Raw genomic sequence first — 130,078 nt, 5'->3', positions numbered from 1 at the left:
GGCCAGGCAGATACAAACAAGGATGAGAGCAATAAGGTGAAGAAGCATACGAGGGAGACAGCAATGCTGAGCACGGGTGCAGGGATACAAGTAGACAACAAGCATTTGCAATACAATAGGTCTCGCATTAGGAAAGTGTGAGCTATTGTTATTGTAAATGACACATTTTTTTAATATGTGTTGGCTTTGAAAATATATAAATTAATAGCATTGTTATTCAGAAAGCCAATAGCTTAAACTTTCCTAATGCGAGTCTTATTGGCTATGACAATGCTTATTGGTAGCAAGCAAGGACAGTGCTGTAGCGGTGCTGAGTGATGATGTGGTTGGGCTGAGTGATGTGGTGGTGTATTAGAGTGATGTGGTGGTGTATTAGAGTGATGTGGTGGTGACCCAGAGTGATGTGGTGGGGTCCCCGAGTGATGTGGTGGTGTCCCCGAGTGATGTGGTGGTGTCCCCGAGTGATGTGGTGGTGTCCCCGAGTGATGTGGTGGTGTCCCCGAGTGATGTGGTGGTGTCCCCGAGTGATGTGGTGGTGTCCCCGAGTGATGTGGTGGTGCCCCCGAGTGATGTGGTGGTGCCCCCCGAGTGATGTGGTGGTGCCCCCGAGTGATGTGGTGGTGCCCCCGAGTGATGTGGTGGTGCCCCCGAGTGATGTGGTGGTGCCCCCGTGTGATGTGGTGGTGCCCGTGAGTGGTGCCCCTGAGTGATGTAGAGGTGCCCCTGAGTGATGTGGTGGTGTCCCTGAGTGATGTGGTGGTGCCCCTGAGTGATGTGGTGGTGCCCCCGAGTGATGTGGTGGTGCCCCCGAGTGATGTGGTGGTGCCCCCGAGTGATGTGGTGGTGCCCCCGAGTGATGTGGTGGTGCCCCCGAGTGATGTGGTGGTGCCCCCGAGTGATGTGGTGGTGTCCCCGAGTGATGTGGTGGTGTCCCCGAGTGATGTGGTGGTGTCCCCGAGTGATGTGGTGGTGCCCCCGAGTGATGTGGTGGTGCCCCCGAGTGATGTGGTCCAGGTGCCCCCGAGTGATGTGATGTGGTGGTGCCCCTGAGTGATGTGGTGGTGCCCCCGAGTGATGTGGTGCCCTAGTTGGTGCCCCCGAGTGATGTGGTGGTGCCCCCGAGTGATGTGGTGGTGCCCCCGAGTGATGTGGTGGTGCCCCCGAGTGATGTGGTGGTGCCCCTGAGTGATGTAGAGGTGCCCCTGAGTGATGTAGAGGTGCCCCTGAGTGATGTGGTGGTGTCCCTGAGTGATGTGGTGGTGCCCCTGAGTGATGTGGTGGTGTCCCTGAGTGATGTAGAGGTGCCCCTGAGTGATGTGGTGGTGTCCCTGAGTGATGTGGTGGTGCCCCCGAGTGATGTGGTGGTGCCCCCGAGTGATGTGGTGGTGCCCCCCGAGTGATGTGGTGGTGCCCCCGAGTGATGTGGTGGTGCCCCCGAGTGATGTGGTGGTGCCCCCGAGTGATGTGGTGGTGCCCCCGAGTGATGTGGTGGTGCCCGTGAGTGGTGCCCCTGAGTGATGTAGAGGTGCCCCTGAGTGATGTGGTGGTGTCCCTGAGTGATGTGGTGGCGCCCCTGAGTGATGTGGTGGCGCCCCTGAGTGATGTGGTGGCGCCCCTGAGTGATGTGGTGGTGTCCCTGAGTGATGTGGTGGTTTTCCTGAGTCATGTGGTGGTGTCCCTGAGTGATGTGGTGGTGTCCCTGAGTGATGTGGTGGTGTCCATGAGTGATGTGGTGGTGTCCCGGATTGATGTGGTGGTGTCCCCGAGTGATGTGGTGGTGCCCCCGAGTGATGTGGTGGTGCCCCCGAGTGATGTGGTGGTGCCCCCGAGTGATGTGGTGGTGCCCCCGAGTGATGTGGTGGTGCCCCTGTGTGATGTGGTGGTGCCCGTGAGTGGTGCCCCTGAGTGATGTAGAGGTGCCCCTGAGTGATGTGGTGGTGTCCCTGAGTGATGTGGTGGTGCCCCCGAGTGATGTGGTGGTGCCCCCGAGTGATGTGGTGGTGCCCCAGAGTGATGTGGTGGTGCCCCCGAGTGATGTGGTGGTGCCCCCGAGTGATGTGGTGGTGCCCCCGAGTGATGTGGTGGTGCCCCCGAGTGATGTGGTGGTGCCCCCGAGTGATGTGGTGGTGCCCCCGAGTGATGTGGTGGTGCCCCCGAGTGATGTGGTGGTGCCCCCGAGTGATGTGGTGGTGCCCCCGAGTGATGTGGTGGTGCCCCCGAGTGATGTGGTGGTGCCCCCGAGTGATGTGGTGGTGCCCCTGTGTGATGTGGTGGTGCCCGTGAGTGGTGCCCCTGAGTGATGTAGAGGTGCCCCTGAGTGATGTGGTGGTGTCCCTGAGTGATGTGGTGGTGCCCCCGAGTGATGTGGTGGTGCCCCCGAGTGATGTGGTGGTGCCCCCGAGTGATGTGGTGGTGCCCCCGAGTGATGTGGTGGTGCACCCGAGTGATGTGGTGGTGCCCCCGAGTGATGTGGTGGTGCCCCCGAGTGATGTGGTGGTGCCCCTGTGTGATGTGGTGGTGCCCGTGAGTGGTGCCCCTGAGTGATGTAGAGGTGCCCCTGAGTGATGTGGTGGTGTCCCTGAGTGATGTGGTGGTGTCCCTGAGTGATGTGGTGGTGTCCCTGAGTGATGTGGTGGTGTCCCTGAGTGATCTGGTGGTGTCCCTGAGTGATCGGGTGGTGCCCCTGAGTGATCGGGTGGTGCCCCTGAGTGATCGGGTGGTGCCCCTGAGTGATCTGGTGGTGCCCCTGAGTGATCTGGTGGTGCCCCTGAGTGATCTGGTGGTGCCCCTGAGTGATCTGGTGGTGCCCCTGAGTGATCTGGTGGTGCCCCTGAGTGATCTGGTGGTGCCCCTGAGTGATCTGGTGGTGTCCCTGAGTGATGTGGTGGTGTCCCTGAGTGATGTGGTGCACCAGCACAGAGACTGAAGCGAAGAACACGCAGGGTTGAGTGCTACAAAGCGCGTTCAGTTTATCAAAGCACCGAATGATGGAGCCGGGAAAAAGCAAGGAGAAACAGGAAAACACAGGGAGAGTGTATAATGATAGAGGCAGCGAGGGCTGGGGCTTGGACAGCAATCAAGTACGGGGTCGAGAAGGCACTGAATGGGAGAACACTGAAAATACCCAGGGCCAAGGAAGGAAGATGCAAGAACACGGGAGAGCAGGCGGAGACCAGAGGGCAAGGAGTAGCAAGCAAAACAAGCTCTCGGCATTGTGTGGCGGGGGGCGGGGGAGCGGGAGCGCATTCCTTTGAAGTCTGATGCGGGGGAGCAGCACCCTTTGAAGTCTGATTGGGGGGGAGCAGCAGCCTTTGAAGTCTGATGCGAGGCACAGACAAATGGTGGTGTGTGACATGGCTGGCGCTGTGTACGCGCATAGATCACATGAACTGTGTCTAATCTGCCGTTTTGGTAGACTGTTCTTTTCCCCTTACTATAATCTCGCCGGAGCAATGTGCAAGCGCATTGGCTCAGGCGAGACCTAAAAAAGCAGCGTATGTGAGAGAGCAACACGGAGTGCTGGGCAGGCATTTAGGAGCAGAGAGCAGACAAGGGAGAGAGCTAAAAAACACATGCACTCTGATGGACTGCTTAACCAAAAAGTAAAACCAGTTGCTCCAACGTTAGCTGTGCAAGGATACAGGTCAGCTAAACAAAGAGATGGTAAAGAGCATAAGCTATAGGGAAGGGATGAACACAAAGCGAAAAAGCTAGAACAGCCATTCATTTAGAAGCAAGAAAATGAGAGTGACGAAGCAAACCAGTGGTAAACAATGGTTGCACTGCAAATCCGTGTCAGTTCTCGATAAGTCCAACATAGATTTCTCGCAACCACAGCTTACACTGTGCAGTAGGTGAGGCATAAAGCAGCTTTCTTCTGGGAAAAGCTAATAGAGGAAGCTAAAACATAATACAATTATATGTAGCCAACAAGGAGCAGGGAAAATCATAGGGGGACAAGACTTATAACTGGTACAACTGTCACATCCCTATCAATGCACAGTAGATCACAGGATAAGATACCTGGAGAAACTCACCTACAATAGCACAATAACGTTAGCTGCACACACTCCAAAGCATAAATGAATGCTTACATCAAAGGAGAGTGTTGCTTTAGGGTTTAAGGCTTCATAATCTTGAACATAATATCAATTTCTGCTCCTGAAGAAAGCAGACACATCAGCCTCACTGGAATGTGACAATACCACCTGCTATCATAGACAATGCAGCCCTCTCTAAAAACATTCAGATCATGTTATGGCCTGCAACTACAGATGCTCAATTTCAGCGAGTGTGCTAGATAATTGTACGTACATAATCCTCAATGTCCAGGCCCTTCATTCTTAAGGACATTGTAATAATGACTTGCTTGAGTGCAAGAGGGTCGTTGGTGCCTCTATAACTAGTTTTCTTAGTTAAGTTGATTGGGTGTGCGAAGCTTGGTTTGCACAAGGTGGCAGCCCTTTCAAGGACAGATAAGTTTGAATCTAAAGCACACTTCTGTGGGTGTATAACTGTCATGATGGCAGCCGTCTCTTTCACTGTAACCTCCCTGAAAATAGGAAAGGAAGATGGGAGAATGGTCGGGTAGGAGAATATGTAACGTCTGTAGTGCACCTTAATCTATGTGGTTGCGTCTGTGGGCCTTTTCAAGAAATCATGGATCAGTGGAAAGTTACTGGTTAGGTGTTGGCTATCTAGCAGATCTCACTTTTGAGAGCAGCAGTTCTTTCACCACCTAGGCAAGATCACAAGAAGTCTTCTTAGGAGATCAACTTGTTTTGGAATCAGAAGTTAATATTTGTATGCATTTTTGGATGTTTCCGTGTGCTCAGGGGTTAAGAGCTAATCCTCCTCTAGTCATCAGAGAACATATCTGGTAGCATGCTCCTCATATAAGTACTTTCAGAAGATTCAAAACAAATGGTTGTTATTTATTTAACAATTGTAACATTTAAATGAGTGAAAGCGCCACTGACAATAATGGCTTGGCAGAGGTGTTTAAACATTGGTGTAGGGCTGCTGCCATCAGTACTCCAATTCCCCAATATCCAGGCTCTGCCATTCCCTTTCCCCTACCTCCATACACAAATTCCTTTTGGGGTCTAGCCATTCTGTCCTGCAGTTTTCAGTAAGATTCAATATTAGATTTTTGCCTCCTCTAAACGTACAAGATCTAAATTCAGGGGATGGAAACGGTTTAATCGAGGAAATTACATGAATCATTTACACTTAACAGACATAAAGCATGTAGAAAGTATCAGCACAGCAGTTGCCCAGTTGAATACCACAATCAGTGAGGAGCTATATAGTATAGCCCCCTTGAGAACCGCTAGACCACCAGCTGAACTGAAGCATCAAAGTGGTACACTCACAAACTATGTACTAGAAAACATGAATGTAAATGCTGTGTAGAGTCAGATAACGCCGTCATCAAGCTCCACCTCAACATTGTCCATTAAGTTGTGCATGGGTGCGTCTTCTCTACGAACAACCGATCGATAGGGTTAGAGTGAATAGGACGGTGTCCAGGATGTTCCCCCTCAAGAGAGGTACCAGACAGGGTTGCCCCTTGTCTCCTCTCCTGTTTGCCCTGGCATTGGAGCCATTGGCACACTGGATCAGGATGGACGGGTCTTTCTGGGGCCTACCTCTAACGGACGACTGGGAGGAGCGTATTTCTCTATATGCTGACAACGTCATACTATATATGTCGCAGCCATATCACTCGATGGTGCAGGCGCTACATCTTTTTGAACTGTTCGGCAGCTACTCTGGATACATTATCAATTGGGGGAAGTCGGTGATCTTTCCCCTATCGGGCCCTTCCCCACGGGTCCCCACTAGATGCCCCGCCACCGTCGCAACAGATGGCTTTAAATATTTAGGGGTTTACAAACTAGGGATGTGGGGGAATTTTTCAATATAAACCTTGAACCCCAGCTGGTGCGCCTGAGGGCTGATGTCAGTCATTGGAGATCCTTCCCGCTTTCTCTCATGGGTCGGACAGCACTATTTAAGATGCTCGCCCTGCCGAGACTCGCTGTATATTTAACAAAATACATCATATCCAGTCCCTCAGGGAGTGTTCCCGCGTATTTCACAGGCAGTGCGCACTGCTCTGGAATGGTGGGACTCCCATAGTAGCGCACTTCCGGACGTGCGACTGTACTACTGGGCCTCCCAGCTGCAGGTAGTGAATGACTGGGTGTATGCAGACTGCTCCGAACTGGCATATAGAGTACACAGACTGGCAATGCCCAAGGGAAACTATGAGCACCTGCTCTATGCTTGAAGAGTAGGGAAAGAGTGGCCTGCGCATACTAGGGTCGTGGTCCAGTGTTGGAGGGAAGCGAATAGGTTCCTGGGGTGGATGGACAAATTAAGTGGTAGAACTCCCCTGTGGCTGGGAGATCAACTGCGGGAAGTGACACTGTTGACAGGCTTTGGGGGGTGGAAACTAAACAGAATAGACGATTTGGGTGACGTTTGGAAGTGCTCGGCTCCCCGCTCTTTTGCCTACCTCAAGAAGGAATACGACCTTCACGAGTCACAGCACTACCACTACATACGCCTTACGCATGCCATTCGCTCCCACTTAAGCAAAGATACATACATTCCGGAGTACTCCCCCATGGAGGATAGGCTATTGTTAGATCCCATATTAGAGAAGCCCACGTCCACCATCTACCGAAAACTCATAAACAATATGCCTGATCCATTGGTAAAACTTAGAGAGACATGGACTCGAGACTTGGGTGCCATTGAAGAAGACGATTGGCAAGGCGCCGTACAGAGCCCGCAGGAAATAGCAATCCGCCCCAGGTTCCGACTGGTCCAATTGAAAATACTTCACCGCATATACTATCCTCGCACACACCTGTATAAATGGAGCAGGAGCCAATTGGCCCTTTGTGCGAGGGGCTGCCAGGGGGAAGGTACCTTCTACCACATACTATGTGGACTAAGATGGCTGACACAATGTTGGAGGTTGTGGGCACACCCGTCACACTGGAACCGCAATGGTTGTTACGGATGATAAAGGGAGGCACAGATTGGTCAAGGCATATAGAACTCTGGCTGGCACTAGCAGCGGCTGTGGCAAAGAGAAACATCGCCAGGGGATGGGGATCTCAGACACCCCCGTCATGGGAGCATTGGAGGAGGGACCTAGATTGGTGCCAGTGTGCCGAGGAAACCATATACAAGAGTAGGGGATGTATGAAGAAATGGGGAAAGATTTTGGGACCATGGCGAAAGTACAGGGAGGGGGTGGGGGTCTGGAAGAGTAACCAGGCAACTGTTCATTCTGATGGTGTACTGTGTATTAATGTTGCCGATCACTACGATGTTATCTCTTGGTATGATTATTGTTCACAGATCATTGTGACTTGGTACTATGAGCATTATTCAATAAATAAAAAGAATTTTCAACAATAACAAAAAACATTGTCCATAAAGTAATTTGTTTGGCCCATTGCAAGCATTTGCCTCATGCATTTAGATGAACAAATACTTCAACAGAAATTTTCAAAACTGGCAAAGTATTCAGTCATTCTTCCGCACATGCTCAGACGATTACCCCAACTCTTTCCCTCTTCAACACAGTGTCTGCTTACTTTAAAGATAAAATAAAAACAATTGCTCTTAATGTAATACTCAGTCTGCAGGGCAGCACTCTTCTCACTCTGGATGAACCTTTTCTGAGTTCTCACGGATCTCTATCCTCTTTTGACATAATTAATAATGATGTAAAACTAACCATGTAACACATCAGATCAGGTTCTTCTGAGGATCCCGGTCCCAATAATGTTATGGCGTCTAATGCTATAATTTTTTGTGCGTATTTTACAGAGCTCATAAATGTGTCCATTCAGGCCACTGAGTTTCCTACAGCATGAAAACATGAAGATGCGCTTCGGCTGCTTACTAAACATCAGCAGATCCCACAGAGGTGCCAAACTTTTGACCCATCTCCTTGCTGCCCTACTTGCCAAAAATCCTTGAGACTGATCAAAACGACAGCTACCTTCCTTTTTGGAGGAACATAGCCTGTTCAAAAGCTTGCAGTCAATTAGGGCAGCGCATAGCACTGAAACCCCCAATCTTGCCTGCTCCAATTCCATCAGGCTCACGTTTGAGTAGGGCAGACCTGCTGTTCTCATCCTCCTAGACCTATGGATGGCTTTTGATACAGTATCCCATGCCACTGCAATAGGCCTCTTTTCTAATGCACTCAAATTACTCTGTTTTTTCATCACTGACAGAACTCAGTCAGTCTTTCTACCTCCATTTAACTCCAATCCTACGGCTGTTCTATGTGGTATTCCCCAGGGTTCGTCCCTTAGCCCAACACTTTTTTACAATTACAAGGCTCCTCCTGCTGGAACGGTCAGAGAAAGTGGCTTTAATATCGTATCCTATGCAGAAGACACTCCGTTGACAACTTTCATTTCAGATAATGCAGAAACAACCAGATGTAAATTATTGGATTGTCTGACTAAAGTGGCCACCTGGCTGAGGAACAATTGTCTCAAGGTAAATAGAAAATAGACCATGATTGTTCCCTTCAGTAAAACTATTTCCATCTGGTCTAATTTCTGGTGGCCAAGAAATCTTGGTCTTGTGCCCAGCCAGAAGAAAGCAGCTAGAAATCTGAGTATCATTATTAATAACTCCCCTTCCAGGAAAGACCAAATTGCAGCTGATTGCGGGACATGTCAAGGGACTCTGCACATGCCGCACAAAATCTTTTATGTATTCCTTCTGCTTTGCCGGAAAATCATCATCCAGACTCTGATCATCCAGCCTCTTGATTATAGAAACGCCCTTGATGCGGCCATGACCAATCTACCTGTTTACTCACTTAGAGATTATCCAAAACACTGCCACAAGCATGATTTCCAATCACCTGCCAAGAACCTTGCTTGCCCCACACTGACACCTCTTCATTGGCTGTCAGTGCGCAAGCATGCCACCTTTAAGCTGCTCTGCCATGTGCATAAGGCCCTCTATTCATCAAGCCCTTCTTATCTTCAGTGTAACATCTCCTTTTAATGACCTGTGAGGGTCATTACAACTGCCAATCGCGCCCTTCTGTTTACCAGGAGTATTGGCCTTGCCAGAAAGGGTGGCTGCTCTTTTTCTTACTTGGCAGCTCACCATTGGAGATTTCTCCTAAAGAACTTTGGTCAACACCTTGTTTTCTTATGTTCAAAAAAGCTTTTTACAACATTGATGTTTTAAACTCTCATTAGATTTTCACTGAGCATTTCTTGTTGTGATCTGCCCTTCAGGGTGGGTTTACTGCATTAGAAATAAAAATAACCTAACATCAAGGGCCCGCAATGGTGGGAGATGCATTCTTCTAAAGCTCCTCGCTAGGAGATGACGCAGACACAATAATCCAGTATAACTAGCCCTCCTGGTGGGCATCCCCAATCTAATGGCAATTTCAGCACCAAGAAATGAGACAGTTGCACTGCCAGAAAACGATCCTGAGATCAACATGGTTGCACCGGTCTGGGTCGCATGTCAGACAAAATGGCGGGTGAGGAAGGTGGGAGGGTCACACAAAGTCAACAGTACTTGTCAGAGCTACTTTATTGATCCCGGTGATCCGACAGAGTCAAGGAGCAATGAAATTAAGGCCAAAATTAGTGCTTCAACAGGCAGCAAGTGACACAATGTGGAGGACGCGCCATTGCTCCAGAACACAAAGGGTCTCCGAAGGTTAGTACATGGCTGGTAGACAGCCTCCATCTAAGGAAGGATTGCGGTGACTGAGCGCAGCTCTGTCCTACCTGGGCACATGCTGCATTTTGGCGTGACGTCATAGTGATGAGTCATGGCGGCAGAACTTGTACTTTGTAGTGGAATATCTGGCTTGTTTGGCATGGATGGCTTAGGGGGTGGGGCAGCAAATACTTCACTGAAGCAGCATTAAATGTGGTGCGTCATCACAGTTGTGCTTGCTCCACCTCTCCCTCCCCTTTTTTTGGTGCTATTTGCTGCCTGATTTCTGGTTTGCGAGCTACTTTGGCCTTAAGAACGGAAGTTCACATTACACATCAAAGGAACTGAGGTGGAAACTACGAGGGGACTAACTCTGTATCTGGATTGAGCTCATCTGGTGACCTTGAATTGAAGTAGGTTTAACAATAGCAGTTCCTGAGAGAGCTTTTTCAATGCACAGAACATGTGGATTAGCATTCGGTTACGAGACCACAATGTGACATGCCAGGGCCACAGAGCCATGGCCCAGTAGAGGGTGAACAAAAAAGTTAGCATCAAGGAAAAGATATGCAGCTCCTGCAATCTAACAAACTAGATAACATACTGAACAATATGAAGCTAACATTCCTGGTTTCCCTAACACCTCCTCTGTCCACTGTCCAATGATTACGCTATCGCAACAATGATGAGAATGGCATGTAAGAGTAGCAAAAATGGCTAGCTCAACCTACTACGTATAACCAAGCCTTCTCCCTATAAGTATGTGGACGTAAGGGGGTTTCCTTTTCTTTTTCTAAGGGCGCCAAGAAGTTGAGAAAGGTCCCTGAAAACTCCTGACTTTTAAATGTTGCGTAATGAGGACAAAAAAAAAAATTAAAAAAAAAAAATAGATAACATACTGATGGCTATTTGCGAATCCAGGAAGGCCCTGGAACAGAAAATCAACGCTGTGGCCATTGACTGATCACTGCTTGAGAGTGTATTGCTTGAGAGTGAATCAAGTAAAGTTGCCTCAGAGAGTCACAAACACTGAAGGCAAGTTAACAGAAACACAGCCTGTCATTATAAACAGAAATCGGCAGTGGTAGAGCTGCAGACATATGTAAAGACCTTAGAAAGTGCAGAAGGGAGCTCATGCGCAACAATGTCTGCCTGAAAGGGGTGAGGGCTTAAATATGACGGCCTTTCTTGAATCGTGGTTCAGAGAGTAGTTGGAACCGACCGATTTGTTGTAGTTTTATGTCATGGAGCGAGCATCCAGTGCTGGCATGCCTGCAGGACCAAAGGTACCTTACTAGGCCCATTGCGGTGAAACAGCTAAATTCAAAGGACAGAGATGTTCTCCTGCTTAAATACAGAGAGAGAAAGCCAATACTGGTGGATAAAAATAAAGTCTTCCTGTTCCCTGATTATACTGCTTCAGTCCAATAAAGGAGACGCTTGATCACACTCTACTGACTCGCCGATTAAAAACTCTTGGTGTGGATGGCATGGCGCTGGCCTTGCTGGCCTCCTTTTTGCAGGAGAGGAGATCAACGGTGTCACTCAACGGGTTTAATTCGGAACCCTATGTGCTGCCTTGTGGGGTTCCGCAGGGCAGTTTGTTGAGCCCCCTGCTGTTCAATGTCTATGTCACTGAGCTTGCATCACTTGTCAGGGGCTACGGCTTCTCATTAACATCATATGCAGATGACTCGCAGATTGTGGTTGCAGCTCATAAGAAACAGAGCTCCCCTGTGGTGCAGTTTTATAACTGCATGGCCGCCATTAACATCTGGATGAGCAGTCACTGCCTTAAATTAAATTCTGAGAAGACGGAAGTGTTGATTTTTGGCAACTTGCAACCTTCCTGAAGTAAGCTCTGGTGGCCTGTGGAAATGGGCCTCCCGCCCGTCCCTACGGCAAAGACAAAAAACCTGGGTAATTTGATAGACAACAGGCTCACGTTTATTCCTCAAACAAATGTCATCGTGTCTGCTTCTCACTTCCTGATTAAAAAAATCAGGAAGGTTCTTCCCTATATTCCGGAGGAAACCAGGAAAGTGGTTATCACCTCCCTGATAAGCCTAAGTTGGATTATTGCAACGGGTTGTATTTGAATGCCCAGACGCAGTGCCTGAGAAAACTTCAGGCTGTCCAAAACTCGGCGGCTCGTTGACTACTGAGCCTACCAGGCATAAATCTATCTCAGAAGAGATTTGGAAGCTCCATTGGCTTCAAGTGACGCAGCGGATCAAATTTAAGGCACTCTGTGTGACCTTTAAAGCTCTGACACAGAAGGGTCCGCTGTTCATGAGGGAGCTCTTTGCGTGGTACCAGCCAGGCAGATCACTCCGTTCCTCAGGGGCAAAACTTCTTGCAGTGCCAAAGATTCGAACTTTGCACTGGGGAGGACGGAGTTTCCAACACGGCACATCTAAGTTGTGGAACCTGCTGCCACCAGAAATAAGGAAGGCTAGCTCTCTTATGGGCTTTACAAAAAATCTAAAAAAACCTGGTTGTTTCAGTGAGGGGGGCTGGCGGGGTGTCTGTTCATGGTTCTAGCGCCGAGACACCATTTTTGGTATTCGTGCGCTTTATAAATTTCATTATCATTATCATTCCTAGGCATTAAAAAAAGAGCTGAGAGTGCCATGGTCGATAATACTGCTTCAATCCAAACAAAGGAGACACTCATTCCCAGGCATTAAAAAAGAGCTGAGAGTGCCATGATCTATAATACTGAATTCTGTTTTCTGAAAGGACAACACAAAAGTTTGTGTTTTTGTTTTTATGCTTCTTTTTTGTCTCTTACTTCTATCATTTTTTATAGCAAAGTACCCTCTAATGCTAATGTTTTCCACATCTGGAGAGAGCTCTGTAATAACAATGTGACCCACAATGTCCAAGCTAAATTGTCAGATAACGTGGTATCAGCATATGTCAGAAATAGGTTCAGAGACCACAAATGAGTTGTGCTTTCTGTGCTCGCTAATTCCCCATGCGACTGGTTCAGATAGACTGCACTCTACAAAAGAAGTAACCCCAGACATGGCTCAGTGTTTATTATTGTTTACTTGTGTAGAATTAGGCCCAAATGCAAATAACACATGTCAAAGGAGTATTCTTCCTAGTTACTTCCACCAAATATGACGCTTTACCAGAAGAACTATACAATCTCACAGATAGGCAGGACATCAGGGAAGAAATATCACGCACGAGAAAGACAGATCGTCCCACGAGTGTAGATTGGACACACATGGTCCTAGATCTAGGATTTGTGGGAGTAACGCACCCACCAACTCAGTGTAACAATTATTTTGTAAACCCATTACCCCAAGGCCGTGTTTGAAGGCCAGGGTTTAGAGTGACAGGGTCAATCTTTGCCCATGATCAGTGGCATCACAACATTGAATTTTCCTGTAAAGCCATGTCTTCATGGAATGGCACTGATGTCCGCCAGGATGCAATTGGGAAATGTAAACCTACCTGGGATGAAAACATCTTGCATTACACATGGATAGATAGCACAATAGGTCCCTTAACTGTCATGAAACTATCTTCTGCTTCCTTATGTTTCAGGGGAAATAGCACCATCAACATAGGCCGGAATATTGGTTGTATGACAACAGTGTACCACACCGTCATGCAGGGGGGCACCTCCATCCTCATGGATTTATTCTGGCAGTGTGGAAACCTACTGTATGCCCAGTTACCACCAAACTGGGGAGGGGTTTGCTCCATTGTGACTTTGCATGCTCCAGTTTTGTAAATTCCTGAAATAAACATATCCGCTTTGCATAAAAACCCTATGAGCCATCCAACGACCTTGCTACATCATAGCTGAAAGAAGAGAACTGCACAGTAGTATGACACCAGCACTTGGAATGATATTCCACAAGAGTACTGCGGGTTCAACAAGACTGAACTTTTCTTTGGGAGCATCTTGCCATCTTGCCGTTTGTTCAAGCACCTTGTAAACTGGGGCAACAGCTCGTTGGCTCCAGTTTACAAGGTGGAGCTCCTCAAAGTCATCAACACTACCAAAGATGGGTTCAATGCCATAAAAGAAGAACTGCTTGGCATAAGAATGATGGTGCTGCAAAACCGTAATATACTTATGAAGGCCATGCAAGGAGGGGTATGCAAGAAAATATGAACTAAATGCGGCACGTTCATTCAAGCAATTGACACCGAAAATTGAACTTTGTCGAAGGTAATATGAACACTGTATAATTTACAGCCTGAAATGATTGATGAAGGAGGTTTCCCAGTTAGTTAGTCCAGTGGTTGGTTTGCATCACTGCCATCCTGGATGTCGGGACTGTTGGAGGCTTTGTTAGCCACAACTGTGGTCTTAATATTACTATACTCCATGATAAAAGTAATTCTGCATGTTGTAGGAGAAAGGACTTCAAGGCGGAAGGATGTTTTCAGTTAGGACACCAACACAAGTAGTAGATTCCCAAGGCAATGTGTATCACCTAGTGCCAAGGACAAAGATCTAAATGAAGTAGCTGAAATATCAACTAGAGGGGGGAATGTTGTAGGAAATGTAAAAAATGAACACATCGTAGAAAACATGAAACATGAAAATATAGTGCAACATCAAGCCCAATGACAAACCACACTGCCATTCATCGTTAAAAACCAATTTAGGCCCAAATCCTGCACTGACACAAACAAGGTGAAATGTTCACTTAAGGATGTAGTGGAATAGGAAACTTAAAAAGGGTTTCAATTAAAGACCAACTCATGCTTAATAGACTTGAAAGCATTTACAACATCAGCACACAGGTCCACTAGCACACACCATGTCCCTTCAAACAGATTGTGGTCTGATAGACAATAGGTTCATATAATTGGTTTAGCCCAGAGCACACAGGTGCTTGATTAAACAATGGGTGCAGGGAAGTAACTAAGATCTGAGCACACAAATGTCTTAGACGCACAATACTGGCAGCACACAATTTACGTAACTTGCATCTACCATGAATCACAGGCATTCAAAGGCAGAAGAATGGTCATTCTTTAACCTTCTTTGAAAGTATAATGAAGAATGTGTAATGGATTAGTTCAGGAATTCCGGGTTATAAGGTCACATGTCTCTGAGTGTTTTGCCATCTTGAATCTGTAACTTCCATGTTAACTATTATTTACTATGTGTAATAAAGCAGTGTAAGTGTGTATAAAAAGGCCTGTCTGCACACAGGGATTTGAGAAAAACTGAAGCGGCAGCCTGAGCAGGGCTGAGGTGTAGTCCGTGAGGTTTTTCTCCCTGTTGTGACAGTAAATACTGTCTTTGCATGGCCAAGAAGAGTCAGTGTGTTTACTCCGGTATTGGGAGTTTCTGTCACTCCAAACACTTCTCCTTATCACTGACAAGTTGAGGGGCACTGGCTACCAGAGGACACTTTTGCGGCTTGGTTTAATTGTTGCCAAAAGGGATATTGCCAGGGCATGGAAGGAGGCGGAGGCTCCCCCGGTGGATGTATGGGTTAAGGGCAGAGACCACTGCATGGAGCTTGAACATTCGATATATCAGTCATGGGGATGCCTCCAGAAAAATTTTAAGATTTGGAGGGACTGTAGAGAGCACAGAGGGATCCAGCTGGAGCCATGTCAATACATACCCAGGTCCTGGGAGAATGAAGGAGACAGGGGACTTCATGCTGCTGCCATCTCTACCGAGTGCTCATAGACGATGGGGGCATGCCTTGTTCTGATATTATATATGTTTAGGATGACTTCTGAACATGGATGGGTCAACAAACTGATATCTCTATATTGCATTACGGTACTGTGTTATGAATATTTGCCATGCACAACACTCAGCAATTTTTTTGCTATAAAATCATTAAAAATTGTTTTTCATAACAAAAACAAAAAATTGTCTTCAAGTTTTTATTAATTGGTGTAGATATTTGGGTATTAGGCCCAGAGATAGGGTGGGAGTTATGGATTGATGATTTTGATTCCTCAAAACAACCCAGAGCATTGCCTAGCAGCCAGTGGATCTGGTTGAGGCCTCTTGGAAGGCTGGTCAAAGTACTGATGCTCTTTGACATTGGTAATATGGATGAGGGAGGTGGAGCAACAAAAAAGTGACTGGGGACACAACATAAAATGTACAAAACATACAACTTACTTACCCGAAAGAACAGAGGTCTCAGTAACAGAATTATGCGCCACAGGATTACATGCATACTTAAGAAGACTGAGCATTGATTTGGCGTTCTTACAGGAGACACACCTGATCAACACTAAAGGCCTTAAATTGAACAAGAGATGGCAGTAACAATTATTTCACGCAAAATACTCCACTTTCATCTAGATTGGATGTGTCCAAGAGTGCCATTTGTGAAGGAAAAGTGGGTCAGAGATCATCTAGGGAGATATAAGATGGTGGCAGATAGGTCCGATTGACAATGAGTGAGACTGTTGAACATGCATGGCCCAATGTGCAAGAGAGAGAGTTTTGGGGTTCAGAATAGCTCGACTCATGGTAGATCAAGATATTTGGGATGATGTAATGCATTTGAAAAGAATCGGAAAGGAAATTTATTGACTTAGATGAAAATTGGAAAAAAGTTGAAAGTTGAGGGAGTGGCATCCATGGGCAGCCGTCCCTTACTGATGCAGGCTAAGAGGGAATCATTGAGAATTAGTGGGCAGGTTGGGGAAACACAATTAAAAACCCTACCTTGAAAAGAAGCATACGGAAGTCGACAAGGCAGAATGTTTGTTGGCAGGGTTGAACAGCAATGAAGCCCACCATGCTGTTATATCTGCGATCTGAGGACGTTTTGATAAACTCATTCACACACAAGCTGTGTTAACAAGTTCCATAAGCTCTTATGGAATTTTTAAAAAGACTAATACAGCTGGGACTCCTGCATGTAGCTTTCGGAGTATATACTATTAGCTGGTCGGAGCAGATTGTCACCCTAGCAGAGGGAACCGTTAGATTAGTCTTTAGCTCTTCAGGCACAACCCATCATGTTCCTCTTGGAGAAATAGATCACTCTTATGATGTTCCATATCATACGTTTAATCTTTCTTCCCCCAATAGATGGTGTGGGTGTGTCTCCTCAGTTCTGATTGGAGATTTCTCCTCACTCATTAGCCACTTGTTTCAGGGGTTGTGGTGCCAAAATCTCTGGGGATATCATACCTTTTTGGCCAATTTCTATATGATGTTCTTGACATCTGCAAAACATTGTCCAACTTTCATCTCTCTGACCCACCTAAGCTGTGGTGGTTTCTAATGTTCTGGTTAGAAATGGCCTCACCCTGAACTTTTCAGTTATCATGATGTCTACTCTTAAGTTTACTAAACATAGCTCCCACAATCTTTGTTCTTGAGTCCATCCAGGACCACTACCTAAGATTCTGGATAGCCTCTTAATTGTTTTAAGTTTTTGCACCAATGTTTAATGTTTAAAGCCCTTGGGATGACTGCGCACGAAAAACAGCAACCCCAGCAATTCAGAATATTGCTATCACGTTAGCGTCTTATTCCAGTCAAGTAATATGTCAGCTTTTATAACTCCTTTGATAATTTTAGTGAACTATTACCTATGACTGTTCACAGGTGCTTCAATATTTCACATTTTCTATCCAATCTGCTTTTCCTGCACCTTTCTTTTCAGAACAGGCTTTTGTTTCCTATAGTTAGTCAATGAGTCAGTAGGTGTCATTCACATTTTGGCAGTACAACAATTCTAAAACTGCCTCTCCAAGCCCCTCTTACTATGTTTTCTCTTTTGAATTCCATGTACTCCATCTTATATATCTTATTTAGTAGGTTTGTAACTTGGCTTTTACTTACATTATTGGTGTCCCCATTTTTCGAGGTCCTATCTTGTATCCCCATTGCCCTGGCGAAGTTACTTGCATTAAAAAAACTTCATTCCTATTTTTCATGTTTCACTATTAGCTTTTAGTAAGCAACTGCATTGGTCCATTATGCTACCCTCCCCTGGTTCATTTATATGCCTGGAGGCATGTTTCTAGTATTGCTCATGCTAGTGCAATTTTCTTTAAATGTCTAGGGAACCTCTCATCACTTGCTCACTCACTGCTCTTGATCAGGATCCCTTGTTGCAGGCTCCAAGCTTGATCACTTTCTCTGCACCAAGTGATCCGACTAACATGACTTGTGTGAGTTATGTGTTTTGTAGAATCCCAGCATGTTTCCATATGGTCACTTTGTAATGCTAGTCTATTGTGCACTTTCTAAGGCAGATGGATCTTTCAATCACTCACATGTATCTGTCCAGGAGACAGCAGCATTTCTCTTTGTATCATTGGTTCAGGAAACTGGAATTACGATCTTCACTTCGTTGCATTTAAAAATCTTCTCCAGAGATCTAAGTAGTATTTATGGAATGAGCCAGGTGGGGCATCCTTGTTTTTCACATGGCGTTCCTCTTTACCATTGACTGTCTTTGTACTTAGCTCACGCTCTCGCTTCAGGTTCTTGGCGTAAATGATAAGTGGTAGTAGAAGATCATGGTTTATCCGTCAACCTGAAGGAGAGATTTATGAGGACTTTGTCTCTTCTTGTTTTGACCTCCGAGAACGTGTTGCACATCAGTTTTAAGCTGCCTTGCCCACTTACCAAACCAGTACCATTTGCAGAGCAAAATCTCAGGCAGGTTAACTTGGCCAGTGTCCCTGGGTTGTAAGGAGCCAGGTTATCTTTGCAGCAAAAGGAGAATCAATGAAGCCAATACCGGTCTCTCATCTGACAGGGTAAGGAAATGATAGCCACTGTTAGAAGCCCCTTAGTACATTTCAGTATTGTATTGTGTTGCTGAACTACCTTGCTTTAGTCATCTGTTGTGCCCTCGGTTGTGTGGCGTCCAATCACATTCCGTTGTAACGCATGCCTTTACCATGCATGTGTTACAACGCGAATGCCATTACAAAGCAAACCTTTACCACACATATTTTTTCAATGTATAACCCTTTATCACGCATGCCTTTACAAAGAAATTTGGTGTAAAAGCATGTATAATAAAACCATATGCGTGGTAAATGTTTCCCTGACCCCTACCTTAAACCCTAATCCCGGTACCTGGCAGTCCCCACCCCAGCCTCTAACCCTGCTAAAAAAAATACCCTTTCCTAAACCCTAAAACCCTACCCCCAATACAACTCCCCCTGCCATAAATCCTAAAACCCTACCCCTGCGAACCCCCCCCCACCCGGTTCCCCTGCCCTTTCCCTACCATAAACGCTAAAAGCCTGCCCCTGCACGAAAGCTCCCCCCCCCCCCCCCCCCCGCCCCCCTGCCCCTCAGGCCCCCCAGGCCCCCAGCCCTTTCCCTACCCTAAACCCTAAAAGACTACCCCTGTGTGACCTACCTGCCACCCAGCCCCATAAATAGTAGCACCCCGCCCCAGGCCCTATCCCTCTTACCTCTCTCTTGTCCATGCAGGCAGCTCGTCTGAGAGGGGTGGTGCACGACGCTGTGAGGAAGCGGAAAAGTGTCTCCGTTTCCTCGAACGACGTGGATCGCCTACCAACACAGCTGTTTCCATGCATATACTTTTTTTACTACACATATGCCTTTACCATACATACCTTTCCAAATAAATTTGTTGTAAAGGCATGCGTGTTAAAGGCAAATGCATAGAAAAATCGCGCAGTAATGACGCATGCGTTGGAACGCTTGCGTTGTAATGGCATCCGTGAAAACAGCTGTGTTGAAATAGCTGTTACCCGTAGCCTCTCTACTCTTACTGTGGTTTTGCAGGATATATTATCATAATGTGTCACAGTTGTCAATAACACAATTCATAACTCTCATCGCACATTCACACCCAACTAGTTTCACAACCAAAACTAGGCAGAAAATGTGTTATCTTGAAAACATATATGTATTAGATTTATACAGGGATTTTGTTTTTAAATGCTTTACCTTATTAAGTAAATTCTGTGCTTTTTCACCAGGAAGTAGGCGTAGGCCAGCAGTTGCTTTTAAGACCAGTGGTGTAACTTTCCATAAATTACTTGGGATCTCCTTTTTAGCAACTTCTAACAGCTGTAGAATACCCGGTGTGCACTAGAAGCAAAATAACAATGCACTACTTAGTCCTTAATTCCGTATACATATGTTGCAGCGGCTGCATTTCAAGATTCTATAAAAATCCTATAAAAGCATCCAAGTTATAGGAAAAAACATATAAGTAAGGTTCAATTGTGATTTGTTGCTAGCTTACGAGATGTAAAACTTTGAGTAAACCATAACCACAATGTTGCTGGACAGGCACATAGAATTCTGCTTGTATGTCATTCTCTAGATCAGCAGTTCTTAACCTTTTGACTTCTGTGGACCTTCACCAGAGCGCCAGTGGAAGCCATAACCCCTCCCCCTCCCCCCCCCACCCACACACACACACACTTATGCAATTTCTATGATTTGAACCTCATGACGGTGCAAAAATACCAGAAAACAATATACATCAATCAAATACACAAATCATGAAATATTTTATTTAAAATATATGCAAAAAACGATCTTTTAATGGGAAGGTTGGAGATTTTTTTGTTTTATTTCTAAAAGATGAAGTGACATCTTGGACGCCAGCACATCACTGTCTTTTTTGCCACCAAAGTATGCTTTCGTTTTGTTGGTGCATAGCAGTGCTCAAACTGAGGTCACCAATCATCCTTATTAGACTCCGTTTGCTCTTCTTGCGCTGCTACCACAAATCAAGATAAGGATGCCAACTTAATTTTAATCTCAAATTTCAAAATCCTACATATTTACAGTACAATCTGAAATGTCAAATGCTGCTTTACTAATCTGATGATATTGTTTAATTTTCTGAACAGCAGTCTAAGCAGACTCAGTGGCGCTGCAGACCCCAGGTTAAGAACCGCTGCCCTGGATCAAAGAAGATACGCTCTAAGCCAAATCTAATTAATTCCACTTAGACTGTGCCTCATACTTAATGAGCACTCTCTCACCCATATGAGTGGTTCTAACGTTCTGTAATTTGTGGTTGGTGAAGGGTTTCATTTTTCACAAAGTTCAAACAACATATAATGTATGGACAACTGGAATTGTTGAGAATGTTTTTCAGCTCTGGCCGCATGTCTATATTGAATGATATGGCACATTAGGATGAATCATGGGGTACACCCCATGAGATTTTCCTACGGTGGATTAAATAGATCTTGTTCTGATTAATTGAATTGGATTACTGAAAAGCGGTTCTGTCCAATCGAAAGCTGTTCTTGTGGTTTGAGCCTATTTGTATGATCTGCTCTACCATGTTGTGTGCTGTCGAAAGGTATAGGAGGATTGGGGCAGTTCAGGAACCATCTTTAGCTTGACTCACTGTCTTGAATTGTTTGGATGGAAAAGGAATAGTAACATTATTGACTAAAAAGCCTCCTACTGTCCCTTGCTCTGTGCTGCGTTTGTATACAATTTGTGCATTACCAAACCAACACATAAAACTCGATGTTTTGGTCACTAAGGGAGAGACTCTGCGATCACAGTGATCTACGGAACCAGCACATGGATTTTGGACTATGGCTAAATTGAGTATGTATTGATGCGGACTGCTCTATTGAGAAGAATGGAGAAACTTTATGGAACCTATATCTAGCAAATCTTACCAAGGTAGAGGCATGCTTTCAGAATACTCTTAATAAACTGTCATTACTTTCTTCCTAATCATATTATTAATAATTTATGGTGCCAATGTTTGCTATAATATCTGCTATGATTACTACAATCTTCCTAGTGTCTAGGTTAGCTTTCAGTAAAGACCATTCACATATTTATTGCACTTAATCATGACTTTTCAGATTAAAGTTATGGAATCTGCATATTATCCACTGCAAGCATTTCTGGCAAGATCTGGATAATCTCTATACTAGTTTACCTCTGTAAAATATATCCATGAGAAGATTATGGAGATCCTGATCTGTTTTTCCACTCTGCACAGCCAAGACTTGACACGTGAGTCTAAGGGCTAGGGGAAATCTACCCTATGTGAGAGAGAGATGTATTACAACTTACTTCAGTTTCAAGCACTCTAACAGCATTTTCTTTGCTGGTGATGCATTAGTAAGATATGGAATTTCAGGGGTGAAGGTTTAGAAAAACTCATACATCAGCCTGAGCAGGACTAAAGGAGCACACTTAATGCTTTGATGTTATCCATAGTTTCCTTTTATCTTCATTTTGCAGAACTTTAATAGTGGAAAAAGAATAAAAGGTAACCATTAAGGCCGTATTGCAAGTAGGGGAGGTTCCAGAACAACTCAGAAAAGGGTTGTGACCCCTTCAGTCAAAATAAAAAACCTGGACTGAACTTGGCTTAGCAGCGAGGCTAAATAAAAAAAAACATTGTCAAATTCCGTACCTTTTCTACAGTGACTTTGGGGACAGAAACACTAAGTCACATAGAAGAATGAGAGTTCTGGGCAACGGACAAGCTGAGTTTTGTCATGGGCATAGTGAAGCAGTGCTAGTGGCCATTCTAGATCAGTTTTGTGCTTGGCAGGATGAGAGGCAGAGTGGAGGAATACTGCTTTATGACCTCTTTGTGGCACTTGACATGTTCAACCATGACCTCTTGCTAGACTGTCTCGGACCAACTAGGATATCTGGATGGACACTGGCATAGTTTGCCTCCACGTTTAACTGATGGGCCTCAATCTTTAGCACACTCCCTATTGTACTCCACAGAGACACTGCTACCCTGCGGTGTACCTCACTATTTTGCAATGTCTCTGTTTTGCTTTAGTCTGTACATCAGGCCACTGTATGGCTTTGTCTTTTGGTTTCAATAAATTATCACACATTGACAGCATTCAAATGCTACTCATACTGGAACAACAGTGATCAAAGAAAATCAGCTAGTTGAAAGATTTCCTGATAGGCATTCAATAATGAATGTCTAATACCTTTTTAGAACTTAAAGGAGACAAGACCAAGATCTTAATTATAAGAGGTGACACTGGCATCAGTTCTGAGGAAATCCGACATCTTCTGTTTTTCTACTTCTAATTCGGTAGGATTGTTTTACAGTGTTTGCTCATTTATAAATGTGGAGAATAATTAAACCTTTCTTCCTCATTGAGATGTTTGGGAAGGTGGTGGGATCCTACATGAAGGCCCACTTAGATTACTAAAATGCCCTCTATTATTGACATTCAGCATATGGCTGTGAGATTGGTATTAGAAAATCCCATCAAGTCTTGCAGGTGAGAAAGCACCTCAACCAACTGTTCATAAAAATAAAGGATCCCTCTTAAACCGCCCTGCTTGACCCACATAGCCTTCCACAATTCCCCCACCACTTCAGCAAAATGAAGAAGTATTTTCTAGTAAAAAAAAAATAAGCCCTAAAAGACGAGAGTTGGAAAAGTCAATTAGAAGTTACCAATTTTGGAATTAAATGTAGCAAATGTAACATTTATTTGATGAAAGTAAGAAGGTTAATTGAGTTCTCAATGCATTCCCAAATGTAACCACAAGAGAGATCTTTTCTTTCTAGAAGTGAAGTATAGTTACCAGCTCAACCTGCTGCTTCCACTTTCCCACAGGTGAGTAGAGCAGGGCATGATTGGTTATTTAATGCAGGCTGGTACGCTCCACAGATTGTGTTTTCAGAGAACTCTGTTGGAGAGTTCACAGCTGCAGATTGCAACGAGGGGCAGTGTTCAGACCCTCTGATTCCTTGTTACTAATAGAAGCCCGGTCGCCATGTTTCCAGGTGTTCAATAAGTTCCTTTCCAAGTGATGCCTAAACACCTGAGATTTCCAAATGAGATCTCCTAGGTAACCAATGCACATTGAGAGGGAGTCAATTGCAAACCACCACTCACTTCCAGCAGAGCTTCTTTGGACTCACTGACTCTATCTCAGGCCCAGAGATAGAGTCAGTGAGTCCAAAGAAGCTGTGAAAACAGATAATGGCCCCATGAAAAAGACGCTGACTATTGCGCGTTGACTAATACGAAGTATCGGCGGTTCCCGCAAACCCACCGCCAGATGTTGGCAAAACCGGCGGCCCAATGTTTAAAACGACTACCTAAAACAGGCTGAATAACCAGGAAAGGACTAGTGAGCACTAAACTAAAGAACGAACAGGAAAAGAAAAACAATCCTAGAAAAAGAAAATACAAGGTGCAAGCACACGCAATAAGAGGACTGCTTGTGCTAGAGACGCCGAAGGCAGGTAGCAGAATAGAAGGACATCCTTCCCTCATACAAAAGAAAGCGAACCTGTGGACCGATTGTTGCTGGAAAACAGACAAGTTAAGAACAGAGCCCTGATGAGAACCTGAAAATTGACGTGAGAGGGTTCGAAACTCGTCGGCATATTGAGAAGCAATTGACTTGGAAGTCCTTTAGACTAATTAATTCATGTGTGGTCTTTTTGGAATGATTTGTTGCTTAGAGTATTTCTTACTTTTTTCCTTGCATTAAGTTGTAATGGACAGGAAATGAACTTGGTGTCAAGATAGGGCACCCCACAATAATTGATGTCTGTTGATGAAATTGTTTCTATGTGATGAATTCTATTTTCTATATATTGTTGAAATGTTCTAAAGTATATATGTTGTCTTGTATAAATTGTAAATATGTATATATAGTGTTTTTTCTTTGATGAAATAATACAGAAACATTTAAAAAATAACGAAATAAAACAGGTATGAACAAAGTATACCTTACAAACTTGAATTGATATTGGTTTGTAGTTCTCAAATGTGAGATATGAAAGAAATGTGCAGCTGGTAATTCTTTGTATAAGTATTTAATGATGGTCCATCCAACTGCACGTCCCAGGACCCAACTCCTTATATTCAAAAAGTCAGAGAGCTACGCGGCATATCATTTGTCGAGCTCAGGTCGCCATTGCCACTGTTCGGAGCTTGGTTGAGCCAGCTGCACTCCTATTGGCAGATATGGATAGGGCATTTGACTCCCTTAGTTGGACATATTTATTTGCCCTACTAGATTGTTTAAATATAGGTCCACGCTTCTTGTCCTATTTAAAATTATTACATACAGACCTTACGGCATCGGTACGTATTGTGGAGTCTACCTCTTTTACTTTTTCTATTGAACGGGGGCACCCGACAGGGTTGTCCCTTGTCACCGTTTCTTTTAGCTTTGGCAATGGAGCCTTTGGCGGCATGGGTGCGGATGGATGAGCGGGTGGCAGGCTTTGAGTGGGCATAGGGGCTATAAGACTCAATTGCTTTATATGCCAATGATGTCCTATTTTTTTTTTTACAGTTATTAACAGGACTGGGTCGAGGCTGCTTAATATTATACAAATTTTTAGGGAATCGTCAGGCTTGTTCATAAATTCCTGTAACTTCACTCTGTGTCTACTGGGGAAACAAACGGAACTTGGGCCTTGGACTTCTGCAGTTCAGGTCACTACAGTGGGAGTAAAGTACCTGGGAGTCTTCCTGTCCGATTCATCAAATGTGTCTTTGGGTAGAAATATTGAGCCGATATGGGCACGGGTGCGCGAGGAGCGGAGATCCTGGTCACATATGCCCCTTTGTCGGTCTGCCATCTTCAAGATGGTAGCATTACCACATCTGCTCTATCAATTGCAGAATCACCTATATGCTGTCCCCCCCTTCGTGGTTTCGTCAGGTCAACTCGGCCCTGGGTCCGTTTTTGTGGGCAGGAAGGGCATCCAGAGTGGCGTTGCAGACCTGCTTTCAGTCAACGTACTGTGGAGGGCTAGCCACCTCGGATGTCCAAGGCTTAAGTTTTATTGTTTATTTTCAAAATGGTATATTTTAAATGTAAATGCCAACTGTCTGTATTTTAGACTGTAGCAGATAACGTCTGGGTTACAGAGCTCTGCATTATATTTGACACTTGACACAATAAAATCTGTTTATAAAAAAAGAACTAATATAAGGCGGCAAGGCAGGGAGGCCCATAGGGACATCCTCCCCTCACCCTGCCATCCGACTCCCGCCACCTCCCAAAAAGAAGAAAATTGTCAAAAATAGCAGCGATCCCGCTGGGCTTTTGCTGGATCAAAAAAGCAAGGCCTGAAGATGCTAAAGGTCAAACTATCTGCAGCCTTTATACTGTGGTGACAACTTCACAGATAAACCATGTGTCTAAAGCAAAACAAGCACATGTACATAGGTTAGTACCAGGTGTACACAGATTCTGTCTAATAATTCAAGGCTGCTTACAATGTTGTAAGCAGAATCTTTGCCCGGCTGGAAAATATACATATATATATTAATATACATATATATATATATATATATATATACATATATATATATATGAGCCTGCAGATATTTTAAACAGATGGGAGCTGCTTGGGACTGACTCGTTTAGGAGGAAGGCGCTGAGGAAGGCTCTTAAGCCGAAATGCATCCGCCGCTACCTGGACTTCTGAATAAAACAGCTACCTGAACCCAAACTCCCCGTGTGGCCGCTTCTCTTTTCTACGGAAGGGGGTATATATATATATATAGATATCTAAATCTCAGATGCCCAAAGAGATTGACTCGCACTCACGGGAGGATCAAATCCAAGTCAGATTTATTGCACAGAAATCAAAGAAATATAAATATATATAAATATATATCTATATATATATATATAAGTGTTTTCAGCCACATAATGGACTATATATAGTGTCTCACACGTTAATTTACTCCACTTGGAGACAAGGCTCGTTTGAGTATCCTTTCGTGTGAATTTTCATACTTGAAACAACTGTCTGTTTACATTTATAGTAATGGGCAGGTTGAAATGTGTGGCATGGTCACTATGTATACGTATTCATTTGCAGATACAATGTGATTTGTTTAAACAAACACGGGGGTATACCGAATGTCAACTCATTTAATGCATAACATAAGCGTGTATTCACCAATATCCTATGAAGTTACACGAATATGCATATTTCCTCAGCGCGTGCATAGGATCAGGTCTTCCTTTCCCTATTTCACAAATGCTAACCCAGACACCATACTTCAAAATGTGCATGTAACCAGTATACCACTTGGTAGACATTTACGTTATTCAATTGTTTTTTAATTTAATTTGGTAATCAGGCATTTTGCAAGAAATTATAAGTGCACAATTTTGGGGTTAACCTTTAAGCAATATTTGGGAATTTATGTTTATAATTTGCAATTTTGTTTGCACTAAACTCTTCTATGTCTGTTGTTGTGAATACCGTCACTTCTATGGTAACCAAGGTAACGTGAAACCAATCACAGTGAGGTAACTGTGTATGTGCTAAAATGTATATAACTTGTAGCGTCATTCATGCAGATGAAGTGAGCAAGGCGGAGGCTTCCGCCGAGACGCATCTGTAGCAGCTTGATGGAATAAAACTTTACTTGAGTCGAATTCACGGTGTCAGTGCCATCCTTGATCGTGAGGAAATGCGGATTGGATATAGAGATAGAGATAGAGATAGAGATATATATGCTCCAGAATCCTTTTACCCTTGCAAAAGAATGGACGGCACTCCACAACTCGCTTTCAAGACTCTTTTAGAATTTATTTCGCGTTTCGGCATCGCGCCTTCATCTGCTGCGACTCGCGCCAAATTCATTAACAGTTTAAATAAAGTAATGCATAGACGTCAATCTAATTTTCAATGAACACAGAAGAAAGACTAATTTCAAAGTGAACGTGGTGGCCATCTTGTAGTGGGTAACTTAATACATGAATTACATGGCCATATTTCACAAACAGACATGATAGAGCCCTGGATGGGCAAACAAATCAGAAGAAATCAATTCATTTCAGAATTTAATTATTAGACATCGATTAACATTCATTATTCATAGTCAAGAAAATTAATGTGTGATACTTTCAATTGATCTTGCAGACTGTGACAGAGAAAAGTGTTTAAAGAAATAGGGGTTTGTTATGTCTTTTGCCTCTGAACTAGCTGAGATGACTGGCTAATTCTTCCCCATTGTTCAATCCAAATGGAGACTTGGTACGGAGATCAATGATAAACCTCGACTCAAGTTTCCTCATTTGTAGTTCTCTGTTCCCTCCTCGATCTTTAAGAGGTATTTGATCCAGGCAATGAAATTTCAGGAGATTTCGGTCACTATTATGTTTCAATGCAAAGTGTCTTGCTACGGGGTAATTTGGATCATTATGTTCAATTGCTCTGGCGTGTTCTAGAATTCGCTTTTTCACTGGGTGAATTGAGCTACCCACATAGTAGAGCTTGCACGGGCATTCAAGATGATACACACAATATGGGCTTGTACAAGTGAGAAATGTATTAATATATATATATATATATATATATATATATATATATATATATATATATATATATATATATATATATATATATATATATATATATATATATATATATATATATATATATATATATATATATCCATATCCTACTGGTGGTTGCCACTGATTTGTTAAAGTTAGGACCACTTTTCCATAGTAACCGTAGTTTTTGGTTTGCTTAGAACGTTGGGGCAATTTGATAAATCTTCATGAAACGTTCCCAAAAAAGGTCTCATCCACCTCAGCACCTTTCTGGAAAGTTTTGGAGTGATCCGTCAAGCAGGAGCCATGAAAAGAAGGGTTAGCAGGGGGGATCCCCAAAACAAAAATATTTCTCTTTCACTTTTCCATAGAGAAATGTAACAGTAATACCAGAAAAACTACTGAAATAAATGACATCTAATTTAGGGCTTTAAAAAAAATCCCAAAGTGGGTCAGAGCCCATGGGGGTGGTGCAATCTATCTTGCATCTGCTTTGTTTTTATTTTTAGAAAACTATCAATGGTGAATTTCAGTGTTTTTTTCGTTCAAAACAGTATGTTTTAACTGGCATGATCATCTAACTATAAGGTGTCTTACTTCTTTGGTTTTTCAGTGAATATATCTTTGTATGGTAAAGAAAGAACTAAATTACCCATTTGCTACATACTTTCTGGTGGTAGGCTTAATGTCGTTTACAGAGTAATTATCATGCATCTTGCAATATCAGAGAAGAAGAAACAAGCTAGTGTACAGATCTTAATAATCAAGTAATTACCTTGTCGGGGTCATCGGCATATGCAGATAATCCTGGCTTCAGAGCTCTAAATATTTCATTGACCAATTTTGGAGTGTCTGTATGAAAAAGAATAAGATAACAAGTAATACAACAGCAAATAAATGAACAGATCCTTCGCTTTTTGATTCTCAGATAAGATGTCATGGGCAGTAGGCTAATTTTGTTTTGTAATTTCCTTCTGGTGAAGGGCAAGTGATTAAAAAAAACAAAAAAAACGTTGCTTTCTCTTAATTGCATTGTATACTTTTTGCCAACCTTATACTCATATATGTCTCCTTTGCCTTCTCTTTCCATTTTTTGTTCTTTAATTCTACCCCATCCCTACCTGTAATGGTGGTAAAGCTGCACAACATTCCTTCACAAGTTAGTGAAGAGGTCTCAGAAGCCTTTCTCCTGGCCATGCTGCCTTCCCAACAGGCCAATTCCCTCTGGGAAGGCCAATAGTCTAGTCCAGGGGCATAGTCAATCACGGCGGGCCTCATCCCTACAAGAAGACTGAGCCCTTGAATCACTCCTCCTTTATGCATCTATTTGTTCCGCTTTCCCACTTCTCTCTCCTTGCATCTTTTTGCCCTCCTTTAACCCTCTTCCTCTTCTCTGCTGTGTTCACTCTGTCCCTTACAATCAACTCGGCAAACAATACTGATAATGAAAATGTACATACATTAGAGACATTATATCATTCATGAAATGCCCCTTGTGTATAATTGCACTTAAGACAGTATATCTGGAAAGTCTGTGCAGGGGGTAGGGGGTTTGACATAAATGCCATTGTTTATTTAAAGACAAGGTCAAAGTAATGCCCAGTATTAATATTCGCCAAAGGGAGGGTAAAATAATGGCATAACCATTTACTACCTGCCTTTTACCATTCTGAGCTTTCTCCCTCTTTGACTTCCCATAGGTCCCAAACCTGGAAAAGCTGCGATAACATGTTAGGAAGGCTACTGATGTAGTAAAGGATTCGTTGCATAGCTTGACTAAGAAGTGAGATGCAACCAAGTGCCTTTCACTGCAACAAGACTGAAGACAGCTTCAGACCAGTCTTCCTCTGCAGAAGACTGTGGAGGAAGAGAGTAGGAAGAAGTTCCCTGTACAGTGGCAATGAGTGCTACTTTTCTTAGTAGACCATCACTATTGAAAAAAGCAGGGGCGGACGTGAAATGCCTAAAAAATTTCAGGCCTATATCTCAGCTGCCGTTCCTGGCGAAGGTGGTGGAGCAACATGTACTCACCATCCTGTCGGAACATCTGGAAAGTAACAACCTATTTGAGCCAAATCAAGCTGGGTTCCGTGCGAATCACAGCACGGAACTCGTTATGCTGTCTATTCTGGATGAATTGAGGAACAGGGCAGATAAGAAAACTCCTAGTGCCCTGGTGCTGTTAGACCTCTCTGCAGCATTTGATACCGTCTGTCATAAACAACTATTGTCGCGGATGATGGATTTCGGCATTCGGGGCACGGCACATGCTTGGCTCTAATCCTTCCTTCAAGGGAGGTCACAGAGAGTACAGCTCGGTGACCTTCTCTCCACCACTACATCGATCACCTGCGGAGTGCCACAAGGCTCTGCCCTGTCGCCCCTCCTTTTTAACATCTATTTACAACCTCTGATTAGACTGCTCAACCAGATGGACTGTCAGGTGTACAACTATGCGGATGACACCCAGATAGTGATCCAACTAGATGATGGTCCGGGTGCTCTCGTAAGACTGCAAAACATCTTGAAGTACACAGCCAATTGGATGTCCAGAAATTCATTAAAGATCAATCCGGATAAGACCGAGGTACTGCCAATTACCATCGCAGGGAACCCATGGAATGAGCATTTCTGGCCAAGAGAACTAGGGTCACCTCCGGAACCAGCAGCTGTGGTCAAGAGCTTAGGCATCCAGGTGGATGGTAGGCTGTCTATGCAGAAACAAGTTAGGACGGTGGTGGGGACCTGTGTCGGCCTCCTTCGACAACTTAGGAAAGTCTCACCTTTGTTATCCTTTTCCACTCTGAGGCGAGCGGTCTCCGCCACGATCCTGGCTAGGTTAGATTATGGCAATTCGCTATACATAGGGCTGCCGCAAAAACTCCTGAATAAGATGCAGATTGTCATGAATGACGCTGCTAGCCTTTTTTTTTTAAAAGCCAAGGAATACCCATGCATCCCCCCTTATGCAAGAACTGCACTAGCTGCCGGTTAAGCAAAGGGTGATGTTCAAAGGGATGTGCATTGTTCACAAAGCCCTGTACTGTAAGGCGCCAACCTACATGAAATCTCGCCTAATCCCCTATAGCCCAGCTAGGATGCTTCGATCTGCTGACGCTTCCCTCCTTACTCAACCACGCTGCAGATTAGCCACAGTGGGTGGTCGTGCCTTTTCCTATTTACTCCCAGCAGCCTGGAATAAGCTGCCAATGGAATTGCGAAGGAGACAAATTTGTTGTCCTTCCGAAAAAAACTAAAAACAGTGCTTTTCCAGCAAGCATGGGGTGATTTGTAATTTTTATGAACAGTTTGTCCTCCACGGTACTTGATGCTTTGATCCTGACAAAGCGCTTAGAGACCCCTGGGTTATAACGTGCTATATAAATTGAAATAAATAAATAAAATAAATAAATAAACCATTATAAAGAAGACCAATATAGAAAAATCCATACAATAAACAGGTCCTACAGTTTTGTTTTCATTAACATTACTGTGTCTGGTGTTGGAGGTTCAAACGGACCAAGGCACATTGTGAGGGATACACAAAGCATAGCTGTCGCCTTTCCAACCTACTACATGCACCTATACTCCACTGTGGTTACAACCACAGCAGAGGACTCTAGGGAGCTCCAGGCTGACATTCCCCTTCCAACGCATGAACAAACAGATTAAGCCCCCTCCTTGAGGAAGAGCTTACTGAAACTGAAAAAGTACAAGCAATACATGCCTCAGCTCAAGTAAAGTTATGAGCCCCAACGGAGTACCAAATTGAGCTGTATAAACTCATGGCCCAGAAGCTGGCTCCTCACTTGCTGCATATGTTTAAGAAGAGTCTATAACATGGTTCACTGCTGAAAGGTCAGCGCCTGGCCACCATTGTAGTTATCCATAAAGAAGGAAAACCACCCGAGGACTGTGACTCCTTCTGGGCAATATCACTCCTAAAACGCTGAATTTAAGATCCTGGCCAAGGTGATGGCCTCTCGCCTACTCAGGGTTATTGCCACATTATTTCACCCAGACCGATCAGGTGTTATGCCTTGCGAAAGTACCACTCTGAATCTCCAACACCTTCATGGAGTGTTGTGTCTAGCGAACTATCTTCAAGAAACTGCATTAGTGTTCTTGTTAGACATTAGAATGGCATTCAACACAGTAGAATGGGATTATATGTTTCAGGTCTTAGCCAGCCTGGGCTGCGGCCCATGCTTCATGAAATGTGTGAGACTGCTATACATAGACCCGTTGGCGCAGGTCAGAAAGTAAGCAGAGGGGGATCCCGTGAGTTTGAACTTTGGCAAGGCACCCGCCATCAGCGAGGAACCCATAAGGGCTGTCCCTTGTCACCGCCGATATTCGCCCTTAGCCAACAGCAGCCTGGGTCAGACAGGACCCCTTAGTCCGCGGGCCACAGGGAATGATCAACAGTAAGAAAAAATCTCATTGTACGCTGACAAAATTCTGCTCTATGTATCAGATCCTGTCAATACACAAGATAGATTGATGCAGATTATACCCAACTTTGGCTGCTACTCCGGTTACATTATCAACTGGAAAAAGTCCCTCATTTATCTTTTGAAGGCCAGGTGCCATGACTGAACCATGATTGTGAGGCTACTATTGCTACAGAAGGGTTTTCCTTATCTGGGTATTTATATAACTACCAATACGGACCTGAACTTCAGTAAAAACCTCTCCCCGCCACTAAATAGGCTGAGGTAAGACATTCTGCACTGGTGGTCTTTTCCCATGTCTCTTCTCGGCAAGGCCGTCCTCTTTAAAATGATGTCCCCGTCCGGCTTCCTCTACGCTCTACAAAACATGCACATCAGGTGCAAGACTTATGCTTTAAAGCCATTGACGAGGAAATTAGAAAACTGCTCCGGGATAGGGGCCTGACAAAGATTGCGACAACTCACCAGGGGGTAGTACGAAGGTGGGATAACGCTGCCTGATATTCAGAAATATTACTGGACTGCACAACTCACTATCATCAACAGCTGGTTATTCTCACCGCCAGACAAACCTGCAATACCAAGGGAAAAACGGAGAATGCAGTCATGAGGATATCTACGGGCACTCCGTGGCTAGGCTAGGAACACAGCCCTCTATGGCCCAACAGCAACTGTGATTGCTCTCTGGCCCACAGCAACGAGAGCCCTGGGCATTATGGGACATGGTTCGGTTGGGAACCATGGGAGCACAGCCAGAATTTGACAAGTGGAACTTAATTTGCCTTTCACAAGTGGGAGAATTCCGGGACCAGGGAGATGTCCACTCATGAGTAGATTTAAAGTGTGACTATCAGCTAGCCCCTTCCGAGTTTTCTCACTATCTCCAAATACGACACACACTCAAGGCGATGTTGCCGAAGGGAGCAGAGCTCTCTGAGTCTTCACCCCTTGAGCAGCACCTGTATGAGTGATGTAACTGAGTATGCTATGGCCACTTCTGCAAAATGGTGTCTCCTTAACATCTGGAGAACAACAGACCTGAACCGTATGGCACAAACATGGTGGACATTGGGACTGTCAGTTGCAAAACGCGATAAAGCGAGACTATGGGGAGCAGAACAGACACCACAGTTGGGGGACTGGAATTGTGATATAGATTGCTGTATGTTGGCTGAGAAGGTGGTATATGAGCGTTGGGTTGCCCCCGAAAAAGGGGGAAAATCTGGGGAAAATTGAATGTTCACAGGGGGAACGTTTGTAATGATTTTGCCCTCACTGGCTTGGTGGAGTAGCAATCGGGTACAACGACATTCCTTGCCAATGTCGATTGAGTTATGTGATGGAGAAGAAGTATTACCAGGAAAGATGGGTTTTGAAACAATTGTACACCCAAAAGGAATGTCAGTTCACAAATATGCTTTGTATTTGTTATTTACTAACTGTCAGTAAAAAGATTTATTTAAAAAAAAAAACATTACTTTGTCTGGTACAATGAATGTGCTACCACCTCCACAAATAAAATATTTGGACACATCAAAACTTACTGTAGCCCTAATCCTTGCCCTCTTTAAAAAGTAATGTTTACACTAACTCTCTTGCTTTATTTCCCCCCCTATGCTAACCAAAAATCTTTCTGTAACCCTAAGCCTAACTCTAGTTCGTACTCCTATCCTGAGCCTACCTTCCATCCTAAAATGTGATCTTGCACTAACCATATGGTAAACCACAAAGTATTTACATTACCTACCTAAAAAAAAAAAACTATTAAATGCTAACAGAATTTGTTTTCATTGTTTGCCTGAACCTTTCGTTAGAATAAGCTCGTATGCCCGACTTTATTTGGGATATTTCTACAATTTACAATAACCTTGATGTTTATCAATAGTGTTTCTCACATTTTGCACCTAGGTTGCATGGAATGGGGAAACCGCCCTGCTTTACCTTACTCCTTATGAAATCAACTGAAAAACTATATTTCTGCACAAGACAATGTGCCTTTGAGCAGAGAAAGACCAAAGCAGGGCCACAACTTAGCAAGTGTTCAGATCCTGGGGGGTGTGACCAGCATCTGATGGAGTAGGACTCCAGGTGCGTCTGCTCCCACACATGCTGAATTAATCTTACAATTATCCTGTAGCATGGAGGTCCCGAAAACCTGATAAGCATCCTTGGTGTGTGCCCTAGAAACTTTGGGCTGGTGTGACTGGGGCACAGAGTGCCTGTACTGCTTTTTCAGCGCTCGCACCAACCCAAGCAAGAGGCAATCTCACTTGCAAGATGGAGTCCACTCCTCTGCGGATCCCATCCAATGTCTGAGAGTGGGCCGGATCACCTGAAGTTGAATGGAACCCTCGCTATGCTCAGTAACATGCGGACCTAGCGCTGGAAATCTGCCCGGGTAAGGTAGGACGCCCATAGGCCCTATGGGAGCAGGAGCACAAAAGGGGCACGTGGAGGTCCTCGGAACTCGCTCTGTCACCTACGCCAAAGCCCAAATCATAAGCATCCAGTGTATCCTGCCTCCCATGCCCCGAGGCGGTGTACAGCCCACCTGGACCTCGTTTCTAACCCAGGCTGCCTGAATTGTTTCTGGAATAGGCGTGTGGCCCGCGCAGGGCTGAAGGTGCATTACAATGACATTTGTCCAGTAAGCAATGAGGCCTGTGTCCCTGTGCTGACGAGGAGCCCTAGAAAGCTTTGTCTGATGTTTGGTGACCACTGCAACCGGTATGTGCCTGCGCTATAGGCGCTGCGTGGATGACCCGCGAGCACTGTGCTGGAGTGGATTCCAGTGATTTCTGCGTGTGGGCTTCATGGCCCCTGCCATGGGATATTCATGCCAGAGACATTGGAAGGGTCTTCGGGGCTAAACGACTGATGGTGCACCCAGCGAGAGGGTCAGCAAATACCGCCTCTTCTGCTGTCGATACCTAGTGCAGAAAGATGGGAGCCTACTGCAGATGGAGTTGTCCATATTAAGTGGCTTTGGCCCCTTTTCTCAGCGCGGCCACCGCTCCGTTTCGTTGCTGTATGCCCCCTTCACTGCACTGTCTTGGTAAAACCAAAGTCAGCCAAGATGGACATGTGGTCACCATCCCCAGCTGCATCTACCCGTTTTGGAGATATCCTCATACCTCATCCAGACAGAGCATCCCAGGCAGATAGGAAGGCGACTTTGGGCACAATCCTTCAAGTCAACATTGTCACTAAAGTGACGTTGGAAACCAAGATAGACCTTGTGGCGCTCAAACTCGCCCTGGTACGTGCTGATTAGAACAAGCTGGCCATTAGGGTGACAATGGCTGAATCTAATACAGCTCAACTCTCATCTGAAGTGGAGGCACCGAAGGCCCTAACCACAGAACTCTCCGAAAGGGTATGATACCATGCATATAGGGCTGAGGACGCTGAGTGATGGTCGCGCCAAAACAACCTGTGTGTTGTGGGAATTCCGGAAGAGAGCAAAGGTGATGCTCTGGCAGACTTTATAGAGGACTGAATGAAAACGGTTCTAGGGGATCGGAGAGACAAACACACGTTTTTGGAGCTGACCATTCTCACAGAACCTCAGATTGACCCCTCAAACCACGCAATAGCCCGAACCTGCACGGTTAAGCTGCTCACTTCAAAAAGGGCAACATTATTCTGCAGAAGGTGAGAGAGTAAAGGCCCATGCCATTTGAGCATTCCAGAGTGATGGCTTGTCGTTACTACACAGCAGCGATCCAACAGCTGTGAAGCTCCTTCAAGGTAATCAAAGCTCAGTTTGTTTACTTGCCGTACTATATATGATGTTGTTTCCAGCTCGTCTGAAGTTGATTATGGATAGAAAGTCACAGTTTTTCACTGACCCCCAAAGAGACCTGGGACTGGACAGAGATGATGGGGGGATGGTGGGGGGCTGAGGTGCCCACCCCGCCGTTTGCTGTCCTGAGGGTCAGCTACCCAGTTACACACATGGCATGAGAGCAGGTGCACAGTTGTGCTAGCAATACCTTTATGACAGCAGTCTTGCGCCTGATCCCCAATAGCAAGGAGCTCTGACTTACTATAAACTATAAAGTTCCAAGGTAGGGGCGAGTAACCAGCAGCATTTCCGGCTCCGGACTCCTCCGGGACGCTGACGGGTGCAGACGGGCTTGCTTTCGGCGCAGACGGGCTTGCTTTCAGCGTGCCCGCTGCGTATCGTTTTGTAGTCGCCAGGTCTTGATGACTAGACCGCGCTAAAGGTAAAAATGGCGAACGCGGTCAGGTCGGGATAGCCACGAGCGATCGTAACCTCGGCCACAGTAAGTTAAAAGTTATTAAAATTCAATTCCGCCAGTTCCCCCACATAAAGGACCTAAAATCAATTCCCAGTGCAAATTTTTTTAAAAGCAAACACACAGTATTTCACACACACAATTGAAGCAAAGCACGGTGATCAATGTTAGTTTCACATTTCAAGTTTACGAGATCATCCATCACTTTTGAGCATGCTTTACTTTTTTTTAATCTGTTTTATTAAAAACAATAATACAATAAAAATATTAACGCAAAGAAAAAGAGCAGACATCAAAATGAACAAATCACAAAAACTAATAACCTCATACATACAATCAATGAACTCAAAAGAGACATTTCAGATAATGATATGGACACATAATGAGAATAAACCATTATAGTGTTTCTTTATCAACATTCAATGGGGAGTCATCTTCAAATGGGGCGCACAAAAACCCTATGCTTTTGTTCCAGGGGACCCATATTTTTTTCATTTGCCTGGGCATCCCCTGCTCTCGTATATCACCCTGTCAGCCAGGATGCACCAGTCCATGTCTTCGGACCAGTCCTTATTGCGGGGCATGACTCCCCCCTTCCATGTCCTGGCTACATTACGTTTTGCTACGATACAGCCCAGAGAAACCCATAGTTGTTTGGTGTGATCGAGATAGGTGGCGTCCCAAATGTTTAAGTCGAGGGGAGGGTTCTATTGATTTCTCACATATTCAGGACATAGTAGAAACCACCACACTCCAATACTATTGAAGAACAGGACATATCCACCACTGGTGCAAGAAAGTACCTAAGGAGACACAGCCTCGGGGACAGAGTGGGGAGATCATCAGACCCATTTTAACAAGTGCCATGTTATGTGTAGTAAGCCCTGTGAAGTATTTTAAGTTGTATCAACTTAAAGCGGGACCGGATTGCCACCTCCCTATGAGATGCCAGGGCCTCCCTCCAATCGTCATCAGGCATTTCCCCCACATCGTCTGGCCACTTCACCCCGAGTTTATCGAGAGGCTCAGGTAAGTTATTAAGTAACTTGCAGGTAGGTCAGAGAGATGGCCTTATCTGGAAGGTAGTCGTCAGAGAGCCTGTCCTCGAGAGGTGAAGAGACGGGCAATTCGGAACCCTTGGGGATGGCTTTATTTAATGCACTATGCACCTGAATATACCTGAACGTTTCTCCCTCGTGTAACTGGTATTGTACTTTCAAATCACTGAAAAGAACCACTGCACCCTTTGTCCACAAGTCACCCACTGTGGAAAGACCAATCAGGTCCCATTTGTCAAATCCAGGTTGGCTCGATAGCATACCCAGGAGGCAGGATTCCAGCAGTGGAGTAGCCCAGGTAATTTTACCCTTCCAGCCTAGCGCGGCAGTCGCTGCATGCCAGATCGAGACTGTGGTGGAGGTAGGGGTAAAGGTGGGTAACTGCTTGGGTCCCCTATATAATACCCTCATGTAATTGCCCACTGTCATATTGTATCTATCCATTCTGCACGTGTGGTCTGCAATGGGCCGGTGAGTCCTGTGGAGTCAAGCTATCCTGGCTGAAGACAGCTGATAGCCAGAAACCGGTCCTAGGATGCATGATTCCGGTCCAGGAAAGTCATGGCTTTGCAGTTCGGGCTGGACTGTTCCCTTGAGGCACAGGGTCAAGGCTGATTTGCATATGGCCATGTCTGAACTGGGGTGGTGTGGAGTGCAAAAGAACGACGGATTTGGGCCCAGATCTCTGTACTGGGGTGAATGTATGACATTGTTCTGCATTCTGTCCATCAAGTGTTGTTTTTGCATTTGTCACCCCGAGTGGGATGGGTATGCTCAGACATGAGTCCCATGCTCTCCACACCACTGGAGTCAAGCTATCTTGGCTAATAGCCAGAAACCGGTCCTAGGATGCTTGATTCCGGTCAAGGAAAGACATGGCTTGGCAGTTTGGGCTGGACTGTTCCCATGAGGCATAGGGTCAAGGCTGATTTGCATATGGCCATGTCTGAACTGGGGTGGTGTGGAGTGCAAAAAAACAATGGATTTAGGCCCAGATCTCTGTACTGGGGTGAATGTATGACATTGTTCTGCATTCTGTCCATCAACTGTTGTTTTTGCATTCTTAGTTTGAATCCAGTGGCAGTGAGTCCGGGCCCCACGCCTGACAATACCTGGCACACTTAAGGCGAGAAAGCAAAAGACACACAAATGATGGATGGAAGGCGGAACAAATCAAATCAAACAATGGGTTAAACCCATCATTTTATTGATCACCATGCCACCCCAGTTTGGACCCAGCCATATGCAAATCAGTCCAGAGATCGTGCCTCTTGGGAAGAGTCCAGCCCGAACTAGCAACCCAGGTCCTCCCTGGATTAGAAACAAGCATCCTCATCAACCAGGCTAGCTTGAATCCAGAGGCACAGTGAGCCCAGGACCCATGTCTGGGCATACCCTAGCCACTTAGCGTGAACATAGCAACATAACATTTCAAAGCATGCTGCTTGTATTATTTGAACATTATCTAAATTCATCACCGCCATTACAACGTAATTATCTAAATTCATCACCGCCATTACAACGTAAGTATTTTAGAAATTTAAAACAACTAAATAACTGGTAATAAACCTATTATGTGAATATTGACAAAATTACTAATTCAAAATCGTGTATGGATTTTTGACACAATGATATTACGTGGGACATGAAATTCTGATTCCTGCATAAAACTAATGGTGTACTCGTCCACAGAAACACACACAGCTGTTATCCTGGGGCCCAAAGGACTCCAGGGAAACAAGAGTGTAGCAGGGACAAAAAGGGGACTGGTTGAATATAGGGCTTAGTATATGTACTTGAACTAGTAGCTCTTTAAGAGTCACTGCTGCATACTTCATAAAGGTCTGAAATGGGTTTAGCGATTTTTTCCCATCTTTCATCATTTATACGTGTCTAGTCTATCTTTCTCATCTATGGTATTCGATTCATAAAATAAGCACAACATAATTTATTCTACAACTTTTGGGGAATTCACCACCAATTTTCTAAGAAGCCACCCCTACTGGTTTTGCCAACCCTTGTTTTATTCATGTTATACTTCCACTGTGGTTCTGTTGTGCTAAGGACATCAGGGTGTCAAATTAACAAAAGGTCCATCAAACCCTTTCTGTCTCCCAAATTCTCGCGCGATTAAAGCAGTTACTAAATGAAGCATTTCAAATGACAATCATTGACACACTAATATCAGAAAGTGTCCACCTACCTTTGGCTGTCTGAGTAAATTTGAAAATGTGAATCCGAGTTCCGGTGCTGCCAGCATCGAACATGATCCCATAAAATATTTGAGCATCTTCCGCGGATGCTGACTGGTAGGCGCCGTCATCTTCAGCGCCAAGGCCTGTGGTGTTCCGGCGCCACGTTAAATATGCTACGTACGTGACGATAAACGCAAAGACGACGAACGACCACGTCAGCTTTGAGATCTTCATGGCTTCCACTTTTCCAGTATATTGAATGGTTTCACGTTAGAGAACATATCCTATGTGAGACAAAAACTTGTGTGTAAGTGCTTTTTGACCGTGTTGTTCGTGTCATCACAGTATAACGTCAACTGAGGAATGAATGCTTGCAGGAATAACAAGACAAACTAGATTACGAAAAGAGAAGGGCAGGTGTTAACATAAAAATATGTGCAAGACGCAATTAATTTCGTGACGTAGCACATGATGTATATGTCAGAGAGACCAGAAGAACAGGTTTCTTACGTACGTCTATGAATTCCCCAGAACTTAATTAGCAGCTCTCAACTACCCGCTAGTTCTACTTAATATAACTAAAGCATTGCATTGTCCATAAAGTATTTGAGTATACCAATGTAATATGTATAATTAACTAAGTTGCAACGTAGACTAAATGGTCCGGATGCGAATTTTAATGAGATGTTCTTGAAAGAAGAAACAGTCTTCCTGACGACCTTTCACCCTTGTAAAATGGTTTTAAATTCTCTGCAATTCCATGCTCTTCCCACATAACAATCCTTGGTACGTTTCTTCTGGAAAATAATTTCATAGTGCAATTTCGCATGGTGCAATTTTGTTAAGTCACCTAGAATTGCTTAGTTTCCAATGGGCCAAACATACATTAAGCAGACCTGCAAGGTTCACTTTATACAGGTTGTGCAGCAAAACATTTCCCCTCCACTCAACAAAATGCACTTGGCCTATTAAAGAATAATGCTACAATGCTAAATTTAACATCCGGGAATGAAACGGAGATTTATTCAAATCAAAATATTTGTTAGTATTGATGTTGATGTACGCAATGATGCATGTATGCATACAAACTAAATTGAATCACTGTTGTTGAAATCCCCCTATACAATCTCTCTATCAACCCAGAGTCTGAAATACATGGTCAGGTAAGCCCTGTGGTCTAGGCCAGAGGCTATTGATTGACAGATCACAGGTGGGGTGGCACACACCCAGCAGAACAAATGCGCTAACAGGAAAAACACAGATTAAGTACACAGATGGGGAGCGACAACACAAAGGTCTGGGGAGACTGGCTCCAATAAACACATACGGCCAAAGGGGCACGCATTCTCAAAACACCATAAAATAAGATGCCACATGAAATTAGAAACACTTAGCCAATCAGGACACAGCAATCGCGTGTTCCCCCCCATGCCGGACATCTGGAAATGTTACCCACTGGCCCTCTTTTTGTCCACGCAAGGTCGAGACCCAACTGCATTTGTTATCAGTTGGGAGTAATTTATGATGCTATGCCCACATTCTTCACCCTAAAAAGGACCTATGAATTGTTTTATGATGCGCCAGGAAATGTATATAATGGCGCTTAAAACTATTGTACTTTGAGAGAGTCCTCAGATCTGCATCTGTAACTATGCTCCGGGCATAGTGTTCAATTAAACCAACAGTTCCTGTTTTACCAAAAGCCTCTTATCTTCGTTTGTTCAAGGTAAATTCACATTCGAGCAAAATTTTGTCAAGCCAGATAGGAGAGATTGGTGCTTTGAACCAGACTGCAGCCAAAGGAAAGGACCCAGAATGGACAGATGCACATCTGCGCAGCACGAAAGATGAGCAGATGCCAGAATTGATAGAAAGTTATGCTGAATTTACGGGGTGGCGGTCCACCTGAAGATGCCATCAAGTGCGTAAGAGACTGCATAGTATCCTTAGTCCCCAGCATTTGACATATGACAAACTAGGAAGAAGAGCAAAAAGCGTAAACGGAGTGCCCTGCCACGGACAGAAATATAACATGTTGCCTATTTTAGTAGTCACATGGTGGCCTCGAAGGCGATCCGGCCGAGGTCACCTTTTTTTCGATATTCAGCACACTAGGAAAGATAGGTTATTAGTAACTTAGACTGCTGGGCGTCACATAGATGGTGTGCTTGTCCCGTGTGTGTGATACAGGGGCGAGGCATCACCGCTTGGATCACTGGGCGTGATACAGACAGTATGCATAGGCCCTTGGTGGGATATAGGGCCAGCACCTTGAACTTGTTTTTAAGTCTAAAAAGGTGTTCTCAGTGCTACTGGTTTCTTAAAACATTGGTGAGATCGTAAAGAAATGAGAGTTGTTTGCTTGGACCGCTAGGCTTGACACAGATGTTATGCTAATCCCCTGGGTGTGAAACACGGTGACATTTGGACATTTGGCAAAATTTAGACATTGGAGATTAGGAATAGCTTGTGCTTGGCCAAGACAAGACGGGCCTGTGGTTGTCAAGTTGTTCCTCGTTTCCGAGTAAACGGTTGTCATCTTTGTCCCAGAGCCGATATTGAGAGACTATCAGGCTTACTTAGTCCTGTGTACCACGCAGAGCCTCTCCTTGTCATTGGGTTACAGGAGCTAAGGAGCGGGCTAAGGTTTTTCGACAAACCCATCCTTTTTTGTCGGTCAAGTTTTTTCCGTCTTTTTCTTCATTGTAGTTATTAATTGATGCATTCTTGATGTAGTGGTGTTGGCACATTTTTGCAACTGCATTTTTGTCTTGAGTATTGTGTTCTGTTGATGACTCAATATGCTTATAAAGGCATTGGCAATTCTTACAATCGTTATTCCATATCTAAATAAGAGTCGGCTATTTTTCTTCTGAATTCACACGTTTTTAACTAACAATTGCACTTTATTTCAGATTGTGACCCTTCATATGCATTTTGTTGTTGTGTTTTTTTAAATGTCTATTCCGATGCATCTGTAGAGAGCATTGAGCTGGTACAAGTAGTTGTACACAGTAATCTCAGTAAATGTATTTCCCCATGATCTGAGAAGAACTTAAAAATACTTAATCTCGAGAAGCTAGAGTGTATCAGTCCCCTGAAAAAGTTCCCAGGTTAACATGGAGACTCCGCTAAAGCACATGCAAACTAGGTTCCCCAGACATTCAAAAAAATTAACAAGTATTGCTACGAATGGCTCACACGCACTAGAACAAACGTGTTCCCCTGGCCAGAGGGGGGGGCGAGCCGACACTAACATAACCAAACACATAAGAACACACATTTGGACCAAGTACTAGGGCAAACGAAGGTCAGAAGAGAGGTACTGTTAGAACTGTAGGCCATCTTCAAGGAAGCCCAGACCGACAATCCAATCCCAGATCCAGCAAGTAAGGTATTTGCGCCCCCCCCCCCCAAAATCATATGTAGGTATGTAGGTGCTCTCCCCAATAACTCATCCTCGCACTAGATTATACCAATCCGCCTATCGAAGGAGCAGGAAGGCCCCCTACCGAACAACGAATCACTAGATCCAGATATGGGAGGCCAACAGGCCGGCTAGCCCAGGAAATCCCAACATCACCACAGGCCAGAGCTAGAGCTCACCAAAGCTTTACCCCCTCCGTCAGTCGCGTTCAACTCACTGAACCCCATCGGCACGGAGAACGTAAGCTCCCACCTTCTGGGAAAACACACTAGGGTGACTTGGATATTCATAGCAGTTCTGGAAAGTGACACAACCAGTGGGGGTAAGGAAAGGGGTCCCAGGCCTCCGGGGTCTGACGACAAAGGTGGAGCCACAGGGTATGCTCAGGCAGCCGAAGGGACAACAGAAAGTGAGTTTGGGGGCAAATTCCTAACCAGAAGAACCATGCCTAGCTCGGAAGGAAGGAAGCAACCTAGGTGGAAGTTAGAGGAGTGAATTAAGAGGAGAGAGAAAGAAAAGAAAAAGGAAAAGAACGAAAAAAGAAAGAAAGAATGAAATTTCACTCTGGGAACACCACGAGAGAAGTAAGCAGCACGTCACTCCGAGGAGAGCGGGAGTAGGTATAGAGCCCCGCTCAGGGAAGAGTCTGAGGCAGAACTAGAGGGGAGGCTATTTTCTGGTACCCAGCCTCACGAGATCGTCAGCGTAGGTGAGGGGTCGAGCAGGTGATAAGGGCTCAAGGTAGCCTGGTACAGACTAATTTAAGCAGCAGGAAAAGCAGAATGGCACCCTTGTGTGCGCACGAGGAGAGCAGCAGCGACTGACTTTCTAGACAGAATGCGGGAACAATGGAGACAAGAGACAGGACAGACGTGGACTGATACAGGTCATAACATCCCCAAAAAGGGGCTGCCAACCAAAATACAAAGTGGATTAGACAGCGTAGTTGGGTCAGGCACCAAACCATGGTGGGAGATGCAGGCACACATACTACATCATTACAGAATGAAATAGGAAAAGGATGTGGGGAAAACAGCAGCAAGCCCAGAAAGACACTGCTAAGTTGGTTCAAAACAAACTGAAAAAGACCACCCTCGAGGGGGCTGCATTCGTCGCAAACACACAAATGGCACTAGTCCTGAACGGTTCCCCACCACAGAACCCCTGAGGGTTTCAACCATTTATAACGCAAAGGTCAGGGAGGTTGGCAGCAGCCAGACCTCAGAAAATACTATTATTACCACCGAATGGGCCACATGGCCGACCACTGCCACTTAAACGTATATCAAAGGCAGAGGTCTAAAAATCTGGGCCAATCCCTGGAAAATGCCCATCCTCAAAACCTAGCCCAAGGTAACCCGAATGCATCTTACGCTCAGCCGCAGTGAGGTCAGACAGCCACTGTACCACCGCAGCAGGGATAAGGTGGGTGGTCAAATACGTGGCAATAGCAGCAACAGACAGGGACTCCAGTCCAACAAGGACCACAGCAGGAAGGGGTCACGGGGAGCTAATGCCTTTACACAATTGCAAAACCCACCTATGCAGTAAGTTCAAATGTAAAATCCGAAACATCCAATTCAAATACACTTCAAAACTAATCTATGAAATAAAGACTAGTAAGGTAACATTTGAAATTCAAGCCTTTGCTTGTATTCAGGAAACTCAGGGCTGCTGTGTGTTTGTCGATCGGAAATCGGCACTACAGTCCTCTCTTCAGGTGCCAGCAGAAGTCTAGGCCACACACTGCTGCTGGTGCCCCAGGGCAGGGTTGCCTGACCATACCGGGGAGTGGGGGGGTGGGGGTGGGGGCAGGAGCCTGATGAGGGGGCAGGGTGGCTCCCCATCATAAAAACAGGCACCCAGGGCCCCTTACCTAATTCCAATTGAGACGAGTTCCAATAACCAGACCTAACTAGCCCCGCTCTCGGTTCTCCGGCCCAGAACCAAAATTCCCTCATGGCATGTGGGCTCAACCGCAGCCAGCCACCTCCAGGCCAATGGAGACCGCTTTTCAGTTTCAAATCTGAGCAATGTTCCAGTGTCTCCAGACAGGTTTCCTGCACACTTGGGATGAAGAAGACCCCATGACGTCAATAGCACACACACAAAATCCAACAGGTCACAAAGCACAGCATGGCGCAGAGTCAGTAAGGAAGTCCACCAGCCTTAAACAAATGACCTCAGAAAAGGCAAAAAACAATGCACTCTACCTCAAGAACAACACACTTGTCAAATCCTCAAACTTGTACACAATGATAACTGGTCTCACAGCAAATATAGTGCAACAGATAAGATGCTTTTCACTGTTAAACTGTGCCTCTAGTACCATAAACCTATTACATTCGGTCATTCAGGCCCAAAGTTGAATCACCCATACAAATCATATGAGCGAAACATACAAACGCCACAGTCACTAGTGTAATCAATCAATCAATCAATCAATCAATCAGGACATTTGTTAAGCGCGCTACATATCCATGAGGGTCTCAAGGGGCGGGGGGGTGGGGGGGTGGGGGGGGGGGACTGGTGGTGGTGGGAGTGCTGCTACTGATCGAAGAGCCAGGTTCTTCGGATGCGCGGCACTGTAGTGAGGGCGAGGCGGAGCTTGCAGGTAGGGGCATAGGAGCTGAGTCGTTTGTTGAGGTACGCAGGGCCGGCGTTGTGGAGGGCCTTGTGTGCGTGGATGAGGAGTTTGAAGGCTATCCTCTTGTTGACGGGGAGCCAGTGTTGGTCTCTAAGGTGGGGTGTGATGTGGCTGCGGCGGGGGATGTCGAGGATCAGTCGTGCCGAGGCATTCTGGATGCGTTGCAGCCATCTCAGGAGCCTATTTGATGTTCCTGCGTAGAGGGCATTTCCGTAGTCCAGCCTGCTGGAGACAAGGGCCTAGGTTACTGTTCTTCTTGTTTCGGTGGGGATCCACTTGAAGATCCTGCGGAGCATTCGTAGAGTGTTGAAGCAGGATGAGGAGACGGCGTTGACCTGTTTAGTCATGGAGAGGGTGGAGTCAAGGATGACCCCCAGGTTGCGTGCGTGGTCAGTGGGTGTCGGGGCTGTTCCCAGTGATGTCGGCCACCAGGAGTCATCCCAGGCTGAGGGGTTGGAGCAGAGGACGAGGACCTCCGTCTTGTCCGAGTTCAGCTCCGTCGGCTGTTCCTCATATCCATTCAGCGACAGCCTTCATTCCTTCGTGGAGGTTGGTTTTGGCGGTGTGATGGTCTTTGGTGAGGGAGATGATCGGCTGGGTGTCCTCGGCGTAGGAGATTATGTTGAGGTCGAGCTGACGGGCGACGAAGGCGAGGGGTGCCATGTATATGTTGAACAGCGTTGGGCTGAGGGAGGAGCCCTGGGGTACGCCGCAGATTATCTCGGTGGCGGTGGAGCTGAAGGGGTGGGGGGGCGGACGCTCTGTAAGAAAAGCAACAACAAAACATCACTTGCTAAACACAAAACAAGTGACTACCAGAAACTCCATCAGAGACTACACTCCCTCACATTCTTCTTTTGAGGCGGTAAATTTCACTCTCACTTCTGCATTATCAAAAACAAAGTTTTGCTACAAAGCATACACATCTTCACATTCTCAATTACCAAAACATTCACAAAAATAAGAAAGATAAGACAGGCTACACATATTCCAGCCGCGGCCTCAACAACAAGAATATACATAGCCAGTGCATACATCGCCTTAAAACAGTGCAGTTGGGCATTGTAATTCACTTTCCTATGCTGTCAACCAGACTTGCGTTTTTATGAACTATGCAAAGTAAAGAACATCATTACACAGTGTACACACAACATAATATGCAGAAAGGTAATCTACGTCCTTCCCCAACCTGGCCTCACAAACTGAAATGTGCAAACAAAACCTGCTTTATAACAAAGAATTCTTAAACCACACTTGGTCTAAAGAACCATCTTCAAACATCCGAACCCACAACTAAAGCCTACAACATGCATGCAAGTTCATGTGCACACAGGGACTCAGCAAGTCACTACGCCTGGACATCTGGCTAAGCCTTTGATGCACAACCCACATGAGGTTCCATAGCGATTTCCTGTCCCTCCCATTTTATTTAATGTTTGTATCACATTGTATAAAGTAGATATTTAAATAGGAAAACTGCAGGATCGCCAGCATGCCAGTGCCTTTCTAACATTTTCTAAAGAATACGCCTATAAAACTCTTTTGTTATACCCGCCAGAATCATCATTAATTTGTATCTACTGACGAGTTCACGAGTGACCACAAAACACGATGCACTGAAACGCTTCAAAAAAGAAGCTGCACCAGTCCGGCCACGCAAATTACAGATGTGGTAAACTCACTGAAAAGGCTGCTAGCTTTATCGCAGTTCTCTAGTTTCACTGAACAAAATTAACTCTTATTGACAGGATCCACACCTGGAAGAAGGTCTGAATCTGCTTTATTCTCCATGTAGGAGGATTCAAGAACACAGAGAATTCTATCAGAGTCTGCCCTACTGCTACTAGGCCTATCATAGGCATTTGACTTTGTAGATCACTAACTACTGATCCAAAGACTAAATGGCACAGGAATCAAGGACGCTGTCTTCTAGTGAATACATTGGTACAACACAAGCAGTCATATTCGGTTTCTCCCTTATCTAACTCTCCAATTTCTACGATATTGGCACCTCTCCTGGGCCTTCTATCTATCTCTGCACAGCGCCAAGATACTCCCTCCGAGTGATAGCCGCGCTTTAGAAATAACACGTACATTACAATGCAATACAATTTCCACCATTCTTCTATTTGCCACTGACTTCTTGAGTAGGAATCACGCAATGATTAACAACTGCGTAGACCCCCTTCAATGTGCACATGTCCCTACTTGCTGGTCTTAGCAAATATTTCAAGCTTACATGATAAACTATCCCCAGGTCTAGTAGCCCAGTAAACACACAAAGATCTGTTTCTGAGCACCCCTGGACTGTCGAAGTATATTCAGATGGAATATATTATCCAGTTTCACACCAACAGCCAGTTTCATAAAACAGAATAAAGTTGGCTTCCCACTTCACATTCCATTTCCTGAAGATAGGATGTAGCATTAGTCATGTCAAGATTCAGAAATAAGGGTGTGTGTCTTGATGCGATTTAAGATGGACGCCTGCTAGAAGAGCTCTGTGGCGGCTCGGGAGGTTTGTCGGACTTTCGGTGGTTTAAACGCTGCAAATCTTTTTGAAATGGAGTCCTTTATCATTTGAAAAGCTTAGGATTCCAGGACTTTAACTCTCAAGACGTGGGAGGATGCCAGCAACTATTCATTCCTATTTCTTCGGCGGGCACATTTCTTCACACGGACTCGCGCCCGCCATTTTGTTTAACTGCTGTATCGTTTTTCCCCCGATACATGGAGCGGAGTTTATTTTTTCCATCATGTTTTGGCAAAACCGTATTGTGAGATTTCCAATTAATAATCCTTTATAGTTGGAACAGAACCATACCATGTACATGTTACATGGTATGTCTTATTTACTCTGTGAGCACTACTTTCATGAATTTCACCTACTGCCGTTATGACATGCTTTCCAACAACATTCATTATAAACTAATGGGGTATCCCGTTCACTGTCCGTGGACCTGGGTATCATACGATTTAGAACAGTTGGTCCTAGGACTCATTTAAACATGCATTTAAGGCAAAACAAATGTTTATAATTTGAAACATGCAGCAATATATCTAGCACACAGTACAAATACAATCATGCACCCTGGGAAGAGAATAAGGTAACCACTGTATTTTAGGAAAGATGGTCTATTTTATTCATAGTACCAATATTGAAGGTAGAGACATTTCCAAACATGTAATCTTCAAGAGGTTGCTCCAAAAGGAAAGGCGGTGAAAAAGGGGGTGCTCATGTGTGGTGAAGACTGAAAAAAGGCATAGAATGAGAATAATTCAACAGAAATTACAATGGTTGGTCATACACAACTGGTTATAACATTAGCACCAGTTGGTTGTGGCCTGTCCAGAAAATCTCAGTTGGTCAGTGGTATAAAATAATTCACAAGGGATGTAGCAGAGAAATATCATCTGTTCAAAAGAAAGGGGTGGTGGTGTCATATGGTACAGGCCCTTGGTGAAGGGTAGATGTTGACGTTCCAACTCAATTCATGACACAAGGGGCTGCTTTAAACCTCCGCTTGAGGGTATTTCTCAGGACAGGGTCGAAGGAGGGGCAAACTGTTATGAACACTAACAATCCTAGGCCACTAAGAGGCTATATGAACATGTCAAGCCCTATATATGAAGAACCATTTGATATACAGTGAGAACCAGTGTACAACAAAAATAGATTAAAACTTTCATTTTATTAATATATTTTCATTTAACGGTTAAAAAATCCTTTGTTGACAAACACAAATCACTACAACGACCATGATGCATCATGATAAACACTTAAAAATTACAGCGATTAATACATGACTAATTTTAACAATTGACAAACAACAAATACCAATATGTTGATATGACAGGAAAGAACATAAATCAAAAACAATATTATGGATCTAAAAGAGTGGCAGTAGAAATGAAAAGAGGCACACCTCCGCTGCAAAGGCAGTCAGATCGCAGACAATCTATCAACCCTTCCATCAATGCTTAAGACAGTGTTTAATAAGGTGAAGAACACATCAACCAACTCTGTTCACTCCCCTTCCAAATGCCCGAACCTAGATCCTTCAGATCCTGGAAATAAACGAGGAGGATTTGATAATGTATTTAACCAGAACATCAAATGCATTGACTCTGGCACTCAGCAAAGAGTGGGGACTCCCTGCATCATCAGAGAAACTTCCAAGATAGACCAAGCTGGTCCAATTATTACAAAGGCAAATGTCAAACAACGTTGTCAACAGAAAAGAAAGGGCCGTAATAAAAAAATTACTTATTCTTAACCAAGCAGCTACCTACTCAATCTTCAGCAAAATATGCCCTAAATTAGACACTGATCGAAAAGAGGTGGGCAAGCAAAACAAAGCTCTGGTTCAAACCAGAATCTACCAAGACACAGTAGCATCTCCTTGTCGCCCTAACATTGAAAGGTCCTTGGTAGAAATATGACAGAGGAATTTGATACAGGTAACAACGGCTCCCCATAGAGGAAATGACAACATCAACCCAAGCATATCCCCCTTATTACCGCCCCAAATGCCACTAATCATTTCAACTCGGCCTAAAGGACAAGAAAAATAAAAAAAATTACTGACCCTGTAATAGAAAAAAATCGGGAGTGTAGAACGGACACAACCAGGCAAACTACCACTGACCACCACATCAATAATGACCAGACAAACACCTGCATTAACCGCATTACGAAAACCTGCACCATTGAAAAAAGGAAAGCAGCCATGGAAGTTCCCAGAAGAGCTGCTTCAGGACTCTCTGCCCCTGCAGCATTCGAGGCCACCTGGCATACCAACCTTAATAACAAACACTGTAACCAATTACAGGCCCCCAGAGAGGATGAGCCACCTCAATTGATGGAGGACGCACTACCTAATTACCAGCATGATCCTGCACTGCATGCTGGAGAATCCATAAATCAAGTGCAGGCCCCGAAAGGATGTCAATTGGCTCGAGCTTCACATTGCTCCAACCTGACTATACTTCAAAAAGCCACCAAGACATTCTGAACAGGGGCATCATCTTGAAATTATTACGGACCATTCCCAATCTAGTAGACCTAAATACAACAGATTTTCTTGCAAAAGAGTTTCTCACACCCGAAAACCCAGCAATGCCTGAGGCTCTAAGGGCTATGTGGAACTCAGTCGTTATTGCTCAGAAAGTATTAAATGAGTATCACACCTTCAAAGCTTAGTCCATCAATGTTACTTTCACAAAAAAACAGCCTAACCAGCGCCTCTTTCAATTCCCATCCCAAGGCCCGGCTCCAAGTGCCATCAAAGGCCCCTAACCTCCATTCTTAGAGGGGTACATGGTTATTCTCCTCAACCAAGGTCTCTCAATCAGTGCTCTCAACACGCTTACCCCCGGGAAGAAATAGCTCCGGGAAGTAGCCTTCGGTATCCTGAGCCAATTACAAGAACCATAACACTTTCCCCAGCAACACAATGACATTACAGTCAATAGTCACAGGCACAGGCAATAGTCCACAAAAAGGAAAGGAGATCCACCTATACTCATGGAATGTCAATGGCTTGGCTACAAAAACTTCTTATCTTGAATTCCGGCAATATCTCAACACGTTTGATATAATCCTGCTGCAGGTAACATGCCTTATAGAACCATTACACATACACAGGTTCTTTTGCTCTGCCATACCAGCCAAAAAAGGCGGGAAAACCGGTCATTCCTCAGGTGGGCTGGCAACTTACTTATCCACAACCACCATACCCACAGCAGCTGCAGTCGGTCCTGCAACAGAGGTCACCTTAGCAGTCAAATTCATTTTTGCCTTGTCTGGGGTACAAAATGAAGTAATGATCGTCAACGCATACATCCACCCAAAACGTATAGCAACTGATTTGGCGGAGCTTATTGGCCAAATAACTACTTATATAGGCAGCGTTGAATCATCAAACCTTATCCTGTAGGGAAATCTGAATCAATATTTATTGGGATTATCAGAAGGAAACAAAGCAAGTCTACAATCCTCAAACTGTAACATACTAACACAAGGGGACTTTACCTACGGGAAAATGAACAAGAAAAATAGTCTTCTGGAAGACCTAGAATATTCCAACCTTAGGGCCCTCAACAGAAGATTTGCTGGCGACATCCCTCCTGTAGCCAGCCATTATTCCGCAACAACTTGTTCGATCCTGGATTATACGTTCGCTAGTCTCGTGTTGTTCTTATTCATAATTGGCTTTAGAATGGGTGACAAGGGGGACAGCGATCATCGCCCGCAAGAAATCTCCCTAGCTGCAAATGCACCTTCTGGCATTCAGCCAGGTGCACTTTGGAGTTCCAATTATTCTTCGGACTACAAGAGAATCAACTTCATGGCAGAAAACATCGAGTCCTTGTCAGAATCAGCAATTAATATCATACTCTCACTGTTAGACCTGTCTGGCTCTTTGGCGAAGTCCCTCCTAATTTTTATTTATTTTGTTCCCTTTTTGCCCCTCATACCCTTATTAATTTTTTGTGTCTACTGACTTTTTGTAGGTGTTGGCCAGGGGGATAGGTGTTCTCTCTCCCCCTCATAATCTTTTACCTCAGGCCCAGAGGCCTGTTCTGACAGGAAAGTTGGCACCACCTAAAATGGTGGCCACCAACTGCCCCAACTGTCACCAACAGAACTTGGCCATAGCCTAACATAGGGCATTCCAGAACCTTCTGGTCCATTCTGGACCACTGAAGGGCAGCCTATATAAGGCGGAATGCGGGGCAGCCATTTTGTCTACCTGTGGAAGTCAGCTGGAGGACAGGTGGTAGCTAAGGCTGGGAAAAGGTTAGACTTAGGGTTGACCTCCTGGACTGGGAAGCTGCCTATTTGGTCCAACCCACAACTCCCCTTTTAGTTATTTGTCTTGGCCCCGCTGTGGGAAGTTACTGGAGACCCTGGGCGCCTGTGTGACCCCTAGTCTAGAATAGAGGGGTGAGAACAGGAGAAGGAGACTGCGGAGTAGTGGAGCGCAGTCCTCTGCCCAGTGTGAGGATCTGAACTAAAGAAGACTCCTGAGCCTGTCATCTGTCCAGTAAGGTGGGCTGGGGTTGCAGTGCCTCAAAAGTGCACAGTGACTTTTCATTGAGGAAGCGCCCCCCCCCCTCCTTCTTTGATTCCCTCCTCCCTTCTGAGGAAAGGACGGAAGCTGGTGGCCTGGGTGGCGCTGTACCCCCTCTTACCTGTGGCAGGACTGCTAGGGAGCCGATTCCCCCCTCAAGCGCTAAGGTGGTGAAGTGTGGAGGGAAGTCTCATCCCATCTGAGAAGCCCTGATTGCTGCTGCCGTGGTCGGGACCCCGGGGGCACTGGCCGCGTCATCGTGAAAACCCCGAGGTCTGAAGTTAGGGAGCGCTGCCGCGCATGCCTCAAGTGTTTCCACTTCATTGACCAGGAGGGGCCTAAGTTTGCGCAGGCTCTGAGGAAGCGGCGTCTTGACCGCGGAGCCTGCGCCGGAAGGCAGGAGCGGAGGCAGGCTGAGAGGCGGGACGAGAGCGAGCGCCTTCCGCGCATGTCCGCTGAGTAAGCGTCTTGGCAGGCTGAGAGGCGGGACGAGAGCGAGCGCCTTCCGCGCATGTCCGCTGAGTAAGCGTCTTGGCAGGCTGAGAGGCGGGACGAGAGTGAGCGCCTTTGTGAGGAGAGGCGCCGGGAAGTTCCACAGGAGCGCCAAGTGATCCTGCCTTCTCCTCCTGCTCGAGCGCCACACTGAAGAGCTGGCCCGAGCAGGGAGGGGGAGCTAAGAGGCCCAGAAGGGGCCTAGGGGCATCGTGATTTCAGTCCCTGACGCCCCCTAAGTGAGAGACCCACCGAGGAGTTGGCCCAAACCCAGTAACACCGAGGAGACCCCTGAGGCGAGAGAGCCTCTGCATCCTCGGTTCCTAGCCCCTCCTTTTCGGTGTCACCTTTCCCTCTTGGCGCAGGACAACCTCAACAACAGCTGAAAACAAGTAAGGAGGTGTACTGGAAAGGGGGAGAGTGGCACTAAAGGTCATCTGGAAATAACTCACATCCTATTAATTGCCACAGCTGAGTGACACACAGGAGGGAGTAACTTGAAGGGATCATCAGCAACTGTGTATTAGGAAGTGAGGGGGGTTGGTGTTGGGAGAGACCAGTATTGGGCACAATACAGTAACCAGTTGTAATTACTTCTGGGGTCTTATGAAATGCATAATTGATGTGGGTCTTGATCTGGGAGTCTACTGTGTTATGATTAATTCATTGACAAGTGTATTGTCTTATTGAACAAGATTCTAGTGGGGTAATAATTAGCCTGATTGATTCTAAGGTACAGTTTATCCTAATGCAAAAGTGTGATAGGTGCTCTAGAAAATAGTAACTGCTTTGAAGTCAAAGTAATAATCTGCTAGTAACTTAAAAAGTGTAACTGTTGATCCTAAAAGTGACTTGAAATGTTTTGAGATATTTATATGTGAGCTACTTATATTTGACAACAAAGAGAATATTATTTTTATATAAAGCAGTACGTATTTTCATATAATTTTGGTGTAGTGTTTTCTTTTTGAGTGCTATTGCGTGGAATTACTTTTGGGTGGTCTGCAACCTTTACTCTGTGCCTCTGATATGCTAGTCTTGCCCTAGGCCAGGCTACCTAATTCCAACACTCACACCCAATCGAAATGGACCATAAACAAAACTGGGAACGTTTTACAACCAATCTTCGAGAACTTCACGTGTCGCAAATAAGAACGAAGCGCCCTCCAGACCTCGAGCAAGTGAAAATGCTAACTATAGCACAAGGTGTGCAAATAAAAGACCTTAAACGATCCACAAACGGCTGTATAAGAACCCTGCGTCATGATCCTCAGAACTTATTGCTCCTCTCCTCCTTGCAACAGCAAAGAACCAAACTAAAGAAGCTGAAATGGGGCATTAACAAAAATTACAAAGATGACATCAGGGCAAAACTCCTTCACAACATAAATCATAACAAAAGCGCCCGCTTCTGGAAAATGGTAAACACAATCATTCACCCTCAACATGTGGGAACATCTTCACACATATTAGAGGAAACTTGGCCCAGTTATCTAAATACCCTCTTTAACTATCAAATTGTGGGCTCTCCACAAACTGACCAGAGTGGGGCAGCTCCGTATGACCACTATGTTGATACTCGAACAAAGGAAAGAGTCCCACATAAACCCTTTGATTTAGATCAACTCTCAGAGGAAATGACACATGCCGCAGAGCAGCTACTATTCAGGCAGCAGATTACGAAGGGAAGAAAGGAAGGGGTGCCGGGCCCGAATGGAATCCAACCCCACTGTTTAAACAGAGGGCAGCAGAGTGGGTAAGAATATTTAACCCAATATTTCAGAAGTGAGACTAGTGGGCATTATCCCCGACTCATGGAAAGCCTCCACGATTGTCCCTATTCACAAAAGTGGCGACAAGGCTTTGCCTGGCAATTATCGGTTAGTGATACTGATCGATAATGATGCCAAATATTTTGCGGGTACGCTGCTAGATGAGCTTACAGCCTGGGCCGACGACAATGACATAATACCATTAAACCAGACAGGCTTCCGCAAAAAAACAGGTGCAACAACTAACATCCTGACAATCTCTTTGCTGATAGATGCAGCAATATCAAAGAAAATGCAGCTGCACTCTTATTTCATCGACTTTAGTGCTGCTTTTGATAATGTGGACAGGGCAAGACAGTGGGTGAAGTTAGCTCGATGGGGCCTTCCAAATGCTCTCCTAACAATGATAATGCTCCTACACACAGAAACCCGGGTACAGGTGAAACTAGGAACAGGGACGCATCTTTTGAGAAAAGTAAAAACAACGAAAGCCCTTAAACAGGGCTGAGTGCTGGCACCCACCCTATTCAATGTATTTATGGCAGACTTACCACAGACACTTAACACCTGCCATTCTCATGCGCCCAGGCTGGGGGGCACAACTCTGTCCAATCTCATTTACGCTGACGACGCAATTCTGCTTAGCCATACAGTAGTTGGCTTGCAACATCTCCTTAACCACATCGCTGCTGTGCATTTTCCCCTCCTGTGCTGATCCTTAGTGAGTCCCATTGTTCATGACGAGCTCAGCTCGTCATCAGCACAGCTCCACTGTGCCTCATGACGAGCTGAGCTCGTCATGAGCATGGAAGGGGTTAATAGAATGCAGGACTACGCAGAAGAAAACAACCTGTCAATTAACCTAAAGAAAACAAGGACAATGTCAATTAATAACAAGAGCAAAGGAGTGAGATTCTGGCATCTGGGCGTCACACAAATAGAACCAGGGGGAGCCTACAAGAATCTAGGTGTCTACAAAGATAAAGAAGGATCATTCACTTGACATCAATAAGAGATAAAAAGGAAAAGGCTGGTGCTAGTACTAACTATGAAAAGCAGAACATCTAAATTAAAGGGTTGAACATGGAGTCCCCTACTGAATGTAGCGCAGGCTAAAATCCTACCCAAAATTACCTATGGTAGTGAAGCTCTGAGAGGTAGAGATGCTAAATTGCTGGACAAAATACTAGTAAAAGCATATAGAACTATGTTTAGTCTTTCAAACTACACTTCCCCAGCGCAACTTAGGTTGGAGTTAGACCTACTAAAGCAATCATGGGCCAGGTACGGTGCATACATCATCTGCTGGAACAAGATCATATCATCGGCCCCTAAAACTCAAAATCAGCTATAATGGCAAGATCTCCAAAAGAGGAAGAATTCTCCTGCAAGAAATTACCTTCAGGAGGTTCTGGTAAGCACTGGACTACTGGCTCTCTGGAACATACAGCGTCATCATTCAGCTTTTAAGAAATTAGTCTGGAAATCTTTGAAAAAACTGTCATTGGTGGAGGACAAAGAAGCCTTTTCAGCCAGATTGCACGCTTGGATGACTTTGAACAATTACAATATTTTAGCCCCCCAAAAATATTTTAATTTGGGTTACCCAAAAGCACAGAAACTAGCATTTTTAAAGCTCTGCCTCGGCTTGATCCCATGAACCCAGAACCTTCCTTCATGGAAGCGGGAGCCAAGTTTAACATCTTGTAGCCTGTGCAAAAATGGACAGGGCTACATCACCCATCTATTATGCTCCTGCAATGAGTTGCTACAGGACAGGAGACAGCTGTTAGAAAATCCCCTTAAATCAAAGGGTAATTTGTTCAAGGAAGTAAACAGTTTTAGCATTCTTTGATCCAGCAACACCACAACTAAACTACAGATTACGGAGATTTCTTGATGTAGCAAAGGAAAAAATGCCATCCTAGACTCAAGCTTTTCCTGAGTTCAGGGGCAGCCCGACAGGTCATCCCACGCAGGTGGCCAGCTGCTTAAAAAACAGAGATCATGGTGTTACTTCATCCAAATCACGATAAGAGACTGTTCCAAACAAGGCCATTCTGGGAAGCCATCACAGATTGCTCAGATTGGTCCTTTAGTAATGCATCTTTCCGGACAATAGCAATTCCAGACTGAGCAATGAACTCCGCACTGACTGCATTACTTATATTGGCAGCTATCTGCACGAGTAGCAAAGCACTTTTCATCTGTCAGTAATTTAACTGTTTCAAAGCGTTTCATGATTTATGACATTTTACAAATGTGTAATTAATATTTCACTATGATCCTATCGTTTTAATCGAAATTTGTTTTGCAATGGTTTTCAGTAACTATGCAAATGTAATACATTCAATTCTCCATTCATGACTGTGAGAAGGTGGCTTGGTATATGCATTCCACTAGTTAAAGTCGGCAACCTTTACCAATCCACACTACCCTTATGATGTCAAAGATAATCTTTATGAAAGCTATCCCAGTGGAAGCTATGGAGAGCAGCCTTTAGGCTTAATCTTGAAGGAATGTAAAGCAGCTTGTTTTACCAGAATATCACCTCCTGAATGACTAAATGAAGGAGAACCACAAAGTAGTTATATAAAAATATGTATTTATTAATATAACACTCTTTTCTATCCTCTACACGAGGTTAGAGCACAAAGCACACAATACTGGATCAATAGAACAGTTGTAAGTAGCACAATACACAGCAGGCTCCAGGGGGTGACCGAACCATATACAGAAATAATGGTATAACAATCACGACTTGACTAGAGAGAGTGCCGATAGCACGTAGAATCGCTGGGACTTCAAGGAACCACCCAAGGTGATTACACAGGAGACCCACGGAGGACGGGTGCAGTGAGGGAACACAACTGCGTGCTTTGTACAACTCTATGGGAAAGTTACGGTTGCAAAGTTAAAGTTTAAGGACCCTTCTAGGAGGACTTCGAGCAAACCCTTCGGAACTTAAGAGTTTAAAGAGCCACCCCACCTGTGGATACCGTAGTATCGGAGTTACCTAACCCCGAGAAGCCGGGTGCATAGGTCGGAAGTGGCGAAGGAAACTCTTGTCGTTCTCTATGAAAGGAAGTGAAGAAGTGCTGCTGCTGTGAAGGTGAAAAGGTTCCTTCCATCCAGAATCCAAGCCTGAATTCTGGATGGAAGGAACCTGAAAGCAGAGGTGACAGAGTCTGGGTCTCTTCAGAGTGACCAGGGGCTCAGTAGATGAACACCCACCGATGTCCGGTGCTTCAGGTGCGCCGGAGAGATGCTTGACTCTGCAGCCACGAGGATCAGGAGACGTCGAGGAGCCGGAGGTGAGCTGTCTCACGAAGGATGTAGAGTGCTGAGGGGTCGGCGTCCGGCGGGAGCACCAACAAGCCTTGGCAACAGCAACCCACAAATGAAGGACAAACAGGTTACTGTGTGGACCAGCAAGGTCCAGGGGACTCTCCAAGCCATGGAGAGTCAGGGCACATTTGGAGCAACCAGGAAAGCCCAAGAACAATTAAGATGACCCTCAGGGGGAACCACAAGCCGAAGGGGCAGGAGTCACGAGGGGACCTCGAATCAGTTTGTAAAGTACCAGCCCTCGGAGCACATAGTGCGAGAAAGCCGGAGTTCTTTGGTGCAAATACTGCTTAGGGTCCGGACCACACGGGGCTCAATGCACAAGCTCAGGAATCACCAACAAGCATATGCACTTGTAAATGGATGTGGTGCACAGGGGTTCCGGTTACGCAGCCCCCATGAGGGATACTGGCCTCAAACTCGGTAAGAGGGCAGATCAACCTCAGAGACCTTCAGGAACCCACTTCCTGTTTTGCTGAAATCTTTGGAGGCCGCAGGAGCTCAGGAGCAGCTACATGAGTTGCGCTTTAGGTGCCTGCGAAGCAGGGGAGTGACTCCTTCACTCCAAGGGAGATTCTTCTGTTGTCTTAAGTGCCCCACAGGTCCTGCATGGAGCCTGTATGGAGTCACGGCACAAACTAAGCTTTGGACGGAAAGGGGGACGAAGTCGGGCCCAGTCAAGGTCCAGCAAAATCCATGTGTCCAGACGTTCGAAGGTCAGTGGTTTCTTCTTTGTAGAATATTGTCCACATAAAATCCAATGTCCTGTAGCCAGGTAATCCATTTTATACCCAAGGTGGAGGGTTGGACAGATTCAGGGGACCCTCCTAGGGGAGGGGCAGGACAGAGGGGTGGCTACACCCATGTCCTTTGTCCAGTTTCACACCAGAGCAGGAGCCAATGGCTCCCAGAACTGATTTGAGTACACCAACCCACCCCCAATACACTAAATCCGGTCTGGTAGGTGGTCACACCTTCCTGTGACAGGATGCCTATTGTGTTGCCTTCCTCTGCTCGAGCTTGGCTCAGCAGCAGAAGGGCAGAAAAGTGTCTCTGGTCGGCAGCATTCTTTTTGGGCTGTCCGGGTCGAGAAGGCTGGCACCTGTAAGACTAGTGACCCCACGAAGCTCGCTTCAGAAGGGTGGAATTATACCTCCCACACCAGTTAATGGTGTGGAGGTATGATTCCAAGGTGCTTGACACCAAACTCGATATGTTTCAATGCAGCCGTTTTCGAGATAGCATTTACCACGAGGTTATAATGCACCTCTACCTATATGTCCGTCTGATTCCCAGATAACCTGGGAAAATGGCCTCCGAAGGCTGCAGAGACGTTCTGCTCATGCAGGGGCACCCTCTCACATATAACCCAGCACCATGCCTTCTGGAATGTTAAGGACTGCTATAGGGTTGGCATAAGTGTTAAGTGTAGTGACTATAGATTTAGTGAACCTATATCTAATGTAAGTGGTGCAAGTACCATCTTACTTAGGCTGCAGTAGCAGACCTAGAGTTTCATTTTGCATGGTCTCTAATGGATGCATAATACATGCTTCAGCCCATGGGAGGCCTCTGGGGTACCTATGCCCTGGGTACATGGTCTACCATATACTAGGGACTGATAAGGGTACCCCAGTATCCAATCTGGAGTGTACCAAAGTACATGTATGTCAATTTAAGGGAGAAAGCAGATAGGCGGGGGTCCTGATTAGCAGGATCCCAGCCATACTAGTCAAAAACAGTGAGACATCAAGCAAAAAGTGGGGGTAACCATAAGAAGCAGATCCTACTTTCCTACAATGACTATGTATTTCTTCTTATATGCTAATCAATTTTGCTGGTTTATTTGGGCTTGTTTTCCAATAATTGTCATTACTTTTAGGATGTTGCGATATTTTAACTACTGGTGCATCAAAGTTATACATTCGAACCCCCGAAAGAACATCACAGGACGCAAATGGAATTAATGACCCGGCGAATGCGGCAAGCACCCCCAATGTGCTATCACAAACTGCAACGAGGGATGTGATCCTCAGTGGGGGCAACACATGCCCAGTAGAAAAGACCACCGAGCAGAATAAAGCGCAAGCTTCTATACCCACCCTGCGAATGAACACACCTCCCTCATCTTCACAACTGGCAGCAGTGATGCACCAAAGTACATCTAAATATGAGGAAACCGGCACAGGCGAAACCTTATACAGTAATGTTAGCGGAACAACCAACCTGGAAAACACCAGAGAACCATCTAAAACACTAACGGAGAGCAAAGAAACGCTTGAAAAAACAAGCTAAAACCAACAAACAACGGAGCCGGATAAAGGAAATACAGCTGGGCCTGAGAGAACCAGTTAGCCCTCATAGCCAAAAAATAAACGCAAAAAAGTTCTCACAATAACGAACGCGGAGCAACAGAAACTCTATCCGATTTTTTAAAAGGAAAGCTGCGGCACCAGGCCGGAAAATGGCCAGACAAACAATACAACATCTAAAATAACTACAAATCCACACACCAATGAGGGACTGTTAGGCAAGATGGAAGTGGGGACCCATCGTGTGCAGGAAGTGCCAACACAAACAGTCAGCACAGGTACCTCTCCAATAAAGCAGTATCAAGAAACTAATGAGCAGGAAACCCGGCCTCATGCCTATGGCAGAGAAATGCCAGATCCCCCGCTACTAAACCAAAATGACCTCCGGGGGATCAAAGTCATCCACAAATATACCAGAACGACCATAACAAACGCACAAGGACTGGACACATATTCAACCAACGAATGCCAAAGGGCACAAGGGTAAATGAAAGAAGAGAATAACATCACAATCTTCACTCACGAATACACCTCATGTGGAAGCGCCGACAATTTAAACAGATGCAATATTTTACAAATATTTCAACGTATTCCTGAGCTCTCCTCGATTGTGACCAAAGACCACATCCAAGTTCAATTCAAGCTATTGGGCAACAATGAAACAAAAGTCGTCAATATTAAAATGGAAAAATGACTCCATACCACAAAAAATCATGACAGAAAAAGATTGCTTTGCTACTTGGGGGATCAAGGTACACATTCCTAAAGATGAAAAATACCCGTTTATGTTAAAAGTTGGCATCAACATCAAAAATACAGAGAGCGCACGAAAGTCCTGTATGAAGGGAATATATTACATTGCTGGCACTACAGCTTTTCCCAACTTAACAATACATCTTTCGGCCAGGCGCCAACGAAGATGGCTGCTTAGCCCGGAGCTCCCCGGAGCCGCAGCCTTCCATCCCGCTAATATCCGCTCATCGCCTGCCCCACACACGCCCCACGCGCTGACCGACCTGGGGGGCTGAAGCGGAAGGCAGCGACCCTGCTCCGGTGTGAATCGGAGGTGGCGCTGCGGGCCTCCGGCAGAGCGCTGGCTGCCGGCTGACACTGCTGGTGCTCTCCGGGCGGCCTTGCCCTAAATCTAGGCCCCGGCTTCCTGGCCTGGCCGGGCTGAGACCTGGGGATTGGCCGGCCGACACGACCTTGCTCCGGAGCCGGGGATCCACCGGCGGGGACTCTGAGGCCTCCACAGACCTAGCGCGGGCCCCTGCCCGCTGGTGGGGAGACCTGCCGGCTGCGCTCACCCAGGGCCCCGCGGGAGAAGCCACCCTGGGCGCCATCTTGCGTCACTGCTGTGACGGCCGCCTGATTGCGGTAACCAGGGGGGGACGCACCCCGCCCTCAGTCCAGGCCTTGAGGCGGTGGACAGTCTTGGGGCTAACTTGCCCACAGCAAAGGAGGGTCACACAGCTTCCCGGGCCGTGATCCGGTCGTTTGGGAAGGATAACAGCGACCTTGTGGAGGAACCCAGTTGCCACACGCAAGGCCTGGCGGCGGTTTAAATTGAGCCGTGCCCCCTGGGGACAACTGAGGAGCGGCCACTCACCGCGGCAGTGGTGGCGCGGACATACTGGTGGCATTTTGACAGTGCGCCTTTTTGGGCCACTTCCAACTGGGGCGCAGTGACCTGATACCTGGGCTGGCGCGAATTTGGTGGTGGAACCACGAGGGAAGGACCCATAGACCCCTACAAGGGCCTAACTCCACGCAGGGCCTGTAACTTGGTGTCCCGCTGGGAATGGACCCACTCTGCAACCATGAGGCCGCAGCAGACGCCGGCCTCGCAGTCCAACAAGCTGGACAAGTACACGGTGCAGAAGGGAGCACCGCAAGGGGATGGCGCCACGGGCGAGCAACCTGGAAAAAAAGAACCTTCCTTGGCCTCCATCATGTCTGCCATCCAGACGCTCGGTGCCACGTTAGAAACCAAGATCGACAAGGTCTCCATAGAGGTGAATCTACTGCGGGCGGACCTCAGCAAGACCTCCGAGAAAGCCAAGACTAACGAGGCTGACATCCGCGAGCTCCAGACCGCGTCCAAGACAATGGAACAGCGGGTAACCCAACTGGTGCACCAGCACCGACAGATGTCCCTGTGGCTGGAGGATCAAGAAGGGAGGGCCCGCAGGAGCAACATTCGCGTGGTAGGAGTTATGGAGGAACTTGAGGGGCCCAGTGTTGAACTCTTTCTTGAAGAGCTGATCCTCACTCACCTTAAACCTAAACTTCTGTCGAAATTCTTCACAGTTGAGCGTGCTCATCGGGCTCCTGTCCCTAAACCCAAGCTGGGAGCTCCGCCCAGGACAATCATAGCAAAAATCTTGAACTATAGAGACAGAGACGCCATTCTGCAGACGGCCAGGCAGGCAGGGACTTATAATATGAAAATGCCATAATACGTTTTTTCCCGGACTTTACCATTCAGGTGCAAAAGGAAAGGCATTCCTTTCTGGGTGTGAAGGTGGCGTTGCGTGAGGGAGGGATCAAGTACATGATGTTCTTCCTGGCCAAGTTGAAGGTCCTCTCTGGTGGCAAGTCCTTGTTCTTCACTTTGCTGGCAGACGTGCAAGACTGGATCGACAGGCAGTCACCGCGAGCCCAGGATCGCTCGGAGGGCGAGAACTGGAGGGACACCCAGGCTGCTTCGCCGGCATCAACGATCGGAAGGTTGGAGGTGGATGCACAGAGTCAACGCTCGTGGAGATCGAGGTCGGCGAGTCCTGGCGGTGGGGCCTCCGGGGATGTGACGGAGCACTGACGGCGACGAGACTGTTGCTGATTCCCACTGATACAGTAAAGTACTTTGTGTTGTGAACCCAAGGGGTGGGCCTGATGGCATCCAGTGTCCTACTGTTAGGGAAGGGGTCAGACATTTCTTCTCCGCATCCAGAGGGGGAGCTAAGCACGTACTGTTACAGTTTTAGATGTCCTCTTCCAGGCTATAGTGTGCTAGAAATCCGTAGACCCCTTAAGGGTGGTAATATGGCCCGTTCCGACCGCGGAACTACGTTAGTAGATGATCGGACTCTTGTAGGGTGTTGGGGTGGGGGGGGGTCAGGTGATGATGGTTCATTCTGTGTTCATTATTTTTCGGGATGGAGGGGGGGGGGGGGTGGCGGCTTGAGTTAGGGCTGGTCCACGCACCGAACAGGGAAAGTACTGATAGGAAGGAAGGTATACACCTGTTACAACGCATTCGTTACAACGCACTACCATTACAACGCGACTTTTACAACGCATACCATTACAACGCATTGCGCTGGGGGGCGCTCTAGGATAGGGGATAAGTTTAATTTACTATCCAACACCTTCCCTAGGGTCCACGGGGACTGGAGTTAGAATAGTAAATTATACTTACCACTATCCAGCACCTCAAAGCGCTATGCGTTGTAATGGTATGCGTTGTAATGGTCGCGTTGTAATGGTAGGTAGTTGTAACGGTATGCGTTGTAACATGGTACATCCGGAAGGAAGGCAGGGGGAGTTCTCTGCTAGATTTTCTCTCCTTGGGTTGGGTCGATAGGCACCCTGCTAATTGGGGATGTGGGTAGTTTTGAGCCTACGGAGCAGGGCAGCAGGGAGGGGGTGGGGAGGGATCAGTTGGAGGGTTGGGGTGTTGGGGGGGGTAGGGATCTTGGGAGGGAAGGGGGGTGTTTGGTGAGGTCACGACAGATACCTGTATTTATGGATGTACACTGTGCCTGGAACCCTGTGAAGTCAGTTGCGGGAAGGAATATTTACCAGTATGAGGTGGAATAAGAGCCTTAAGGTCATGAGTTGGAATGTCAACGGGCTTAGGGATAAGCTTAAGAGAACTATTGTAATGCAATTTATTAAAAGATACGGGCCTGATGTTGTGCTCCTTCAGGAGACCCACTTATTAGCCAACTCCTGCCACGCACTTAACAGGTGTGGGTACTTGCTTTTGGCACATGCTGGGTTCACCCGGGGTCCCGCGGGGTAGGCCTCTTGGTGCGTCGTAATTTGCCGTTGGTAGTAGACCGCACAGAATTAGATCCTCTAGGCCGCTATGCTGCTATTTCAGGTAAATGGGAGGGCCGCAGGGTGAGCCTGGTCTCCAACTATGTCCCGCCTGGGCTGCAAACTCAATCATATCAAGACTTAGGGAAGTTGCTTCTGTCCCTCCCGGATGGGCAACTTGTAGTGGGGGGGGGGGGGTGATTTCAACGCGGTGGCCTCTGGCAATCTGCAGTACAAAAGGGGGTGGTGATGGACGGAGCATCTGAATCAATCAAACACTCACACCCAGTCAAAAGATCTGGGTTTAATCCATCACCGTTCTTTAGCCCACTCTGCCACCCCAGTTCAGGCATGGCTATATGCAAATCAGTCTGACCCTGTGCCTCATGGGAACAGTCCAGCCCGAACTGCCAAGCCATGTCTTCCCTGGACCGGAAACAAGCTTCCGAGGACCGGTTTCTGGCATTCTAGCCGTCTTCAGCCCGGCTTGCTTGAATCCAGTGGCAAAATGAGCAAGGGACTCACGTCTGAGCATACCCTGCCACACTTATGGCAGCCAAAAGCGGTACAAAAGGGGGTGGTGATGGACGGAGCATCTGAATCAATCAAACACTCACACCCTGTCAAAAGATCTGTGTTTAATCCATCACCGTTCTTTAGCCCACTCTGCCACCCCAGTTCAGACATAGCTATATGCAAATCAGTCTGACCCTGTGCCTCATGGGAACAGTCCAGCCCGAACTGCCAAGCCATGTCTTCCCTGGACCAGAAACAAGCTTCCGAGGACCGGTTTCTGGCATTCCAGTCGTCTTCAGCCCGGCTTGCTTGAATCCAGTGGCAGAGTGAGCAAGGGACTCACGTCTGAGCATACCCTGCCACACTTATGGCAGCCAAAAGCGGTACAAAAGGGGGTGGTGATGGACGGAGCATCTGAATCAATCAAACACTCACACCCAGTCAAAAGATCTGGGTTTAATCCATCACCGTTCTTTAGCCCACTCTGCCACCCCAGTTCAGACATGGCTATATGCAAATCAGTCTGACCCTGTCCCTCATGGGAACAGTCAAGCCCAAACTGCCAAGCCATGTCTTCCCTGGACCAGAAACAAGCCTCTGGCAATCTGGATAGGCATCCCCCGAGGGTTCTGCCATCAGGCCACACATGGCAAGCGGATTTTATCGACACATTCGGCCTCACTGACCTGTGGCGACTTAAACACCCACAAGAAATCCAATACACCTTTTTCTCGGGCCCACATCGCTCCTGCTCCCTCATTGACTACATCTTGGCACCCATGCGGCAGGGCACTATCGTGCAAGAGGCCACGCACTTGGCGAGAGGCATTTCGGATCACTCCTATTGCTGGTGCATCTCACCCTAGGCGAAAGGAGGGTAGGTAGCATAGCACCGATTAATGCATGGTACCTCCGTAATGAAGACACAAGTAAGACGCTGACCCTGGCCATTACCCGTTATTTCGCTGAAAACGATGGTACAGTAGACTCCGCGGTGACGCTATGGGAGGCCTTCAAAACGGTAATCCGAGGGGAAGCCCTCTTGGCGATCGCTGGTAGCCGCAAGGAGCGAGAAGCTCATTTGGTTCAACTTGAGAGAGACCTTCAGGTATTGGAAGGGGCGGCGCTGACCCGGGACGATCCGGGGGCGACCCATCAGATGCAGCTCAAGAGCGCGGAATATAGATTGCTGGCCACTGATGCAGCCAAAAATGTCATCAGGGTTTAGGAAGGGAGGATCTACGATCAGGGAGATAAGGCGGGTAAGCGGATAGCTAGGCTTGATAGGAAACAGCAGATACAAAAAGTGGTAACGGAGCTTAGAACTGAGACGGGGGCCATTGTCACAGAACCAGCTGATATTATCCGGGAGTTCGAGCTGCATTACCGGAAGGTCTATAGTAGGGGGTCGGACAGGCCAGAGGAGGACTCCACTGACTTGCTGGCGGACATCCGATTGCCAACCCTGACGGAGGAGGAACGCGAGACCCTTGAAGCGCCACTCACCACCGAGGAGGTGGGTAGCGCTATCGGTGACCTTCGTTCGGGAAAAGCTCTCGGCCATAATGGTCTGCCTATTGAGCTTTTTAAGCTCAAAGCTGACACTTTCAGCCCTTATTTGAAGCAAATGTTCGAGGAAAGAAGGGATCGGGGTCAGCTACCGCGTGACCAGCGCATAGCCACCATAGTGGCCATCCCCAAAGACGGCAAGCCAAGAGACGTATGTGCTTCATATAGACCTATTTCGCTGCTAAATGTGGAGCCAAAGATTTTGGCCAAAGTGCTGGCTAACCGGCTTAGGTCTGTCCTTCCGACGCTGGTCCATCCGGACCAGTCGGTTTTATGCCCCGTCGCAACACTGCACTTAATCTTCGCCACCTACGTGGAGTTCTAGGGCGCTGCCACACTCTTAGGGAAGACGCAGTAGTGGTATCGTTCGATGCCACAATGGCTTTTGACACTCTGGAGTGGCCATATATGATGGCGGTCCTCCAGAAGCTGGGCTTTGGCCCTGGGTTCATAAGATGGGTTTGTCTCCTCTACACTGAGCCTTTGGCCCAGGTGACAGTCAACAACAAGCTCTCTGAAGTTTTCGCTCTGGAGAGGGGGACGCGTCAAGGGTGCCCCCTGTCCCTTCTTTTGTTCGCCTTATCCCTAGAATCGCTTGCGGCCTGTATCAGGCAGGACCTTTCCCTGAAAGACTGATGGGTGGGAAGTGTTGGATTCCACCGGCCCTAACACTGCAGGAACGTAGTATGGCCCAATCCACTACCCTGACTCAAATGCCACCCATGCGGTATATAACCATGGGAAAACACTGGAGACTAGGGGAGGGGGTAGGAAAACAAAAAACAAAAAAAGAAAAGGGAATGGACGTCGGAAGAGTTCACCCAGACCTGGATTGCAGAACAAACTAGTCACCACCTCCACGCTTCTGTACCTATGAAGGAACACACACAATTACTTCTAGGTCCAAGTATAAACTTAAGAACCCCCCTCTCTTTCCATAACCACACTTCACCATATAGCAAACATGACCTCCTTACTTGTTGGCGGTACAGGATTTACTTCGGGAGGTCCAGCAACAGGAAGAAAGCACAGCATGTGCTGGAGGTGTATCCAGGGTCACAAAGAAACTAACTTTTCTTCATGGTCTAATTTCAATGCAGGGGTAAGTTTGAGGGGGGAAAAAGCCTTTTTTGTAGGCACAAAACACCCCCGAAGAAATGTCAATAGTCTTGGGTTTTCACGGAGCAAAACAACACAAGCACCGCATCCGGGAGTAACAGCGTTCTGGACTGGTTTCAGCGCGTCGGACAACGACCAAGCAGCCCACAACGAGGAGGACTGCCTGCAGTAAACGCGGAAGCCGAACGCGTCTCCCCGGCTCCTTGCAGCATCCAAGGCGTACCCCAGCGGAGTACACTGTCCTTCCTGCGGTGAGTATACGGGGGAACTGGAGCCCCAGTAACCCTCGGAAATTCAAGTAAAAGAGATAAATGAACAGTGGGGTACGGGAAGGAAACAAGGAAAGAACGAAGGAACTGGGAGAAGGAGGGGCAAAGAGAGGAGCACAGAGGGTCGGGGAGGTAACAACAAAAAAAGGAACACGAGCCAGTGAACCTAATGTCAAAGGGGAGCTCAGCAAGCAACAACAACCCCAAATCTGGAACCCAATGCAAAAAAAGATACCAAGCACTGAGTCAAGGGAGGGGCTGGCCTTTAAACCCGGCAAGGTGAATCATGTGATGGTGAAACATGGCCATGGAAAGCGGACTAGACCCGAGTCCCTAACAGTACCCCCCCCCCCCCCCCAACAACCCTCCCCACAGGACGGGGCTTAGAGGGGTGCTGCCTATGGAACAAACGGACCAACCGTGGCGCATGCACACTCCCAGCAGGTTCCCATGTCCGATCCTCAGGAGCATAGCCCTTCCAATCCACAAGGTAGAAGAGGCGTCCTCTCCTACGTCTGGAATCCAGAATAGCCTGAACCTCAAACTCCTCTTCCCCATCCACCATCAAGGGAGGGGGTGGTGGCATAACCTGGTTAGATGGAACATAAGGCTTCAGGAGTGACGTATGAAACACTGGATGGACTTTATAGTCATCAGGCAACCCCAGTTTCATAGCCACGGGATTTATCACCTGTAGTATAGCAAACGGACCCACATACCTAGGCTGCAACTTGCGTGACCCTTGCAACCTCAAATTACGTGAGGCCAACCATACCCGATCACCCACTTTATATGACGGAGCAGGGACTCTGTGTTTGTCTGCCTGAGCCTTCATGGTGGTTTTAGCCGCCTGTAACTGTTCCCGGGCCACATCCCAGATACCACCCAGAGTCCTACATATATCGTCTATGGCTGGCACATGCCCAGTAGGCTGGATGGCTAACGCCCTGGGATGATACCCCAATGAACAAAAAAAAGAGTCATACCTAATGCAGAATGCAAGCTATTATTATATGCAAATTCCGCAATAGGAAGGGCCACCAACCAATCACAAGATAACGATGACACAAGGCACCTCAAGAACTGCTCCATGGTTTGGTTTGTACGCTCCGTCTGACCATCAGATTGCGGATGGTATGCTGACGATAAACGAACATCGATCTTAAGCACAGAGCACAGTTCCGTCCAGAAATGGGAGACAAACTGTGCTCCTCTGTCACACACAATCGCAGATGGCAACCCATGGATCCCGATTACAGAGGACATAAACACCAAAGCCATTTCCCTGGCAGTAGGGATCTTGGGCAACGGGATAAAGGGAGCCATTTTTGTGAACAGATCCACCACCACCAATATTGCGGTCTGTCCTGACACAGATGGTAGATCTGTCACAAAATCCATGCTAATGGTGTGCCAAGGAGCAGGAGGAACCTCTAAGGGTTGCAGCAGACCAGATGGCTTACTATGGGTAGGTTTACTGGTGGCACAAACAGGACATGCGGCCACATAACTCTGTATGTCCTTAATCATTGTATCCCACCAAAACCATCTCAAACACATTTCCCTTGTCTTTTGCATCCCCGGATGTGCTACCAATGAGGAAGCATGACACCACTGCAGAACCATCTCCCTCAAGGCTGGGGGAATAAACAAGCGCTTCCCATGATACAACAATCCTTCCTGCACCAATACCTGGGGTAGAGCCAACCAGGGAGCCAAATCCAACTGTTTCAATTGCGTCTTTACCAGAGAAGGAAAGTCCTCAGAGTGTGTAACCCCTATAATCCTTTCCTCGCTGATCATCGGTCTATCCTCTTTTACAAGCCCCTCAGGCCGGCCCTCCACATGTATACGGGAAAGGGCATCAGATTTTTTTCTGCTGTGCGGCGGGTCTATAAGTAATGACAAAGTCATACTCGTTAAAGAATAAGACCCATCGCATTTGGCGAGGTGTTAACGCCTGTGCAGACCGGAAAAACTCCAGATTCTTGTGGTCAGTATAAATCGTGACGGTGTGCCTAGCGCCCCATAAATAGTGGCGCCACTCCTCAAATGATAGTTTCACCGCCAACAATTCTCGCTCGGCCACCGTGTAATTGTGCTCCGCAGGCAACAGGGTCTTCGAGAAAAAGGCAATGGGGTGCATCTGACTGGTCTCAACCTCCCTTTGTGACAACACCCCTCCTACCGCACACAAGGAGGCGTCTGTTTCCACGAAAAATGGCAAAGCAGTATCAGGATGCACCAACACTGGCGCAGATGTAAACTTCTCTAACAAAAGGCGAAAAGCGTTCTGCGCTTCAACAGACCAGACAAAGGGAACCCCCTTCCTCAACAATCGGGTCATGGGAGCCACAATATCGGAAAAATGTGCTATAAACCGCCGATAGAAATTGGCGAATCCCAAAAGGGCCTGGATATGCTTGACAGTGGATGGAACAGGCCAGGTGAAAATTGCCTCTATCTTTCTGGGGTCCATTTGAATCCCTTCCGCCGTAATGATAAACCCCAAGAACTCTACCTTCTGGGTGCTGAACTGGCACTTATCCAATTTGGCGTACAGATGATGGTCCTGTAACTTCTGTAACACCTGAGACACATGTACTTGGTGCTCGGCCCCCGTCTCAGAAAAGATCAATATGTCATCCAGATAGACGATGACGCTCCTACCTAGGTATTCACGGAGGACTTCATTAATGAAGAATTGGAAGGCGGCCGGCGCATTGCATAAGCCAAACGGCATTACGCAGTATTCGAATAGGCCATATTTGGTTTTAAACGCCGTCTTCCATTCATCCCCGGGGCGAACACGTATGAGATGATAAGCACCCCGCAGATCTAATTTGGTAAATACCGTTGCCTTGCGGAGCTGGTCCAACAACACGGGGATGAGTGGAAGAGGGTACCCATTCTTTACAGTAGCCTTGTTCAGAGCCCTATAATCCGCACATGCTCTCAACGTCCCCTCCTTCTTCGGAATGAAGAAGATCGCCGATGACACCGGTGAACTGGAGGGACGGATATAGCCCATCTTTAACATCTCCTCCAGATACTCCTTAAGATGTATCTCCTCAGGTTCCGAAAGCGCATAAATGCGACAAGAAGGTAAAGGGGCCCCTGGTATTAAATCAATCTTACAGTCAAAGGACCGGTGCGGAGGAAGCCCCTGTGTCTGGATCTTATAAAAAAAAAAAAATCGAAAAGCAGAATACTGCGAGGGGACTGTCCTCACCTCCGCCCCAGCACAAGACAAAGGGGGAATGCCTTCACTGGCCTCCTTGTAGCAATGTTTGAAGCAATACTTGGAATCCAAAGTCCCCAAACGTTGTACCCAATCGATCTTAGGGTTATGTTCCTGGAGCCATGGAACTCCCAACACTAGACCAAAGGAAGGGGCATCAATAAGGTCAAAGACCACCGATTCGGAATGACCGTTCTCGCATAACAATGTCAGCGGTTCAGTCTGGCGCGTAATGGAACCTGAGGTTAATTCCGTCCCATCAATGGCTCTCACTGGCTCCGGCTGTTTCTTAAACTGACAAAGAATACCTAACTTTTCCGCCAAAAAGGTTGCCCCGGAATCCAACAAAACAGACACGGGTACACGGGTACTCCCAGGGAGCAGAAGATGTGCTGGAATGATGAAATGTCTAGGCACCCGATCTATCACACCCAGAACATCATAGGTCCCCACTGCTCCTCGGTCTAAGGCTGGACTACGGTCCACCTGTACACACGCTACCTTTTTATTGAACACCAGACCTGAGGGTTTGACGGGACACTCTTTTGCAAAGGGGCCACCCTGTCCACAATACAAACATAAATTCAGCTCCCTCCTTCGTCGCTTTTCTTCCATGGACAACGGGCCTCTCACTCCACCGATCTCCATGGGTTCAGGAGTGGGCCTGTTATCAACTGAGGGTTTTATTTCTGGTTTCACATAACTCCCCCTAGACACCTGAAAACGACTACGATCACCACGCCTCTCAGACAACCTATGATTTAACTTCACCACCAGATCTATAAAAGCGGCACAGTCGTCTGGAGGGTCCACCACCTGAGAAACCACATCCTTGAGTTCGTCACACAAACCCTGATAAAACAAGCAGGTCCTTTTGTCTGCTGGCCAATGAGTTTCAGACACCAGCCTGTTGAAGGTAGAGACATAGGGTAACAAGTCCTGTCTGCCTTGTCTTAACTTCAAGAGCTCTGCATCACTGGCCTGCATGAAGGCGTGTTTAGCGAACAGGCCTCTCATTAATTCCTTAAACGCTGGGTAGTCATGCAAAATCTGATCATCGCTATCTACCAGAGGGATAGCCCACTGAGCAGCAGTACCAGCCAAATACGATATGGTAAATGCAACCTTGGCCGTGTCATCCGGAAAGGCAGTCGGCCTGCACATAAAATGCAGTTGGCATTGAGTCATAAAGGTCCCATACTTATTGCTGTCTCCCAAAAACCTCTCCGGTGGGGCTAGGGGGACAGGAACAGGTGATGTAACAGTAACCGCCACAGGAGCTCCCTGCCCTGCCTCTCCACCGTACTGGAAGGTGGCTGGCTGTATGATAGGAGTAGGTCCCCTGTCTCGCAGCTGTTCTCTGGCCTTTACAGCCCCAAGCTCTTGTTTAAGACCTGCATTCTCCTGCTGTAAATCCTGCACCTGGGCCTGTAAAGCCGCCACTGCCCCCACTATATCCTGCATAGTAGGCACCCTATCGGTCACCCCCGAAGGATCACCCAAGCTTTCCTCCATACTAGTTCAGGCAGTGCAGTAAGTCGTGGGCTTGGTATTCTGTTGGATTCCACCGGCCCAAACACTGCAGGAACGTAGTATGGCCCAATCCACTACCCTGACTCAAATGCCACCCATGCGGTATATAACCATGGGAAAACACTGGAGACTAGGGGAGGGGGTAGGAAAACAAAAAACAAAAAAAGAAAAGGGAATGGACGTCGGAAGAGTTCACCCAGACCTGGATTGCAGAACAAACTAGTCACCACCTCCACGCTTCTGTACCTATGAAGGAACACACACAATTACTTCTAGGTCCAAGTATAAACTTAAGAACCCCCCTCTCTTTCCATAACCACACTTCACCATATAGCAAACATGACCTCCTTACTTGTTGGCGGTACAGGATTTGCTTCGGGAGGTCCAGCAACAGGAAGAAAGCACAGTGTGTGCTGGAGGTGTATCCAGGGTCACAAAGAAACTAACTTTTCTTCAGGGTCTAATTTCAATGCACGGGTAAGTTTGAGGGGGGAAAAAGCCTTTTTTGTAGGCACAAAAAACCTCCGAAGGAATGTCAATAGTCTTGGGTTTTCACGGAGCAAAACAACACAAGCACCGCATCCGGGAGTAACAGCGTTCTGGACTGGTTTCAGCGCGTCGGAAAACGACCAAGCAGCCCACAACGAGGAGGACTGCCTGCAGTAAACGTGGAAGCCAAACGCGTCTCCCCGGCTCCTTGCAGCATCCAAGGCGTACCCCAGCGGAGTACGCTGTCCTTCCTGCAGTGAGTATACGGGGGAACTGGAGCCCCAGTAACCCTCGGAAATTCAAGTAAAAGAGATAAATGAACAGTGGGGTACGGGAAGCAAACAAGGAAAGAACGAAGGAACTGGGAGAAGGAGGGGCAAAGAGAGGAGCACAGAGGGTCGGGGAGTTAACAACAAAAAAAAGGAACACGAACCCGTGAACCTTATGTCAAAGGGGAGCTCAGCAAGCAACAACAACCCCAAACCTGGAACCCAATGCAAAAAAAGATACCAAGCACTGAGTCAAGGGAGGGGCTGGCCTTTAAACCCGGCAAGGTGAATCATGTGATGGTGAAACATGGCCATGGAAAGCGGACTAGACCCGAGTCCCTAACAGGAAGACAGGATTTTGTTGTATGCGGACGACATCCTGCTTTACCTCTCAAGACCTCGTAGACCACTTATGTTAGCTATGGATATTTTTACAAGTTTCGGAAGAAATTTGGGATACAGTATTAATTGGGGCAAATCAGTTATGTATGTCTTACATGGAGACCCTCCGGTGGCCCCTCGGAACTTTCTTATTACAACAACCACTGATGGGTTCCGCTATCAGGAGATTTTTATTTCCAAAGATAAGACCGCTAGATATGAACATAATCTCCTGCCCCCACTGCAACGCTTCAGGCGGGACTCTGCTTCATGGAGGAAGTTACCGCTCTCTCTCCTTGGACGGGCATCGCTCTTTAAAATGATGGCTTTGCCAAGATTTCTATATGCCCTGCAGAACCATCCCGACTTGGTTCCACAATCCTATTTTGCGTCTATTGAATCAATATTACGAGAGCTATTATGGGTGGGGATGCCTCGCATCTCCCTTTAGAAACTCACCTTGGGCTGGTTCGACGGGGTATTGCGCTCCCGGACATTCGGAAATATTATTAGGCCTCCAACCTCCAGGTCATTAATCAGGGCACATACGCAGATGGCGTCGATTCGGGTTTTGCAATGGACCGTTGGCTCCTGCCGGGCGGTAATTTTGAGGCTGCATTATATTCTAGGTCCGACAGGTATCCCCTAACAGGGCTCACCAACCACTCGGTTAAACTATGGCATGCGGTCCAGCGAACTGGGATGGGCTGACACTTGGACTATGGGGATCTGCTATGCCTCCAAGAAACTTGGCTGCTAACCACAGCGGCCATTCCAGGCTTCACGGAATTTCAGCAGCCGGCAAAAAAGCACAATATATTTGGTAGACGATCGGGGGTCTATCAATATACATACAAATTAGCAGCAACATAAAAGCTACACCCTACGTAACACAGGCAGGGCTCAAGCTACCCTTTTGCAAGGCTTTAAATTGAACGGCTGCCCAATAAAGATTCTACTTGTGAACATATACTTAAACAGTAATGAATCATCAAGACTCAGTGTCTGAGGGCTCTAGTGGACACAGTGGAAGAGCTACCAAGCAGCCAGACAAACTGTGGGATTATAACCGCCGGTGATTTTAGCACTCAAAACCTAGGGACCGCACTAAATGACGCCCTGCCAATGGACTCAGCTGTAAAGCTAATAAATATATTTCTAAATACACACATACTAAAAACCAATAAAAATACTCAACCCCCCAAGGCTGTCTTGAGCACAGAACTACAGGGGAAAATCAAAACCATGATCAACTATATCTTCGTGTGTATGGACAGAAGCTCAGAAACCCATGTTCCAGACGAGTGACCATCTCCCACTGGCCATAGTCTTTGCATTACAAATGGCTAGGCAACCTCTCATTGCCATACTGGGTCACACAAAGAGGGAAGAAGTTCACACCTTCAGACGAGAATACAATGGAATACAACAGATACAACAGCGCTGTGTAAGTGGAAAAGCATCTGGCCCAGACACACCCACGAATTTATAGCAGGCAATGTTTGCAAAAATTGGATCAAGCTGGCGACAGAGGTGCACAAACTTTTGATATGCAGACAAACCAACCACCGGCAAGCCCCAGGAGAAAAGATCAGTTCCCAACCACAACCCCGGTGTACAAAAGTGGGGCAAAGCAAACGGGCCCTGAGATCAGCCATCTGCACCCACAAGCGAGAAGGAAAAGACAAAACATTCCTAAATCGACTTCTAGCAAGGAAAAAACACATGAAACATGTATGGGATAGCAAAATAAAACAGCAAGACTCCCAATGGTTGCATATATATACCCTGCTGTTCCCAAATAAACAGGCAGAATTCTGGTCATACATCAATAGGCTCTCAGGGCATGGCCACGATAGACGCAACATGGTTCCCAGCTACTTATGGACTGCCCATGTGGCCACATTGTATTGTCGCGTACCAAGCCTGGCTCAACCGCATCAGTATCATCTCTACATTACCGATGATCTGCGAAACACTCATTCCACGCATTGAAGACATAGCCTCACAGCCAGTAACAGGGAAAGTCTTGTACTGCAAAGAAACATCAGCGCACCAGGCCAAAGCGAACTGTGTCACACTAATTTTAAAAAACATCAGAAAGAACGGGGCACCGGGCCCCAACGGGTTACCAGGACACCTCTTTAAAGAAGACTGCAATTTCTGGGGTACCATACTTACGCCACTTTATCAGTATTGCCTGACCAACTCAACAGCCCCGGAAACTTGGAAAGGTTCTTTGATGCAACCCATTCACAACAAGGGAGACACTGGGGACCCAGCGAACTACAGGCTGATTGTTCTCCTGGACATCGATGCAAAAGGATAGGCAAGCCTCCTTCTGCAAGATTTGCAGGAGTGTGCTGACGATAATAAAATCCTACCAGCCTACCAACCTGGTTTTAGGCCTGGAGCATCAACAATGGATAACATCTTAGCTCTCGCTTACTTCGCAGAACAGTCCACTCAGAAAAATCAGCTTCCAATCTTTGCATGTTTCGTGGACTACTCCGCTGCTTTTGATGGGGTTAACTGGAGCCTGCTATGGCGAAAACTGCAAAACTTGGGGGTACTACCAATACTGCTAAAAGCAATAATCAGCCTCTACACTGGAACGTGGGTACGGGTGAAACTCACGACAAATGCAGCCACTAAAAAGATCCAAACAGACCGAGGGCTGAAACAAGGCTGTGTTTTGGCGCCCCTACTTTTTAATTTATACATGGCGGACCTCGGCAACACATTATCCAAGGCTAACCTTGTATCGCCCTTAAATCGGCTCAACTAGATTATGTTTAATGCAGTATGCAGATGATATGGTGCTATTGGACCACACCAAAACAGGCATGCAACGATTACTGGAAGCACTAAACAATTACAACAACATTAACGACTTAAGGGCAAATGCAGGAAAGATTAAGGTAGTAATATTTGGGAAGTATGCCAACAAACTCAGACAACATTGGAAACTGGGCATCTTGAAAATAGCAACAACGACCAAATACAACTATCTGGGGGTTTGGCTCATGAACAATGGGAAACCCACAACACACATCGCATCCACGGAAACAAAAGCTAAGGCAGTGACGTATGCTCTATGCAAACTAAATTCTAAACTAAGCGCCCATCCACTAAACCTATCAGAAAGGTCATATTCGGCAAGCTGCTACCCTTACTTACATATGGTCACCTAGCATTTCCGGCGGCTTTCAGTAACACCTTGAATCAAGCCAACTGTTGTGCGTTTACGCGGATTTTCCAAATACCAACACATGCTCGGAATGTACTGGTCCGATTGGAATTCGAGCTAAACAAACAAGAGTTACGAGCATTGGGCCTCTATTGTGCGGTTCTATCAAGGGGTATGTGCGGTCCCCCGCACTCAATGAAATCAATTTTAAAAACAATTTTTGAGAAAGGAAATAACTCGTGGTCCAAAGGCCTGCACACCGCCTGCACTGAATTGCACCTTGACATGTCCACCTGGCAGGATTTTATTCATCAGCCCGGTACCCTAAAATCAATCTTAAAAAAAAACCAAGTTAGACTACTCTCTAAGAAAGAGGACATGAAGGAACGGAGGCTCTCCAGCAGCAACATCAGGATACTTGCTACCTCCTACAAAGACCGTCTAAGGCAGCCATATCTTGATGCTGCTTTAAATAAGTCAATTTTAAAGCAAATCTTAGCAGTGAGACGCATGTTGCTGCCGATAAAGACATTAACATGCGATGGAAATCTTTAGAGGTGGTCAGTACTTACCGACTCTGCAAACAGTACGAGGAATCCATGGCTCACTTGGTGTGCATATGCCATTGCCTTGCACAGGCACGTCGCACTTTACTAAAACTGTTGTTTATAAAATACGGAACACGCAATTGCCAAGATTCGATTAAACTTCTTTTCAACTTGGACACCCCAATGGAACTGGCAAGATTTGCAAAATGTGTACACAAGGTTAAAGAACTCCTAAGCAACTCCTTGCACATCACTTTATTGAAATCTCAGTAGTCAAAGAAAGGAGCATGTACCTGGACAGTCACTACAAAATCTCTCTTGGTCCCATATAGAGGAGTGAAAATTAGCACTTTATTGAAAAAACTGAGTTATCGCCTGAATCAGGGATTAGAACTAATTGAAGGCTTTGAAAGTTGATCATTTACACCGTTTTTATTCGTTTTATTGTTAAATGTAATATTTTAAATCTATTTTATTCATGTATTAGAACGGTACTCAAACGGTTAAACACATACTTACTATAACTGAATTAATTAAATGCTGGAATATCTCTCCTTGTTCTTCATTGTAATAATTTTAATTCATTTAAACAATAAAAATGTATTCATTCATTCATTCATACAGCCAATTAATTACCAAAATCATGTCAATTAAAATTAGACTGACAAAGAAATAGAGAAATGTATGGGGACAAAGATTGTGCTACCAGTTAGTAGGGGTCCTCCGTCTATGGCTGCATGTAAAAAAAACTGTGATGTTAGTTGTAGATTCTTCTCAAATGTTCCAGGAAGAATACATTAGTTGTGTGTTAAAAAGACCAGAACAAGCATTTGCAATGCAATAGGTCTCGCATTAGGAAAGTTTGAGCTATTGGTATTGTAAATGACAAATTTTTTATTTATGTGTTGGTTTTGAAAATAGCGAAATTAATAGCTTTGTCATTTACAATGCCAATATGTTTAACTTTCTCAAATGTGACACCTATAGCATTTGTAATGCAATATGTGTTGTATTTACGTGACTTAGGTGTATTGATCTTACAAATAACAATGGCTTTTATTTTTTTTAAATAATTAATACTTAAATGAAAGTTATTGTAATTTATAATGGCAAGAGCTTAAACTTTTGTAAATAAGTTTTGTGAAGTGAGGGAGATAGATAGGGCGAGGGCGATAGATAGATAGAGGGCAATAGATAGGGCGAGGGCAATAGATAGGGCGAGGGCAATAGATAGGGCGAGGGCGATAGATAGGGCGAGGGCGATAGATAGGGCGAGGGCGATAGATAGGGCGAGGGCGATAGATAGGGCGAGGGCGATAGATAGGGCGAGGGCGATAGATAGGGCGAGGGCGATAGATAGGGCGAGGGCGATAGATAGGGCGAGGGCGATAGATAGGGCGATAAATAGGGCGAGGGCGATAGATAGGGCGAGGGCGATAGATAGGGCGAGGGCGATAGATAGGGCGATAGCTAGAGTGAGGGCGATAGATAGAGCGAGGGCGATAGCTAGAGCGAGGGCGATAGCTAGAGCGAGGGCGATAGCTAGAGCGAGGGCGATAGCTAGAGCGAGGGCGATAGATAGGGCGATAGCTAGAGTGAGGGCGATAGATAGGGCGAGGGCGATAGATAGGGCGAGGGCGATAGATAGGGCGAGGGCGATAGATAGGGCGAGGGCAATAGATAGGGCGAGGGCGATAGATAGGGCGATAGATAGGGCGAGGGCGATAGATAGGGCGAGGGCGATAGATAGGGCGAGGGCGATAGATAGGGCGATAAATAGGGCGAGGGCGATAGATAGGGCGAGGGCGATAGATAGGGCGATAAATAGGGCAAGGGCGATAGATAGGGCGAGGGCGATAGATAGGGCGAGGGCGATAGATAGGGCGAGGGCGATAGATAGGGCGATAGCTAGAGCGAGGGCGATAGCTGGAGCGAGGGCGATAGATAGGGCGATAGATAGGGCGATAGCTAGAGTGAGGGCGATAGATAGGGCGAGGGCGATAGATAGGGCGAGGGCGATAGATAGGGCGAGGGCGATAGATAGGGCGAGGGCGATAGATAGGGCGATAGATAGGGCGAGGGCGATAGATAGGGCGAGGGAGATAGATAGGGCGAGGGAGATAGATAGGGCGAGGGCGATAGATAGGGCGATAAATAGGGCGAGGGCGATAGATAGGGCGAGGACGATAGATAGGGCGAGGACGATAGATAGGGCGAGGACGATAGATAGGGCGAGGACGATAGATAGGGCGAGGACGATAGATAGGACGATAGATAGGGCGAGGGCGATAGCTAGAGCGAGGGCGATAGCTGGAGCGAGGGCGATAGCTGGAGCGAGGGCGATAGCTGGAGCGAGGGCGATAGCTGGAGCGAGGGCGATAGCTGGAGCGAGGGCGATAGCTGGAGCGAGGGCGATAGCTGGAGCGAGGGCGATAGATGGAGAGAGGACGGTAGATGGAGAGAGGACGGTAGATGGAGCGAGGACGGTAGATGGAGCGAGGACGGTAGATGGAGCGAGGACGGTAGATGGAGCGAGGACGGTAGATGGAGTGAGGACGGTAGATGGAGTGAGGACGGTAGATGGAGTGAGGATGGTAGATGGAGTGAGGGCGGTAGATGGATAGATGGAGTAAGGGCGGTAGATGGATGAGTGGAGTGAGGGCGGTAGATAGATAGAGTGAGGGCGGTAGATGGAGTGAGGGCGGTAGATGGATAGATGGAGTGAGGGCGGTAGATGGATAGATGGAGTGAGGGCGGTAGATGGATAGATGGAGTGAGGGCGGTAGATGGATAGATGGAGTGAGGGAGGTAGATAGATAGATGGAGGGAGGGCGGTAGATAGATAGAGTGAATCTGTTTGTCACAAATTAAGCACTAGGAAAGCAGCACCAATTCCAAAGGCCACACAAGAAATTCTGTAAAGACACAAACCGTGAGCAAAAGGCAGGACTAAGAAAATAAAAGTCACATTGAGCGAACAAATGTACCTGTTTCCCTCCCGCCTCCCCAACACCACCTTAGGAAGGATGCTGTAGGCGGTTATATGTAGATGGCAGCACTATTGCCTTATATTTCCACAGCATAAGCCTGTGTGGGCACCACAGAGAAGCACCGCAAACAGCGGATACAACTGTGTTTTGTTAGTGGCATGGTGAGCGTTAAAACGGGTGTGTTCATACAGCGAGAGTAACGCTTGCCCAAAAGGATATAGTTTTAAAAACGAAAATTGATAATTTGGTGGGGGAACTGGGTCACTAGCACCACTGCAGTCCTTTATTAACTACTACACATGCCTGTCTTCATAAACACATTACTTACCTGTAACCTGCCCCATAAATCTATATTTACATTCACATGTAAATCTATGTGGCATTGTGTGTCCGGAGAGCACCCAAAAATGTTGCTGGGTTGACGAAATTATGTGCCCCAAAAAGTCAAATTTACTGAAAACAGCTGCCGCTAAAATCCTATTAAAGTTTAGTCCATATACTCTTCTTTCAGGTACATTCCCCCCCCAAAAAAATCATATTGTGAAGCTGCTGCCTCATGAAACACCGCCACTTCATTATTTGCAAATTAAGCATTACGAAGGCAGCAGTAGCTACGTGTTTACTGAGCAATGTAACTAAAAGGTTTACGAAACGAAAAGCCACATATCAAGTTTAAAGGGCACGCCTAAAACATTAATAGAAGATATCGTGAACAAAGGCACAATACACAGTGAAGTGTAAAAGCCAAACGTTACGTCCAAAAGACTCGTATATAGGTAAAGAAGGATTGTGTGGCCTGAAAAGGACACATTCGGATTCCAAAGAATGCACAAGAAGCACTTTAAAAGCACAAATGGTGAGCATAAAGCACATATAAGACAAAAAAAGCTCACATATAGCAAAGAAAAGTACATGTTTGGCCTCCCCACTTTAGGATGCAGTAGGCTGTTAGGTGTACATGGCAAGCCCTATTACCCTTATATCTCCACAGCATAAGCCCTGTGGGCACCACAAGGAAGCACAAAGTACAGCCGCTGAGTAGAAAGCAAATACAAGGACTGTGGTCTGTTTCTGGGATGGCGAGCTTTAGGCAGGGTGTGTACATACAGCACGACTAGCATCTGACCAAAAGGTTGTTGGACAAAGTACAGCCGCTGAGTAGAAAGCAAATACAAGGACTGTGGTCTGTTTCTGGGATGGCGAGCTTTAGGCAGGGTGTGTACATACAGCACGACTAGCATCTGACCAAAAGGTTGTTGGAGAAAACTCTGTACACGGTTAATGCGGTGGGGGGACCGGGTCACTAGCACCATTGCACTCCTCCTTCATTAACTACTCCACATGCCTGTCTTCAAAAGCACATTACTTACCTGTAACAGTAGCTTTGCAACATAAATCCTGATGTCCATTTGTGTATATTCCAAATATCAATATATCTGTAAAGCCACTGAAATGATATGGCTGACGACCACCCAAATATATGTTCGGGTTGACTGAATTATGCACATTAAAAATTACAAATTTACTGTGCCTTGTCTGTATGCTAAAGATCGCAATGCAAAACCCGTAAAAACACGTATCGTTTTCAAAGTATAAGTTGTGCATAAACCATTCACAAGCACTAACAGGGCGGCAATAGCTAATTATTCCCATCTACATACAAAATAATTTCATAGCATAGCACCACTTGCGTTCAAATTTATTTATTACATGTATCAAAATTAACAGTACTTCGTCCACAATAAAAGATGAATAACTACAACTAAACAATAAAACATATTTGCCAAACTCGTACGGTGCCACTTTGACCCTTTAACAACATCCCACCCTTATTTCTACAGTTTATATGCTTTATGTTGTGCAAGCTAAACAGAAAACACCCTGTGAGAAGCTACCGCATAATTAAAACGCATGCATCTCTTCTCTTAGAAATTAAAGTGTTAAAGCGGCAGTAGCGGAGGCCCTATTAAAATTCAGATGATCAACTCTGTGTAACGCAAGTTACAAATTAACCAGTACCAAAACGGCTATACCTACATGTTTGCAGCTACACACCAACAATGTTTGTAGCTTTAAATTGAAACAGAATCAATTTGTTAAATTAAACTTAAAACTTCGTTTTTTTTTTTACAAAATTGCTTTCACGAGGTTTGTAACTGTGTTAATTACATAAAATACATAAACATATGTTATGGGGAAGAGAGCAGGCTCAAAGTCTGCTGTAGTGTAAGTTTCGGTGTAAAATTCTACACTTCAGAAAGGATTCCAGCACACGCTAATGAAGCGTGAACAAGCCGAGCAAGACATTGTGAAAGTAAAGATAAGAGAAAACTAGCCAGAGTCCACGAAAGTCTCTAGTTACAGACACAGGCTATAGCGTGGGAAACAAGCACCGTTTGTGAAGCATCACCATACAAAACCTGACGGCGATAATGCATTCCATTCAGACTTGCATAATCACGGTTTCACTCCCTCAGTCCTAAACGCCAAACGGATTGCAATAAGCCTTCGGTGACATTTACTCAAACACACGTAGTCAGCAGGGGGCGCTGTAACTCCTTCATTGCCGCTTCAGGAATTTGCAAGCGCGGATTAACAAACAAGTACGGGAAATGCATGGGGGGGGGGGGGGAGAGGGAGTAGCTCATGGCCAAATTAGCAGTTTCATGAGGATCGAAGAGAACAATAAAAAAAATATGTAAGAAGTGTCACAAACTCACAGAACTGCATTAGACCAGGATGCGAAGACAGCACCAGTTCACGGGCCCAACAAGGGAGCCCTGGACGAAAGTGAGGCCTGGAGCGCAAAGGGGGCGGGGCAAGAAGAAACAACGAGCACCCGCGAGAGCAGCAGCCGCAGCCGCAGCCGCCTGAAGAGCCCCGGTAAGGATCGCCAAAGTCCCTCTGTCTCGCTCATTGTGAGCCTGGGACTGCTGCGTGGGCCCCTGGGGGCGAGGAGATGAGACTGTAGACCCTTGGGCCGGAAGACTGTTACCAAATAGACCTGCCTGGGCGAGGAGCCCCCTTAAATTACCAGTGGGACACTGAGGGGCACACGGCTGGAATTGAAAGTGCCGTAACCGAGATGCACACCGGCAGAAGCACCCGGCTGTAATGGAGAGTGCAGCGAGATGCGCGTGGGGGGGGGGCCAAATAAGGATGTAGGCCCAGCGCGCCTGTTAGAGGGGGGGGGGTAGAGGGCGGCGGCGGCGGCGTGTGTATGCGTGCGTGTCTGTGTGTGTGCAGGGGGTGGGGGCTGCAGCGTGTGTATGTGTGTGCGTGCATGCAGAGGGGTGGGGGCTGGCTGTGTCTGTCTGTGTATATGCACGCGCATGTGCGCGGGACGGAACGTGCGCGTTCGCGCACCCAAATCTGCCTTCAAAAGCTCGTGACAGTTTCTTGTCCTCCATTCCCCCGTGTCCGATAGCTATAAGTCTCCGACCCTGGACGCATCCTTCGGATGCGAATTCCAGGGCGAGACCTAAAAAGGAGACATTAGAATGATTCCCGAATCAAGTGTCTTCAATCATTGGGGAACCTTAGTCATAAAAGGACTCAATTCCTACAATCATTCAGGAGCCTTTCCAAACCAGCACAGGTGCTTCAAGACACGTAGCGACAAGTAGGAACAACTGTGTCTGTTAGCAAAGTCACATTGTTCTGTAAAACAATCCCTTGTTCTGTAAAACAATCGCTTGTTATGTAAAACAAGCAGTTGTGGAAACAATGGACTGTTTTTCATACTTGCAACAAAAAGCACAACAGATGCGAGTCGTTTTGCAAAATAATTTTTAGAGATCGCATTGCGGGCTCCGAATAAGGGTGTCCCTTGGATGTGGCTGGTTAAACAGTTCACACCTGGATAAACATAATACCTTAAAATCAAAACAAGTATTGAAAATGCAATATGCCTCGCCTTTTGATTAAGTTAAAAGTCATTTGCTTTGCTAATGCTATTGTATAGCAAAGCAAATGGCTTTAACTTAATAGAAGGCAAGACATATTGCATTTTTAATGCTTGTTCAAACAGGGAACCCTCCGTGAGAACCACACTTGAAAGAGAGAGCCGTCCACAGACGTGTGTGAATTCTTGACTACAGGTGGCTGTAAGTTGTGGATAATAGGGCCGAATGTTCTTTTTTTTTTTTTTTACCTAAAAATGAATGCTAAATAATTCTAGTTATGATCCCGTTGGTATTTAGGGCGTGAGGGTCTTATGTGCACATGCCTGGAAAGTGGCTGAATATCCTGTGTGACGTCTTCCACCTCCAAGTCATTTTTGAGCCAACTGCGCTTTGCATTCTGGGACTGGCACTTCTGTTTTGGTTTTCATTGGAAACACGAGTTTATTAATCCAGCACGCAAAGTGCTCTTGCTTAACCCCTTCCATGCTGATGACGGCCCCCAGCCGTCATGCACTACGGTGCTCGTGTGCTGATGACGGCTGGGGGCCGTCATAAACCCGCCCACTCGCGATTCTGCCGCACAGGCGCAGAATCGCGGCCGCATAGAAGGGGTTAAATAAACATCTAATGCTGTTTAAGGGCTCACCCTATCATGGCATCACCTCTCACCTGGACATAGATAGTAATTGTGCAGTTTGTCAGCCTCTTGTATAAGACCAAGGCTAACAGGAAGAAATATGTGGAAGAATCTGACATGGAAGAATGAGGGACAAACACAAAAATGCCTAGTTCAACTGATTTTTACATGGAGGGGGCTGTCGCTTCATTAACTTTGATCTACACCACAAATCCTTTTTTTGTCTTTTTAACTTTAGTTTTTGGAGTCACCTTGATTTAGGTTAGTTAGAGAGACAGCCTACAACCAAGAACAATAAAGCGTAATAGCCAGATCATTGTGGGAATGAGGTTTTCCGAGGGTCAGTGCCGATGAACAGATTTGTGGGCGGAGGAAAAGAAGTGAACGCAGGCACAACTTAAGTTCTGGGAGGGCGGGGGTAGCACTCAGATAGTAAGGAAAAGAGACATTTGTCAAGGAAAATGTTTGAAGGGTTCGGTATGAAGTTTTTTGGCTGCTAAATTAGGCAGATACACTACGGTTCTCAAACTTTGGTTAACATGCGGGCCATTGCTCAATGTCATTTATCAAATGTAAAAAAATAGGAACATGTTATGTTATGTTATGTTAACCTCCATTTATAACGTGCACGGCTACTCGGAAGTGTCCCGGCGTGGAAGCCAAATGGTGGAGAAGGAAGAAGGCTACAAGATTACTTAATAGCCGGACTTTTAACAGTTTTTTGTACAACCTGAGGTCCTCAATATTTCGTAGTTCAAAGGGCAGGGCATTCCAGGCCATGGCCGCTCTAACAGAAAGGGAACTGCCACCCAATCTGGTCAGGCGATACCTAGGAACAACAGCAAGGCATTGGCCTGAAGAACGTAGATGTCGGGGTGGCACATAGAACGTAAAGCATCTCCTAAGATATTGAGGCCCTGCCTTATAGAGGGCACCGTGAGCCAGTGTAATAGCCTTGAAAAGTATCTGCTGCTCAACCGGGAGCCAATGCAGATCACGAAGGGTCTTACTAGCACTAGATCTGCCCGACGTACCTAATAAAGCTCTGGCCGTCGCGTTCTGGACAATCTGCAGCTTTTTTAGCTGATATGCCGGGAGACCAATGTACAGGGCGTTGCCATAGTCCAGCCATGATAGGATGAGTGCACGGGTCAGCATTTCCTCAGCCACTTTGGGCAAGAGGGGCAGGAACTTCTTTAAACGTTTCAGTGTGCCAAAGCACACACCAGCAAGCTTATTGATCTGGGGAAGAAATTTCAAGTCCTCATCAAACCAAACCCCCAGATTTTTCGCCGGACGCCCCGAAGAGTTGGGCAGGGGGTAGCCCGCTGGCCAAATGTCCTCTCTGAAATGCAGGGGGAAGGAACCATAGAGGAGCACCTCCGATTTATTCTTGTTGCACTTCAGTTGGGCCTTTGCTAACCATTTAAAGACCTCAGCGAGACAGTTTTTAGCATTGATCGGAGAGGAGTCAGTCTTATTCCACTTGAAGAGGAGCTGGGTATCATCCACATAAGCTATGATCCTAGCGACCAGCTCCTCTGCCACGTAAATAAAGGGTGTCATATAGACATTAAACAGAAGAGGGCTCAATGTAGAGCCCCGAGCAACTACCGTGGTCAAACTTCTCGGAGTAGAGGAGAAAGGGGGCAGCCATACTTGCTGTGATCTGTTAGCTAGAAAGGATTCTATCCACTTCCACACCTGGCCTGAGATGCCGATGCGAGACAACCGTGCTAATAGTTGTTGGTGAGGCACGGTGTCAAACGCAGCAGAGAGATCTAAAAGCACCAGAGCTGCTCTGCCACCGGCATCCAGGAACTCTCTAATAGCTTCCCCCATCTCAACCAGGGCTGTCTCGGTGCTATGAGTGGCCCTGAAGCCCAGCTGGGCGGGCTGGAGGGCGCCATAGGTCTCAACAAACTCAGAGAGCTGCTTATGAGTGGCCTTCTCACACACCTTTGCCACAGCCGGGAGAAGTGAGATTGGGCAGTAGCTAGCCGGGGTGGCGAGATGAAGGGAAGGTTTTTTCAGCAAGGGGAGGAGTTTTGCCTGTTTCCACTCAGGTGGGAACATGGCGGTCAAAAGGGACATATTAACAATTTTGTTGACTTCCTGGTTCACTACTGCCGCCAATAACCTTGCTCCGTAGGGGTCAGTAGGAGAGCCTGATGATTTAAGTATTGTCGGGGTATCAGACAGCGGGATGGAAGAGAATGTAGGCAAAGAGCGGCGCACTGGAACAGAGACTACGGCTTTGTGATAGGAATGAATCTCCTGAGGCTGATTGACGGTCCCAAAGCTATCCTGTATGGCTTTAATTTTGTCAATAAAAAACCCTGAAAGCTGCTCCCACCAAGCATTAGAGACAGGAGAAGTCATCTGTTCAGCACAAGGATTCAGGAAGCTTTGAACGATTGAAAATATTGTATTTCGAATTATTTTTCGATTGGACTATGTGCTCTGCGAAAAAGTGACCTTTGGTCTCCTTCACCATAGAATAATAGTTATTCTGAGCCTTCCTGAGAGGTATTTTGGCTAGAGGACAGTATGCCTGTCTCCGCTAGCGCTCTAGCTTTTTGCATGATGTTTTTTGTTCTTTTAGCTCCTTGAAAACCAGGGTTGGGACGGGGATTTTCTCGCTCTTTAATTACCTAGTGGACAAGAGAAATGATCCACTGCATTGGCCAGCCAAATCTTGAGCCTGCCAACTGCTTCTAGCAAACCCCCAGAAAAGCCTGGACGAGAGTCGGCCAGGACTCTACCGAATTCAGCAGGTTCGATGCGAGGGGGGGGGGGGGGGGGGGTCTGGCCACCTGAGTCTTTATAGAAGAGACGGATGGCTTAATGGGCCAAGAAAATTGAATTTAAAAAAATGGTCTGACCAAGTGACCGGGAGAGGATTAGTACAGTTAACAGGAAGTTGGAGCAAACCCCATCAATGGTGTGACCTCCACTATGGGTGGGGGAGTTGATCCACTATGTCAATTGGGCGAGATCCAGGGACTCATTAAGAGCGTGTGTATCAGGAGCCTCTCTACGGTCAAAGTGGATATTAAAATTGCCGAGCAGTAAATAATTAGAATAATTTAAAGCTCTGGGCACAATAGCTTCTTCAAACTTTTTCAGGAAGGAATTTGGGGGCCCAGGGGATCGATATAATAGCGTGGCTCCCAAAAAGAAATGCAGAGAAATAGTAATGGAGAAATCGAACGCTTCGCCCTCCATAAAGTCATGTGAATGCCCCTGTGTGAAAGTCCAGTTTTCCCTGAAAACTACTGGAACCCCTCCGCCTCTGCCTGTTTTGCGGTCAACCCTGGCAATTGTAAACCCCATAGAGAGGGCCAAGGTGATAACCGGAGCTGAAAACTCATTTAGCCTGGTCTCATGTTTTCCCATGGACCGCACATTATTCAAGGCTGCTTTAATGCTTTGACCAGCCAAAGGGATAGGAGGAATGTGGCTGGGTAAGGGAGTAGTGCCCTCAGTGTGAAAAGAACTAAAATTACAACTCAGACAAATGTTAGCCATATTATCGAGGACTGCCCAAACATGGCCACACCTGCTCAGAGACTCACCGATTGACCCCAGTTTCTCTGTGCTGCAGAACCTGCGTACAGAGGGAACATTTGGAGAACAACGGGCAGCATGGCTGGCGCTGGCCGCAGACGCGCTTCCTTTAGGCGCGCCTTCGGAGCGCCAGCGCAGCGCACATGTTTTATAGTCAATTCCCCCAACTGCTAGAGGGCGCCCTTCCCAAGGTGGTGGCCGAGCAAGTTATGTCTCTCAAAAGGTTCCGGTGTGTGTGTGTGGAGCTAAAGTGCAGGTAAGCGGTCCATTTTAAAAAGTCAATTTTAAGCGCAATCAATCAGTTTTACAAACAATGTTAGTTTTAAAATAAGAGCAGCAACAGATTTATAATTAAAACGAAGGAATGGACAAGGCTAAAATCACAGTTCTATTCAGCACAAGAGCGAGTGGCGAAAAACGCTTAATCGCACAACACAAGCAATTGAGCCCAGGGAGACAGCAACAGACTTCCCTTCTCACCTAAGGCGCTCGCGTCCGCGCAGCGTGCATGTTTTATAGTCAATTCCCCCAACTGCTAGAGCGCGCCCTTCCCAAGATGGCGGCCGAGCAAGTTATGTTCCTCAAAAGATTCCGGTGTGTGCGGGGAGCTAAAGTGCAGGTAAGCAGTCCATTTTAAAAAGTACATTTTAAGAGCAATCAATCAGTTTTACAAACAATGTTAGTTTTAAAATAAGAGCAGCAAAAGATTTATAATTAAAACAAAGGAATGGACATGTAGAGTCCCTTTTGACGGTGGTCCGAATTGGCTTACACTATATACAGTTCAACAGTACAGTTCAATCCCAGATAAGAAGTCTCCGGGTTACTTCCCAAACGTTAATCATGTGACACAAAAAATGTTTGCCTAAAGCCAGTTTAACCCCAGAGAAACAACCTGCCCTGGCCTAGGAGACGACTTGACCTGGAAACACAGAGAGATGTCAGCAGATTTTTTTTCTTTGTTTTTTTAATCAGAGCCTGGAGATAGAGAAGGGAGCTCAAGGGAGTGCTGCACTGTAAATAAAAATTACTAAATGAAACCGCAATACTGGGGGCTATTCAGAATAGGGTAAAATAGGAAAAGCATGCTCAGGAAAATTAAAGTTATGAAAAATATACATCGAAAAATTGCCAGCGTGCGCTGGAAGAGTTCATGGACAAACTGCCCCTCTAAACTCCACTCGCTCACCAATCCCTGCGGGTAGGGCCACGAACAACATGAGCAGATGTTGATAACGAAGCTGCTGCGCTGCCCCCTCCAGGTGAGTGCAGGGAGGGACTGGTTATGGCCCTTTTACTCCTCCCAGATGAGAGCAGCTCGGAGTCCATGTTATGCCCCAGAAGAGTGCGGATTGTACGTTATGCAACCCTTCTGCAGGAACCGGTCGTGTCTTGAGGGCCCCGACTTCCACCCCTCCTGTCGCCACCTTTCTCAGAGCAGATTTTCTAGGGACAGACATGAATGTGACGTGGACCCAAGTTGAAGGCCCACCCTCCCTCTCCAGGCCAAGAGGCGGTCTCTGGACTTGCAAGAGTTGTGCCGTCTGACGTCCGCAGTAACAGCTGCCACCTGACATACCAGCGCAGGCATTTCAATCAGTAACTCGAGTGGAGCGATAAGAGCACTGTGACCCTAGGAGTATCCACCACAGGAAGGCTCTACGTCACCCCCTGGTACTGTGTAGACAAAACCCTTCAATCACCGACCTCTTTGGAAAAAACTGTTTTTTTTTGTAAATGTGAGTTTGAAAATCAATGGAAAAAAAAAATCTGTACAAACGCAATAATCAACATTACATCCTCAACAGTGCAGAGATTTGCACAATATGCTCGACAAATATGCTTGATAGCACTCACGCGCCCGAAACTGGAGAAAAATAAACACAAGTGCATTAAGTGAAAGGAATAGTTATATAGCAATATAGTTTTCTGAATAAATGTAAACACGGAGTGGAGCCCATGAGGGAGGGAACAACAGGGAGCGGGGTAAACGAGGCACGCTAGGGAGAGACTCAAGTGCTCAAGCTGCGGCCCGCGCTCACAGTGAAAAAGAAAGAGTGCGTCCCAGCTAATGAAGGAGACAGTATCACGCCGCAGGTGAGAGATCCAATCCCGCTGGGCGTGGCTAAAAGGAGACAGGGTGGCAACAAGGAGGGATTGACATGCCTTCGGTGCAATTATTGCACTGCCTTTGGCATAATTTGTGACGCCAAACAACGCGCACCAATGAAAGCTGAAGGCAGAGATGGGACACGGCTTCGGAATCCGTATTGATTCCAAGAAGCCCTCTGCATGGCAGAGCAGCACAAGCGCTGCTTTCACCAGGCCGAGACCAAAAAGGGGATTGCTTGAGATTAATAATCTCAATCTACATTAGCCAGCAAAAGAGTCTGTCACTCACTCGCCATGGTTGTTTAGGATCAGCTTGCAATTAATCTCAGAAGGAGGACTGGTCGTGTCCGCAATCCAGACTCGTTCAGCAGCACCTCACAGGAAGTTGAGTCGCTGTGCTTTTTATGTTCGTTTGGGCCGCTCAAGAATGCGGAAGGGAAATGTGCATATGGAATGTGTTGTCTAGGCAGCATCTGATGATGTAAAGGCCTCAGGGTCTTCACCCTGTTGGAAGGGCCAATCACCCATTGTAGGCAAGCAGGAGGTCGGTAAGACGATCTGGTTGTTAGCTAAACAACTACCTTCTGGTGACACACAAAAAAAAGGTAAAGCCATTTTTGCTATGTACGGTGGGTGAAAGAGTTGTGAAAATGTTTAATTATTACAAATAGTTCTGACAAAGTAAAGATTAATAAAGGCAAACTTTGCACAGACATAATGGTCAATAGAAAAAAGTAGATTATAAATAATACAAAAGAAAATCACAACTATTACATATTTTGACTGAGAAACAACTCCTGTCCAACTGGGTAATTTACAATAATTGTAACAAATGTAAAAATGGTGCCGTCACAGCCTTAGTTTAGTTCAAATGAAAAGGACTTAAAGTAGTGGAACAACATTATGGCTTAAATTCACCCAGGCTTCACAAATGATTTTTTTTTTAAAACATAACACTATCAGAGTTTCCATATTGGACAATAAAGTGTCAATAGGTGTTCATACATATCTATTGTGTAGCTCATGCAGCAACAGGAGTCACATTTGTGGCAGTCAAGGAACCAAAGCATGTTACTCTGTACAAGATCTGTCAAGGGCATGCAAAACTGATATCCTACTATCTAATGAGGGCCCACAGTTGTTCATTAAGGCCACTTTGATAGCTATAGTACTTGGTAATTCATTTAGATTCAGTTTGAAGAAATAGGGGTTCCTCGCTCCCCGCCCCCCATTGTTCAGCAGGGGTCACAAACAGCACGGACCATTTAAGCTCATCCTTTGAATGCTGTTGTTCTGAGTAGTGTTCTACTAGCGTATTACAATTAGAGAAACGCTGTTGTTTACGCACTTGTCCCTGTATTGTCACTTTTTTGGAATTCGAAGTGAATTTGCATGCTCAGCATTTACTGGATTTGTAATGGCCATTTATGGGCGTTAGCTTCATAAGTGTCATGAGATCTCTTGTTCAGTTGTCCTAACTGACCTTACAAGATATTGAATTTTTGCAACGTTTAAATGAAAAAAGGGAGTTAGGAATATTATGTGCACTTATCTTCATGTTGTTGGCGATAATCTTTTTTACTTTATATGTCAAATTAGAATGGGTTTGAGCTTGGAAGCCAAGAGCGATTCTCTGGGTATGAATCATGCTCTTTTCAATGAGTGATTTACTAGTTTCTTTGGATATCCTCGCTCAATTCGGCACAGTGGCATACCACTTTCAAAGTAAACCGCCTTTCGGCTGCAATTCCTGCGTATGCGCAGAAATTGCCAGTATGGTAAAATATCTTTGAGAGAGTTAAGGTGGCTGCTGGTGTAAGGGAAAATGGGTTACGGCCTGTTGGTTTCGTGCACAGGCTCATGTAGATTCGTCCTTCATGTGTAGTCACTAATAGGTCAAGTAAATTAAATTTTTTGTTGCTCGATGTCACATTAAAATTTTAATCTGGTGATTTAACCACTCAAGAACTTCATTCAAGATGTTTCAAGGCCCATGCCATACACAAACGATATCATCAATGTACCTATGCCAGGACTTGATGTTTGTAAAATATATGTTACTGCTGCCATATATCCATTTTTTCAAAATAGAACATATAGATATTGGCTATTTCTGGGGAGAAAGAGCACCCCATAGCTACTCCTCTCACTTGTAAGTATAACTTGACCTTAAAGGCAAATGTGTTATTTTTTTAGGCAGAGGCATGCCAGATTTACAAGAAAGTGGGTAGGAACCGACCTATTTAGGTCATGATTGTCTAATGCATGTTCAATGATGATTAAAGCTTCATATTGCAGTACATTGGTGTACCCGAACTCAATGTGCAGTGTAACCAATACGTTGGTGTCTGTGTCAAAAAGCATTGCTTCATATTTCGCTATGAAATCCATTGAGTCTCTGATGTAGAATGGGTATTCTCTCACTATCGGTTTAAGAAAGACATCTACATATTGTGAGAGCGGATCTAGTTAAGACCCAGACCCTGAGATGACGGGTCTCCCAGGAGGCTGTTGGTGGTTCTTCTGATTTTTGGGGAACATGTGTATTACTGGAGTTCTGGGCTGTTTATTGATGAGAAACTCTTGTTCTTAATCACAAATCCAATTGTTCATATGAGCTTCACTTGTCAGAGACCTAATCTGGTGTTTTAGATCTAGGGAGGGATCTTGAGTAAGGGGGCGGTAATGGTCAGAATTGTTCAACTGGCGAAGTACTTCATTATCATACTGTAAGACCACTATCCTGCTGCCTTTTTCAGCTGGCTTTGCAATAATCTTTGGATTGGACGATAGTGATTTAATGGCTTGTTTTTATTCATTGATCAAGTTATTTTACACACATGGGCTTTTCTGATAGAGCTAGTCTATTTGTCCTAGAACTGTGTCCTCGAATGCCAGTATTTGTGGTGGCATTTTGTTACTTAGGGGGCAAAAATAGGAACGATGTGTAAGTCCTGTCGGATTATTTTCGACACTTTTTGCTTTGCTGTCAAAAAAGACTTGTAATCTTATTTTCCTAAGGAATTGTTACACCTCTATTTTTGTTTGTACAAAGTCTTGTGTTGTAGATTGAACAAAGGTCAGCCCTTTGCTTAAGAGGGATAGTTCAAACATAGTCAGGGGATAAGTTGATATATTATATATTGGTAAATGCAGAAGATTCACCACTGGTAAAAATTCCTGTGCGTTTGTATTTCCCCTGAATATTGGACACTGCCTCTTCACCTGCCTCTGTTGCCTCTCCCTCTGTCTAAAAAAGCACCCTGGTCTTGGTGTATAGAGTGTTGATTGCTGCTGGTAATGCCTAGGTGACTGTTTAAACTTGAATCAGAGCTGGATGTATCTGAAAATGTGATGAAGTTCCATTTTGTATCTGGCGTATTTTGAAATGTATGTATTGTTAAATGGTTTTGTGATGCAGAACTCGTCTTTGAGAATGGAATAAGTGATTTCGATTTTATAGTTTTTCATGTCATGTACTGTTTGTGTTGTTTTTTTGATTAACTGTGAAGGTCTTGAACTCTGTGATTTAATTTTCCTACTTCTTCCAAGAGGTTTTTTGAGTCAATGATGGTTTGATCCTCAAGAATTTCCTTCTCTAATTCTTCAATTTCTTTGAGGGTTGTTTTTATAGATAATGCTAGCCAGTCTCTGGAGAATTTAGTACCTGTTGGACTTGGCCCTTTTTGCAGGGTCATCCCTGAACTTTTTGCCTTCCTCCTGTATTTTATCTGACCTGTTGTTGGCTGTTTTATGTCTCTGGGCACTTTACCACTGCTGATCAGTGCTAAAGTGCATATGCTCTCCCTATGGTAAATTGATGTATGGATTAGTGATTCCATGATTGGTTGGTTTGGTTTACTTGTCAGACCCTAGTACAGTGCACGGAGTGTCCCCATGGCACGTAAACCAAATGCTGCTGGTGGGCTTGCAGTATTGGTTGTGCCACCCACAGAACCAGCCTGTAAAAGTGTGTCTCAGGTCTACCATTGTAGAGCCTGTGTGCAGTCCGGTACTGCCATGCTGACTGGGCAAGTGCACCCACTCGCCAGTCCCTAAACCTTCCCTTTTCTGCATATTAGTCATCCCTTTGGTAGGCCCAAGGGCAGGGTGCATTGTAGGTAAAAGGTAGGAAAAGTCCTGATGTGTGTGTCATGCCCTAATAGTGAATTACAGCCATTTTAGTTGTTCACTATTGCAAAGCTACATGTTCCCCGTAGGCCAGAATGGGCAGTTTCATTATTACATCTTCTAATCCTAACTGACTCAGGGAACTAGGAAGAAATTAGAGTTTAGTACGCCTGAACTCAGAATGATAAAATACATCTTTAAGTGAAGTTGGTTTTAACATTCTGTGTTTGAAAATACCACTTTTAGAAAGTATGTATTTTCTTGTCTAACCATCCAAGTCTGCCTCTACTAGGTTGTATATTCCTTGTCTGGAGTTTGAGTGACAGGGGCTGGGGGATTCCAGGGGACACAGTGATTCGGCACAGGGTTGAATAGAAAGATCTGCATGTAGATGGGTGGGAGGAGTTGCACCTGGGACCTGAATAGGGCTGTGCCTTCCCTCCACAATGCTGGCTCCACCTCCTGTGGTCTGTTGTCCCTGGCCGACACTGTGAAAGGAAAAAAGGAGTCTTGTCAACAAAGTGCTCCAGGACTGCCCAGAACTGGTTTGGACTAGGCAAAGGCATCTCTGCCTTCAGAGAACAAAGGGAAATTGTGTATAAAAGAGGGGACCCAGACCCCAGAACTTTAGATCACTTTGGGAAACAAGAAACTTTTGCGGAGAAGAGGTAACAGAGGAACTGAGGAATAGACTATCCTTAGGCTGAGTGCTGTCTGGGGGATTGGCCTGCAGGGTTGCCTGACTGCCAAAGAAAGGAGAAAGGATGTTGTGCTACTTTTATTCAACTTGTGAAGGATCTCCAAGGGCTTGAGATAGAGCTTGCCTCCTGCTGAAGTCTCCGGGACAGCAGGCTTCACCCACCAGCTCCCCAAGAGTTCTTTGGAAGTGCTTGCAGTTGTGTTGGGCTTTCTGAGGGACTGCGTGTCGCAAGGAGCTGGAAGCGCGACTCATGAAGAAGAAGCGTGTCGTCGCTGCCGCAGCCGTCGCATCACTGAAGAAGGGTGTCGCCGCTGTCGCTTCGCCTCGCAGAAGCGCCTCGCCGGAGAAGAGTGTCACTGTTGCATCAGACGCCGTTGCATCAACAGACGCCATCTTTCTTTCATTGCACCGGATCTTCATCGCATCATGGCGCTGCTGGTCGCATCGCCGCGGAATCGCAGTAAGAAACCAATGCATCACCTCCCCACACCGAGAACCCATCACAACTGACTGGCTACATCGACGGAGCGGACACTGGTGATAGGCCCCTTTGGCACCCTTCTGAAGGCGGGGATTTGAGGTGATAACGTTCTGTTTGCTTATCTCTCCCCGGCCTCTCTGGTTGCTGCAAGGGTCGGATCCGGTGGATGGTCTGTTTGTTGCCTCTCTGTTGTCTTTGGTGTAATCCTGCTCTTTTCACTCTCAGCACGCTTGTGTTGTTTCTGCCTCTTCTGACTCTTATTGTTCCTCTCTATGTCTGGACCAGTGTGCCTGTGTCCTGGGGATGTTTACACTGCCTGTCCAGACTCCATGTCTTTCGTAATTCCTTTTCTGATCGCTTTCTTCATTCTGCTGTTATTGGCTCTGATGGTTTATTTTTGTTTTTGTCATCACACTGCCCAGGAGGTAACTCCTGTCTAGCTCTCTCTCTCTGGCTCTCTGTGCTATTGATCTTTCTTCATTTCTGTGCCACGGGCGTGTGTTTGCCTCTGTCATTGCTACCTGAAGTCCGCTGCCTTTTCTCACATACATTTTTTTGTTCTATAGGGTCTGGCCTTGGTCTCCTGCGTCCTCTGGCTGGCTGGTGAGGCGAGCTTCTGCAAGATTTCTGGCCGGCAGTAACTCTTTGGTGATTTCGGTATCAGAAGGCCCTTGGCCTGCCATTGAGGGTGAAGGTTTGCACCCCTCCCCCGCCGCAGAGAGTCACCGGCCGCTGGGATGCGGGATACCCTCGCCAGACCATTCCCATTGGTTGCAGCGGACGTCGGTATGCTCTGACAGACTGGACGGAGCCCGGTGAGTACACTTGGGGGGGATTTTCATCCTCCGGCATTGGGTTGTAGCAGTTGGCCCCTCGTTGTTGAGCTGTGACAGTTTTTGCTCCCCTGTGGGTGGTAGCAGGTAGCACGCCGTTTTAGGTTGTGGCAGTTTTGCTCCCCAGATAGGCACCTAGTGTATGTGCCTGTTGGGTTTCGCGATACGGGTGGCCGGATTAGCGGCCAGGGTTTATTGTCTGCTGTGTATTTGTCGATTGAACTTTTGTTTGTTCTCATGAGCTCTGATCTGGGTCCAGCACTATCGCCCACACGCCGCTGGCCTAATATTTGGGCATTTATGAGGAACACCCTGGGCGCTCCTGGCTCTTCAGCTGACGCCCGTCGCCCTGCCTGGGTTCCGCCTCCACCCTCCCCCTAGAGACGTCCATCTAGGCGCCAGAGTGGTTCTAGGTTCGTGCCTCGGGATTCTCCTCGGCACGAAGAGGGGGGGGGTGACGCTTGGTACACCAGTGTTTCTTTTCTCAATCATTATAGGATTCATTGCATTCTTTTATTGTGTCCTTGTGATGTGCTTGGCTTATTTAGTGGCCAAATACTGCTAGGCATATGGAGTGTTTTCGCTTGGTGCTAGGCTCTAGGTTTCCTTTGCCAGCTTAATCATTTAATCTGGGTATTAGAACGTTACTTGACGGAGATCTGATAAAAAACCTTCACCTCACACACCCATTTACTAACGTTGCCAAATAAGTACTCCTGTCCATAATACTCTCTGGCCTCGGAAAGGGACTGGCTAGAGAGACCGATTAATGTGCACCTCTCTAAAAATTTCCAAAACTTAAAAGAATTTCTGGTATTCCCCTCACTCCTTTGGGGTTAAGTACAGCAGACCCACACACATTCTCTGCACGGAGGGTTTTTTCCACAGCGCTGCCGCGTAGGATCCCCAGAATTTGTCCTAGATGTTCTATGTGATTGTCTGAACTGCACGAAGCAATTCGCCACTCTTGCTCTACTATTTGGGGGTTGGGACCCTGTGGAACAACCACAGACAGGGTCTCTTTCCTATCTTACTTATTTTCACAGGCCATCAAGGCTCAACAAAACAACTGGGATCTGGCTTCTTTCTTCCTTGTGAAACAGCTTTGGTGAATTGGCACTACATGACCTGTTAGGGTGATTGATGTGTGGCTTTCTTGTTGCCCTCTTGCAAATACTGTGTGGCTGAAATATATATGAAGTATTTCTGTCAACCTATTGTGTCACGTGTTACTGTGTTGAAGTCCACCCTGCAACCCATCTGTCTGGTATACTTGAACAGTTATTTGTAAGGCGTTTAGGACTAGCTGCTACACACAACTCAACCATGGGAAACAGCAATAGTAAAAAGAATTTAGATACGGCTCAGCCAGCCCCACCCAAGAACTCACCTGCATATATAGTGGGTATAAAAAGAGGCTTAAGCTCAATTATGTACACACACAAGTGGCACGATCCCACATCTAAAAACCCGGATCTACAGTTCCCATGTAATGGCACATATGACATGGCAAAACTGTCATATTTGCGCCAGATGTTGAATTTAAAGGGAAAGAAGGTTAGAAGTCTGGAATGGGAGGCTTTCTATAGTTGGGACTGTGTGTTAAGTGAGATGCGTTCAACCAGCGCAGTCAAATCAAAAGGTCCACAGTGAACTTATGGAAATTAAAAAGAAAGTATTACAGGCAAAACTGGAGGGCAGATGGAGAAAACATCAGCTAGACGTAGTAAGCGCATTCCCATGCGTCCAGAAGAGAAGGTAGAAGGTTGGCAGGGGTGGAAGACCAACTCCTAGAAGATATTCTCTTGGGATGCCTGGGTGGTGATTCACCGCTGCATGCACCTGAGCCAGAACACGCTGAGCTAACTCCTGGGGAACGAGAGGCAGCCATAACCTTTGTACGCAGAGCATTGAAAGGTAAGGTTACGAGACCGGAATTGGACGCTGTCCAAAACCTGGGTACTCTGAAACTAATGAGAGAAACAGCGGTACAAGCCGCTTCAGACTACAACGATAAGAAACGTAGCATTCTCAAAGAATGTGTTAAAAAACAGGTTAAAATACCTAAATTAATAGACAGACCGTGGCAACAATTATTTGAGGATGAATCACAGGATGACTCATTCAGCCAATCACAGTGGCACTCACTAATATGGGATGCATTTACGTACGTCCACCACACAGAACACGACATTTCGATCTTAGAGAAATCTTTGTCAGAAACAGAGTCGACTCCAGAGAGCAAAAGACGAGGCAGCTTGGGGGAATTGGTGGGAGGAGCCTCTGCGTCCAATCCAAACTCACCAAAATTGATGCTAAAGAGTGATTCTTTAAATTGTCAAGCGCTACTACAGAGGCTCGTAGAGGGCTCACTAACAATGGACTCCTTTATACAATCACAGAATAGGAGGTACTTAGAGAAAACACTGTTAATGAACAAAGGACCCCAGGCCCATTTGGCATATGCTAAACAAGCCGATACTCAGACAACCACAGGTAGTCGTGCCCAACTACCAGCACAATATGATTGGGAAGTAGGGAAGTTCGGATTCACAGATTCAGATTTAATAACATGGGAGGAGTCTAAGTTGCAGGACACGCTTAAATATGCTATAGAAAAATTACAACAATGGATGCAGCTAATACACACATGTGCAGTAATTGACGTAGCCCACTCTCTTGCCCACTCCATCACCACAGCCAACACAACAGACAACTCCACCACAACAGAAGTCCCATCGCTTATCATGCCCCTATGGGAGATACCGCCACCACCTGGCAGTGCGCCAAATGATTTAGCATATGTTTATGTCCCATGGTCAAGGCAGGACATTAACTGTTTCAGCAAAGACTTTCCCAGACTAAGAGATGAACCACGAAAATGGTATGAAGAGCTTAGTAGAATGGCAGCGTTAGGAGTTTTACTATGGAGAGACCTTGACACGTTGTTCAATATCATTATCCCAAAGGACCTTTGGGAAGATTGTAAAGGGAAGGTCAGTTGGCCAGATATGGAGCCAAAGAGGGGCAAGGGAGGGATGCCAGGTCCAGAAGTAGAGGAGTTATACAAGAAGGTGGTGGAACACTTGAAGGAGAAGGTACCTGAAGATAGGGTTGATTGGAGCAAGATTACGAGTACTAAACAGGAGAAAGATGAAAGTGTGAATACATACTTTGACCGCCTCTTGCAAGTATATAGGCAGAACAGTGGATTGAAAAACCCTATGGGGGATGCGATGCTGGCCCTGGTAACTACATTTGGTCAAGGCCTCACACCACCTAGCAGGACACACTTGCAGACTTCTTTTGTCTGCTGGCAGCAGGAACCTATAGAAAAAGTGCTGTCAGCGGCCAAATACTGCTCAGATTTCCAGTCTAGTGAGCAGGCGATGGAGACAGAAAAATTAAAGAAAGAAAAAGTGAGGTTAATGGTAGCACAAGAACGGTTTTACAGCAATAACAGGGGAAGGGAGAGGAGCAGAGGGGAGGCACGAGGTGCAGGAAAACAGCAGACGTAGGACACCTTCCTTACCCCGCAGATCAGCCTCCCTGCCACCACAAGGAACAGCATGTTTCTATTGTAAGGACCCCAACCATTGGAAAGCAGATTGCCCAATATTAAAGAAAAGAAATGAGGACAGTAGGTACAAGCAGAACAGCGGGCAAGAGGGCAGACACTAGCACACCAACTACACTCGGCACACAGGGTACCAAGACAATCCACAACAGGAAAATGAGTCCCAGCAGCAATGGACAGGGGGGGAGGGGTGGACTCCAGTAACGAATGACTGGCCTCCACCACCGACCCCAACATCATTCTAGGGATGCCTGAAAGTGGGAAACTGCGTGATAGCACCAGCAATAGCAGTAGATCAATCCGGACCATATGTAGAGGGAGAGATATTGGGCCGGGTTGTTCCATTTCTAATTGACACAGGGGCTCAAAGATCAATGCTGAAGGAACTAACAACGCCCGAGGCTCCACTTTCTAGGACTACAATAACCACAGTAGGCATGACCGGCCAACCGATTACAGAATACCTTACTGAGCCACTACAGTTTGTAGTAGGCACAATAATAGTGCACCACCAGTTTATTCTTAGCAGATTTTGCCCCGTGAATTTGCTGGGGAGAGATTTGTTATGTAAATTGCAATGCACCATACACTGCTCACCAACAGGGATCCTTCTATAGAGCAAGGCAAATGGCCTAATGGTACAAGCCTTCATGAAATGCACAGACCCCAAAATACCACCGGAACTACGCCATTGTGTGCCACCTGAAGTCTGGGCAACAAGTGCAAATGACGTAGGGCGGGTATTGAACTACCCACTGGTACAGATAAAACTAAAGCCAGGGGCAATTCTCCCAAGAGTGCCACAATACAAAATCTCCAAAGAGGGGGAGGAAGGCATCGCACCAGTCATACAAGACCTCCTGAAGCAAGGAATTTTAAGAGAAATTCAATACAGCCAATGTAACACACCGATACTCCCAGTGAAGAAGGCCACCAAGGGCCCGAACGGGGCCCCTGTCTACAGATTCACACAAGACCTGAGAGAATTGAACAAAATAGTGTTGCCATCTTTCCCAGTGGTCCCAAACCCAGCAACAATATTATCTAACATACCAGTGACAGTTCACAGTAATGGATCTTAGCTCCGCCTTCTTTACCATCCCCTTGCACCTGGACAGCCAACATTTTTTCTCCTTTAGCTTTAGACAGAAGAGATTTTGTTGGACAAGGCTTGTGCAGGGCTATACAGAGTCACCTTCCATCTTCACACATGCCTTAAAAACAGATTTAGACTCCCTAGTTCTAAAGGAGGGATCCACGCTTATCCAGTATATTGACGATTTACTATTGGCCTCACCTTCAAGGGAAGCTTGCGTAAAGGACACCATCGCTGTCCTGTGCCATTTAGCACTAAAGGGATACAAAGTCTCCCCAAAGAAGTTACAGTTCTGCCTCACCTCTGTGAAGTACCTAGGCCATGAGTTAACAGAAGGAACAAGAAAACTGCTGCCAGACAGAATTTCGACAATCACCCATTTTCCCAGACCCCGCACTCAGAAGGAGGTTAGGGCATTCTTGGGGGTTGCAGGGTACTGTCGTCACTGGATACCAAACTTCTCTCTCATTGCGAAACCCTTACAGGCACTCACACACAAAGGTATACCTGACACTGTACCCTGGTCACAAGAATGTGAAACAGCCTTCAATGAGCTGAAAAGAGGATTGAGGGAAGCACCAGCACTAGGCATACCGGACTATAGCAAAGATTTTCACATGTTTTGTCACGAGAAGGGAGGGTGTTAAATGGGGGTCTTGGCTCAGAAACATGGGGCTTTCTACCGCCCAGTGGCATATTACTCTGCCACACTAGACCCAGTGGCCTCAGAGCTCCCACCGTGTCTGAAAGCAGTGGCAGCTGCAGCACTTGCCGTGGAACAGTCAGACAACTTAGTGTTAGGACACACACTAGTCCTACACGTTCCACATGCAGTGGACACACTTCTCACATCCACTAAGACACAGCACTTCACCAATGCACACCTCACCAGGTATGAGTTGGTACTCCTGACACCACACATTATCATCAAGAGATGTACCACTTTGAACTCTGCATGCTTGCTACCAACTGAACATGAGCTGGAGGATTTTGATTCAGATGATTCCTTTCATGATTGTGCCTTGGCCATAGATAGGCATACTAAGATACGCCCAGACATTAAAGATACACCACTCCCAGATGCTCAAGGAGATTTATTTGTAGATGGGTCATACCTAAGGGATGACACAGGAGTATTACAAGCATCTTATGCGGTGGGCACAGCTACTAGATTATTGGAAGGGCGGAAGGCTGACAGCAGCAAAGAGTGCACAGGCAGCCGAACTCGTGGCACTTACAAGGGCATGTGCGTGGGCTGAAGGAAAGAAAGTGAATATATACACGGACAGCCAGTATGCCTTTGGGGTGGTCCATGACTTTGGCCAGCTATGGGCAAAGAGGAGGTTCCTTATATCAGCAGGCCAGCAGATACAGCATGCACAATTGGTTTGTGACCTTCTCCAAGCTCTGCTACTACCTTTCAAAGTGGCTATCATAAAATGTGCTGCTCACACCTCATCAAAAGACCCCATTTCCAGAGGCAATGCTTTCATTGACCAAGAAGCAAAGAGAATAGCACTTACAGGCTGCCAGCGAACAATGGTACAATTAGTAGGCAGCGGAACAAAAACCAGAGAGGATGGTGGTTCATTACATTTTGACCCAATACATATTCAGATGAGTGTGGCCAACCAGGAAAAGGAGGAGTGGGCGCAACAGGGTTGCACACAAACAAAGGAGGGGCTATGGGTAGGGCCTAATGGCAGGATATGCTTGCCTTCCACCATGCTCCCTTCAATGAGCAGACTGTTCCACGGGCCCTCACATGTGGGACGTGATGGTATGATCAGATTGTTTTCCCAGTGTTGGTATAACTCAAAATTTCGCCAGACAGCAGAAAGGCTTTGCAACCAATGTTCTGTCTGTGCTCAATACAACACCGGAAAAGGTACACCAACTGCGCCTGGCCACTTCCCACCTCCTCACGGGCCATTTGAAAGCCTTCAGCTTGATTTTATAGACATGCCCCCCACTCAGACATACCGTTATGTTTTGGTCATTGTCTGTATGTTTAGCAAATGGACAGAGGCCAACCCCACCAAACATTGTGATTCACAGAGCGTGGCCAAGTGGCTACTGAAGGAACTACTGCCAAGGTTTGGGGTACCCTCCCTCCTGGCGTCCGACAATGGGCCTGCATTTATTTCCAATGTCATAAAGGGACTATGCAAGGGGCTTTCCATAACACAGAAATTGCATTGTGCTTACCATCCACCAGCAGCAGGCGCTGTAGAGGAAAAATGGGGTATTGAAAAATAAAATAGCTAAAACTTGTGCGTCAACAGACCTCACATGGGTAGATGCGCTGCCCTTAGCATTACTAGCAATGAGATGTACACTAGACAGAGTAACGAAGCTGAGTCCACACGACATTGTATTTGGCAGACCCATGCTCATTCCAGGACACATGTCCACAGCCCCACTGTCAGTAACTGACGACTTATTGTGTTACTGTAAGAAGTTAACGGACATTTTACGTTACCTCCATTGTCAGGTGCTGAAGTCCCTTCCAGAGGCCGCAACCCAACCAGCCCACGATCTGCAACCAGGGGATTGGATCTGGGTCAAAGCCCACACACGGAGGAATTGTTTGCAGCCCAGATGGAGGGGGCCAATGCAGGTCATTCTTACAACGGCTATAGCAGTGAAATGTGATGGTCTAACTTCGTGGATTCACGCCACACACACGAAAAAAGCGACCCCCGAGAATGAAGAACGGATCCCACTGACGCAGATACCAACAGCAGGGCCTCGCCGAGAATATAACCTTTGCTCCAGCCAACAGAAAGCTGAAGAGGTTGATTAATGATTAATGGACTGCTGCCTAAATGCAAAGGCTCCGGACTGATAGATTTCGATCTGTGTCAATACAAGCCTGCGGACAACGGTCCAGGATACAAATAACCATTTTGTGCCCAGGGAGACACATAAGTGCAACATTAACATTATTTGTCCCAAGGCCACTATTGCTCAGTGAGCTAATAAGGTTAATTTTTAATGAGATTGCCTTTCCCACGGGCCCAGAGCAAGTCCCTGAGCAAGAATTAACAGATCTACGTTTTGACATTCTCAATGGTGCCATTTTTGCGATAGAAAGTACTGGTTCTAGCATTATTCAAAACCTTGAACATTCTCCATTGTGCCGTTTTTGCAACAGAGGTCACTGGTCCTAGATTTATTCGAGACATTACATACAAGAGAAAAACAGTGGTTCAATACTTGGCTCTAAAGGACAGTTAGCATAGCGCCAAGAGGAAGAAGAACAAAATTAGGGCCTATTCACAAGCCAGAGTGGACCAAGAATAAACTTAGGGTCTATTCACAAGAAGATTGCATAAGCATAGGGAAGGGTCAGGTTTGTTCAGAGTCATGCAGTCCACTGAAAGACACACATGTAACTGGAAAGCAGTGGTTCTTGCAATATTGTTACCAGCACCAGCAATACTAGTAACAACGATGGTAATAGTATATTCTGCAGAACTTGAAATGCCGCATCTTAATGAAAGAGTGGGGGATGGGAGTGGTGAAACTGAGCCAACCAAATCCCCAAAAGACTATGAACAGAATATGACCATGAATAATACTGAAATGGGGGTGGATGTGAATAAAGGGGACCAAGGAAGATTGTGGGATACATACGAAGGGAACCAGTATATTGAAATGCTGAAACTATATGTGACAATTTTGAATATATCAGACTGTTATATTTGCACACACCTGCCCACAGATGCCACACATAGTTTGAAGTACAATGTGCTGCCGGTATCCAAATATGTAGGCTGTGTTCTGATGCGTGACATGTTACTAAGTCAACACAACATGTCTGTGTCGGTATCAACAGGTGTAACTTCATCTGAAATACTGGCTGCTGATTCCAGCGGTAGCACTGGCTATAGCTATAGCAGGAAGCCAACAACCCCTCCTCTCAGATCCAAGAGAGTCCCTTGCATGAATACACAGCCAACGAAGGGAGACCTAGAGATGTTAAAAGGATTTGACAGGGCTTCTAGGAATGAAGCTTGGAAAGGCCGAGCAGGCTGGGATGACATAGGTGCAAAGGAGACAGGCAGCATGAAAGTGCCAAGGTTCAGAGTAGGGGAAGTTTCAGCCCCTTCCTGTATCTTCAGGGATAAAAAGATAACACAAAAAAGAATACCGGTTTTGCCAAAAGGAGCTACCAGAACATGCAGTTTTTCAGAACTGCTGTCCAGAGACAACTGGAAAGAATGCATTTCATTTGGATGCACATTCGAAGAAGTTGCTTGAGGAGAGCAGGGTTTGTTTGACTGTGAGGACAGGATAAACAGGATAAAAGGCATACTACCCACCAAGACAGATCCCCAGATATACATGGGGACCAGTAGTTGTAACCATACAACCAGACTAACTCGAGTTAGGAGGCGTGACGAGCCGTCACCAGGTCTGGTAGGTTATAAGGGCCTTTTCTTTGTCTGTGGTCCATAGGCATACTTCTACCTGCCCCCAGTATGGTATGGAAGTTGCTACCTAGCATCCATCATCCCACAGATGACCCACTTCACAAAATTAGTGCCAGCAAAAAAGAAAGAGTTGACACTAGTCAGGGCCATGAGAACACCCGACTGGGTAAATAACATATTAACAGGTTTTGGGGCAATGGTCCCAGTAGTAGGCAATGTCTATTCCTCAGCAAGGATACATCAGTTATCCAGGATGATTGAGGATTTAGCGGACTCTACCACTGATGCCTTAGGAAATATAACAGAAGAACTCACCTCCATGAGAGCGGTCGTGGTCCAGAACAGGATTGCTCTCGATATCGTTCTGGCCAAAGAAGGTAGAGTCTGTTCCATCCTTCATCAAGTATCTTCCCTGGCCCAGAGCCAATGCTGTGTATTCATTCCGGATAACAGTGGGAATATAAATAAGGCAATAAGAAAGATCAAAAACATTAAAGATGAGGACCACGGTATACACACAGGAGGCCTATGGGAAGACATGATGAACTGGTTCACAGACTGGGGTTCTTGGATACTTAAGGCAATTATAATAGTGGTAGCAGCCTTTTTGACGCTATGCCTCCTGATCAAGCTATGCCCAGCTTGTTGTGCAGTGATTTCCAGCTCCTGTGCCCGCTGCCTATCCAGGAAAGGTAATTCAACACACCACACCCATAAGGATGAGGATGAGGGACAGGAAATGATGAGCACAGATGGTTTCTGAATAGCAAATGATTCGGTATCAGATCTGGGAATGATGAAGCAGATATTTCTAGGATACCAAATGCATATGTTGCCAGGCCTATAGTCTTCTTTGAGCTACTAAAGAATTGACACCAGCAGGAATTCACAAAATGGTCGCACGCTCCACTTTGTGTGTTAGACAGCTGCAACGTGCAAAGCAACGCAAGGCTTTCCGAGACCAAACACGCCAGCTTCCAGCTTGCTATTGCAAAACCTCACATTTCGGTAATCATGTCGACATGACCTGGCCGGTCACATCCGTGCCAAGTCCACGTATACCAGAGGCACAGATTTCACCTTTAAGGGAAGCCCAAATCTGCTCTTGTAGATAGCACGTGGGCAGCAACACCGGGGTATAGACATATTTCGAGCCTTAAAAGGGTATCACACCACAATTGCCCTTCATTGATTGGTCCAGCAGGACATAGTCTGATCCAGGTTACGTATGCTATGATGCCCATCCTGTAGGGCTTGTAACTATAAAATGTCTCTGCACTGTCATACCAATTGGACACTCAGTAAGCTTTGCTGAGGTCTCCGTGTGCACGTATATTTTGCATTCTGGTTGGGTTCCCAATAAACCTTGCAAACAAATGTGCTGAGAGCGAATTGTTTATTTCAGTGTTGTCATTTACCTTTTATTTTCACTTTTTCACATGAGCTTCGACAGAACCAACGCATCCCCTAAGCATCAGTAGGGACCCGACGCATCACCGTTCCTGCGTGTAAGGAACCAACGCATCACCTACCCTGCAACACTTTCATCGTATAGCGGTACGCATCCAAAGGTACATTGAACTTAAAGTGTCGCATTTACCATCTAAAGAGAACTAAGCTAATTCTACAATTTTTAAAGTACAGCATTGTGGATTTTTGTCGTTTGTGGTCTTGTGTTAAGTCTATATAAAAATACCTATTTTTATACTACAACTTGTGTGGCGTCCATCTGTAGTATTGTCACTAGGTTACTGTATGTGTTCACAAATGCTTTACACATTGCCTCTGAGATAAGCCTGTCTGTTCGTGCCAAGCTACCAAGGGGGTGAGCAGGGGTTACTTTAGGAGTATACCCCCTTACCCTGACTAGACGCAAGGGTCCCTATTTGGTCAAAGGTACTTACCTCTGCCAACTAGAGACCCCCAAATCTAACAGTGCCCATGCTGCTAAATTGTGTTAAATAATTTGTCATCAACAAAGTTCACAAGGACATTTTTTATTTGTAGTCCCCGCGGAATTGTGTTGCTTTTCAGTTGTTCCAATAATTCTTGGGCATGTAAAAATGTTCTCATTTGTTTTCTTTTTTAACCTCTTCATTTTTTCTATCTTATCTGACTAGGAACTAGAACTCAAAATTGTGCCACTACTCAATAGAGATGGATTGTCTAAGAGTTTAGCTATTTGATCCTCAGTGTAAGGCTCAGTTATATTCTACTTAACCAGATGAGTTAGACGTGCAAAATCACAAACAAATGCAAAGTGCTAAGTATTCACAAATATACACAGAAATATTCTAATACAAATAGATGAACTCGCCTCTTGGGAGCTGCCCCAAAGTTAAAGTCAACGTTCAAAGGATTTGGCACAGCAATACGATGTCCTATCAAGAGGTAGCATAATAATATGAAGAAAAATACCTAAGGGGCCAAGGGACATGTGACCCTTGGTTAAGAGGGAGCGGAGATGGAGGTCCATATCTACAGACAGGAGAAAAGACTAACCAAACAACTCAGACAATTCTTACACCGTTTTCAAATTTAAAATCCAAAGAAATCAAGTCATCAGAAGAAATTCCACTCAGGATTCTAAAGGAATAGCAAAATCCACCAGCTCTGACCAAAGATCTTCTTATAACAACCAGATCAGCAACAAAACAGAAATCTGCACCTGCCCTACATCCCGTCCTATGCAGTGGAATGCTGATTGCTGGGGATAGTAAAGATACTGTTGAATAAGTTAGCATCACCTTTCTGCCGCACACCAAGGATGATTCTGGACACCTCGTGCAAATAAAGATCAATATATTAAAAAAAATAATAATAACTTTATTTTTCAGTTTTATATTGTACAAACATTTAACACCCCCCCCCCCCCCCCCCAAATTGGCATCAAAACAGCACGTATACATTTCGACCGACTCATTAAGGCATTTTCGTGGACTAGAGGCCGCATCGAGGTACACGATCCCCCAAAAGACATAGCAGAATAACATACAATACATAAGCATCCTTGTGAGTACCTAACCCGTTCCTACACTACCCAGACTACTAGCTGCACCTTTAGCAATATATTAATACCAAGATATCAGAAATTAATGGTCCCTAATCAGCAATAAACAAAATGCCATAATCACCAACACAGCCAAAATGCTCACGAAGAACTTTCCCAGGCCAAACTAAATATGAAGCTCACCTGGATAAGAAGAATCTTGGATGAGAAGTGGCATGGTGCCAAGACCTGAAGTGCCAATGGTACAAGAGCCTAAGACCTGATGGCCTTACTCACTATTGAGCAGGGAATTCACCTTACTACTCAGGCAGAAATAGCAACTTGTGAAGAAAAGTATTCTAGCTGAACTTACTGTGGATCTATATAGACAACTTCAACATTTTCCCGGCACCTACATAAAAAGAATACACTTAAAGCAAACTGAAAGCCTTCTGGTATCGTTATTAATCCTCCCTTTTGTTAGGTTCACTCCTTTTAAGCGCCTGCACTTTTTCATAATTTATTCTGAGTTCACAGCTTATTAGTCAGAGTTCATATGAAGAAGTGCTTTTTTATAGTACGGGACAGAGATTTTTCCTAATGTCTATTGCAGTATTTTTGATGAACACACCACTAATTATTTTACTCTCTTCTTTCATTTTTTTATTTTTACCTAAATTCTTAGATTACAAACTTAGAGTTGCCTTAAGTGATTTGTACCCCTATGTTGCAAAAAAGGTTCCTACAAGTGGAAGTGCTAAATTAACTTGAATCTTGAGGAGAGTAAATTGTTAACAAGCTGGCAAAAATGCATGGGTCTCCAAACCTCCAAAGCATGAGGAGGTAGGTAGTACCTGTGAAGGTGTTCCATTCAATATAGTCAATATCGAACAGCCATTTGACCCAAAGATTTGATGTTAATCCACAATGACTTCTCAGTGAGAAGGAATAGAAAGGTTCCCTGCTCCTTCTGGAGAACAGGCTCTTGTCCGAGAACACACCATCTTCAATCAAATGCAACTCATCCAACACCACAAACCTATTTACTCGACTGATTTTTACTTTCTCTGGGAAATCTTGAATGTCTTCGCTTCACCCTTTGCACTCTCCTGTCAAGTGGTCATCGTATTTCTTCTTTGAGGCTCCCTCTTCTCTTCATCTGCTCATGCATCTCCTGATTTTCTAAGTCTCTTCTTTAGGACTCCCGCCACTATTGTATTTCTCTACTTAGGTCATTTTAAAGCTCGCAACTAATTTCTCTTACTTTTCAGGTTTTTTTTTCATTATTACTGAAACGGAGATTCAATTGGTCCTTCTACTTCAGTGAAAATACAAGATTTTTTTGTCACAATAGCTATACCATCATAATCTTTTATTTGACAGTTACTTACATAAAAGTACACACATAAATACAGTTCACATAAAAGCAATAAAATCAATAAGACTCCTTAAAACCTTATTAAGATCATTGGATCATTACTTGTGTAACAAATTGTAAAATCATCGTCAATCATAATGTTTCTCAGTATGTCCTGAGCCACTGACTTATAATCTTGAGTTCCAATAGCACCACGTGAGGAAGGGTCAATAAATTAGAGGGTCACGCTCAAAACTTGCTCAAATCACATTACTAACAGCATTACACAGTACAGTAGGGATGTCAGTGCCCAATACTACGCTATCTGATTCTCCATACCCTTACTGGAAAATGGGACAAAGCAATCACAGTCGAGGGTGTGGAGTCAGATCAAAAAACTCTGGAGACAACCCTATAATTCCAGATCGCCATACTCCAATAAAGTGGAAGTATCCACTTCTTTCTATTATTTGAATATCACTGAGATAAAAATAATATGAGATTAATGCATTCTTTCACTAGAGGACAAAAAGGGCAGATCAGATTTAGTTATCTGCCATGGGATCTCGAGTTGACAGTGTAAGGGCATAATGGTAAAGTACCAAGACGAAATTTGGTGTGCAAGGTGTTTTGCTAGTGGGGGTTCAATGGAATCCATATACTCTTATCTCCTACAATAAAACATATTTTACTGAAAATAATATCTGAACTGAAAATCAGCAGAAAGTAATGTTTGTGACGTCGGAGCATCAAATAATACACCATAAATATCAAGAAAACTAAACCAAGGTGAACAATCCACCTAGCACCTCTCAGACTAGTTCTTCATGCAGCAACACGCTTTGTTTCAGAACACATCACTCCTATTCTACGTTTCCTTTATTGGCTTTCTACAGAGGCAAGATAACAATTTAAAACAGCCTGCATCACACACAAAGCTCTACACTCCTCTTCGCACTTACACCTGAGGATCTAAAAATGTCAGGCGTCAATCAGCACTTTAAAAGTGTTCAGCCCCTACATCTTGAGCCCCCCACCTCAAGAGAGAACGTTATATGTCCCAATCCTTTCATGAAAGTGTCATAAGATTCTGGAACTTTCTCCCCAGAACATCCGCATGACCTCATATTACGTGGCATTCAAAATGAGCACAAAACTCTCTTGCCACTTTTGGTTAACTTCACATACTTCCACCCGCCTTCGGAAACACCTCAGCCTTCCCCTGCTCTATTCGTTGATGAACGTAACATGATACAGTGTTGGTTGATATTGACTGTTCTTGTGTTACCTACTAAGTGCTGAATCTATTTTACAGCGCTCACGGGCGTAATAAGCGCTATATAAAATCAGATAACCTAAGAAATAAACATAATTTCGTATTACATTCAGTTGATTAGTGCTTAAAAGTGAAAAGAAGAGTTTTACTAATTAAGCGGTTACATTACCCTCTTCGGCTCGTGCATGGCCCAGATTTTTAAGTCATGATGCAAACATGGGCCGGCATTACCGAATCAGGCAGAGCTCTCCAGTCTTCCTCCTTAAAGAGGTTTTTAGCACTCAGATACCCTCTGCATTTTCATCTACTCTAGATAAGGCTTGGCGATACATTCGGATAAGTAGCCAGCACTGATTGACAAGTTAAAGGAACTCTGACGGAAGGAACGTGAAGCATCGCTGCTTCATAACTCCTGCGATTGGAGAGGGGGAAAAAAGAGCCGCCCCGGAAGTGACTGCCACTGCAGACCCAGAAGTGCTCAACAAGCTGTACGTGGAAGGGAGGGTCCATGATAACAGTCTAACGCCGGTTGGAGGAAGACTCGATCGGCGTCCCTAGCAACGACGGCGTCACGTGACTTGTACGTCGGTTCACGGACAGTAACTATTTTTGTACATTAGATGAGCCTGCCTGCCTGCCTCCGGTTGAAGTCGATTTTGGGTGACTGTCTGGGAAAGTGGACTTCTGAGAACCGGGGGTAGTGGTTATCAACTCAATTTACGGGTGAAGCGCCGTACGACAGGCAGAAAAGGATGTGGGCAGTGTTTCCTTCAGGCAACATGGGAAAGAAGAAGAGGAGGCGTAAACAGCCTTGGGAGAGCCAAACAAGGGTTCAGCCTGGCATGGGGAGCCGAGTCTTTGAAAGATATTAATCGGGCAAAAAATGGCATGAAAAAATGATAACGTCTTTAAAATGAAAAAAAACAAAATGTTAAGCAGTTGTCTGTCTCTCTAGTGAATGATTATGAAGCGTCATCATTTTAGGCTCCACCCTCTATGTCATTTATATGCATTTACGTGTGATTCGTATATTCAATATGTGTATAATATTCATTAACCGAGATTCGTTGGTTGGAGAACAGGTATTCCTTGAAACCTAGTCAACATAAAATGTGAACTTCACCACAGAGCCGGGCCCCGATTCCTTCCTTTACGTTCTAGGCGGAGGGTTACATTTTTTTCTAGCAGCTCACACGTCAAGAATTTTCGATTCTAATAAGGAGGCGAGGATTATGCTTCTATTTCTTTACTGAAGCTACTACAGTAGCCAATAAACTTTAATCAGAATAACTCGGAAGGAACGCCCCTCCTTCTAAACACCAATCACATTACCCTAGGGCACAACTCCTAAAAAAAGAAGTGGGGGGACGCTGATGTCACAACAGGAAGTGACGACACGAAAGGTGGCTTGCACCATCAGACTCATTGCCTCCCCTAGCTCACCCCTTAGATGCGATTGCATCAGAGAAGCCAGCACGTGAGCAGCGTTCTGAATGAGCTCTGATCTCGCCCCAGAGAGACCAAAGAGTGAATGTGTGGCTCCATTTGCTCAAGTTTTCGAGCTCCCGGTGAAATAAGTGGGAGGACGCCGTCCACCCACGTGGTACCCCGATTCGAACCCTGCATTACCCCCATAGGTATAAATGTCCAGGCAACCATCGTCCATCCTCTTTCTTTGCGAATCATTAAACCCAGTCCATCAACTTGAACCATTGAATCCAACTCCGTCGATTTACACCATCAACCCGAACCATAACTTCAACAAAGGTACTCTTTCACTTGATCTTGTCACTGTTTCTTCCAGATTCTTCAATTCTATGTCAGGACAGGAGGCTCCGATTATGCTTAGTCTCATTTCTTTACTGACACATAGCAGCCAATCACAATACAGTAAAGAAAAAACAGAAAACAGGGCAACCATAGAGTACACCCATAGTATATAAACAGTCTCAGAGGTAACCACTTCCTCTTTCTTTGCTGCTCCGCAGCCAGTTAAGTCTATTTATCTTTTCATGCTAATGCTAATGTGACTATTGTTATATATTTCATTGTGCACTTGCCTTGTCTTGCGCTTCTTACAGCCTGCGCGCGGCTTGTGCATGCTTTAATTGCCTGGTTCGCCTTTCGGTGCCGGTATTTGTTAGTCCGACGTCCGTTTCTCGGCGCGTTTGTTGGGAGCGCGTGGCTCGCCTCCCAGTGCCTGGCCGTTTGTGCCGGTCGCTTTTGGTGGAGCGGGAGTAGGGGTCCGCGGCTCGTATTGAGAGCGCGAGCGCTCTCGAGCCGGTGTTGTTTCAGTGGCATTGCAGGTCGCGCATGCGCGCTGCTTTATTTCCGGCTCGAGGCGTTTCTTCACACGCCCGCCTGCCGGTTGAGTGAAGGACCGCTGTTTTCTCTGCGCTCAGCCCACAGCCCTGAACTTTTGACCCCGCTTGACGCCGGAGCTCAGGAAAGAGCTTCGGTTGTATCTATTTGTGCATAGGCTCTGCCTAGAGTGTTTTGACGGCAGGCTTTCTCCCTCCACATTTGAATTGTTTTCTTTACTCGAGTTTTACCTCAGTGAAGCCTGCTTTTGGGGTCACACTCCCCCATTACTGGTATCTCTGGTACCCCATATATTTCTACAGTCTTGTGGGCATTGACTTTTGCACGTTGTTGCAATGGCTGAATATTATGAAGAGGATGAAGACTGTTATTTTGAGGAGGAGGAAGATACTTCTCTTGAGTATGACCTAGTGGAGGAGTTGGATAAAGGTGTTCAGCATTCCGTCAACAAGGCTCTGGTGAGAGCCATTAATCCTCTTAAACGCCATCTTAGTGAATATGCCATTCAACAAGGCTGGTTGCCTCCTTCGCAAAAATCCGCAAAGTCTCCTGCTAACCCCCACAAATTGGATTTTCAGAGACTGGCGAAGGTTTTATCGTCTGACAAATCCAGGTCTTCTATTTCTCTTGGTGCGGAGGAGTCAGACCATGGTCAAGCCTCTTCAGGTCATGACTCTCCTCCTAGGAAACGTCTCCGCAAAGAGCATTTTGTTGACGCCCTTGAGTGTCCCCCCCTTCTCAATTTTGAACCTGAGGACATTATCCACCCAAATTCCACGGCATGGCTTCCCGCTCCAGCGGTAGCAGCTTACCTAGAGGCGCATGTTCGCCAACCTTTTGACGCGTCTGTTCGCGCTCGGCTGCGCTCAGAGTGCCCGAGGCCTGACCTGGCAGACCATATTGCTGAAACACCGGAGGTGGACCCTATGATGGTCACCTATCTTAAGAAATATTCTAAAGACCCCAAGAAGGGCTTGGACCGCTCCTGGCGGTCTTGTCAGGACAAACTTATGGACATGTTGGGTCCCTTATCCAAGATCCTGGACCTTGGTTTCAGGGCCAAGGAGGCCTCGGCGACAGTTAACCCTGACGAACTAATCGAATGGGCACAAAGAGCTGTGTGTATGTTTGGGAACGTCAATTGTGCCATATCAGCAGAACGTCGACGTTCCATTCTCCTGAAACTGGATCCGAAGTTGGCAGAGCTGGCCACCTCTGAGGCAGGTCTGGAGGCGCAGGGTCTCCTTTTTGGCCAACCATTCCTGAAGGAATTAACTAAGTTTGTTTCTGCCTTTAGTGGCATAGATAAGGCACAAGCCTCCTTGCGCCGGGCCATGCGTCCGGTTTTCAGCAAGGCCGGACGACAAAGGGGACGGTCGTTCGGCCGCGGTTCTCATCAGCAGTCCCAGAAGGGTGGATCGCAGCATCGTGGTGGCCAATACGACTCTGGCTACTCCACCCGCGCCAACTTTTACCCTTCCAGAAAGGGAAAGGGCCAGTATGGTAAAGGACGTTCCGGTGGTCATCAGGGACAATACCAAGATTCCCACTCTACAGGTGAGCCTGATTCGCGCATGCGATGTGATGTTGGGGGGTCGCATTCAATCTTTCCTGCAGAATTGGCGCATGCTCTCCAGCGATGCTTGGGTGCTACAAACTGTTCAGGGGTTCAGAATAGAATTCTATCACCCGGTGCAGCAGTCTTGTCCCCCTCCTTGTCTAAGTTTTTCTCTTCAGGATCAGGTTTTTCTCTCAGAGGAGATAGATTCTCTACTAAAAAAAGGGGCGGTGATTCCAACCACCCGTCATCCGAAGGGGTTTGCCAGTTCTGTCTTTCTGGTCGAGAAGAAAGGGGGCGGTGCTCGTCTTGTTCTCAACCTGAAAGACTTCAACAGCGAAGTAGTCTATCGCCATTTCAAGATGGAGGGCATCCATCTGTTGAGGGATCTCCTTCGAGAAGGGGATTGGATGGTCAGGCTGGACCTCAAGGATGCTTATCTTTCGGTCCCGATTTACAAACCTCATCGCCGTTTTCTCCAGTTCCTCTGGCAGGGAGTCTGGTACGAGTATCAGGTTCTCCCGTTCGGTCTGTCGTCAGCACCATGGTGCTTCACAAAGCTGTTGAGACCTGTGGTGGAACATCTTCGGTCATTGGGTGTCAGGCTGATTATTTATCTGGACGATATTCTCCTTATGGCGGATTGTCCTCTCAAACTTCTTCATCATCTGGAATTATCCATCACACTGTTACAATCTCTGGGGTTTCTCATCAATGTCCAGAAATCGGTTTTGGTACCAGCCCAGCGTATCGATTTCCTGGGATTTCAGATCGACTCGATTACTTGTCAGCTTCTCTTGCCCAACCAAAAGATGCGTTATATCAAGAGAGAGTTGACATCTGTTATTTCCAGACCGACTGTGTCATTGAGGTCGTTGGCGCGTGTAGTCGGCCTCCTGGCGTCCTCCATTCAGGCGATTTTTCCGGGTCCCCTTCATTACAGGGCGATGCAGCGCCTGAAAATTCTTCATCTCCGGAAAGGGCTCAGATACTCCGATCAGATTCCTCTTACGGAGGAGGTCCGGTGGGAGATGCAGTGGTGGTTGGACCACATGGAGGCCTGGAACGGCAGGGCCCTCTTCGGTGTGTCTCCGGATCTGGTGATAGAGTCCGATGCCAGTCGTTGGGGCTGGGGAGCCCGTTGCGGCTCGGTCTCGACCGGGGGTCGTTGGTCCCCTCAGGAATTGAAGCTTCATATCAACTGTCTGGAGCTCCTGGCGGGCTCATTTGCGATCAAATGTTTTTCTCCTCTACAGACCAGTTGTTGTGTCCTTCTCCGGATGGACAATGTCTCGGCAGTCCGCTATGTGAACAAACTGGGCGGGACCAGGTCCAGAATCCTGGCGGAGATCGCCAAAGATTTTTGGCACTTCTGTCTGCAGAACAAGATCACTGTTATTGCGGAGTACCTCCCGGGATGCCACAATCAGATAGCGGACTGGCACTCCAGGCACCTTCGGGATTTCAGCGATTGGAGGCTGCATCCCCGGGTCTTCCGTGCTCTCCATCGGCGTTGGGGTCCTTGTCATCTAGATCTCTTTGCCTCACGCCTCAATGCGCAACTACCGCATTTTTACAGTTGGAGACCGGACCCTCAGGCTCTGGCCACGGATGCCTTTCTCCAGCTGTGGCCAGCGACCCTATGTTATGCCTTCCCTCCATTTCTAATGATTCCCAGGGTATTGGCCTACTCCAAAAGATTTCAGACGGATCTGATTCTGATTGCCCCTCTCTGGAGGGCTCAAGCGTGGTTTCCGGTCCTTCTAGAAATGTGTTCGGCCCCACCGTTTCTCCTTCCCCCATTGTGGAATCTCCTGTTGGACCCTCTCGGAGGTCCTCATCCCCTGATCCTCTCAGGCTCCCTTCCTCTTCTCGCGTGGAGGATCTCGGGGAACGCTGGTCGCTCCCAGGCCTTTCAGGCGACGCTTCCAAGCTCCTTAGTGAAGCCTGGGCTCCCAATACTCACAAACGGTATAAGGGGTCTTGGAAGCGTTGGTGTGATTGGTGTTCACAACAACAAGTTGATCCCGTTTCAACAGATATCAGCATGATTGTTAATTTTCTGGCTTCCTTGGCCACCTCTGGTCTGGCTTATTCGACTGTTAACGGTTTCCGGTCTGCTATTTCGGCGGGTCATGCCCACATAGATGGGAAGCCCGCGGGTGAACATCCTTTTGTTTCCAGGTTACTTAAAGGAGTTCGATTTGCGAAACCTCCCACCCCTAAGTATGTTACTTTGTGGGATGTTTCTGTTGTCCTCAGATTTTTGGAGGCCTGGCCTCCCAATGCTTCTTTATCCCGCAAGCAACTTTCCGCGAAACTAACTATGTTGCTATGTCTGGTTTCTTGTAAGCGCGTGTCGGATGTACACGCTTTGGATCTGGCAGGTCGCTGCTTCACTCCTGAAGGTGTTTCCTTTCGTCTCTCCAGACGTACCAAATCTAATACACCTTCTATTTCTTATCCTTCTTTTCCTTCTCACCCCAACCTTTGTGTGGTTCAATGCCTGAAGGATTACGAGGTGAGTACTGCTTCTTTGCGCTCAGACATGCAGGGTCCATTGCTGATTGCATTACAAAAGCCTTTTCGACCTGTTTCTCCAGCTACCTTGGCGCGCTGGGTGAGAGGGCTTATGTCTGAAGCTGGAATTGATGTTTCTGTGTTTGGCGCGCACTCTGCACGTGGAGCGATGGCGTCCAAAGCTTATTCCATGGGCGTAACTCTGTTTGATATCATGAAAGCTGCAGATTGGTCATCTGCTTCTGTGTTTAAAACCTTTTACTTTAAGCCTATCGATAGTGTTGCTTCTGTGGTGGTAGATCAGCTTTGAACAAGCATAATCGGAGCCTCCTGTCCTGACATAGAATTCAAAATTTGCAAACATTCGTGACAAGAATTTTCAATTCTATTAAGGACTAGGAGGCGAGGATTATCCCACCCGTTATATATGCATGTATCTATTATGTTGTTACTATGCATTGCTTCATGGATTTTTCTCCTAATGAAATGTAATAAATGCTTTGATATTTTCTTTACCCACCCTTATTTGCTCATGATTACACAGGATGTGTATTACGGCTTTGTATCTTGTTTCAGGTTCTGATCCCAAGTGAGGTTCCTCCGGCTCAGCCCTTATGGTCGTTCTGCTGCGAGTTTCTGCTCCTCGTTGGCCTGCTTCTGTTCCTGTGGCTCTTGGAAGTTCCTCCGCCTCCACGTTCAGATTTTGGTCCTTTCGATTGATGTCTTCCTTGGTTCGGATATCTACTTAATTCTTCTTACTGGATTTTGGACAAAGAAAGAGGAAGTGGTTACCTCTGAGACTGTTTATATACTATGGGTGTACTCTATGGTTGCCCTGTTTTCTGTTTTTTCTTTACTGTATTGTGATTGGCTGCTATGTGTCAGTAAAGAAATGAGACTAAGCATAATCCTCGCCTCCTAGTCCTTAATAGAATTGAAAATTCTTGTCACGAATGTTTGCAAATTTTGAAGTCACCTTGTTCTGATCTCCTGAAAAGAGAATGTAAGCCATAATATGCCAATGTCTGGATGTATCCAACCAATTAAACAGGCAGGAAACCCAACATTATTCTAGGCATATACGTGAAACAATATATGACTCTCAGTCAAAAACACCATTAACACATTTTGAACAATCCAGAGCAAGGGTGGGATAATCCTAGTCTCTGTGTACTTAATAGAATTGAAAATTCCCAACGCCTCAGCTAGAAATTATTTTATTCTACGTCAGTCCACGGAGGCTTCGTATTATGCTAGTTTAAAGTTGAACAACCACCGTCGATGCCACATCAAGAATGAGTTTGTGATAGAATGTTTTAAAAGTTGAATCAGAAGACCAAATTTGCCGCAGTCATGATGTCCTCCAAACAAGAACCAGTCAGTCAAAAGCTTTTATCGGTTAAAAACGATAAAAAGACATAAATAGACATTTACAGGTAAAAATGTACAAAAATTTGAGCAATAATACATTGGAGACCTAAAATCATGCTATATCCACACAATAGTTAAAAGTTAAGAAAGTACAGACATAAGAAGGATCAACATAGTTTCAGATAGCACTCGCACTGGACAGTCCCTAGGCATTTTATTTGTAAGAAACCTCATATATTACAATATTTGTGTTACTACAGGCTCGATAGTTAGGGAGCTTCCACTTTTAAATTTTGCACACCTTGAGTACCACATAGACAGCAGGAAGCTAGCGGTTGCAAACACTGTCAGTGGGGTGGTGTCATATTTCAGGATTCTGAATACCTCCCTGTAGTCCCTAAGACCCCTGGACTTGCAGAACTGAATGATCCATTTGGCTCTTGCCTTAGAATAGGAGGGGCAGAAGAGCAGAACGTGCAGATCTGTCTCACTGCTACCCTCACACCCCGGGCAAGAACTCGCTGATCGTGGGACTTTTGACCACTTGTGTGTTACAGCCCTGAGAGGCAATGAACCATGTCTGAACTGAATGTATAGTTTCTTAGCCAGAGGGGCCTGGATATCATCCAAGAATTTCTCAAAGTAGGGATGGACCTTGATATCCAGAAAGGTGTTGGTCAGCCTACCCATGGAGGAGTTTGTTAGTGTGAGGTCCATTCGATGACGCTTGAGTACCAAGCTCAACAATTTCTTGGTGAACAAGGCACAGGTCTCTTCAGGGGTAGACCACATATCCCCCATACCAGTAGCCTGGCAAAGGTGTTTAATATGGTTTAGCCAGGGAATATTCCCCACGCCCCTTCTGGACAGAAGATCCTCCAGGTCCTCCCTATAGCTTGTAAGCTCCGGAGTGGACCAAAGTCGTCTCCAGTACAGAAGGGGGCGATTTGAAACAATCTCCTGACAGGTGCCAAACCTAAATCCAACTGTAAGGGGATCAGGGGGGTGCTCGGAGGAAGTTTCAGGAGGCGCCGGATAAAACTTTTCAGTAAGGGAAAGGGGGGCGGTGCAGACATGGCCCCATAGGTCTGCACCATAAAGCGCTCCCTCTCTCGCCTGAACTTTATGGATTTCCACGGGCGGACCCAGCTGTGGTGTGGAAAAGCAGGATACTCTCTGGAGTAGCCGTGCGCTATAAAAGACAAAATTAACATAACATAACATAACAACATATGAGACACATTTGGAAATTGTACATCCGAAGCATGTGTGCAGGAGATTGAACATATTAATAATATAAGCTTTGCTGACAATTGTTTGCGAAATAGGCCTTCATTTGCTGGCCAATATCTGATAAAAACGAAGTCCACATCTTCATCCCACAACGTGGAGTTTCTACGTTTCAGAGGATTCACTAATCTGATACCCCTCACTATTTTACATACTAGAGGGTGCTCCCCAACTGATTTACCGTCCACATAGGGGTGTCCAGCTGATATAGCGGAACGGAAATTATTGACCGTCCGATAGGCAATACCTTGACTTGCTATCTCCGATCTTTTTAGGGAATGCCGGATGGTGCATGCGGGTATGTGGGGCAAGGGTCTAATGAGGAGGGTGATATATGCGTGTAGTTAGTGAAAATACAAAAAAGGGGGTTACTAAATCCAAAAACCATTTTTAGTCATAAAACAGGAAACATGCCCGAATAAAATGAGTACCCCATGAATAAAAAGTTATCCCAGCATGCATAGTATGCCTGTTGTAAACCAACATGTTTCGCTCCCTTATTGCCACATGGGTCATTGGCGCCTCTTCAGGGTCATAAAACAAAGTGTAGTGTGGTGCACGTGAAGTGAAATTTTAAAACAAAGATACCCTCATAATCAATCAGTGTGAGCCAGCATCCTGTACCCAAGCAGGAAGGGCGTCAGATTGCAATTGCTCCTGATGGTTACCTAGGAGAGAAATACAAGATAGAGTACATTCACTGATCATCAGTCCAACTTGATGCATCAGAACGTGCCACAATCGTGTGCATGACCTGTCACACTTAAAGATGCACATGCCAAAAAACAGGGATAGCCCATAAGTTGCCCTTGTACCACCTCTGCCCTCCAGGAATTTAATGATCGCATAAGCCGTAAGACCAACTGGATGTGTGTATGAAAAACGACTACTAGATCAATGGTGAAATAAATCATGACAGTGCATCACTCGCACCATCAACTCTATGGTGTGGTCTACTAGACTGCCTCAATGTCAAAAGGAGGGGGGGACCGAGGTGTCCGTATAATATCCAATCCCAACAACCACTGTCCGCTGTTGTGCAAAATATATCATGGAAAAAATCCTATTCTTATATAGGAAAGGAGTCACATGGCTCACATATACCCAGAACAAGCAGTGCGAAGAAGAGAAAGCCCTTACCCAATACTATCAGGAGAATTACTCCAATGTTAGAGGAGATGGACATCCCCTCCTTCACGGGCTGTAAGGAGAAGCAAAATTAAAAAAGACCATGAAAAGACAAAACCCAGGAACTCCCCGGTACTCTATCTGTCCCGACCTACAAGTTGCTTGAAGTATCCATGCCCTCGAAAAAACCTCCCCTCTAATACTTACAGATATCTCTGGGTGCCGGCTACCAGGTACTTGCCCCGTCCATGCCTCTACCACAAGGAAATCAGTTGGGACACAATTTAAAATAAACAGTCACGGCGGCGTCTACTTCCAGGACTTGATGCCCTCCCAAGTAACACTGTGCATGCACAAATGGTGATATTGAATGCGCACGGGCCCCCAGTGCTGCTCCCCGCGCATGCGCATAATTAAAGAAATGCCCGGCCCCATTATTGTAAAGAAGAGTGCCGGAATGTAATTATGTAGATTCGCCAGCCAATGAGTACTAATAGGTGTGTCCTGATATCGCTCCTACCGTTTTAATACCCAGTCTTGGTTCAGACTCGTAGGACGTCGATAAAAATAGCCTAAACCTCCTTGGATAAGTGCCCATCCTGTTCTAGAGCTGCTGGAATGGACAGTGCTTTCACGTAGATGTAAGTGACAGACTAACATTGGGGGGTGGGTCAGATGCTCTAATCCCGCCCCGTAGGTACACCAAAGAGGGAGTTGAGGAATGGGTTATGGACCATTCCAAAGGCAACAGAAGGGGGCCCCAGAGAATCCCCCAATGCGGGGGCAATACAGTCTCATGTGTGAAAAGAAATAAAAGAGAAATAGAAGGGATAGAAAAGGGTTCTGCGGCTGAACCGCCGTGCTACTACTGTATCAAAACAAGAGAGGGGGGACCGGGGAGCAGGTTATGGTCCAGTGTCCATGTTCCTCAAGTGACTGACTAACCAACCTAAAGGACACTGTTCCTACTGTGGGGTACAAAAGTTATCCCTACACCTTAGTCATGAAAAAAGCAAGGAAAAAGAGAAAGACCTAGGTATGGAAAGGACTCCCTATAGGAGGGAGAACAATTCTTCTCTCCTGTTGCCCTCACACACCTGAAGGGTGTCGTGCTTCATCATTGGGCCTTCACTCCTTGTCGGGCCCGGTGTTACAATGCCCTACGTGTCCCCCGAAGGGTCACTTTAGCGGAGATCTCCATACCTAGGTCTTTCCATTTTTCCTTGCTTTTTTTCTTGATTAAGGTGTAGGGATAACTTTTTGTATCCCACCGTAGGAACAGTGTCTTCTGGTTTGGTTAATTAAAAGCATGTTTCCCATAACTTTTTAGAGGTTTTGTGAAGTGTTGCAAAGCTTTTATCATAGCCCTGTACATGGTTATCCAGGGCTTCTACAAACTGCTCCTCCATTTGGTGCTCATAAGGCACCTCTTCAAACGTAGGTAGTCATTATAGTCTGCCTATTGACCAACCTTCTCAGCGTAGTATACCATTGTGCTAATGGAGGTGTGGAGGTGGTTCAGGGGTGCCAAACTTCTGCAAACTGAAATTTAGCATACTTGCATAAAACTTGCCTTTGCTCTAAATATTTTGCATTAATAAAATGTGGGGGAGCCACCCCTCACAATTCCCCTGAGGCTGAGCCTTAAATGTGTTTATTCCCCCCTTCGGGCATTCACCAGGGCCGAGGATTGAGGCAGAGTCAGCGCGTATGCGAGAAGCCGATCGGGAGATAAAAACCCGATCCGGCTACTCGTGCATGCGTGTAGATTGTGTCAATCAAAAGAGGACTGCCCCCTCGAGCACGCAAGGCGCATCTGTCCCGCTCCCGTTCCACTTGGGCGACCATTAATTAACACAGAATTACAGTTGAACGTGTAATAAACAATAATAAGTATGCAATTATTACACCGACATCATAAACAATAATAACCATATGCAATTAGTTATCTCAATGAAGTAATGTTGCATGTGCTCAACTCGCTGCTGCAGCAGCAAAGAAAGAGGACGGACGATTCTCTCTGGACATGTATACCTATGGGGGGTAATGTGATTGGTTTATACAAGGAGGGGCAATCCTTCCTGGTTATGCTGTTTAACGTTTATTGGCTGCTGAATTTGCTTCAGTAAAGAAAGAGAAGCATAATACAAAGCCTCTGTGGACTGTCATAGAGTCACATTATTCTTTCACCCATCTCCAAACAGTCTTCACCGCCATTCGCAACAGGGATGAGCTATCAAGCAGTGTGAGAGGTGCTGCGGCCACGCAGACAAGGTACTGGTACACGGACAGACAGGTCAAGGGACTCTGGGTACACAGACCGATAGGTCAAGCTCTTTGAGTACAAATTAACTTGCAGACTATATTTGCAAAGAGTGAGGTGCTTGTGGCACGGAGGGTAAAGACAATGGTAGACAGGGCTTTATGTGGTATGGGTCCCCCCAGTCCTCAGACCTATTTGGTAATTAAAAATGGACATTGAAAGGACTCACTATCTTGCTGTTATTCATGTCACTAACATTACTGACAAACTGCAAGTTTACAGAGTAATACCAGCTCACTCTCTCTGAAGCAGTTACTTCTTGTGGCAAGCCGGCGCAGCAGAAACATATATTACCCCCCTTTGTGTTGCGGTCAGCCTGCTGCAACTTGTCGCGGACTCCCGAGCCGGCGCAACAACCAGTGTGTGTGAGAAAAGGAGGTATCCCCGACTAAAGTTCCTAAATCGGGATGACTGATTCGTTTGGAAAGACAAAAATTTAGGAACATAGATTTCAACTGGACACAAACTGACAATGGGGAGGGAAGAGTTTATCTGACTATGGATAGACAGTACACTGGGGTATGTAGTAAAAAGGGTACTTTATTAGTTAATATACTTATTTTGGATCTAACTTTTTAACATTCATTGTTGATCCAAAGTTCATTCTGTTGTTGTGCAATTTTATCTTTGTTATACATCACAATACATTAAGATTTCAATTTACATATCATACATAAATACAGAACGTGCATGAATTGTACATCAACTGTAATCTATATACAAGGATAATTGATATTAATCATAAAGGCATGGCTAAAGGTAATATAATATTGCTACGCGCGTTTCGGCTGTGAGCCTTCATCAGGAAGCCATGGTATGTATTCCAAGTGTACCTATACAAAATATATGAAAAATCCATGTCAGTATCGGTGTCCTAATATTAGAGTTTACAAAAGCATTCAATACATTGAGTTTAATATTTACAAAGCTATAGTTAAAAACTGGGGAAAGAAAGAATCCTACTATATGCATATATACAATGTAGCATACATTTTCTAGAATATATCCTGTATTGCAGTGACTAATCAAGGGGTTTAGGCCTGATATGTGACTTTACCTAGCGAGGTTCATGGGCCTTGGAACAAAGATAAACAGGTGTTCCTTAGTAGCTGCAGGTGGATACTACTGCTGATAGTTTTTTATACTATCTGAGAGAAAGGTACAGAGGGAAGACATGAAGGGAGGGTAGGGACTACGAGAAAAGGGTGAAGGGAAACACGAACAACGGGTGGACATTGAAAGGGAATGACAACGAGGAAGAGGAGAGCGAAAATGAGAGAGAGGGTGGAGAAAGAGAGAAAAACAAATAAGAGGTTGGTTTAGCTTGCTGGTGGCCATTAAGATGTTGGACAAACGGGGTAAGGGTGTTTGGAAATAATTTAAATGTTGTGTGGGTGCCTTACCAGTGTGATATTGCAGCCGCAATATGGTGGGGGCGCACCTACGGAGTTACACTGAGGTCCAAGTATAGCACAGTTTGGAGTGCAGAGGTGGACTGTTAACTGCAGGAAAAAACCCAACGGTAGTGTGCAGTAGGTGGTGGAGAGGACGGAATGGAGCAAAAAGAAATAGTAGCACCAAAGAGTTGTTACCTGCTGGTTGGGTCTGGGAATGTGACTCTACAACAGTAGTCCTGTAGTATTGTATGGTCAGGATGCTGTGAGAGGGACACACAAAAGAATGGAGGTGTTTAAAAAGAAAAGGCAGTGCTTACATGAATTTCGGCAGTGTTACATAGACCGGTAGATGAAAGTACATTTACTGGGCATGGCTACTAAGGTTAACATTAGTTCAGAGACTCGGTGAATTTGCTGTGAATATTATGGTTACCTTAGTGGAGTGACAGCCTGGGGAAGCGGCCGGAATCCGAGACGTAATGCCGGGGGCGGGACGATTATGTTTAAACTGCGGTAGGGGGAGATGGAGGGAAGCCGAGTTTAGTTTGGTAAGCTTGTGGGGTTAGCAAGGTAAGGTAATCCCTATAAAGCCCTGTCCTCGTTGCATTACCTTTTTGTCTATGGATCGTCGTATTTCTGGTCTCTGGCTCCGGGTCAAAAAAATGGTACAGCGGTTCTGGGGGAGAAAATGAGGCGCTTAAAATGCGGTTCAAAAGGATGTATGTGGTAACGTTGGGATACGATATATGGAGTTCGAACTAACGGCGATGGGTAGGTTACCTTGAGTGCGAGTTGGTATCGTCCTCCAATGGTGGGGTCTGGCTTTCCGGCGTCTCGATCGCAATCGGAAGCTGGAGAGGCTGGTGGTAGGATCTGTTTTATAGATAGATTACGCGCGCTTGTTTCCGGCATGGGCGAACCGGATGTGAATGCATGAGACCCGGACGTGTCTAAGTGGCTATCACAGCGTATCTGGAAATGCGCCAGATATGGCAGCCATATTTATGTGACTGGTGTATGTAGGATAGCACGAGGGTGTATGTTTTTATTAGCAGCAAAGTGGCCAGTTATGTATTTTTAGAGGCTCGTACCTGGAGATATGTTTATATCTAAATTTGTGAAAAATCACAATGGGAATCTGACCTTTTCTTGGTGCATAAATATAAAAGGTGAAAAAGATATCCACGTGTGGGAGTAATACTCGAAGTGCAATGATGTGTCTATACGGATGATATCGCTATCGATACTAGGGGAAGCTGATACAATATTTCAAATATCAGCATGGAATCTAAATTTAATAATGCATTCATGAGGGGATTTGCCAAGAGATTATATATCAGCCATAGTTGTATTTCAAGACCTGTTCCCAGGGTAGTTCATTGTTCATTCCTGTGGTATAGGTGTTAAGAGTAAATATCCAGTAGACCTCCCTGCATTTACGTATCTGGGTGCTGAGTGTACCTGATGATTTCCGGATTTTCTCAAGAATGAGCCAACGAATCTCATTGGCATTATGTTTTGCTTCCAGATAGTGTCTGACCAATGATGCCTGGACTTTGCCTGTTCGAATAGCAGACCTATGTTCGGAGAGTCGGGTAGACATCATCGTTGCGGTTTCGCCTACATAACCAAGGTTGCATGGGCATAATAATAGGTATACCACATTGGTGGTTTTACAATTCGTCAGGGTTTTTGGTTGTATAGATATGTTATTGTGGGACCAGTTTTTTGTCTCAATGGTAAATTCACAAGCAGAACAGGAAAGGCATTTGTAGTTGCCTATAACAGGGGTATTTCCAGTTAAGGATGCTTGTGTTAGGTCAGTCTTTTTAGTTTGCATTCTTGACCGTACTATAAGGTCTTTGATATTTTTATTCTTCCTTAAGCAAAGACAGGTTTGGATAGGTGCTGTTCTTTGTGTTTAGTGGCATTCAAAATATGCCAATTGGCATTGATTATCTGTTGTAATTTGGCATTCATGGTGGAATGTCTTGTTACGAATACCATTTTGGAGTTTTGTTCTTTTACTTGGGGTGTTAGGAGGTGTTGTCTATCAAAAAATCTGGCTCGTTTGTAAGAATCACGAACCAGACGTTTTGGGTAGCCCCGAGTTATGAATTTGGTTTTCATATCTTCTGCTCGTTTGTCGAAGTCTGCTACCGTGGAGCAGTTTCTTCGAACTCGTAAGAACTGGCTAAACGGAATACTAGATTTTTGTGACTTAGGATGGTAACTGGTATAATGTAGAAGTGTATTACGGGCGGTAGGCTTGACATACACATCTACATTCAGACTATGGTCCTTGCTTATTATGTTTATATCTAGAAATTCCACTTTAGTTTGACTTGATGTTGCGGTAAAGAAGATGTTTCTGTCACATAGGTTTAGCCAAGATACGAAGGTGGAAAGGGCTTCTGTTTCTGACGTCAACATAAAGAAAATGTCGTCTATGAAGCGAGACCATGATGAAATGGACTCACTAAAGGGGGCAATGTCATTATAGATGTACTTGGACTCGTATTCAGCCATATAGATATTAGCCACAGTGGGGGCACAAGATGCCCTCATGCTTACACCTTTAGTCTGTTGGTACAAGGAGCCATTGAAATCGAAGGTGTTTTCAGTTAGCACTATTCTGAGACAGACTAGTATGAAAGATTTTGAGCAGTCTATGGCAAAGGTTTCAATAAACCATGATACTGCTGATATAGCTCCTGATTGGAGTATATTAGAGTACAAAGCCTCTATGTCCATGGTGACCATCCATTGAGACTCAGGGTTGAAACTTAAGTTTTCAACTACATTGATTATGTCTCTGGTGTCTTTGATGTATGATCTGATTTTAGGTATTGATGGCCTCAGGATCGTATCAATATATTTAGACAGGGGTTCTGTTACAGACACAATGGTGGTTACTATGGGTCTGTAGGGAGGGTCCTGGCTGTTTTTATGGATCTTAGGGACTCCATATATTGCTGCCATTTTAGGTTGGTGGACATTTAGGTATTGCCACTCTTTCTCGCAGATGATTTTGTCGTTGAGTGCCTTGGTGGTAAGGGCTAGAATGGTGAACTGTACTCTTTTTGCGGGGTCTTTTTTGATTGGAATGTAATGGGCTTCACCGTGTAGCAATTTCTCCATGTTCTGTATGTATATTTTGGTGTCTAAGACCACAATACCTCCCCCTTTGTCGCAACACTTGATGGTTATATCATTGTTGCTTTTTAGGGTATATAATGCCTGATGTTCGTCATAGGTGATGTTAAAGTTGGGAGATGGAATATATTTGGTTGCGGCTGTTAGTTTATTAAACACCACATGTTCAAATATAGCTATCTCGGGCGAGACTTGTTCTAAAGAGGGTAGGAAGTTAGACACAGCTTTTAGTCCTGATCGATTGGTGGCTGGCTCTGACTCTTGCTCAGTGTCTGCGAATAAATTTTGGAGCCTGATCTTTCTAAAGAAACTCATTAGATCTTTAAAGAGTTCAAATTTGTTGATGGTACAGTGCGGGACGGAGGAGAGGCCTTTAGTAAGTAGTTTTTCCGTGGCAGTACTCAAATGGTCACTGCTTAAATTGAAGATGGGGATCTCTTCTAGTCGCGCCAGTACTGTGCATGTCGGGTTACTAGAAATTGGTTCGGGTTCGGATACATAATGGGAGCCTCCTGGTAGTTTTGAGGTGGAGGGTAAGGATGCATTGGTTGTCCTGCATATTGTTGATTCGCAGGTGGGGGGTGGTGTTGGTTGTGTTGTTGGAAATTGCCTCTGAATCTTGGTTGATATCTGGGTTTCCAACGTCCCTGTGCATTCCCTCGCCTGCCTAAAAAAGGCCTGCTACCTCTGTTGTAAGTACCTCTTTGGT

At 45.8% G+C, this 130,078-nt stretch overlaps 1 protein-coding gene across 1 annotated transcript; it reads right to left on the bottom strand.

Moving 5' to 3' along the window:
* Positions 1-13,546: 13,546 nt before the first annotated feature.
* On the bottom strand, positions 13,547-112,708 carry LOC147708438 (ectonucleoside triphosphate diphosphohydrolase 6-like). Its single transcript, XM_086925739.1, has 5 exons — positions 112,474-112,708; positions 39,978-40,253; positions 28,776-28,852; positions 19,643-19,786; positions 13,547-13,813 (listed from the first exon to the last, which is right to left on the bottom strand). Exons 2-5 carry the CDS (start codon positions 40,201-40,203, stop codon positions 13,547-13,549), a joined length of 714 nt encoding a protein of 237 aa, XP_086781865.1. The 5' UTR covers positions 40,204-40,253; positions 112,474-112,708.
* Between the last annotated feature and the right edge of the window lie 17,370 nt (positions 112,709-130,078).

The sequence above is a fragment of the Lissotriton vulgaris genome, chromosome 6 (genome assembly GCF_964263255.1).
Source record: "Lissotriton vulgaris chromosome 6, aLisVul1.2, whole genome shotgun sequence".
Classification (NCBI taxonomy): domain Eukaryota; kingdom Metazoa; phylum Chordata; class Amphibia; order Caudata; family Salamandridae; genus Lissotriton; species Lissotriton vulgaris.
Note: the sequence above shows the minus strand (reverse complement) of the source record. Positions and strands in the feature narration are given on the sequence as shown.

What these genes read in the sequence shown, in the direction of transcription:
- LOC147708438 (XM_086925739.1), bottom strand. Translation starts at nt 40,203, where the DNA reads ATGAAGATCTCAAAGCTGACGTGGTCGTTCGTCGTCTTTGCGTTTATC. An exon ending in ATGCCGATGACCCCGACAAG is followed by an intron (nt 19,787 to 28,775) that starts GTAATTACTTGA and finishes TTTTGCTTCTAG; the next exon opens with TGCACACCGGGTATTCTACA. An exon ending in CACAGAATTTACTTAATAAG is followed by an intron (nt 13,814 to 19,642) that starts GTAAAGCATTTA and finishes ACGGTTTTGCAG; the next exon opens with CACCATCATTCTTATGCCAA.